At 32.8% G+C, this 142,268-nt stretch overlaps 15 protein-coding genes across 17 annotated transcripts; 5 read left to right on the top strand and 10 right to left on the bottom strand.

Annotated features, from left to right (window-relative positions):
* Positions 1-913: 913 nt before the first annotated feature.
* Positions 914-16,386, bottom strand: LOC134276515 (fibropellin-1-like). Its single transcript, XM_062758768.1, has 35 exons — positions 16,191-16,386; positions 15,625-15,743; positions 15,257-15,541; positions 13,302-13,491; positions 13,089-13,124; positions 12,867-12,977; positions 12,302-12,412; positions 11,741-11,854; positions 11,343-11,453; positions 10,166-10,282; positions 9,945-10,061; positions 9,737-9,850; positions 9,535-9,660; positions 9,327-9,446; positions 9,109-9,222; positions 8,920-9,033; positions 8,568-8,681; positions 8,125-8,232; positions 7,085-7,195; positions 6,648-6,770; positions 6,281-6,394; positions 6,085-6,198; positions 5,816-5,929; positions 5,604-5,717; positions 5,289-5,399; positions 5,056-5,169; positions 4,411-4,524; positions 4,205-4,324; positions 3,960-4,079; positions 3,722-3,835; positions 3,300-3,425; positions 2,932-3,045; positions 2,658-2,771; positions 1,780-2,355; positions 914-1,586 (listed from the first exon to the last, which is right to left on the bottom strand). The coding sequence occupies exons 1-35, from the start codon at positions 16,258-16,260 to the stop codon at positions 952-954; spliced, it is 5,139 nt and encodes a 1,712-aa protein (XP_062614752.1). The 5' UTR covers positions 16,261-16,386; the 3' UTR covers positions 914-951.
* A 15,016-nt stretch (positions 16,387-31,402) lies between these two features.
* On the top strand, positions 31,403-42,371 carry LOC134276499 (visual system homeobox 2-like). The gene is made up of 5 exons (XM_062758749.1): positions 31,403-31,942; positions 34,929-35,019; positions 35,953-36,076; positions 41,020-41,200; positions 42,050-42,371. Exons 1-5 carry the CDS (start codon positions 31,555-31,557, stop codon positions 42,337-42,339), a joined length of 1,074 nt encoding a protein of 357 aa, XP_062614733.1. The 5' UTR covers positions 31,403-31,554; the 3' UTR covers positions 42,340-42,371.
* A 3,916-nt stretch (positions 42,372-46,287) lies between these two features.
* Positions 46,288-56,477, top strand: LOC134276498 (visual system homeobox 2-like). Its single transcript, XM_062758747.1, has 5 exons — positions 46,288-46,738; positions 52,641-52,728; positions 54,169-54,292; positions 55,817-55,997; positions 56,108-56,477. Exons 1-5 carry the CDS (start codon positions 46,288-46,290, stop codon positions 56,371-56,373), a joined length of 1,110 nt encoding a protein of 369 aa, XP_062614731.1. The 3' UTR covers positions 56,374-56,477.
* A 188-nt stretch (positions 56,478-56,665) lies between these two features.
* On the bottom strand, positions 56,666-61,554 carry LOC134276513 (triokinase/FMN cyclase-like). The gene is made up of 16 exons (XM_062758766.1): positions 61,298-61,554; positions 60,981-61,091; positions 60,513-60,697; positions 60,358-60,436; positions 60,144-60,233; positions 59,994-60,028; positions 59,691-59,775; positions 59,471-59,560; positions 59,233-59,349; positions 58,752-58,889; positions 58,238-58,372; positions 57,930-58,048; positions 57,722-57,825; positions 57,604-57,637; positions 57,002-57,088; positions 56,666-56,892 (listed from the first exon to the last, which is right to left on the bottom strand). The coding sequence occupies exons 1-16, from the start codon at positions 61,494-61,496 to the stop codon at positions 56,731-56,733; spliced, it is 1,770 nt and encodes a 589-aa protein (XP_062614750.1). The 5' UTR covers positions 61,497-61,554; the 3' UTR covers positions 56,666-56,730.
* Positions 61,555-63,565: 2,011 nt separating this feature from the next.
* LOC134276514 (triokinase/FMN cyclase-like) lies at positions 63,566-71,074 on the bottom strand. The gene is made up of 16 exons (XM_062758767.1): positions 70,832-71,074; positions 70,037-70,147; positions 68,956-69,140; positions 68,682-68,760; positions 68,442-68,531; positions 68,147-68,181; positions 67,832-67,916; positions 67,635-67,724; positions 67,227-67,343; positions 66,776-66,913; positions 66,546-66,680; positions 66,123-66,241; positions 65,931-66,034; positions 64,508-64,541; positions 64,321-64,407; positions 63,566-63,959 (listed from the first exon to the last, which is right to left on the bottom strand). The coding sequence occupies exons 1-16, from the start codon at positions 71,028-71,030 to the stop codon at positions 63,804-63,806; spliced, it is 1,764 nt and encodes a 587-aa protein (XP_062614751.1). The 5' UTR covers positions 71,031-71,074; the 3' UTR covers positions 63,566-63,803.
* An 829-nt stretch (positions 71,075-71,903) lies between these two features.
* LOC134276504 (uncharacterized) lies at positions 71,904-73,314 on the top strand. The gene is made up of 4 exons (XM_062758754.1): positions 71,904-71,991; positions 72,193-72,296; positions 72,409-72,504; positions 72,934-73,314. Exons 1-4 carry the CDS (start codon positions 71,904-71,906, stop codon positions 73,000-73,002), a joined length of 357 nt encoding a protein of 118 aa, XP_062614738.1. The 3' UTR covers positions 73,003-73,314.
* An 11-nt stretch (positions 73,315-73,325) lies between these two features.
* On the bottom strand, positions 73,326-74,607 carry LOC134276503 (zonadhesin-like). Its single transcript, XM_062758753.1, has 4 exons — positions 74,460-74,607; positions 74,096-74,295; positions 73,780-73,975; positions 73,326-73,609 (listed from the first exon to the last, which is right to left on the bottom strand). The coding sequence occupies exons 1-4, from the start codon at positions 74,605-74,607 to the stop codon at positions 73,326-73,328; spliced, it is 828 nt and encodes a 275-aa protein (XP_062614737.1).
* Positions 74,608-74,924: 317 nt separating this feature from the next.
* On the bottom strand, positions 74,925-87,471 carry LOC134276502 (zonadhesin-like). Its single transcript, XM_062758752.1, has 28 exons — positions 87,361-87,471; positions 86,878-87,203; positions 86,454-86,767; positions 86,089-86,300; positions 85,664-85,811; positions 84,650-84,712; positions 84,366-84,470; positions 83,891-84,114; positions 83,524-83,786; positions 83,020-83,312; positions 82,575-82,786; positions 82,153-82,339; positions 81,933-81,983; positions 81,225-81,284; positions 80,821-80,880; positions 80,599-80,667; positions 80,181-80,279; positions 79,493-79,591; positions 77,805-77,903; positions 77,548-77,646; positions 77,327-77,425; positions 77,043-77,141; positions 76,829-76,930; positions 76,590-76,700; positions 76,298-76,396; positions 75,919-76,023; positions 75,518-75,762; positions 74,925-75,233 (listed from the first exon to the last, which is right to left on the bottom strand). The coding sequence occupies exons 1-28, from the start codon at positions 87,469-87,471 to the stop codon at positions 74,925-74,927; spliced, it is 4,263 nt and encodes a 1,420-aa protein (XP_062614736.1).
* Positions 87,472-88,796: 1,325 nt separating this feature from the next.
* Positions 88,797-93,781, bottom strand: LOC134276501 (zonadhesin-like). The gene is made up of 13 exons (XM_062758751.1): positions 93,671-93,781; positions 93,188-93,513; positions 92,764-93,080; positions 92,399-92,610; positions 92,003-92,150; positions 91,724-91,786; positions 91,249-91,469; positions 90,974-91,090; positions 90,516-90,701; positions 90,033-90,358; positions 89,609-89,922; positions 89,244-89,455; positions 88,797-88,996 (listed from the first exon to the last, which is right to left on the bottom strand). The coding sequence occupies exons 1-13, from the start codon at positions 93,779-93,781 to the stop codon at positions 88,835-88,837; spliced, it is 2,715 nt and encodes a 904-aa protein (XP_062614735.1). The 3' UTR covers positions 88,797-88,834.
* Positions 93,782-99,022: 5,241 nt separating this feature from the next.
* LOC134276510 (methionine synthase-like) lies at positions 99,023-113,373 on the bottom strand. 3 transcript variants are annotated; one of them, XM_062758762.1, is made up of 31 exons: positions 113,210-113,373; positions 112,785-112,981; positions 112,355-112,444; positions 112,203-112,272; positions 111,921-112,013; positions 111,266-111,527; positions 110,903-111,003; positions 110,725-110,786; positions 110,331-110,398; positions 109,988-110,067; positions 109,684-109,796; positions 109,258-109,398; positions 108,755-108,940; positions 108,474-108,653; positions 107,895-108,011; positions 107,309-107,449; positions 106,761-106,850; positions 106,025-106,276; positions 105,587-105,690; positions 105,406-105,472; positions 103,819-103,940; positions 103,489-103,570; positions 103,054-103,152; positions 102,408-102,480; positions 101,798-101,956; positions 101,380-101,561; positions 101,025-101,161; positions 100,399-100,465; positions 100,188-100,289; positions 99,719-99,919; positions 99,023-99,549 (listed from the first exon to the last, which is right to left on the bottom strand). In XM_062758762.1, exons 1-31 carry the CDS (start codon positions 113,250-113,252, stop codon positions 99,463-99,465), a joined length of 3,768 nt encoding a protein of 1,255 aa, XP_062614746.1. In that variant the 5' UTR covers positions 113,253-113,373; the 3' UTR covers positions 99,023-99,462. The 3 variants fall into 3 exon arrangements, with proteins under 3 accessions (XP_062614746.1, XP_062614745.1, XP_062614744.1); XM_062758761.1 differs by lacking the exon at positions 105,406-105,472 and adding an exon at positions 104,179-104,246 and having other exon boundaries at positions 103,819-103,939; XM_062758760.1 differs by lacking the exons at positions 105,406-105,472; positions 105,587-105,690 and adding exons at positions 104,179-104,246; positions 104,357-104,460 and having other exon boundaries at positions 103,819-103,939.
* Positions 113,374-113,404: 31 nt separating this feature from the next.
* On the top strand, positions 113,405-119,793 carry LOC134276511 (syntaxin-5-like). The gene is made up of 10 exons (XM_062758763.1): positions 113,405-113,542; positions 114,088-114,283; positions 114,677-114,747; positions 115,475-115,530; positions 115,743-115,924; positions 116,233-116,289; positions 117,931-118,009; positions 118,691-118,815; positions 119,297-119,418; positions 119,630-119,793. Exons 2-10 carry the CDS (start codon positions 114,110-114,112, stop codon positions 119,787-119,789), a joined length of 1,026 nt encoding a protein of 341 aa, XP_062614747.1. The 5' UTR covers positions 113,405-113,542; positions 114,088-114,109; the 3' UTR covers positions 119,790-119,793.
* A 3,731-nt stretch (positions 119,794-123,524) lies between these two features.
* Positions 123,525-126,231, top strand: LOC134276512 (NPC intracellular cholesterol transporter 2-like). Its single transcript, XM_062758764.1, has 4 exons — positions 123,525-123,686; positions 124,362-124,466; positions 124,701-124,876; positions 125,048-126,231. Exons 1-4 carry the CDS (start codon positions 123,593-123,595, stop codon positions 125,129-125,131), a joined length of 459 nt encoding a protein of 152 aa, XP_062614748.1. The 5' UTR covers positions 123,525-123,592; the 3' UTR covers positions 125,132-126,231.
* Positions 126,232-126,814: 583 nt separating this feature from the next.
* On the bottom strand, positions 126,815-129,511 carry LOC134276497 (NPC intracellular cholesterol transporter 2-like). Its single transcript, XM_062758746.1, has 4 exons — positions 129,278-129,511; positions 128,764-128,868; positions 128,072-128,247; positions 126,815-126,986 (listed from the first exon to the last, which is right to left on the bottom strand). The coding sequence occupies exons 1-4, from the start codon at positions 129,360-129,362 to the stop codon at positions 126,900-126,902; spliced, it is 453 nt and encodes a 150-aa protein (XP_062614730.1). The 5' UTR covers positions 129,363-129,511; the 3' UTR covers positions 126,815-126,899.
* Positions 129,512-130,565: 1,054 nt separating this feature from the next.
* LOC134276496 (NPC intracellular cholesterol transporter 2-like) lies at positions 130,566-131,724 on the bottom strand. Its single transcript, XM_062758745.1, has 4 exons — positions 131,601-131,724; positions 131,255-131,362; positions 131,008-131,165; positions 130,566-130,801 (listed from the first exon to the last, which is right to left on the bottom strand). The coding sequence occupies exons 1-4, from the start codon at positions 131,680-131,682 to the stop codon at positions 130,715-130,717; spliced, it is 435 nt and encodes a 144-aa protein (XP_062614729.1). The 5' UTR covers positions 131,683-131,724; the 3' UTR covers positions 130,566-130,714.
* A 5,139-nt stretch (positions 131,725-136,863) lies between these two features.
* On the bottom strand, positions 136,864-138,723 carry LOC134276494 (NPC intracellular cholesterol transporter 2-like). Its single transcript, XM_062758744.1, has 4 exons — positions 138,593-138,723; positions 138,189-138,296; positions 137,700-137,863; positions 136,864-137,009 (listed from the first exon to the last, which is right to left on the bottom strand). Exons 1-4 carry the CDS (start codon positions 138,663-138,665, stop codon positions 136,923-136,925), a joined length of 432 nt encoding a protein of 143 aa, XP_062614728.1. The 5' UTR covers positions 138,666-138,723; the 3' UTR covers positions 136,864-136,922.
* Positions 138,724-142,268: the final 3,545 nt, after the last annotated feature.

Raw genomic sequence — 142,268 nt, 5'->3', positions numbered from 1 at the left:
TTTTGATATTTTAATTAAACTATGAAAATTAATTGATTGATTGATTGTGTATTGTTTTACGTCCCATTCAAGAATTTTTCATATGGAGACGTCATACAATACAGGTGAAGGGCTTCAAATTTTGACCTTTAATCGGCACCCTGGGCCATTGAGCAGTGAGGGATCTTTATCGTACCAACGCCTACCGTGACACCGGACCTCGGTTTTTAAGGTCTCATCCGAAGGACCCGCAACTTTCACTTCAAAGTACCTAGCGCATGGCGAAGGAACAGTTGCTACCCATTTTTATCGACTTAGGTCAGTCATGGCCGAGATTCAAACTCACGACCTCCCGATCACGAAGCGAGCGCTCTACCGACTGAGCTACAGTGAAAGGTCTTTGAAAATTGAGAAATATATCGTCTAGATGGGAATATCTTCTTCTTCTTCCCGTTCAGTGCAGGGCCTTTTGGGCATCATCGCACTTTACATTCATATATCGGTGCATTCGCCGATCTATTAGCAAAAAAAAAATCTTCGACACATATTAACCTTAAGTGAAAACTTATCACAAAATCTTTTTCACAAAAATTCTTAAGCGTAAGTGAAACATATATCATAAAACCGTAGAAATAAGACAATGATACACAGCATCTGAGATTTTTTATCTTCACATAGTGAATCTCACAACTTATCATTCCAAGTAAAAAAAAAGAGAGAGAGAGAGAGAGAGAGAGAGAGAGAGAGAGAGAGAGAGAGAGAGAGAGAGAGAAAGTCAACTGGGGAAAATATTGACAAGAATCTTTATCTCATCCTTCAGTTGTTTTGTTCTCAAAGCAAAAAAAAAATCTTAAAGAAATGTACGTAATAAATTTGTCATACAAATACTTTTATCCCTGCAATATGCATACTAGTACAACATAGTTTTTGCAAGGAGTATTGCCTTGTATTTTATTAGATGTTACATATAGATTAAGCATTTATTCTTTCTGTACATGTTAAATGGTCAATATTTTCAATAAATTCTAATTCTGTTTCTGACAGTCCCCATTTAGCTTTCCTTCCATCATATTCAGCAAAAAATGCATGAAAAGAGCTGGAAGCAGTCTTTAAAACATCATCATCTTTGTATTGGTCTCCAACTCCTACTGAAAGAACAGTGGTTTGATCATACGTTAGCGATTTTACCACTTCTGCAGACTTTGTGGCATTGGAATCAAATCCAGTGTAGACATGTATGATTAGTTTTCTGGACGAATTTCTCGCACCATGTTCTGGCGATAAGAGATGAGATCTTGCATATTCCAAAGCTTTCGCTACGTTGGAAGTGGCATTTTGAAATTCATGACTGTCCTGTGAAATGATCATAAGTTTACTAGCAAAACTATTAAAATCCGTTGTTTGATTTAGCTGCATTGACAGATGAGGTTCGTTTGAGAAGTACACCGCTCCTAGTTGAGTACGGTTCGGCGATAGCACAACAAATGGTTTCAGGCGCTTCAAAATCGAAAAGATTGTGCTTAAACTACCAGAGAACGTACTAAGAGGTAAAACTGAAGATACATCAAGAACAAACATAATATCCACCATCTCTTGGTAATAGCAAGCTGAAAATTAAAAAAAAATATTGTGTATTAATCTGAATAAACTAAGACCAAAAACTGAGTCAAGGTTATTTCAGTTTAATAATTTATTAACAAACATGTTTTTTCACATATGTTATTTAAATCAATGCCTTCTTCTGTAATTTATATATGAACATCAACATTTATATTTAAAGAACAAATGTATGAGCAATACCTGTACATTTTTCGTCCATCAACTTTCTTACTAGATGATAAAATGGGTTCATTGAAATATGACTGAACACATCCTTGTATCTCGGATCTCCTGACATTTTCTTAAAACCAACATGTCTGACGTCATCACCAAACGATACAAACAGCAAAGCATTATGGGAACTTGAGTTTAGCAGACGGGCCCGCAACTCTCCTGTTCCGTTTATAGCAAGTTGTAAATTAGATGGCATTCCGTCCGTGAAAAATAAAACAAACTGGTTACCTCCTTTAGTAACATTTAAGATATCCCTAACGGTGTACGATGCATTGTGAATGTCACTTGTTCCATTCATGAATGAAAGATTTGATATTTGTTCAAAAAGTAATGTTTTATTGTTTTGGTAGGAATCGAACCTTACGTCAATATTTGTTTTAGTCCCATATGATGCAACCGCTATCTTGAATTTATCATCTGCAAGAGTAATTCTTGAAACGATATCAGAGATGAAGTCTTTTTGTTGTTGAAATCCTCTTACTGATGTGCTGAAAGATGTATCGACAACAAATACTAGCTGAACTGGCCTCGTCTTACACAAGTCTGAAAAAATGATTTTTTAATAATAAAAGTGTTGATTTTTTAAGAATACCATCAACAAGTACACCTTTAAGTATGTTTCATCTAGCCCTTCACATCTAGCCCTTTCACTTTACATGTGATACTTATCTTTCTCAGGGAAAATTAATCATTCTTTGAGAGTCTTTGTTGAAAGATAATAAAATGATGTATATAAATAATTGCTTTTACATCATCTCTCACTAAAATACATAATTTTGTCCTCATAAATAACAGTACTGCAGATATCGTGGAAGTGCATATTAAAAAAAGACAAATTTACTCACCTATTTCGCAAAATTTTCCATCCCAGTTATTTAAGCAATCACAATAAAATGATCCAAATGTGTTCTGACAAAAACCGTGATTTTTACAAGGGTCTGACAGGCATTCATTGATGTCTGAAATGTTTGAACAATATAAATGTAAAATGTATTCAAAAATTTTATTTTTCTACTCCTGTATATATGTAGGGAAACATTTGGGCATAAACATTGTTTGTAATACCCCGTTTTATTGTAGGGTTACTTTAAATAAGAAACAAATGCAAGGATATTTAACCTAATTCACAAAGGGCTCCGGTAAACCCTGCCTCACAAGTACAGTTGAATCCTCCATCAAAGTTGTAGCATGTTCCATTGTTCTCGCAAGGAAATTTCCGGCATTCATTAATATCTGAAACAAAAATTCATTTCATTTTGTTAATTTATCAATCCATATGTTTTTTTTTATTATTATTGATCGAATTTAATTTAATATAATTGAAATGATCCACATTCTGTTCACTTGATTAACGGAAACGAAACTCAGATTATGAAAGAGCAAATGTCATGAGAGAGAGAGACAGAGAGAGAGAGAGAGAGAGAGAGAGATCCACTGATATGTTATATGATTATATATGTAACTTTAAAATAAGCATAGAAATATACCTTCTTGGCAAACACTTCCGGTCCAGTTTGAAGTACAGTTGCAGTAAAAAGAACCCATGTTATTGATGCACTGGGCGCCATGTTTACATGGTGGATCTATTGTGTACTCGGTGCATTCGTTGACATCTTGAACGAATTCAAAAAATTAAATAAATAATAAAACACAATAATTATATTGAGCAAATATTTGTTTTAATTTTTTTTCATATATCAAAGAAAGAAAAGATTGAAATAAACTCTTTTTAAATCATTCAGAAAACTCCAACAGTTTTGTGCACATGGATAAATATATAATGAATGGATTGGTATTGAAGAAAACTGTTATCTATTCTATTATACAAAAATGTTGTTGATCATAGTGGTAAAGCATACAACTATTTATGTCATATTGGTTATTTCGTTTAAAAGGCATGACTTTGAACCTATTGCACAAAGTGCTCCTTTATACCCAGGTACACAAGTGCAATTGAATCCTCCATCATAATTGTAGCATACTCCATTGTGTTGACATGGCGAGCACCTGCATTCGTTTACATCTGAAAAAATATATCTGATACCCTCAACTCTTTCAAACAACTAATTTCTTTCCAGTTTAAATAGACTTATTATAATTTACTTAGGAAAATCTGGCATAAATTACGGTAATTAAAACTTGTTTACCTTCTTCGCAGGTACTTCCGGTCCAGTTTGAAGTACAGTTACAATAAAATGAACCCTTGGTATTGGTACATTGTCCTCCATGTTTACATGGATCAGTCCATTCTTTGCACTCATCAATATCTTCATATATAAATATTTTTTTTAATACGACAAATATTAGAAAAAGTAATGATAAGAATTAGTTGAAGGAAAAAATCAGATGAGAGAGAGAGAGGAGAGAAAGAGAGTGTGTGACTGTGTGTTACCTCCATCACAGTTGCTACCAGAGTTCCCTTCAGTACAGTGACATTTGTAACTTCCACAAATGTTTTCACAAGTCCCTCCATTTTTACAAATTCCAGATTGTGTTACGCATTCATTTATATCTTAAAATAAAGATAATTCAAGGAATGAAACAAACCATATAAGGAGAGGTAATTCAAAGAGTAAAAAAACCTGCAAACTTCTGTACCTTCTTCGCAGTATATTCCCGTGTAGAAACTATTACATTGGCAGTGGAAGGAACCTTCAGTGTTTCTACATGTTCCATTATTTCTACATCCAATCAAAGAACACTCGTTAACATCTATAAAAATGAAGGTATTAATACTTATATAAGCAGTATCAGCGGTTTAAAAAATCGCTTTATTCTTGCTCTTTTATACAGGCACCTCTCCTTTAAATTTTAAACACTAATTCAAAAATGCTTTCGCCATAAAATATAGAGCTAATTTAATCTAAAAATTAACCCTTAAATCTATTCATTTCTATAAATGACATGTATTCTTTGTTAAAATTGTTATTTTCCTTCCCTTAAAAATGAAAGGTCATTAAATCAAAGCAGGGACAGAACAGTTTCCTTAAGTTAAGTAAAAAGAAATTAAAAAATATATATTAAATTGACAAGATATATGTATCAATTTGGAATTCTTCTGTTTCATATTTGCTACCTTAATTTAATTTTTATAAAAATTTATGTAAATGCAACTTTAAATACAATTTTTTTTATAACATACAACTACTTAACATGAAAATTTTTCTTGGAAATATTTTAGGCCATTTTCTGCACCTCAACTGATATAACAAACTGTATTTTTGCAAACTTATGACAACCGACCTGTCTGACATTTGTCTCCCGTCCACCGTGTACCACAAATACAATGATAACTTCCCTCCGAGTTGATGCATGTCCCGTTATTGGTGCAAGGATCCTCCTTGCATTCATCAATATCTTACAAAAATATAAAAGGCCATGCAACCATAATATCTCAAAACATAGCAGTTTTTTATATTCTATATTTATTTTTTTTCCCATGATTCCATTCATATATTATACATGTAAACATTTACCTTCATTGCAAATAGTCCCATTAAATCCAGTCTCACAAACACAAGTAAATCCACCATAAAGATTCATACAGACTCCATGATGGCAAGGGTTTGACAGGCACTCATTATAATCTGATGAAAGATGCAAAACAAAAATAAAATACTTTAAAGAACGATTTTCTTTTTGCAACTTTGTGATATAGCACACTCAAGGACTAAAAACTCTCTATCTCGTTGAGAAAATGTGATAAAGAAATACTTAGAAAAAGAAAAAAATTTCAAGGTTTGAAACAACATTGAAATTCTGTTATTGAAAAGGAAACTTAAGAATACAACCTAGTTCACAGTTGCTCCCTGTTCTCTCTGATGGACAGTAACAAACGTACGAGCCGGCAATATTTTCACAGTTGCTGTTGCCATAGCAAGGATTTGCCAGGCATTCATTAACATCTGTGAAAAGACTCACAAAAATGTATAAATTTATCTGGAAGAGAATTTCAAAAGTTTAGCACTTTGGTAAAATGAATTAAGTATGTTTGTTTTAAAACCTTGTTGGCACATGTTCCCAGTCCAACCATAATTACAAATGCAAGAAAAGGATCCATATTCCGGTCGGCATGTTGCATTACTTTTGCATGGGGATGAAATACACTGATCGACTTCTAAACAGACAAGAAACATTGTCACTTATTAATGATGTAAACTATGTTCATATTATCTTTTCTTTTTACATGAATTAAATCGTTATTTTTAAACCAAGAATACTTTAAATGTTTTCGCATATGATTTTTATTGTAGTCAGTAAATGAAGGTTTACCTAGTTGACATTGTGAACCTCGGAACTCATCTGTACAGGAACAAACGTAGCTTCCATTAAGATTTGTGCAGTTCCCATTGTTGAAACACGGTTCGTATATACATTCATCAATATCTACAACAGTAAAAGGGTCAACATATCTTTACAAATAATCTTAAATTCATAACTTATTCAAATGATCAAATCGTTTAACTACCTGTTTCACAATATTCTCCATTGAATCCAGATGAACAATTACAAGTGAAGTTGCCAGGAGCAGATTGACAAGATCCGTTGTTTTGACAAGAAGTGTTCTCACAGAAGTCAATTGCTTTGAGCAAAAAAAAAAACAGAACAAATTACGGTAAATCTCTGCATCTTTGGAAAGGGGAAAGGGGGGGGGGGGGGTATGGGGTGTTATAGGATTGGAAACGTTTATAGTGTTAAAGGTACTTGAACACAGATTTGTGTATCAAAATATATGTCGTTATATTATCGGAAAATAATAACTTTCAAATCTGTGTCCAAGTACCTTTAAATGTAATCGACGTTATTTGAATAATTTCATTATCTCTCATGAATACCTGTATCACAGTTACTCCCCGTCCACCCTTGTCTACAGAGGCAAATGGAGGAGTTATTTTTGCCGTTGTTTCCCAAACACAGACCACCGTTTTGACAATAATTGTTGCAAGCATCAATTCCAACTGAGCAAAAATTAAAAAAAAATTGAATGATACAAAAAATGCCTTTTTAAATTTTTTAAAATATTTTTGATATTCAGTCATCTTACTGCTATGAAATAAATTATAAATTCTGGTTAAACTGTTTTATGTAAAATAAAAACAGTCTTCTGCTTCAATACACCCCTTGGAAGGGGATGATTAATTTGATGAAAAATCTTTTTTCAGCCATTTTAAACATATATAGTTGACGAATAGAGTAGGAGGCAACAATTCAGATGACGTCTAAATTTTCTCCTCAAGAACATCATTAAAATACCAAGCCAAATGTTTCTCACCAGTTGTGCAGTTTTCGAGAGAAGTGTTGCAATGTTTACATTCAAAACCACGAAGTGTATTGTTGCATGTGTTATTTTCTGCACATGGATCCAAATCACATTCATTAATATCTAGGAAAGGAATATAAAATTTACTTTAAAGAAAGGTCATAAGTTAACCTTTTGAATTTTAATTTGACTAATTCATCTGTATAAAAATTTTTCACAGTAATTACCATTTGTACAGTTTTTAAAAGAATCATTGCAGTGTACATGTATACACTCAAAACCACCAAATGTATTGTTGCATGTGTAATTTTCTGCACATGGATCCAAATCACATTCATTGATATCTAGGAAAGGAATATAAAATTTACTTGAAAGAAGGTCATAAGTTAACCTTTTGAATTTTAATTTGACTAATTTATCTGTATAAAAATTTTTCACAGTAATTACCATTTGTACAGTTTTTAAAAGAATCATTGCAGTGTACATGTATACACTCAAAACCACCAAATGTATTGTTGCATGTGTAATTTTCTGCACATGGATCCAAATCACATTCATTAATATCTAGGAAAAGAATATAAAATTTATTTGAAAGGAATGTCATAAGTTAACCTTTTGAATTTTAATTTGACTAATTCATCTGTATAAAATTTTTTCACAGTAATTACCATTTGTACAGTTTTCAAAAGAATCATTGCAGTGTACATGTATACACTCAAAACCACCAAATGTATTGTTGCATGTGTAATTTTCTGCACATGGTCCCAAATCACATTCAGTAATTTCTGGAAAAAAGGATTGCACTCACGTTGAAAAGGAGGTTTCATTTTGAACTACGATCTGTATGACTACTTTCCATGTTAATTATATAATGACTTTTCATAATTCCGGTGTAACCGAGAAAAAAAATTATAGAGCTTTTTTCAATAGATGTAGAATTTGAACTTCTCGATATGAAAAGTGTAAGCAAATCAAGAACAGAAAAATCGTTATGATCTACCGAAAAAAGCTCAACTTGATCAAAATGCAAAACACAACAGTTGTATATTTACCTTCGTCACAGTTAATTCCTGTAAAACCAGGTGAACACGGACAAACTGATGAGGATCCGTGAACAACACATGTACCATTATTTTGACAGTTTACAGCATCACAAGGTCCTTTCATAAAAAATTAATGTTTTTAGAAATTTGCTCAAAGAATCTAATCATAGTCATTTGAAAATGTTTGAAGACATGTCTGCATTAATTTTGTACGTTTATTTCTAAATACATTCTTCTCCGTTTGATATTTAAATCAGTTTGATGAAAGTTTTTAATTTACTGGCAAAATGAAATTGTTATATAAAACATGACTGTATGGAATGAACAATATCTTACAATAAGCTAAATCTCAATTCAAAACTGTGTCTCTAAATATCATAATTAGATACCAACTAAACCAAATATATCATAGAGCAATATAAATCCTTCAACTGGTTGCATTCAATTCTTACCCAAATCACAGAGTTTGCCTGTGTATCCTGACTGGCAGACACAAATAAAACTTCCAGCTGTGTTGACACATAGACCATTGTTCATACAGGGAGAAGGCAAACACTCGTTAATATCTGCAGATTATACAAAATGTGTTTAATCATATTAAAATTTGAAAATTCATTAAACATATCGCTTGTTGTATTAACTTGTATTAATAGCATTTATCTTTAAAAATCTCGCATTAATATTTTTCCTTTAAATATTTGCATGCAAGAAATTCACATTGATTACTTTTACTAAAATCTTCTTCTTGTTTTAAACGTAATCTTTTCATTGCATAAAAAATTGCATTATAGACCGTAATTTTACCATTTGTACAGTACTGTCCTGTAAATCCAGGGGAACAATCACAGGTTACACTGCCATTCGTCTCATGACAAGTACCTTTGTTTTTGCACGGATCATAGGAACAAGCAGGGAGGGCTGAAAATGAAAAATAAAAAATGTCAATAATTCAAAAATTGCAGAAAGTTCAATAAATTTGCCATTTTTAAGTACCTGTTTCACACATATCCCCTTGAAAACCCCGAGGGCAATTGCAGACGAATGTATCATTCACCAATTCACAGATCCCTCCGTTTTTACAAGGTGTTTCACTGCATGCATTTCTTTCTAAATTTAGAATATTAAAAACTTAGAAAGGAAGGTCTATCAAATCAAGTTAAAAATTATTGTTAATGAAAATTTTAAACGTAGTGAATAGACAGTGAACTTACCATTCTGACAAAATTCTCCTTTCCACTGATGTTCACACGCACAGTTGAAGGAGCCACGGGTATTAATGCATGTCCCGTTACTAAGACAGGGTGTTATGTCAAGATCACATTCTTGGACATCTATTTAATATTATAACATTGGAATAAAATTCAATTTTGAAAGTGAGGTCAATCTCTATTAAATATATAAATTTCTGACAAATATTACCTTCTTCACAATATTGCCCGATGTACCCTTTTCTGCTGTCACATTTACACGTTGAAAAACCTTGATTATTTACACAGACACCCCCATTATGGCAGCTGCTAGTAGATGTCCTACATTCATCTATGTCTGAAAAAATGAATTGATTTGCAATATCATATAAATTCATTTGATTGTGTGTAAGCTCTTATAGGTGATTAGCTACCTGTATTACAATGATTTCCTGTAAAACCTTGACGACATTGGCAAAAATAATTTCCAGGGATATTGTAGCAAACTCCATCATTGTTACAAGTTATGCCGTCACATTCATCAACATCTGTAGTAAAAAGTGGAAGTAAAAAATTGAAAAATAGTTAACAGCATTTTGATTAATATCTATCAAAATGGTTGAATAAAGCAACATTACAAACCTTTTTCACAGATTGACCCGGTCCACTCAGGTGTACAGTTGCAGGAAAACGACCCTGGGTTGTTCACGCAACTTCCTCCATTGCAACATGGCGATGATGTTGCACACTCATCAATGTCTTTTTTTTTAAATAAAAAATGTTTAAAACAAAGAAAACAAAAATGAATTGCAATGATTAAAATTACAGACTGCTGGAATTATCCATTTAAAAAAGGTTTATACCTTGAGTGCAATTAGGGCCGCTCCATCCATGAGTACAATTGCAGTAGAAAGAACCATGTGTATTTTCACATTTTCCATGATTACAGATACCGGCATACTTTAAGCATTCATTTATATCTGAATATATACATAAATATCATTAAAAAAGTAATGTTAACATATACGAGGCATATATAAGAGGCAAATACGATAAGTGATATCGAAGACAGAAAAGTTACACAACTCGATTGTCATGTTGTTAATCCTGAATTTATAGGGTGGCAGTAGAATTGAATTTTGTGGTAGAAAAAAAGACAATGTCCAGTTATGATGTCATTGTCTGGAAATTCTTTGCCTCTTTATACAAGCTTTTATTGATTGAAAGTGTGTTCAACATTATCTACTTCAATACATCATATACATTAAAAATGAATATATGTAGATACGCACCAAATTAAAGTGCGCTTAGATCTTCAAGTATGTCTTAATATCTAAAAAAGACCTTTACAAGTGTCCCCATTTTATCAATAATAATCGTCAGTTTAACACTGAAAATTTTACCCTTCTAATGTTATGTGTCCATTTGTCCTTTATAAAAATCAATTTTGTATTAAATTAATCACTAAGAACTCTTTACTCAACGTTTAACTTTAATTAAAAAAACAACAGGAAACGCTGATTAAACAATCATTTAAGACAAGGTTGAATGTTCCATTAATTGTACGTTGTGAAAAACAAGAAGGGTTTTATTTATCTTCACATCTCAGTGTTAAGGATTCATTATGATGTTTAAGATTATTATCTTTGCCTTATTTTGAATGAATATCTATTCCAAATTTACATGAGATATATTTTTCATTTGAATACGCTTGATTCAGATTTTATTTACTAGTGTTACCTTATTGTTTATCATTAAAGTTTCTGTTTTTTCTAATTATATTCAATATTATTGTTTCAAATTATTTGAAAAAAAAGAGATATCATTCTTCATAAAATTACACCTTCTTCAATCTTATTTATCATCGTTTGATTTCCATTATATATTTCAGTTGGCATTTATATATAATTGTGAATCAAATATTGATAAGTATTCGTCTAAACATGAGATTATATCCCAAGGAAACATACTTGTAATATCTCAAAAAGTGTCGCAGAAAGATAATTTGATTAAAAAAAACTTTATTTCTCATACAAATACCTATATTGCAATGTTTTCCCATCCACCCTCCTTTACATTCACAGTTATAACTTCCATCGGTATTATGACACTGTCCATTATAACAGGGCTGTGTATTACATTCATTAACATCTGTAATTAAAAAAGTACAAGAAAATAATTCCTGAATCAGCAAATAAAAGAGATATACTTGAATCAGTGATAAACAACTTCTGATTTCTTTTGAAAAATTTCTTTTTCTTTCAAAACACGTTTCTCAAAATGTCTGTTCTGTTTTTTGTAAAAAATATGCAAAAATAATTAAGGGATCATTAAATGAATATGACTCTTTTATCAATGAAAAACAGCTTTTGATTTCTTTAGATTCAAAGAAAGGATAGTAATTAGTCTGCACCACAAAAGATGTGACAGGTACACACCTACTTCACAAACTGGTCCTGTCCAGCCTGGTGTACAGATGCAAGAAAACGATCCTACATTGTTTACACATCTTCCGCCATTAAGGCAAGGTGTTGTTGTACACTCATTAGCGTCTGCTCAATCAGTTTTAAAGGAAAAGTAAAGAAAATATTTCTTGAAATAGATTAGGTGACAAGCTTTGCTTGTTAGTGAAACTTTGGTTCTGGGTTGTTTTTGTTTTCTTGTTCACTGAATTTTATTTCGTTTTTTTTATCTTTCGAGATGAACTACTGGGTACAGTATATCCATGTGTACTTTGTTTTTGCTTACTTACACGAGACGATCTCTCCCAAAATTTTATTATATATATATATATATATATATATATATATATATATATATATATATATATATATATATATATATATATATAATTAAAACAATCTTTCATTTATTTTTCAAAGAAACAAAGAAATAAAATAAAACAATAACTAAAGTCAAAATTTTGTCCACCGTTTAAGTAAATTGTAATTTCTGGCTAAAATAAATTGCGCTGCACAGTAAAGGTGACCGAGGCTTACCGTTCGTACAGTTTTGTCCCGTCCATCCCACTTGACAAGAGCAGTAGTAACTCCCCTCCGTATTGTGACACGTCCCCTTATCACAGGGAAAGGCCTGACATTCATTTATATCTAATATATTAAATGAAAATAAAGTGAAATTAAAAGAACAGTTAAATTCAAAAATTGCTTTATTACCTTTATATATTAGGGATGTAGATGCTGCTTTCTTCCTTAATTACAGTTTTAACGTTATTAGTATATCAAGCCAAAATTCTTTGCAAAGACAGTTAATCAACATTGAATAACATTAAAAAAATGTAATAAATATACTATCACCATATGCGTATATATAAATCATAAAACAAACTTAAGTTCTACCAATCTTACCTTAATATTCTCTTAGTCTTAACTGAAATATGTATTTTATCATGTTGATTTTTGTATTTAAAAGGTGGAGGTAATGCATAATTTACAACATAACAACTAATCACAAAGCTGTGAATTTTGCATTTTACCCTCCACCTTGTGAATTATAAATTTACCTGCTGTACACACAGTGTCATATACCTATATTACAATATACCTATATTACACCTTTTCCCTGTGAATCCTGCTGGGCAGTTACATCTAAAATCTCCATACAAGTCGATACACCCGCCATTAACACAGGGATTCGAAGCACAGTCATTTCCATCTAAGGACGAAGTACCAAAACACATTTTGCAATATACGAGTATGTATTAAGTGTTTCAATCAAATCTTGAAATAAACCTTTTTAAAAAAAAAAAGAAGAAAAGATTAGTACCTGCCGCTACTGTGTAAAACCAAACACCATTTAACCCTTTGAAAGAAAATTATAAATTATGATTTAGATTTGTATTTATGATGCAGAACACATAAGTATAGAAATAAATTATCTGAAATAAATTCAGATGAACGTAAACGCGAGGCTCTAATATGTCTCTTAAGAAAAAACGAAGAATTCAGATAGGTCCGGAATATGTTACAATAAAATTACCTGTGTTTCCCTTGATTTGGCCCATTATATATGCATCATTGGTAAATGAATAAGGATTGTTGACAGGCGAACCGTTATAGAATCCTATTCTTATCTTGTGTCCTTGATTGAGTATATTAACATTGATGTAGTGAAAAATGGTATACGTAGAGACATGATCCGTAATCACAACACACTGGACAGTAACCCACTAAATTTGAATAAAACAAAAAGCTTACTAAGTATCTAAAAGTCATTTATTTGCATTCAGATTAAATATTCTTTATAAAATCCATTTACAATATATCATGTTTAACCCTGAAACAAACACGAAACATTTTCACGATTGATTGATAATGTTTAACACCGAGTCGGCAACATATCAGCCATATTTCGGCGATAAAATTATGCTCAGGTTTGAAGGATTTTCAGAGCGCGGTAGAATAGGAACTTAATTGTACACCTTTTATACACAATACATACCAAAAGTACATTGTTTTGACTCGATTCATAATTAATGCAGAACGAATGCCCTATTCAATAGTTCTAAAATATAATAGTAATGCGTTTTTAGAAACATTTTGGAAAGGTGCTAATGTAAAATAAAGATGAATGAAATGAACGTTTTAAATATGAAGAAAGAGTGAAAGAAATTATGAATATTAAGCACGACTTCTTCAAGACCAAAATAAATGACGTTTTCCAGGTTTTTTTTAACGATTTTGATATTTTAAATGCCAGGAAATTCTGATAAGGAGACCCGGTAGTTTCCTCAGTAAGGGACATCGACTTCAAACAAGCATATTTTTAATGTTGTAATAGTAATACGTTTCTTTAAGGTAAATGAAGATGAATATGATTAATATGAAATACAAAGAGATATGATTTCATTAAATTATTTTTGTTTCATTTTGAGATAGATGTACATTGCAAGTAGAACTGTTCAAAATCAAATGAGAAGATAGCAAACAGCAAGCTCATAAGTGCATGAGAATACAAATTTTGAACTGAGCATAAACGGACCTCTAAAGAGACATGAGGTGTGACCAGCTGCCATGTAGGAGTAAGTATCCCTTGATGACCGATCATACCCGCCGTGTTCCCTCTTGCAAAAGGAAAAAAAAATCTTTAGGCAATTCAGTGTAAATAGTTGTATAGAAACATTTGTTCTTGTTAAACAATGGCGCGAAGATAACATAGAATTTACAAAGTGCTTACATCAAACGCGGGATTGTTGATATCCTTTTATAATCAACTTATATTTCGAGAACTTGTTTGTTCATAATATAGAAAAAAATCTTGGAGACAAACTCCATAAGCAGGTGATGATGATATAATACAACATAATTCAGGGAAATTGATGCTAGGAAAGTAAAAGTTATTAAGTTTAAGATTGCCATAGATATTTTTTTTATAGTAAAATATCTAAATATAAAACAGTTGTTTCAGACTCTGATTTGACTTTTCTTTCGAGTTTATTGGGATAAAAAACTTGATAATGAAAATCAATATTGATAATTGATAAAACGTTGCAGAAAGATTTAAATGCCAAGATGAAAATCAAACAGGAAGATTAGTTTCTCTATCTCTCTCTCTCTCACTTTAGTATATAGTTCTTAAAATCATAATAATTCTTCAATCCTGGCATTATTATCGAAAGCACATGCACACATTGTTCTGAGAGCAAAACATAAGAAGACAACTTTATATATAAATGTATTGTAAAACAAGAAAATTCCAACAAATTTGCCTATTGGCATTTTACTTGTGTAATATATTTGATGTGGGGGATTGACAAAAGATCATTTTACATGCAGTATACTAGTTTATGAATGTGATCTTCTTTCTCAGTAACATTGCGCTTGATTATATATATATGATTAACATATTACATTGAACAAACACACAGGTACATGTTTATTTAAAACTTGTCTTAAAGGTCAAAAAAGTTCATTTTATCTTAATTTTTAACTTACAGGGCCATTGGTCCTGGGATAAAAAGGCGTTTTACTCCACGTCACTACCAAAACCCATTTCGCCTGGAAGGAAGACAAAGATGTTCCACCAAACTGTCGGACATCGGATGTGGCCTTTGTAAGTGTTGTAACGTCATTATAGGTACAATAGAACACGTATCCTCCATTGCTACCCAGAGGATACAAATCTGTCCAGTATGGTGCTATGTGTGGGTCAGTCGACGACCGTGGAGGTGTGTAGGATGAGTCTCCATTTCGAAATGTAAGAAGTCCATTAGTGCTAAACTACAACATTTCATATTTCAAACATCTCAAAATTATAAAAATTAATAGATATTTGCAAATTGCAGTTCTATGCTAACACTTACGTATACTGTAGAGTAGGTATGGTCTCCAAATGGAATTCCACCGGGGACATTAACTGATGTATAGGTGTCGTCACTAATCAAAGTATTTCCTTCAATATTATATGAATAATAATAGGCTTCTGTAAATAAAATTTAAAAATAAAGAAGTATTATAATCAAATTCAGTAGTGAAATAATACTTAAGTGCATCCACATATTATTATTTTTGTCCTTGCTGCTGCCTGCAATACTTCATTTGTCTTTTGTCGATAGGATGTTCTCTACTTGTGAGAATTCTTAAAGGAAACAACTTTTTTAGAGGGACAAATTGTGAAAGTTAAACTTGTATTTAGAACCACTTCATGTAAAGATCTGTGGTACATTGGTCATATTAGAATAATTCAGGACATACATGTAACAAGGAGATGGAGAGAATTTCCTTTAAATATAACTACATGTACACTAACGTTTCTATCAAAAGATGAATAAAACATTCAATGAGAAGCATTTACAAACTTAAAGAAATGCCTTAAGAATCAAATGATAACAAGTTGCATAACTGAGAAAGAAAATATTTGGAAACTTACTGCAGATTGAACTGAATGAAAACAGCATAACCAATAGGTATGACAGTCTGGTGTACATGATTTCAGTCATCCGACTCGTTCAAAAAGAGGACTCTATTGAGTATACGTGCGAAAAAAATTCAACAAACATATACTGTGATCACATTAAAAGGCATTTTCAGTAGACTGTAAAGTAAACATATTCCATGATTGTTCTCATTTTGTATTTCAAAAAAAAAAATACTGGTAAAAAGAAACAAGGGTGTGCGAATATAACGGTTTTCCATTTCAAATCATACATTATTTTAAATTTTATAAGCCCCTAGCGATTATTTTTAAAAAAATGTATTTCAGGTTTGTTTGCTTAAGATAAGCAACATTACGTTTTACTTCAGATAATGGGAACCTTACATTTAAACCTGCCAATTTATACTGAGAGTTTGACATTTTGTATGAATTAGGGTATCTGTTTAACTACACATAAGGAGAATAGCCTAAATCAATGACTACACGTGTTTTTATTCCACCTGTGCTTTACAATGAGTAAGTGTGTAAAAATATCTCAGTTGCGACTTACAAAAGAGCAGCTTGTTTTGTAATCGTATGTATTTGTTTATATCTGCACCATGAAGTTACAGTACACGTTATAAAACCAGTATAGTATGTATATGCATGAGGTGCCGTTTTGATTTTTACTGCCAAAATGTGGTATAACCTATTCAAAAAGGTTATATCACCTATTCAGTTGGGGATATCACCTATTCAGATTTCGAGTAAGAATTATCACCTTTTTTCGAAAAAGTAATATTACTTATTCGAATTGGTGATATCACCCATTCCTTTTGAATAGTTGATATCACTTATTCCAATAAGTGATGTCACCTTTTCAAATTAAATAAAGTAATATAATTTATTCGAATAGGTGATATCACTTTTTCATAAATCAATAAATGTCAGAAATCCAACCATTAATTTTTTATCTTGGTGTTTTTGCAATCAAATTTTACTTTGAATTTATTCATGGACTTATTGTTCACATTAAAAATAACTGGGCCCTATATACAATACAATGCTATTTATCTATCTGTACAAGGTTCCATAAAATAGTAGTTTTATTCGTTAGCCCACTAAAGGAAACATTTTAATGTGAACAAACAGATGAACAATTACACGAATTAAAAAAAGAAAGCATCTCCTCCAGAATGAAGCTTGAGGCTACCTACATAGAGAATTTAAGTTTCTATTTTCTTCGCGCAGTTCTTTATATAATAAGGAACTAACAAATAATTAAAAATAGTATTATTCAATTACTGCATATTTAAATTTAAATTAAAGAAATATTCTAAGCTTGTTATTTTAAATAATATTGTCTTATTTCGTGTGATGAAAAAGAAAACAACAAAGATCAGAAAGTCTACGACGTATTCTTCCATTACCAACCAATTACCAAATACCTGCAATTTGGCTCATTTACGATCCTAATCAAAAGATATTCCAGTTTAATTAACAGAAAAGGAGACTTCAAAGATATCATCCACTGGGCATTTTGTATCATATTATTAGGATCCCGTTTCTTATTTTTGACGACGAATGACACTTCATGCCCCGGGTCTGATAAGCGATACATCTGACCAAGTTTCCCTCTTCATATCTGCTCCCCTGCAATGCCAAATCCAAATATTGATGACCAATTACATTCTTACGATAGCTTTCTAAACATCCGGAATGATAGCGGTGTAGTTTACTTTATATGTCTTAAAATGAGATGTTTAAATGTTTGCTTTTAAAGTTCTGCTAAGATATATACATGTGTTTGTTTACCATAACCTTGGCATATTTTCCCTACTTTTCAACTCTTCTTTTATTTTCTACATATATATACCTTTAATTGATTTATGCTATTATTATAAACACCATTTAGATAGGAATTTTAAACGTTTATTCCAAACCAAACTTACATACAAATTGTAATCCAGGTCTATGACATAAAGGTTTATGACAATTTAAAAAAAAATACATGCAAACAAGTTGTTACCTTCTCTGTGAGACTGGTATAATAGCATTTATTGGTTTTAATTTTTTTTTTTTTGTAAAGAAATGTCTTTACGTAGTCTTAAATCACTCGTGCAAGGTAATGTGTAGATTTTTTCACTTTTTTTAACAAAAGACTTCCCATGGCTAAAATCCCTCTTCCCGATCTTGATATACCCATCATAATTCAATAGAAATTGTAGAAATTGTATTCATTGAATACAAGTCGTGTTGCAAGAAAGATAAAATTGAATTGAACTGATGGATATAGAACATATTACATGACTTGTATGGAAAATTTCTGTGTGATGATACTTCTACATTCAAAATTGAAACTCTTTGTCTTTATGTCATGCATGTTGTGACTTCTTCATCGATTGGAAATGTTTTGTATTTTTATTTAAAGATACTCCGGATGAAAATGTGTTATCGAGTTCTGAAAAACGCACGATTTCATTACATTTTTAAACTTTTTCGTAATATTCTGTAGCTGATTTTTTAATTAGATATATTTTATCTTGATATGTTACATTTTCGTCATTGTATGACTATATTTTTTTCACTATAAATGTACATATGAAAAACCTGTGGGTACAGACCAAATGGAATTTTACCTTGATAAGCAAAAACAAAGGTGTCTTTTATTTCGATTCTGAGGGGTACATCCGGGAATAATGCTTTCATTTGTAATTATTTGCGAAATGAGTTGGGGGCACCGCGTCCATACGGACCTTTGTGATGGTACTTTGACTTTGTAATGAAATTTCAATATTAAAACTGTGATTCTTTGATTCAATATACTGATACTTTTATGTGATATGAAAATCAAAACTAAACTTCTCGGGGCTCATTTCAAAATATGTGGAAACATGCTGCATGTATAAGAAAAACTGCATTTGCAACATGTTTATGAACACTTCTTAAGGGAAAACCCGGATATTGTTTGTTAAGCTGTTTGTTGACTTATTTGAAGCCTTTTGTATTTAAACTGAACTGAGATTACGTCACTAGAATTGATTGTTTCGGGTAAGCTGGATCTCAACCAAATAAAATTCAGGGTACAATAGGACCAGGTTAATCTGACTTTCGCCTTAAAATGTTACTAATTAAATAACTTAAGTTACTCATGTTTTCCTTGTTAATATATGTTGCACCTAACTATGTATTGCAGAAGGACACTCTTAAAATTAACTTAGTAAAATTGAGTTTCCAAAGATAAATCAAGACGATTTTGAAAAAAAAAAAAGATTCGATATTTTTTAAAATGAATTTAAAATTCGGGGTACCATCGATTTCAACATTTCATATTACTGAGTATCATCACCTTAAAATTCATAGACACCCTCCAAACAGTTTTCTTACCCTTTCAAATTATTTTTCGACGTATTGCAGTTACAGTTTCACAAATAGATGCAACATGTTTTCCACACCTATTGAAATTTTAATTAGTCCTTTTCTTGCTTTCTGGAAATTTTTTCATTTTACAAAAATATGACAGATTTCATGAAAATTTAAATTGATCAACACATGATGGAGTATCATTATACAATGAAAAACAATTATCAGTATAACCCAAATACTGACACAGAGTCATCATGCAAAATTAGTGATAATGTCAAGACATCATTCTATAAGAAAATATCAGGATATTCAGACAAACTATCAGCATAACGAAGCACCAACACATAGTGAAGATATATATACCGGTAATAGAAAAGTATCACAATCAATGATAAGTTGTAAGCATGTGATGCCAAAGTATTACAATGTAATAAACATGTACATACTTAGTAATACATGTATTATCAAAAACGTGAATATTTACCACACAAGGCAATTAAGACGTTACGGCAACATCAATCTCAAATCATTGAGTAATTTTTACACAGGAATCTGATAAAATTACATGATGCTATATCTATGGTACATTTAATTTTGAAACTGTTTTTGTCTGTTCGTCGTAACAGACAATCCTAGGTCCGGGTTCATATTTTCATCTTGAAAAAAAAATGCACGTAGTGCTGGTAAAGAAATATAAAATTTCTAAAGAGCATAATGCCGGTCATTTGAGTCTTTCTTTCTCATCCATGACAATTTTAATAGACGTCTCTTGTGTAATGTGAACATACTCCCTAATCTAAAATCAAAGGTGCACTGTCATAAAAATCGTGGGAACCTTATTTGATCTGAATCTCGAACAAATATCATTATATTATTCACATTCAATTAGCTAACTAATTGAAACGCTGTTGATGTCGAGGCCTCCGTTGACTTTTCGATAGTTTCAAATAAAATTGATAACCAATTTGTGGAGATTGTCCCTTGGGTCTGCGTTAATAGGTAATAGTATGATGCTGTTGATGGAAACCCCGCTCTCAATGCATCATCTTTTTACAAAAATTAACTATAAATTAAGTCCGAATACTTTTGGGACGACTGTTAGAAATATCTGTCATTCTGTCACAATAACTTGTGTTACTATTGCAGGAATAAAAGATCCGAAGAGGTTGTAAAGCTAAAGCAATTAACTTGTTATGAATCGTGGCTTCATTAAATCTATTTGCCGGGCCAATATGGAGACGATTGATTGCTATTCAGCATAGATCAGGTAACACAAGTTTTGATTGGTTCATTATAGAAAGACATTATTACCTAGAAAAATCGTTTAATATTATTTTTACTGCGCAGCATTTTTCCAAAACCTTTTTTAAATCCTGTTTTCATTTTTTAAAGAAGAAATACATGGATTTATTTTTTAGTCAAGATTGGATATTTTATGGAGTCAGATTTTGCAGATGAATATGAATACATCATCAAACCTTACAATGGAGGAAATTCTTCTATTTAAACGTATCCTTTGGTCTAACAAATGCAAACAAGAAAAGAAAACTTCTGACATGAAGAAGATTGGATGCTTTGATGTTTGTAATCACATGGCAACACATAAATTCAAAGCATTTGAATTTTATTTCAGAGAAGAGGTAGAAATGATTAAAGTAAACAAATCCCTCCTTGTTTATTCCTTAAATCCCCACAGGTAAATTAACTTTTATACATAAAAAGTTCTATCACAAAAAAATATTTGAAAGCCTTTGGTCACTTTTATAGATTTGAATTTTTTTTATTTAAATTGCTCAAAGGATTAATGGATCTTCTATCTCCAAGTAAATTTTAAATAAAGGAAAGACATAATCTTCATAAAGCATATTCTATGAAATAAAAAAAATACTTTCTATTTGTGAAAATTTTTTGAAAAAATAACACTGTTTACCTCCCTATCACTGACGACACAAAGACTGTACTCTATCGCGTGCGAAAACATCTCTTTATAGTTTAACTAACAGTGAAAACCGGCGACTGAGGTCGGATAAAGACACACGATGAACCGATATCATCCTGGTGTTACGATTGCTTTAACAAATCGCTCGTTAATAGACTGTTGTTTTAACAATCATATTAATAGATCCAATCTTTCTCTTCCGCCTAATCGCAAAATCAAATTCTAAATTTCAAAACCCCCAAACCCTGATGTTCTGGGCTGATATGATCTTTGACGAATGATGCATTCCCTCCGTAATGGAAAGTAATGCATAAAACACTTTCCCGACAGTTAATAAGCACTTCACAAATGAAATGTTTCTACTTTAGCTAGTTAATTAGAAGACAGCGTTCAATCCGTGCCTAACTCACTATTAATCCCCTTACAGCATCTTAGTCCTCTGAGTATGCGATTGCGTTCAGCTGTGAAACGGTTAGTTTCGATAAAAACGATTACTTTTCAATACCAAAAACATTTAATTTCAAATATTGTGTGCTTGTCCCTTGGATATCCCTAGTGGTCGTTTCAGTGCCGTCATCATTAGGGCAAAAGGAGGTTTGCCAACCGATTGGTAATTAGAAGAAAAATATATGATCCTCTACGATTGATTCGAGTTACCTCCCCTCGGGAATATTACTATTATCGAAAATTGGAGATGAAATATTTACGACAATCACCACGCGTTACGGTTTTGAATCCTTTAATATGATCTAGCATTTTGTGTTTTTTCCAATTTAGTAATAAGTATTTATCAATGATACAAATGTCTCCTTCAGAGGCAAACGAAGGTTCCCTAGGAGACGTAGTTTCTACATCAATCATGAAAATTATCGGATCCGCTTACGGAATCTTACACAAATCACGAGTTTTACCGTCAAAGCGAGACTTCAGCATATCCCCTAAAATGACATCAGGGTAGTCTCAGTATCATTTTTTATGCAATCATTCTGACATTCGACGGTAATTTTGTTCATGCAATTAATTGTTTGACAGACTGGGTCGAATTTAAAGAGAAAGGGAAAATAAGATTGAACAAAGAAAATGATCTGAATTAATATCTTGATTGTTCCTAGAATTTCCGAAATGTGTATCATTGTTAAACAAAGATATTATAAAATTCTATATTCTTTTTTCGGAAAAAAAAGAAAAAGAAACAACCACTAAAAGGCAAAGCAAACAAACAAAAACACAAAAAATAATTATAAAGATCTTTCTTTATTAAAAATATGAAGACCTGAGAATAAATTATTAATTCTAATAAGGAAGTTAGTTGCTTGCTACATGTATCAGGTTTTGACGTTTCGTTTTTTAATTCAATATTATAAAAGTTAAATATTTTTATATTCTTACATTATCATGTTTCAATCAAAACAAGCAAGTATAAACTGTAAACATTGATTGCAACAGAAATCTATATCACAAATCTCTTCATGTTTTATTAAAAGTATTTGACAGATGTGATAATTTACCAATTTAACATAAGTGATCTAAATCTTAATTATCTTCTATTTATTGCTAATTAGCTTATTTATCAATTTATCCCGGAAAAACCAATAATGACTATCCCTTTAATACACGGTAAATATACAAGTCATAATAAATAATTCATTTCAAATTAGAATGAAATCGAATTTGATTTCTGATAGCTCCTCTAACATTTCAATATTATTTCCAGTCCGTTGTAAATTTTTTATAACTTTAATACGTCTGTTGTTTGGGGGGCTGAATAAGTTATCTCATATTTGGATGCAAATCTAAGGGCAAACTGTTTAGAGCTATATTTTTTCTCTCTAAATAATTCAGCAGATATCATTGATTTGAATTGGAATGAACTAGTACGGAACAAAGAGCATTTGATATTGTTCCGTATTCTATAGAATTAGCTGATAAGAATATAAATATTTTATGCCTAATTCTCAATATTTGGAAAGTGGTTTGATGAGATATCTGTGTTATAACATAAACATTAAAATTTTGATAATATTACTTAACTTTATATCAATAGAATCAAACCGAGTGACTTTTTTCAACATTTTACACGACGTTTCACACATGGAAAAAAAAGAAGAAAAAATTAAAAATTAAGAAAAAAAAACCGACTTTTTGAATTTATGCCGAATTCTTCAATAAATTCTAACTCGTAAATAACTAGTGCTAATTGTAACGGGAACCGTTACAGATGTTCCCCAAACGCTCCCCAACTCCTTTTTGGTGCCATATTCCCTGTAAGCTTCATTAAATAAGACAAACTCTGTGCATTTTTGACTTTAACAACGTTTTTCAGCAGGATACCAATGATATTCAAATTTTAGCACTGCACCCGTGCGCATGAGAATGCATGTGCGTTATGATCATATCATCTTGTCTACACTATCTACATATCTTAATATACAATATATTAAAGCATTCAGTCCAAAAGTATGAAAAATCACTCTTTCAAACGTATTTTTCATTTCACTCGTTCCAAATGCACGCACGTGCGTGCACGTGCATGATGACCATACCTTCTTGTAGGAGTCCCTTATATCTATCTATATTTTAAATCCCATCCTGTTTGGTTGAAAAACAAGGGAGTTATAGCCATTTCAAGTTTAAGCCAATCAGATTGCAGCACACGTGCATGCGCGTGATTTGATGATTTTTTTTTTCTGCATCATATTGTAGTATATCCTAATGTATGACTATGTTTTAAATTTCAAAGCATTTCGTCAAAAAACAAAGGAGATATAATCATTTAAAGTTTCAGCCAATCAGATTGCAGCAATTTTTCATGAAAATTCTTATATATCACGCTGTAGATCTTCATAATGTAGGTCTATGTTCAAAATTTAAAAGGATTATGACAAGAAACAAGAAAGATATTGAGACTTTAGTTTCAGCCAATCAGAGCGAAGCGCACGTGCATGCGCGTGAGATCTTACTTTTTTGACCATGTCATTTTGTCTATCCTTCTTATATATACTTATAATATGAATATCAAAGCATTTCATCAATAATTTAAATAGTTACGTCTGTATCAATTAGATTGGACATTTCTCGTGTTGCACGTGCGAGCTCTTGCAAGCACATTGCATTGCTTTCATGAAAAATCTTATATTACAGGCTGTAGATCTCCCTAATGTATGACTATGTTCAAAATTTCAAATGATTTTATCAAAAAACAAAAAAGATACTGAGACTTTAGTTTCAGCCAATCAAAGCGAAGTGCACGTGCATGCGCGTGCGATCTTGCTATTTTGACCATGTCATCTTGTGCACACTACTAATATATCCTTACATTATAAGTTTCAAAACATTTCGTCACAAAATAGAAAAGTTACGGTTATATCCATTATATATTGGTCATTTTAAGATTTGCACGTGCGCGCTCTTGCAAGCACGTGCGCGCAAAATGACCTTGATTCCGCAAATCTACATAACATGCCTTTACCCTAAAAAGGTTTCAAAGATCACTCGAAAAGATTTTCCCAGGAAGAAAAATAATAATAATAATAATAAGAATAATAATAATCAGAAACAGAGTAAAAACAATATGTTCCCCAACTTCGTTTGGGGAACATAATTAATTTGGTTATCTTGTCATCTGCAAACTGGTGTGGTCAAAAACATTCCGATTCTACGCAAAAGTACTCCTAGGTTGATATTTAAAAGACGTTTAAGTTTCTTATTAACAATATACACTTGTATTAAGTTTTCAGAGAACAGAGGCCTGTTTTACAAAAGAACTTACGAAGACCAACATTTGATTTTGCCTATAACATTCTAATTTACATTGAATTAAATCTGCACTTAAATCGTTTTAAAAGGAATATAGAAAAGTAGTTTTACAGTAGAAATTGTACACAGAATCATTACTGTCGTAAAATTTACTATCATCTGAAATTTTTAGTCGTAGTCGTAAGTTCTTTTGTAAGACGGATACCTAAGGTCCGTTTTATAACCGAACTTTACACGATGAAGACCAAACACATCAGTTGGTTGTCAACTTTTGTCAAAATAATGATTCTTTTCAAAATTTCTATTGTAAAAAAAATCTGTTTTCAGATGCCCGTGTGGACCCCGCTCCTAGGCTTGTATGGTTTGAATAGACTTCTGAGAATTATATATATATATGTATATATATATATATATATATATATATATATATATATATATATATATATATATATATATATATATATTATTTTCACATTTCTTTTATAAAATTTTTACCTTAATCACATATACGACCACTTCTTTTAAATGAAATATGTGGAGATGACAACAGTTTTTGAGCTCAAAAATTCATTAAAGAGCGGAGCAAACATGGACCTCCAAAACATCAGAAGTGGGATCAGGTTTCATGGAGGAGTCAGCATTCCGGAAATGCTAAGGAACAGTTGACTAGGCAAAGTTGATCAAATTTAATGGATGAAGATTGTCAAAAGTGATCGTTACACTAAGGCATCTTTATAAACTTATATATTTAAAAATAATCAAAATTTGTTTTAACTTAGTTTCTGTCAAACTGAAAAATAAATATGATGAACCCTCCCTTCAATCAATAGTTACATCTTCTTTTTTCATTATTACTCTTTGAAGGAATCGAAAGCAAAAAAAGATTTTAGACAGCATTTTATAAATTACTTTTGTGTTATAGAATGCTGTGGAAATAATGGCAATTTCTCTAAACAGTTTCGTGACTTGAAAGAGGTCCTTTTGAATAACGTTTAGTAGCCAGAAATTTAAATAATTGAAATTAGGGATTTTGGAGGGGCTTCTATAATGAATTTACAACGGCATAGAACGTTTTCTTATTCAGTCTAAGAGCTGATTGCTTCTTAATCTTGCGGAGACCAGGTTATCTTTTAAGGAAAATTCTACGGGTTTCCTGGAGCAGTTCATGAGAAAATGAAGTTAATAAAGAATCTGCGTGCGGAATTAATCAGGGAACCTCGCTAGCAATTGTTAATGAGTGGTTCGCTTTATTTACTGAACCAGTGTACATATTGGCGATAATCTAATAGAAAATGTATTTAATGCTGTAATTGATGAAAGTACATAACGTATTGTTGGCCTCCCCTCCTCTGCTTAAACTTTTGCTGAATGATTACCATATACGCCAAACTTTGCGGAGAGAAAACTTAGGCCTACACAAAGATACGAAATAGTGCATAAACTTCAATACAATTGTTTCCTATGAGATTTGTATTGTGTGTTTAAGTCATTTCATGATTGTGTTAATTTAGATGTCATGCCGAGATTGCTAAGTCTAATGACACGACTTTGGGTGACTTTAGAACATTAACATTGAATTGACTACCCTAAATATTTGTCAAGAATTATTGAAAACAACTTATATGTATATTTTTCGTGGAGAACTTTTCTTTGATCTGTTTTGACTCGAAATGCAACAAAAAATTCTCAATAGTATGAAACCTACTTCTATTTTCATCAAAAGAAAGGTCTATGTCATTAAAACTTGGCTAAGTTTCTTATTTTAGGTGATATACATTTTATCTCTAACTGAAGAACAATGTTTTGTAAAGACAAACTGTTTAGTAGAAGACGCCGTTCAATTAAAGTGAGATTTGATGATGAAAAACGCAGTGAAAGAGCTTTTCATTCGTCTTAAGCATCGGACCCTGTTTACAGAATGGGAAAAGGTCTAACTTTCGTGATGCAAATTTTGATTTTATCCGGTGATGTGAATACAAAATTTACAACATGTCAAAGAAAAATTGTAAATGTTGTACTGCTATGCACCCAGTATATTCAATATTTACAATTTTGTCATAAAGCTTGTCAAGGTAAATTGCTAAACTTTTGGCTAAACACTAATCATGATGCCGATTGTATTGAACATTTTTATAAACTTTCAAATAGACTTAACTTTTTTTTTACGAAAAAAATTCATGAACCCAAAATTGTATGAAGCATTATTTCAGATGTCGATTGCATATACTGTATGTAGATTTTATTTTTTATATAAAAATTATTATATTTATTATTTATATATATTTATTATTATATTTATGTCCTAGAATAGAAGAATGTAGCTATTTTAATTTTGGAACCCAAAATAGCAACTGGGCTTTTTGATATATGTGGAGTAGACGTAATTAATTAATAAGGTGAATTAATGTTTACGTCTGTGCTGCCTTCTTGTATCTTGTTAGTTTAAAACACAGAAAAATAATTTCAAAAAAGGTAATTGGATAAAAATTTGAAACGGAAAATAATTAAAAAATAAAAGGTAATTGGACAAAAATTTGAAAATGAAAACAATGCAACGCCAATTAAATATTGTCTTAAAATAAATCATGTTTATAGATTTCCTTAATGTACTGTCTGTTCACTATAATTTTACGTCTTTTATCACTATATATGATGTGCATTAAAAATATATACGTATATACGACGTGCAGTATCAGTTTGATAACTGCTTTGTACCTATAAATACTTTTTAGCATATATTATGTTTTAATAAGTATTTCAACAAGCATGGAAATATAATATGAATGGAGTCTGAATAAGACAGATCAAAAATTATCAAATTAAAACACACCATGGTAATGTTTTGATTTTTACAAATTGTTGGGTGTATTTTTTAAAAATATTAATTGTGGTTATATGTATACTAGTATATCTGGCAGTTAGAAGGTAGGTCTTCTTTCTATTGTAGAATAAATGAAGGATTCTTCCAATTTTGTGTTTATATTCATTCTAAAAGTAAATCAAATACTAAAGTTTAATTGACAGTCGATTGATAGGCATACGTGCAAGTGCATCTTGCTAAAATATAATTGAACAGCTCTTATATGATACGAATTTTTTAAATAGCTTTAAAATATTTTTCTTTTCTTTTTTACAGTTTTTAATATAAATATGAAATATACACTTCGAATCCAAAAATTAATGGAATATTTGTAGATGGTGTAATGTTGTCTAAAGTATCGAAAAGGGAGAAGGGATAGAAATATTGATGCTAATTTGCACAAAAATTTACAATGTCATGTAGACATCATTTGTTGTTGGGTTTATTAAATGACAAAATTTGCAACTTTATTTAAGTTGATTATTTAGGATATATCAGTAAACACCATTGAAAAATTACACAATTGAATTGCGTCATCATTAATTATTCAAACAAATGATAGTGAATTAGATCATTTTCAACATATAAATCGTTACAGCAATTTAAGTCACATAAAGACATATAACAGACTGTTGATCATAAACTGAAGAGATTGAATTATTTTTTTTTTGGAAATAAATCTGAAACCATTGTAGAGATTTTTAGAATCAATAAATATAATTTAGATATTTTATCCAGTATTTTATGATTTATAAAGCCATTTTCTATCAATATTATAGCACTCGTTCTATATGTCCATGTATTCATTACTTTGACATGAATTAAACTCTTGACCCTCCTGACAAAATGTAATATATTTATTTTTTTATCAATAAAAAAAAATCACAAAAGTTGTCGTACCTAACTGCTTATATTTTAACTGCTTATATTTTTTTTTACAAACAGCTGCTTTTTTGTTTGTATTTTGGCTGACACTGGTGAGAGAGAGAGAGGGAGAGAGAGGGAGAGAGAGAGAGAGAGAAGAGAACGATTTTGAAGAACTGGGCTGATTTGAGTTACGATATGAAAGACGATCTTTAAAATTTGATCATCTGCATTATAAAATGAAAGTTCCCCAGCAATTTCCTGTCATTTGAAACATATTTTTACATATACATGTAACATGCATATGATAACAATATACTCAGCTAAGTGGTCCTTAAACAATCAAATTGAAGAAATGAGCAAAAAATCCCCTAAAAGTTTAAAATTATGTCTTCATCTTATGAAAATCCTTAATAGGGTTTCAATTTTCTAGAGAATGGGTTCATTTTTAATTTTAAAAATGTATATAAAAACTACGATACAACGATATTACTAGAATCTTTTTCTGGCAATTCTTTCAAAAAATGAAAAACTTAACAGATTCTGCAGCAATAAGCACAACCTAGCTCATATTACAAATTCAAGGGATCTAAATATTTATTTATCAGCTTTTGAAATATTTTCATTATCAAGACTACTAGGTGTTGCAGCAACTCTCTCTCTCTCTCTCTCTCTCTCTCTCTCTCTCTCTCTCTCTCTCTCATTATGGCATATTCAAGGTCATTATTGCATAATTATTCGAAGATGTCCTACAATTATGTTACAGTCTCCTACATTTTAACCTTTTTCTACCGTCTACTGCCTTCGTTTTTTAACTTCTACCCAAACATCAAACATTCCTTTTGTTATTTCTTCCTTATGTTCCTTTCGTTTTCTTTCTTATGTAATTTTACCTATTGTCCATATAGAACCTCTGAATTTGTTTTAAAATCATTATAATGTATGACTATATAGTTCATTTGAAAAACCAATCCCTTTTGTAATGAATGATTTTAATTACATATTCAAAAATCTTACTTTTTGAATTGACGATTCAAAGGAATAGGTAACAACTTTTTTCTTTGATTTTCAATTAATTAACTTTTTTAAAATTATTAAATTTTTTATAACATTTTGTAAATACCAGGATAGTTTATTACTAATTACATAGCAGAGCGCGGGAGCCGCGGTTTTCTACACTGGAACATTTCCTTAGTTAGACTGGTGATACTTGAATAATTAGTGCCAAATTATCGGTTCGAATCAACCGGCGTAAATGGCAGAAGAGGTAGCGGCACATTCACCCGCGGGGAAGTCCCCCAACAATTGGGAGGGGCGGGGGATAGATGCACGCGACGTTGCACGGCACAGCGGGTGTAATTCAAGACGCACAAGTCACCTGTCCCTTAAATACATCAAACGGAATCTGATGTTATTATTCCGGCTAAGGCATTCGGTCGTGTAATCGTCTTTCTTCATAACCAACTAATTTTAATGCTTACGTGCCCCTATTTTATTCTTAAACAAATGTTTTCCTCTTATTGTCGAATTGGCGGCATTGTAGAAAAATGAGCCAGAAAGCAAGTCAATTTTTGGTTAATTTCCAAAATACGGTATTGTCTCCTTCGTATATCCTTCTCGGAAATGTCAATTAGGAAATCATTCTGGAAGAAGTTGGAAAAGCGGCGTGTGCTTTCTATAAAAGACAAAGATGAAAGAAGCAGTACCGAGCCAAATTGAGTCAATTAAAACTACTTTGATATTAGTTTAATGAACAGATCACCAGTAGGGTTGGAATTCCTGTTTCTTTTTTCTGTTAATGACTACACACATATACCCGTCACTACAACAAAAAGGACGTCATCATTAAAAAGCTATTTTTTTTTTAAAAAGGAGAAACTGTATTTAATGCTGCTTTTATGAATTGTATTCTTTTTAAACACGTGGTTTTTATATAAGATAATTAAAAATTAAGACAAAGTGTTCAATGTTCTTAGTTTCTTTTTAATAACTAAGATAATTTCTTTTTAATTATAAATGATTTTTATTTAAGCAATAGACAGAAATATTATATTTTGAAAGTGCATGAAAGCAGATGAATTAAAATTGAACGAAGTACAGATTCTTTCGGATTCATGAAAGTAAATGAAAAGAAATACTGAATCTTTTATTCCAACACAGAAATATATAAAGTAAGAAGTTACGAAGTAAAAACCAGATAAACTAAGTTAGATACAATAATTGTCAAAATTATGTCCTACAGCCACAGTGAGGCGGTGATGCGACTGCCAAGAACCAGTCAGTTTCGTAGATTCTATAACAATTGAATGGCAATCCTTTGATTGACAGAGATTTCCCTCCATTTGCCGATACAATGGGCGGATGCGTTCGATCACCGCTCGCTGGTAACAAAAATTAATATAATCCAATACTCGTTGTATAAAGATTTCAAAACATTGCAATCTGACGTGTTAATCAGCAAATCATTGCATTGACCGTTTGGTGAAGTCATTCCAATGAAGTTGATATAACTTGAATTTTTTAAAATAAGAAACACCATTAATTTAAGAACGGTACGCGAGGTTTTAATTTGTATTTCGAAAATTAAGAAGAAAATGATGAATTTTGCTCACAACCCTACCTATGTAGCGGCTCTTGGAATGTCGGCTCCGCTAGGACTTCCGGCACATACTTTCCCGCCAACTTCCATTGGAACAGGTGCCCGGGACAGAATGTTACCCCAGAGGTCTCCGTTTGCCATTCAGGAGCTATTGGGACTAGGAAATGAGGAAAACGAAAGACTGAGGGTGTCCGAAGCCATTATAAATCCTTACCTGACTTCCTCGCTGGAAGCGTCCCGGGGGTCGGGATTGAAGGAAACAAGTACGCCACTTCCACCTTATTCTTCTTGGAGATCGTCGTTTTTGAGTGCACTCACGAGTACTGCTCATTCTGTTCTTAATCTCACGTCACCTGTCACAAAAAGTCACGAAATTAAACAAGGTGAGTGTTTTGAAAAAAAGATAAAGATAAAGATACTTTTAAAACATTAATTGCAATAAAGCTTTAATATATTCTATACATAATCTTTTGAAAAGAAAAAAAATGTTAGGAAACAGCTTTGCCTGGATATTATGTTCGATGTCTCATATTGTTCAAATTTGAATCGATATTATTTTACGCTTCTTGTGTATTAATTTGACAATTGGACACATTTATGCTTATTATATCAGGCTCTCTCTGTTTTTTTTTCCTTTTTTGATAAATACAGTATCACACAATTCCTTTTATTTTGAAATCAAATAAAACCTTCGCTGTGAATTGATTTCTAACACTGCTATTTTCACCGCAGTTAATTTATTTTTACTAAAAAATTTAAAACTGTAATATTTATTTAAGACTCAATAGTAACGCTCTTTAGACCATTTCACTTTATCATTGTAACAATAATCAAAACATAACTTCTGATACAATATAATTCAATCTAATTCAATTTTAACTGATTTTACAATAATATTATAACTTATTAGAAGAATTTTATTGTTTGAATCTCAAAATTCATAGGGGTATATAATAAAATAGTTAAAAATAAGACAAAAGTGAATTAGGAGCAATTTATGGGTCTGAATAGCTCTCTGACATTTTTCCTTGCTAATTCACTTTTGTGTAAATATCCGTGACCCCCCTCCTGCTAATCGTCGATGCTTTCTGTCAATTTCCCCAACTTAATGCATCAACAAACAAACAAAAGACGCCGGACAACACCAAAAATCAGCGTTTTTGCTACTTTTGAAAATATACAAATCAATGCCTAATTTCTTATCTATGACTCGACCTTAACTAATTAAGAAATATGAAAACTTTCTAATTATTTGACTTCTACATGACTTCTCCTACACATTTCAACACTTATATGTACTAATAAATATACCTTGTTCTATCAAATTCCCTACATCAATCGGATTTTTACTTTGTTAATTATTCACCTGTAAATTTCTTCCCCGCTATTGACAATCTCATCACTGTTTAATTTGTTAATATGGATAAATGCCAATGTAATATTGTTCTGGCTTCAAATATAGGCCCCTGAAGGGTCCTGGGGGAATTTTTTCCAGATATTTTATGTCGTATTCTTTGGAAATATTGGATATCTACGTGTGTTGGGTACCTGATTAAATAGTATATTTACCCTGAACTATACTCCCTGTATAACAGTGGGGCAATAATGATATTGAAGATCATCGTTATTAGCGGGTACTAATTACGAAGTATGAGGGCTTCATGATACACCACTTTAGGCGTTTTAATAGCTTAGAATGATCAAAACAATGACAGATTAAGAAAGAATAAAATCTCTGTGGAGTAACTAAGAAATTTTTCAAAATTAAAATATTATATCGATGATTTTTTTTTTTAATTTGAAGTAATGGAAGGTGAGTATATTGATAAGGAAAATGTTTTGTTTTAAAGATGCATATAATTTAAGACATATACCGGTAATTTTATGTAAAACAAGTAGAAAAAAAGCTTTGAACAAATTTATCGTTTTCTTAAAAAAAACCTTTTGTACAAGTAAATACATGATTACTGTGTAAAGAGAGCCTTTCACCAAACTGGTTTTTTTTTTTGTTATATAAAGTAAACATCATTAAATTGAAAGCGTCATATAAATTTCTAAGGCAAAATATAGAAACGATGATTCTTCATTTAAAATCAGTTTTTCGAGTTAAAGTTTACTTCTTTTAATTCTTCCGTTTTGTAGTTTAAAAGCAAGACAAGAAAATAATACATTTTTTACATTTATAATGATTGTCTTTTCGAAAGTAATGAGACATTTATGCATTTTGTCCAATTAAGAAATCTTGTTCACAGTTTAAAGAAAAATAAGATGTCCTATTGGTATCATTATGTGATTCCATCATATACAGTCGACTTTTGAACCATTTCAGTTTTTTTCTGTGGCATTGTCAGACAAATTTTAGCCAAATTTGACACAAAGCATCGATAAGGTTAAGAAATCCTAAACTTCGAACTCCCGCATATTAATCCGTTAACCCAAGAGCCTCAGGGGGGTCTATAACTTAAGAATTTGTTTCAATATTTCAAGTTTATTTTTCCACTCTAGGAATCTGAATGCATCGTGTTTAACACAGGGCCTTCTTCCTTAGTAAAGAAATTAATTTCATCCTAGAATCCAGTGCTAGACCCAGAAGTTAGGCTTAGGCAAAGTTAAATCTTATGATTAATATATAATGTTCTTTACTCCAATGCAACTAGAGACCAAACAAAATCATGGCATAATGAAGACCCCCATCAATTGCGAGTTTCATCTTGCACGGATCAAAAGTTCTTGCCTTAGGGTAGAGTTGTAATGATCTTACGGTTTGACAGCTTGTGATACTTTTGTTGTAACAAATTTGTCTCTTGCTATCTATAGAATAATAAAACTTTACAAAGTATCTTTTTAAGAAAGAAAATCGTATTCAATATTCAAAATTCATGAGAAATAAAGTTTCTGAAGTGGAAATTATATCGTTGTTACTAATAATCTAATATTAATTTTCCTTTTTCGTTTTACAATCCGTAACAACTGATTCATAATAAAGAACTAAAGATGATAAAAATATGTTTATAATGGTACTTGAAAACAAATGTTTTCTCATCAATAGATTTTTCGATGAAGAAAAACTTGAATTTTTATCAATAAAAAATTTAATGCTGACCTAAATTTAAATTTTCTTTTCCAGCTTTTCTCTCTTCGGAAGCTTCAGTTTTATGTCTTTAAGATTATAAAGTTGACCTCACCTCTCGTTCTTCTATATTGTCAGACATTTTAGTGAATGCGAAGGGTTGCTTGCTTGTCAAATGGTTTCAGCAATATTTCTCATTCTTGATTTATGGCTGAAAAAAAAATGCTTTAAATTTACCTGTAATCAAGGTTAATTTATTATTATTCATATACTAGTAATTGATTGCTTCTGTTTTGTAGCTTCTGAGCAGTCCAGTGGTGAAAAATTGGGTTATGAAAATACAGAACCTCATGTTGTTGGCAAGAAGAAGAAAAAGAAAAGGCGACACAGGTAGATACAGTTGTTAAATCAACCGAAATTTTATTCATCATTGAATTATATTAAAAACAGGAAATTCCTTATGAAATAAATAAATGAATTTTTAAAAAATGGACTTAGGTAATTTCATTTCTGACACCGTGGAGTCCATATCCTTCATATTCCTCAATCAAATAATACGACAAAGTCTTTTTAAAAAAGATACTGACATGCGTGAAAATAAAACATTGGATAGGGAAAAACTATCCTTTTAAGTCCTTGATCATTTTCAGAATTAGATAAAGGACAGTAGGTTTGCGTGAGGGAGTCTAGCCGATCACAGGAAAAACCGGCGATCACTCGCGCTTGTTCTTCGGAGACAGTATAATTAATATCGACAATTTTATTAGCATTTTCCGCATCGGCATACAATTTTACAGAAGAGTATTAGCCTATTAGGCATAAATTTTAATGTCATCGGGCAATTAATAAATTGCAGGGAGAATAGATCTATCGCCGAGATTAAACCAGTAAGCTGGTGACGGTATAGAAAAAAAAAATAACACGGACTTGGGAAGAAAACATTAAAAACGCAACATTAGTTCAACCATGGTGCAAGGAACGATGCAGACAAACAACGGCTAATTTGTCAATCTGACGACAATCGATAGCAGAATGTTCATAAATGGTCCCGCGGGACGGACCATGGTATTTTACCAAGCAGAAAACAGAATATGGTCATCTACCAGGATGAGATGACAAACACTTTTAATTGGCTTGTTCTGTACGATTAATCAGATCTGATGATACATTACTGTAAATTGAATCAAGACTGCACAATTTTATTATTAAACATTCATGATTTTCTTTTTGTTGTCATGAAATTCGAAATTCCCCAAGGCTACATTTTAGCAGCTAGGGAATATAGGTATTGAACTACAGAAATATCAATTTTTGTATTTGTAGGACAATATTTACAAGTTACCAACTCGAAGAATTGGAGAAAGCCTTCAAAGATGCGCATTATCCTGACGTGTATGCACGTGAGGTGCTGGCTTTGAAGACAAGTCTTCCAGAGGACCGAATTCAGGTAAATCTTCTTTAAATCTGTAAATGATAGAGATACAGATTAGTACATGTTTGTTTATATCTACAACGTTTGTTTACAATGATGTCATACACGTACTTGTTCTGACATGAGCGGTACAAAAAGATTCATAAATAAACTGCAGTAAAAAAAAGGAGAGCAAGTGATAAGTACATGGTATACAATGGTTGTCAATAGTAAGTTACAATAAATTCCCTTACTGAAATATACAACATTTTGAAGTAACTTTTCAGATAATATATTTTACATAAAACAAAGACCTGTGCTTTCATTTTAAGAATATATACTTGTAGACGTTGCATTTTCCTGGAAAAGAAATGGTATGGACATTTAAATTTTCTATATTTTTCCTGTCTTTATTTTATTATCATGGAGGAAACAATTTCTGGTCATCATTCATCATTAGTTGATCAGTAGCCGTATATACCTGAAGACGCCGATTCCTTATGTACGTGTCGTCATATCCAAGTGCGCTCATTCAAACCCACCAGGGGAATTGATCCATTTGTATAATCATAGATTAGCAGTATTCTCGAGTGATTGCTGCCTCAGTTATGTGATTTCAATTAATAGATTTGTTATATTTAATGCAATTTTATCTGTCGTGACCATTTTCAATTAAAAGCTAATTGCTTAGAACTGTAGAACGCGGGATCGTCTGCTCCGGGTTTTATTGGCGGGAAACCGGGCATCCGCATCTCTTCAAGTAACGGGATTTCTATGGTTTAGAGCAAAGAACAGAGATATCAGAATAAGGTCCGAATCACTGAAATCAGCTCCAGATCATAATGGCTTTATTTGGAGAATAAATCTAGTGTCATCAAATTTCGCACTTGCAGATTTTACACATTATTCTTTCACGGTCCATCTTGCCGGAATAGAAAAACTAATTGCAGAACTCCATTCTGTGGTCTGAGAATTATCCGGGAAAAAGAAATAAATTGCTAACCAACCTCTGTTTAACGGAATAACACTTTTAAAAGGATATTAGCTATGAATTCAGTCGTGTAAATAAACCAAATACAACAAATTGCGATTGTTAATAAAGAGGACTTTAATTGTGTATCTCGTTTTAGCATATGGACCCATCACCACAAAAATTTATGTGAGAGATTTGAAAAAAAAATGAGTACCTTATTTGAGAAGATTGCAGGATTTCCTATGTTTATTGAAATGGTTTAATAGGTGTTCATTTATCGTAATAAAAAGGGAACTGTTTCCATGAAATTAAATCATTGTCAATAAGAGAACATTTCATTTATCTCTTCAATAAAATGTCTGCATTTCTTTAATTATAATGAAATTTTAATCAAGTAAAAAATATATTAAAGTATCACTCTTTAGATGTATAATAGTGCACAATAATTTTGGCGTGTGCTTTACCTTGCTATATTACGTTCATTGAAGAAAAAGAACTTCGAAATTAAACTTACATATAGGATAAATTGATAATTTTTTCTTCTAAATTTTAGTATTGATTATTTGAATAATTCATGAAAAATAAAAATAATACTCACAGAATGGAACGGTGCTATTCAATCAAATGAATGTTTACTGAATGTTTCCTGAAAGGTATGAGAGGAAGATATAATTCCAGAGCTCTTCAAGTCAGCTTCCAGTAATCGTTCAGTTAACTGAATTTCATCCTATGATGTTAATTAAAGATTAATTTCTAAATGGATACAATTATGTTTAATTACTTACTAAATATATTCATTTTTTTTTAACAAAAAGGAGAAAATTATTATACTTAAATATAGAACTTCTTAAATGGGGGCTCCTTATTCTTTTATGTTTCTAAGCTCGGAAAAATCCTTTCTTCCGAAGAATAATTGGTTAAAGCACAGTTTCTTTTGAACTCTAATTACTCATTAAAAAGAATCTGTGTATATAGTCGTGCGGTCTGGGGTTTATTTGTGAAATATGGATTAATGGTTGGAGTTTAGAAATCGGGAACCCCGACCGAGGCGGCGAGGACTCCGTCAACGTGAGGTTTCCCGCAAAATCCGGAGAGTCACGTGCGTCGCATGCGCCGGGATACCAATTAATAAGTTTCTAATTCATAACGGAAAATTTAAAAGGCATTTTGTACGGAAGACACCAGCTAATGCAATTATGATAATAATTAGGTTGTCAGTTCGTCATTCTGTAGTAAAAGATGGATGACTCGGAGACACAAAACGTAGTTTTATTACATCCGAAAGAGTAACATTCTATTAAGTGCCCTTAAAAATACTTTCTACTAAAAACTGAATAAAGAATAAAGAGAGTGGGTGAAGAAATAAAGTTAAAAATGTTCAAAAGAATTCTTGTCATAGGAGATCGTCATTAAAAAAAGAGTTACTGCTCTTTATGCTATCAAAAGTGTAGAATGGAAGATGGCGGATTTAGACTAAACAACCAATTACTCTCTAACAGCGTATTTACGTGTACTATTTAATGGTCGTTAATTTAACAAGACGACTACGAATGATGACAAGAGGCGTAGGGGCCTTGACAGTAACCTACATAATAAGGTTTTAAACATATACTGGTATATATCTAAGACAAAACTAGGATAAATGAAATAGACTTAGGCTTAAGTCAAACCTTCAATCGCTAATTATAAAACGTTTATCAATTACTGAGAGTATAAAATTAGCCTTTACAGATAACAAAACTTTCATAAAACAATATTGAAAAAAAATATTTAAATATGAAACTCCTTGATTTCAACAATGATTTAGTCCAAAAGAAAGATTTTGACTTAAGATGTTTCATGATCCTGGGGCCTGGCTCCGGGATCATGAAACTGTCTTAAATTTAAGTCAGAATTTTGTCTTAATTTTAAAATTTAGACTTAGGCTAGCTAAGATCGCGTACTTAAGTGGATCACAAAACGATCTTAGCAAAAACTTAGTTAAGATTTGACTTAGCAAAAAACTTACCATAAAATCTTATTTGTCATAGTAACGAGGAGCCATTTGTATAGTCAGAGATAAATAAATGTCTCTTTATCATGTTAATGAAAATCAATACATTGTGTAGTGTGTATTGTACCACGTTTGAAGGGACATGGCGCCACACCACTTCGCACAAAACTTTTATCAACGACTGCGAAACTCTTCAAATGGTACAAAACTTTATCGTCTGCTTACATTGAAAACAGACTTAAGATCAATCTTAAAAACTTAAGATTGCCTATAAGCAGTCTTAAAATTTAAGACAAAATTCCAGTACGTCTTAGTTCTAAGTCAATTTTTTGTGATCCACTTTAAGATCAATCTTAAATTTTAAGTGCAAATTTTTGGAGTTAAGTCTGACTTAAGACTTAAGACAGTTTCATGATCCCGGAGCCTGGACTCGTGTGAACATGAATATATAATTTGATGAAGACTCCATATTTGCTAAATATAATCCTAGTTTATTGAGAGAACACAACATTTCCAAAAGTCTAGATGTATTAATGTGACACGATTACCCCCGCTAAAATTCAAGTTTTAAAGATAATGTTCAAGGTAGTGTAAAATACCCATGGGTAGACTGATTGATTGTATGTTATTTTAAGTCCCTCTCGAGAATTTTTTAATCATATGGAGACGCCATCACTTGCCGGTGGAGAGATCAAATTTTGTCTTATAGTCGGCACTTAGGGCCAATGAGCAGTGAGGGTTTTTATTCGTGCCAGCACCTACTGCGATACGGGACCTCGGTCTCCACGTCCCATAGTGAGATTCTAACCCGCGACGTAAGGATCAACTCCTTACTTCGCGACTCTAGAGCATGGATATGGAAAAAGACACAGCTAAAAAATATATGAGAAGTAATAAATTATTCAAAATTATTCAAATAACTAGTAAAGATGGACCAATCAACACAAAACTTAAATTGATCTGTAAGTCATCAATATGAAGACCAAAAATCACCTTGGTATATCTTACAGCACATGCAGAAAATTATCCAGAAATCTAACGAAGACGGAATGATGGATCAAAAGGGGTAACGCCAAAAGCATCTGATGAATGGTTGATGTACATGTAACTCCGCCCATTCTTTCTGTGAATTTTTCAGACCTGATAACTTAGCAAATATAAGTTTCGTGAATTCCCTTTATACCAATACTTTGTTATTTGATATCATGTTCCGTTTTTGTCAATTTTTAGAGATTGCGGTAAAGGGGCAACTCTAAAATGCTGTCTCTTCACATTTGTGTCAGGAGTAAAAAAAAAAAGGGGGTGTTACCTTGGGTATAGGGTCTGAATATGCAATTAAATATAAGATAACCTTCGCTCTATCCTGGAGACAAGCGTCTGAAATAAACTGTTTTGTTGGAGAATGTAATTGGTTAAGAATGTTTCAACATTTACTAATAACGGCTTAATCTGCTCTAGAGTCGCGAAGAGGGATTTGTTCCTTACGTCGCGGATTCGAATCCCACTATGGGACGTGGAGACCGGTCTTTCGGATAAGATCGTATAAACCGAGGTCCCGTATCGCAATAGGTGCTGGCACGAAAAAGATCCTTCACTGCTCAACGGCCCTAAGTGCCGAGCATTGGAAAAAAATTTGCAGCTCTCCATCGGCAAGTGGTGGCGTCTCCATATGAGTGAAAATATATCGAGAGGGACGTTAAACAACATACAATCAATCAATCAATAACGGCTTGATGTAATTGAGTAAAGAATAATATTTTTTTATTTATTGAATTAATTTTGATGGTTTTGGTCCCACCTTCCGGATTCTGAGGAAGGGTACTCAGGAAGGGACCATGAAATCCATAATTTGTATCCTTTACCATTTTTCTCTCCTTAATCAAAATTATGGTTCCTGAGGAGAGGCCAAAAATTTTGAGGCGCTACAACGAACAAAACACAGATAGCAATCATATGTGACCGAAAAATAAAAAAAATATATATATACATACATGTATTTTGTCGTTGTTATAGGTATGGTTCCAAAATCGTCGGGCAAAGTGGCGAAAAACGGAGAAGACGTGGGGACGAAGCAGCATTATGGCGGAGTATGGACTGTATGGTGCAATGGTTCGCCATTCTCTACCGCTTCCTGAAACCATCCTCAAAAGTGCTCAAGATGGCGTCGTGGACTCATGTGCGCCTTGGCTTTTAAGTATGTCCTGATACCTGCTGGTCTAAAATAAAATTTATATTTATTCTTTAAATGTTCATATGAAGTTTTGTTACTCAGAATTGTTACAAGGCATAATATCTTAATTTTGTGTCCGATCCTATTGCTTATTTAATAATTTAATTCTGTTTGTATTCTTGTCTCTCATTGGTTGATTTCCAAAAAGGAACGCATAACATTTTGTATAATCTGGTTTGGTATGGGGACACACCCCCTTGACAACCAGCTGAATCATCTGTATCCATCAATCCCCTCATTTCCAGTCCTTTGGATTCATGAAGAATTCCAGATTTAATGAATGTACCTTAAACTTCAAACAGTTGCTCGATCTTACCTCATGTAAACAAGCATCATGGCTGCTAGATCTATGTATCAGTTTTACCTCCCCTTGCTTCCCATCACTTCCGTTACTACGGTTGTATTATTGCGCCGTAAATTTGAACTAATAAAAACAACACAATTTTACATCCCCAGTTGTTTAATTATTTTAAAATTAAATTATAAGGAATGACTCTAATTCTTGGCCAGATTGTCGAGTATAATATAGTTTGGGTCATTTTTTTATAATCCGCTTCGCGGATTATAAAGCGTAAACTGACCCAAACCATATTATACTCGATAATTTGGCCAAGAATTAGAGTCATTCCTTAAATAAAATGTGTTAAACATAAGCTTACCAGTACAGCAATTCAATACATTCTCATTCTATGCGGACTTTTTCGTTTTTATAATATCAATTTCTGATACATTTGTTTCATATTAAATATAAATAAAATTTGTATTTTGCCATGTGCGAATAAAAAGCAATTTCATCCCTTTTTGCCACTATAGGTATGCACAAAAAGTCCATAGAAGCTGCAGAAAAATTAAAAAATGCCGATGAGACCCGTTCAGACACGTCATCTCCGGACATGCGTGACAGAGACGAACGACGATCGGAAAGCATCGCTACTCTACGTGCTCGAGCACAAGAGCACAACGCAAAAATTGGAACAGAACATTGTAACAAATCTGATTCGGACAGTGAGGACGGGAGTTCGAGTCCTTATCACAGCAGATTTGAGGAGCCTTGTTCTGAAACAGACAAAACACTTGGAAATGAAGAAATTGAAGTTGTTTGATCTATTATATAAAATCAATAATATACGTTGTAAATATATATACATGTATAAAATATGCTCTCAACTTAATGTATTGTAGTTATCATATATAAAATATAGAAATGTTTGGCAGATTGTGTTTAACAATCGATATCTTTATTGTTTATTTTTAAGACTTCTCACAAAATACATATTTACCAACAATTTACAGGAATAAATGGATGAAATACTAGTAATTGAGAAAAACTTAGATGGTTTTTTTTTTCTTGGTAAAAAAAATCAATTTTATTTAATGAGGATAAACTCATTAAAACAGAAAGGTTTTTGAATTTTCATGGTATTTTTAGTGTACTGTAATGCTAAAATAAATGTTTACCTATAAATACATAAATACTCTCATCAGATTTAGAATGCAGTAAAACGTTTTGTAGCAAATTGCAAGATTCATGTTTATTGTCTATTTATTTACTAATTGAATAAAATCATTAAAAAGATTTACATATCCACTCCCACCCCCACCCTCCATCTCATCCGTAGAAACTATCAACTTATTATTTATTTATTTATTTATTTATTTTTGTTGTTGTTGATTTGAATAAATTTTTATCACAAAAACACAAAATTAATTATAATCTGTACACATTATACCAAGTTCAAGTTCAATTTATTCACTCAAACCAGATACATGAAAGAGGTTATTTGTACAAAATATACAAAAACAATATGCAAGAAGCTAAAAGACGGGGCCCGTTTTACAAAAGAACAAACAACTAAGACCAACATATACAGTACTGTTATTCCACTTAATACTTTCTACTGAACATTATTTTCAAACTTCTAATACTTTTAAAAAGAATATCACAGATACTTTTATGCAAATAATTCTGATTAGGATAATAAATTTTGAAAAATTTTACGATCAGCTTAAGAATTTCGTCTTAGAAGAAAGTAAAACGGGCTTGAATGTCATAGAATTTTTGCCACTTTGCACGAGACAATTTCTATTGTTAAAACTGCACTGATTAAGTAAAGTGCAATCTAAATTACTTGTAAAGATGTGGATGGTATATTGCTCTCTCTCTCTCTCTCTCTCTGGTTGACTTTTTGCTAAATTTATTTGTTTGATTTAGGATAGAATAATGATTTTTAAAATAGTATGTAACGCAATTGCACCCATTTAACATACATGTACTTTCCTTGGTTAATTATTGAAAATTTAACTACGGATATTTTAGCCAAGTGCATTATAAGTTCTGAATCCAACATCCCCTCGACATTTTACCCAGAAAGAGACATCAAAACCCAGCACGCCGTCTTTTGCACGGTACAAAATCCCCAGACTCTACATGTGTTGTTGTTTACTTTGCATTTTAAGACTCTTGTGGCGAGGGTTTGCGATTGGATATCCAAACAAAATGAATCACCATGATCACTGTTTATCTTACGCGCTAATCCATCTTTAGATAATCGGGATCAAATATAATTTTAAAGATATAGTAATTCAAGTAAAATACTCCTCTTACATTTGTACCGTGTACATGTTTCAGTGTAAGGATGCTTAATTTGCATTTTCAGTTCAAACTTAAGAAATGATCTATAATGTATGCAAACTTTTTTATTTTGAAATTCCTTGAAAAATAGCATGTAGATTTATTAAACATTGTTGATTCAGCTTTATCCACTTTCTATTATATACAGTATTTAACTTGTAAATATTTTGGAAAGAAAAAAAATTATTGTAAATTATCATAATTACTACTATAACATTCACGATATACAGTAGTATATGGGTAGCCCCTCTTGCATGTAAATCTCGGGCGGCTGCCTTTGTGTTTGAAGGACTATTGTTGGCATCTTCTATTAATTGTGTCAAGGACTTGAAATTCCCGTGGCATGGAAATCATGTGATTTAAATCCTAAAAGCCTATATCTGCAATTTTAAAATATAAGGAATCAGCAAAAGATTATCCTAAATACAGTTTTCCAAAAACAAAATTGAGATATTTACAACAAAACTTGCTATCCATATATTTACAAAGACGAGCAAAAGTTGTTCTTACTGTTAATAACAGATCAGATAGTCTTGATTTGTTTGATTTTCTGATGATCCAACTTTCTATGTTAAACTTGTAAGAACTAGCGGTTTGCTCATTAGCTTGTATTATCTAGATGAAAGGAAACCGACCAATCGGATCACAGCATGGATCAACCGGAAAATATCGTATAATAAATCGTACCTAATTGTTTGGAGAAACATACTAACATTTTCTTCCCCTTTTTCTCGTGCCCATGCTTTGCTAAAGCTTTACATGTAAGCAGTTAAGGGTACATAACACATTAATACATATTTTTGACTGATTTTGAAATGACATGAATAATCAATCCAAAAATATGATAAATATTTCTTCTATAAGATATGCGACTTTATATCGGTTTCTATATAATTTGAAATAATTTATTTCACATCTCTTTGACATTGTGACAAAATTTTACAAATTTCTCCTAAAAATATCATTCAGGCTACCTACATGCATTTGCATGAATATTAATCTACGAGAAAATATAGATGATTACTGAGAAAGTTTGTTATTTGTCCTGTAAATGTAATTATCTACTAATTTTCATAAATGATAAATATTTATTTAGTTATGATATAATTTAAAATAATTTATTGACCCAGGGATTTGGAGACATTTTTTTTTATTTTGGTAAAAAAAGAATTCAATATGTAAATTAAGGACTGAGCGTAACTTAATAAAGTAAATAATTTAAAGATGATGACTGTCAAAATAAATAATTCATAGATGATGCATATGACTGTCAAAAAAAAATATATATTAACCTGACAAGTACGTTTAGCGGACAAAGAAATACGTTCGAACATTCCTATACCTTTGATAGAAATATTGTTAAGTGTCAGAAGATGGAAAATTGACCACATAATTTGTTGGTTTAAATATTTTACGTGTCATATTCAGAGAAAAAGAGCGGCGAACTTATCACCTGACACGCATGGACATTGACGGCAATGTTGATGGCGGGCAACACGCCGTAGACATTTCTTCAGTTGTCAAGACGTTAGTCGATACCCGTTTCCGCATGGCCACGCGGGAAGTCTTGTCCCTCTATTGTAGACAGCTGATAATTGGACCTCTTCCCGCACCGGGAAATCGGACAGCAGGGACAATTACCAAATTTCAGCCCCTCTCGTCAAAACACTATCTACAGGTCCGCAGCAAGTGCCAATTACATTGCATCATAACTGGTACTAAGAATTTCTTTTCATGCTATATTTTCGAAACTAAAATTTAAAAGAAAAATATTTAAAAACATTTTTCATAAATTTCTTTTTCATATTACACAGAGTTACCGGGTATACCTATGCCAAGAGCTCCAAACTGAATACTTTATAAACCAAACTGTAAAATCGGCTCAGCGGGATGTTCTTAGAAGTGAGAATACGTGTTTATTTCTTTCATTTGACCCGGTAAATCGTTAGAAAGCCGTCAAAAATTTATATGATTGACAAACACTTGGCCGTCTCTATTTGGTTAGGGATTTCAAATTCAAACAGGTGGGAGGTACAGACCGGAAAACAATCGCCAATTACACGTCTTTAGCAGTCAATCAAAATCCCGTGAAATCTCGCGCATTTGCAAACATCTTTAAACTGATAACATTTGTATAAAAAAAGTTGACGAATTTCTGATTGATTATTAAATTACCGAGATTTTGTTGAATTGGTAGTGTATTCTTCAAATTTTAAATAAGAATTTGCGATAAATCGTAGCGGGAATCTCCAATTAGTTGGTGCAAGTTTGGAGCACTCTTTGAGTGTAAAATTGGTCGTTTGAAAGCACAGATGAACATCGTTTTGTGTACACCCTGTTTAACAAATTATTTGCACTGTCTGCATTCAGAGACTTTCTTTTGAAGACATTTTGGAGGATACCACTTTAAGCATTGACAATGAATCCCCTTCTGGGCAATAATTCGCAAGCAATGATGGGATTCCAACACCATTACGGAAACATGAATACTGGAAACTACTCGCAAATGAACGTTCTTCCGAACTCCGCACAAAGGTCGTCATTTGCAATACATGAAATTCTTGGACTTAACTCGCCCCCTTGTCGACAAAATCCGAGTCCGGACATTTTGGAGAATTTGGGGATTTGTCCGGCAAACTCCATGTATGCATCCGGAGTAAATGGCGTTGGAATGAACCCGGCGTATGCCGCGGAACCACAACATCCAAACTACTTCCGGGAGGCTCCGCAGTCCCAGAACAGTACTTTTTGTCCCTGGAGATTCGACTCCATCAATCAAGCAACTCCAAACTGTGTTCCTCCAGCACCCAGTAATGTCACCAGATGTCAAGAGAGCGTCAGCTACGGGCTCAAGGCTCCAATTGAGGAAAGTAAGTCATACAAGAATACATGTATAATGACAATGTCAATTAAATTGTATGCATATGCTCAATGCATGCGTTTCAAAAATATATATACATGTATCATATCAATATTTTCTCCAATATTTAATTATTTTCTCATTGACATGGATTTAGATATCAAAATATATTTCATTTTTTTCTCCTTTAAAGTAATTTTATATATATAAATCAACAAAATAGAAACTATTGCATGCAGAATCCTGACAAAAGTCCTTATAGTTATGGTAAGAACAATCAGGTAACATTTGCCAAAACTATTGATACTTAAACAATGACATCAATTGCATGTCAATGAAATGTTGCAACTATGTCATCTTGCAAATGGGTAATAAATAAATTCGCAGAAAATCAGAAATACAAGTAAGTAAGATGTTGTGGGGAAATTTAAGATGACATTATCTCCGGAAAAAATCTCGCGGTCGCGTCTGGGTACTAGTCTATGCACAACTGTTGATTCAGACGACAATATTCGGTATAGCACCCAAAGAAACAAATATTAGGATGTCAAAAATAATCTAATAAATTTCTAAGTTGCTGTATTTTTGGGAACCCCCGCTGTTTTGCATATTTCCTTCATTAGCAGTGATAATATGGCTACAAGTACACAGATTTCGTGTGCCACAGAGTAAATAAATTCTTAGATATTCAAGGTCACAAAGTTCTCCACAGTTGTTTATATTGTAAATGTAGAATTAAACAGACACCTGAAATGAAATAATTCCCAGGAGTAAAATTAAGGGAAAAGTTTCCCCCAGCTTGGTTTGTTTTTTCTTTCCCAAAAACACATGTACCAGTATTACACATGGAGTAAAAATTCCGGGTTCCAATCCCACGCTTGTAAAGATAATTTATATTATCAAAAGTCGATAAGAAATTAAATGAAAACTTTTCTTTCCTTTTCTTATTTTCTTTCCATTTATTTGACTTTAATTTCTGTCATATATTTTTCAAAATAAATATAAATTGAAAACATCTTATTTGTAATTGACTATTTATCAGAAAAGAATATTAATTTAATAGATATAGAAATTGAAGACTAAAAAAAATAGCGTTCGATACATGTACAAAATCCTAGTCAGGAGTCCTAAATATATCTTGGTTTTCAACTTTTAATTTTTCTGTACATATTTCACTGGGGAAACTTCCGATATTAATAAACGTGTTTTTAATATAGCATTGAAATACATGCAATTTATTTTAAACAAGTCTAAAATTGAAAGAATTTGAAATGTCACAAAAATGATTTTATGTAAAGAAAACCAGTAAAAGCTTGAAAATAGTTTCTTTTTTAACATAATGAATGAAAATAAATTTAGAAAATTATTGGGAAAAAACTTTAAAACTTTTAAACCTTAATAAAATCGTAAATCCATCAAAAATGATGAAATAAAGGAAAAATAACATCGAACATCAGTAGAGACAATTTATGAATATTTTGAGTTGTATAATTCTTACTTTAAAATTCCAAAGATAAAGGCAATATTCTGTTAAATTGATAAGAAAACACTATGTTATTTATTTAATATTTAAGAATTTCCTATTTTAATGCGTTTTTCTTTTGAATTGATATAAAATTGGATTTAAAAAAAAAACGTGTACCATCTAATCAAAGATCGGAATTAATTTCCTAAAATATTGCACATGTATGAAACGTATAGACTATCGATTTTACATGAATTGTAAAACAGATTACGTTAATTCATGTATTTATTTATTTTTGCGGGAAAACTTTCCTTTTTAAGAAAGAAAAAAATAAAGAGAAAACTTCCAATTTTGTTTGTAACAGCTTTTAATTTTATTTATTTGTTTGGTGATCTGTACATGAAAAATGAATAAAAAATATCACACCCCAAGACAGTTTTCGAACTGTAATTTATGTATCTATCTTATTGGAATTTTTGGCATTAACAATTTCAAAGTATATCCTGTGGAATTTTGAGATTGTATTTTTAATTACTTGTCTTGATATACATTAATTGAAGTAACTGTGACATGTACATTATAAGTTTAAATCAAAATTAATTTAAGTTAATTCTTGAATGTGGACAAGGATTCAAGGCAAACTGAATAAAAAGTTAATAACTACATGTAATGCATGTGGATTAAAAAAGGGACATTTAGTTTTCACAAGAAAGCATATGCTTTTTGTTTCTATAATGTATCATGTATATTTTTAATTCAGTTATATTTCCATCTTCAAGCTCATAACTGGAGATACAATTTGAAATATTATAACAATATCAATAAAAACTTTTAAAATTATTTTTTAAAAAATGTAGAGTAAAAATCTACTTTAGAACGCTAGGTGGGCGTGCACAATTTTGCTTTCAATGATTCCTATTACCCTGAAACCTGTCAAATATCTTAGAAAACGAGTCTGGTCAATTTTTGAAATACTTCGTCGATTGCATGTCTCATCCTATAGGGCATGAATCATCTTGGTATACACCGAGTGTCTCGTGGCATAAGGTTTGGGAGGGATTAAAGAGCATACTTCACCCCTCGTCACTTGACTCAGCATACATGACGAGTCCCCCCATCCGTTCGGAATAGCGATAGGGTGGATCAGTCGCCCCAAAAATACATGTCAACATTGGGCTAATTTTCTCCCAGCTTTGTCCATATTATTTGCTTTATCCCACAAATCAGATTACGTTTGACGGGTGATTTTTGGATTGTAACATTCTCTGGTATTTATCTTAAAGCACTCCTGCTCAAATCCTTGCTTTACAAACTTCTCAAGCTAATTTCCTGGTGTAAAATAGCGTACATAGTTTCAACTTGATAGATATGATGAGAGAATTTCATATTGTTTCTTTGTTTCTAGAGAGTTTATCAATCATTGTTTCTTATAAACACTTATATATTTATGGAAGTTTTGAAGAGGTTAGATAATATTTTATCAATGATATGTAGTCACACATTTTATACAAAATACAATTTGGAACCAAACTTTTCTTGATGTTCAAAACTGACAGTGAACTGCTTTAAGGCGATCCGACTTGGGGACAACCTAATAACCAGTCAACCCCCGTCAGATATTGACATTAGCCATCTATTGTTAAATTGCTGCTTTTCAGGACTAAATAGGCTCAATTGACCATATAAAGTGTTTTGTTAGCGATTTTGATCTTCCCAGCGGGGGCATCAGTGGAGGCGAGAGTGTTTCCACCTCCCAGGTTCGACAACTGTTGCTTTGGTCAACTCGTCATACATAATTAGCAAACCAATTAATGACCCGAGTAAGTGTGATCGAGAGAGCCACCAATGCTCTGCGACAAATACTGAATCCAGCCAAACTTTATTTTTTACCGGCATGCTAAAACACATAACACATAACGCCAAAATAAAAGAAGATATAACTGGATTAAAAAGAAAATGGAGACAGTGTTAATATGCCAGTGCTTGAGAGTATCTAAAGTTAACTTAAGGAAATTTATTTGATTCATTGTAAAATTATGTCGAAGTTCAAAATGTTTACTAATGAACCAAATTGATTAATTAAAAAAATATCAATTTTTAAGGATTTTAATTTTTTAAACTACGATTATTTGTTAATAAATTGATTAAATGAATTACTTGATAATTGATTAACTGCATGATACTGACTTCCAAGTCCTCATGAATGAAAGATGATACCTCTAAAGAAGAAGAGCTTGCATCCATATTTCGATAAAAAAGGGAAAAAACACTATCTCTCTGCAAAAGCAGATTATGAACCATTTTTTTCTTTGCAAGCATTTCTTTCTTAACTTTTAAACTTTCCACAAAAAATTAGAGTAACCGCTCCCTTGTAATGGCGTATCGGAGTATCTCAACAAATAATACACACTTGATCATTGTTATTTGTCATCAAACATCTTAAAACATAAATAGCTCTTCAAATCGAATTATTTTGATTTTGTCAAAGCATTAACATTGCAACGTTGCTAACTACGAGTTCCCGTATTGACTATTTGCAAAGCAACATTCTGTCAACCGTAGACCCACTTAGTGCTTTTCCTTATCCACTTATAACGGCTTGTCTTTGCTCTAGTTCAATATACTTAATGACTCAAATACCCGTTAAAGTTAGAAATGGAGTGTCTTTTGGAGAATGACAATTAAGAAAACAAACAGGTAGAATTCAGTTTTACAGTTAAGTTTGGGGGAATCTTGGCTTGGGCTAGAAGGACCGCGAGTCTTGCGTTTGACCAGTGGGCGCCAGGTTTCGTGTTCTGCGCCACTTACTGCGCCGACAGACACGTAAGAAAGGGGAACAGACGGGCGCGGTGACACCGTAATGGGCATACAGTGTAGTCCACAAGTGGCGAATTTGATAAAACTTCTCACGTGAAAGGGTGAAAAATGACATTTCTATTAATGACTTGTGGCAAAGAGAAAGTTGACACGGAGGAGCGAAAGGTTTCTTAGTTTTCCCGGAGTCCTTTTTTATCGTGCTTCCTGGTTACAAATGCTTAATATTTGAATGTTCTTAAATTGTATTTATGCTTTAACCCACAAACATTCATTTTAATTTAGTTTTTTTTACCCATCCTAAAAGAGCAAGCACATTAAGTTGAAAAAGAGTAGTAAGGTCATATTGGTATTCAATCCAACTTCCATCAGTATAAATATAATTTTATTTTATTGAATAGTTATTAAACCCTCCCTACAGCATAGCAACATTTATCAGTGCTTGACGACGGGTGATATTCCCCCAAAAATATATATTGACTGCGCAGAATTTATGCGCGCACCTCAGTGTTACATGTTTTTGTATACAACATTCAGTATTAGTTCAGTATACTACACATAAATTATATATCATTCCATGCTGTTATACCTTTAAAAATTTTTCCCCCTAGAAATCTATATGTCAACATTGTTTTACTGCGCTTCTGTTGACAATGGTTTTCGATGAAATGTTGGACTTTAATGGGTGAAAATTTTGGTTTGCAACAGTTACCCTCATCACTACATGCATATATGTTTTGAAATTATAACAATACATTTATTGATGTGGATTTTCTGCCTTATTTATCAAACTTTAAGTATATATACAGTACAAGCATACATGTTTAAATTAAATTTGTTTTATCAATAATAACAATTCTTTAATTCAAATTTATATATATAATTTTAAGCCAGATACTGTTCTGCCTGAAAAGGAATTCAATTCATTTTTTTTAGGTTTCTGGTATTTTTATCCAATTCGTGATTATAATTTCCAAGTTTGATCCTAAAATGACAACTAACTTTTATCTTGAGACATCATCAAGAACGAGCTCGATAGGTCTAAAAATATAATCAAACATAACATTTTCGGTAGAAAACATAAAAAGAAGTCTACGCGATGCACTCAAAATGAACTATAAAAATCCCCGCAAATACAAAGCTTAATGAGATCCACATAAATGGAAGTTCTTCCATTAAATAGAGGTAGAAACGGTTTTACAATTATTGCTTATTTTTAACTCTTGCAGATGCATATTGATCTTAATTTATCAAAGCATCAATTCGAAATCAATGTTTATGTTGCCGGACCGTAATGTAAAGCAAATGGGGAGGGAGGGACGGGGAGACAGCCCCATATTCCTCCAAAAAAAAAAAAACAATCATGAACTACACTAAAAAATCCCAACATTAAATCTTTTTAAAAAATGAGCAGATTGCGTTTAGATCCCATGCATTTTTAGTTTTTCGTTATTTTTTTTTCAAAGTATTATTGAGTACAATGTGTCAATGTGTAAAGGAACCCATTAATTTGTATGTTCACGTTTTCCAAATACACTTTGTTTCTAAAAGTAAAAATTATCATTTCAATTTTTATATACTGATGACCCAAAAAATTACAACAGGAAAATACAACTTTAAATCTATATTTTAGCTCCAATCCGCCCAGAGTGTGCCCACCAAGAGAAAACGCCAGACAACATGAACATCTGTAAGAAACAGAAGAAACGCCGACGACACAGGTACGCATTTCCCCCTCCTTCCTCGATGATTGAAACAAAATCACAATGCTCTATAAAATTGAGTATATTTTTACTTTTCAAATATGAATCATAAAAACGTTTACTTGCATGCAAAATTATGTGTACCCAGTCATTTAACTGCTGGCTCAACTAATACAAATTTTATAATGCATATGTACATGTATTTTCAATTTTAAGAGGCTTTTTTCTTAAAAAAAAAAACTAAAAAAAAAAAAAAAAAAACATTAATTATAACACATTGTTAAACCGCACATAATTCGATATCCATCTGTAATAAGAATTTTTAAGGTTTTGTATTAAGTTTGACATTTCTATCAGCAAGCCTCTTACAACTTTTTCATAATTAAGAAGTTTAAAAAATATTGAACCATTTCCTTTTCTTATTTTACAACTGTATATACATGTAGGAATTATTAATTAAGAAATAAATTGAATCCTTGTTTTTCTTTGTTTGTTGTTTAACGTCAATCTCGAGAGATTTTTTCACTCATATGGAAACGCCAATTATAAATCCTTGTACATTGGATAGTTTCTCCCTATAAAAGAGCCACCTCATATTAATTGAAAATAATGTATCCAAATTTTTAAATTATCTTTTAAACTGAAGTTCAACTTTGATAAAGTACATGTATGTTCATTTACCACGTGACTGATGTATCGATCACGTGACTGATTTTAGATTTCCTTTATTTGATAACATTAATCTACTTACTAATAAGTGTCAAAGAAACAAAGCGAAAACAAGTTCCTGTCAATTAGTTCGTTAACGAGAATCCCCTAGATAGGTAGGGGAACGTTCGATTAGTTAAAAACGTCACACGAAGAGCAAGAACTATTTGTTATGTCAACTCGAAACAACGTCATTGCGCGTGGCAAGATTCATCACTCCGATTAACAATTACTCCATCTCGTTACCCGAAGTACCACGATAAAGGAAGAGCTGTCGTCTGCTATCGATTTCTTGTCCTATTAAGAGATAAACATCCCCAATAAGAAAAAGCAAGCTACTATTAGTCTTTTTAATTTCCAATTATTTGGCCCAATCACTCACATCTTGTACTCTACGCAGTAAGGAGTCGGTGTTTACAAATTGGATCGTTATTAGACATAAGGATGCATGTTCTCGTCCAATTAAATAAAATAAATTGATGGAAACTTCAATCCTATTAGAACAACTTTAAAAAGTCTCCGTTTTATTTTTGTCTTTTTGCAAAGCACACTAATTACTTTCTCTTTATAAAAAAGGGTAACTAAATGCATCCACATCTGCTTAATGACCTCATTTCAAGCCAAAACCATTTCCTCATCTTCTGTGCGTTAAATTCTTATATTTTTTTTTAGACATCATTGCACAAAAAACATTGCTTTATTTATTAAACAATAAACATTGACTGTATTTGGCAAATATTCTACTTTCAGGACCATATTTACAAGCTACCAAGTGGACGAACTCGAGAAAACGTTTAAAGAGGCACATTATCCTGATCTGTATGCCCGAGAAGTCTTGGCGTTAAAGATTGACCTTCCGGAAGACAGAATTCAGGTACAATATATACATGTATTCTTGCACAATTATATACTTTGTCTTTAAGACAACCGTACTTCTTGCTGTTTATGGTCAAAATTCAAATAGTTGTATAAAATTTTATTCTATTATTTGATGGAATACAGGTTTAGCCTATAAGCTAGCTGTAAGTAATAAGAAGAATAGAACCTCTTCTTCTAAAGGCACCTATATATGTTGTTTAAATAAGACTGAACTTAATCAACTCGAACTAAATATTTTTACGTAACTTTAAACCAGGACAAAATTTTATTTATATAAAACTAGTAAAACGTCTTAAACTAAGCAAGCGTTAAGCAACTCTGATATATTGCAACAGAAAACCAATTATCAGCTCTAGGAATTTGCTAGTCCCGCAGGAGACGGTTCATGATTTCTAATTGGCTCCAATATCTCAACATACGCGGGGCTGGACAGATTCGCGCAAGATTTATATCTCAGTTGTAAATATTTTTTAGCTCTCGAAGTCTTCCATAAGTTGCTGTATCATGGCGAGATTTCCCCGAGATTTGGCAAGCGATGTACTGAAAAGTTCTGTCTAAAGTTTATCCAAGATGTTGATAACGGAAAACGGAACATGCTTCTACAAATTGATATTCAAATTAATTAAGAAAGCATACATATGTTTTTGTTGACGCAGGAACTAGATACTGTTTTATCAGCGATTTCAGAAACATCTTACAGATTCAACTAAAAAATTCAACTTCAAAAGAAATTTCCACATGGGTCTAAATGTAGACATCAAGGTTAAGAAAATGTTTCAAAAAATCTAGGGTTAAACTAATAACATTTTAATTATCTATATTTTCTCAGAAAACTTACTAAATTTACATGCCTTGTAAAAAAAGGTCCAATGTACGATTGAACACCCAATGTCGTGTACGACGAACCAGCGAAGTGCGATAAATACGTTCACTTCAAAAGGAAAGACTTCAAGATAGTGTTTTGAAAACACTATCTTATATCTAGTTGTAAAGTCCAACAGATATTTTTAAAAAAAAATTATTTCATATTTTTGTATCGACTGCTCACAAGAAGTGACTTGTTTAACATTGCATGGCTCTCATTCCCAGACAGACAAGATGGAAAAATTCCAAAATTAATGAAATGTGTATGTTTTTAGAAATACCTCCATTCTCCTTCCATGAATTAGAGCATACAGGTATGCAATGAACCCATCACATGTATAATACCTTTCGAAGCCAAGTTGAAATTTTTCTCAATTTTTAACTAAAACTTGCGCATACAAATACACAATATACATGTATTAATTGGCACAAACTATATGCAGAAGGTCACAAGACAAATATATGTACGTACTTCAAATTCTAAATGTAAAAAATGTGTAAGAAATATATTTTGAATTGAAGTATCCAGATTGATGTCATTTTATTCCAAACATATGTTGGATATCTTTCACCATTTAGCACAATGGACTAATGCAATGCAAGTCTTAACTTTGATAAATAATGACACTTTACTTCAACATATCTTTGCAAATAGGTTTGGTTTCAAAATCGTCGAGCAAAATGGAGAAAGACTGAGAAAACTTGGGGCAAGAGCAGCATAATGGCGGAGTATGGACTTTACGGAGCAATGGTGCGACATGCACTTCCACTTCCGGAATGCATCGTACAAAGTGCCGATAAAGGCATCGATAAGTCGTCTGCACCATGGCTTTTAGGTAAATATAAGAAGATGAAGATATTTTTTATTGTAGAAACATCGTGCATATTTCAAAAAAGAAATATATTCTTTAATAACTTCAAAAAATATTTGTTTCTTTTCTTACAGGGATGCACAAGAAGTCGCTGGAGGCGTCGAAGAAAATGCGTGAAGAAGAGGGAAATGACGGAGGTGACATGAACAATCGAGTGAAAGAGGAAATTCGTTCGGAAAGCATCGCGGCTCTACGTGCTAAAGCTCAACAACATAGTGCAAAACTGTTAGAGTGTATAGAAAGAGACCCCAAAAGCTATGACGAATCCAGCAATAACTCCTTTGACAGTTCTTTTTTCTCAGATGCCGGAGATGGAACATCAGAAATGTCCAGAAATTGAAAGAGTGAAAAGGATCTCTTTAATTAAAAAGAGGACATAGCTCTAAAAATAAAATGTGGTTCTACATGTATGTGCTAGTTGTTACCATTTTGATATTGAATTTTGATCTACGCATGCCAGATTGTATTTATATATATTAGTTTATTTGTATAATATTTGTAAAATTACATGTCAGAATAATAATGACAAAAATGAAAAAAAAAACAATTGTATTAGATTTCTTTCTTTCTTTATTTCCAATTATACGCAAACAGCAAATTGAAATCATATAAACATACATGTATTTCTAAATAATGACAACTTTATTTTATTTTTCATCTTTGAATACTGAAACACGATTCCATCAGTGACCTTCGGTTACTCTTGTGTATTCTTGAAGATGTCAAGTATTGCTTTGAACCATACTGTCACGGCTACTGCCCCGGGGTCGGGGTTCTTCAGCCTGTCTGCACTGACATAACTCGCCCTCCCGGCCTGGGCTTTCATAGAAGCCGTGGCCTGGGCGGCGGATTCTGTCGCCTGTTATTAAAACAGATCTTGAGATGTTGGAGTTCGATCTTTAAGTTATATTTTTTAAAATTCTTTTTCTATATCAAAGCTATTTTCAAGAGTGTTTGGATAAACTTACTTGCACGACTGTCTCCAAAATTTGGACGGGACTAGATAACGATCCCGAAGTTTTCAGAGCTGAATTGGCAGCAAATAGTGCATCAACCTGAAGAATTTTAATGTTTTTAACTTTTTTGAAGGACCTTTGGAATGCCATCGATCTAGGAAAACTGTTAAACTTTATTAAAGTACTTAAACTGTTTGCTGTGAAATTTACAACTGTATTTTCGGAACCTGTATGTTAAATTGCACACATTCGCTTTTTCAAACGAAAAACAAAACAATAAATTCTTTAAGTTTACGTAAATGCCAACTCGAAAATTAGAGAACTTTTACCCATATAGCTTGACTTTTTTGTTTTATTTTGATATCAAGACATACGCGTTGAAAAAAAATACCGTTCTAAATCTTTAACTGTTTATATGCATGTATATATAAGAGTAGGAGGAAATAACATTTATATCACATATATATGTTAAATAAATCTGTACAGATCTTCGCCATTATCATTATCTTGGACGCTATCAAATTTTATTTTGATTCAGATAAGGATTTTATTTGAAAATATTCCTTGACTTGTGTAAATAAATATTGAGCACGAAGTTACCTCAGAATACATACCATGGTTCTATCGCCGGGCTGCGCACCTCCATATCTAAATAAAACAGGGGATATAAAAATTATTCACATTCAAATGAGGCATCATTTAAACATGCTTTAGAAATCTAAGTTTTTTTACCTCATTATTGTGGAGGTTCCATTACTAAGGGCTTCCTTCCATCCCGTCATTGTTACGTCTTTTTGTAGAGAATGCGAAGCCGATGTGAAGAATAGACTATACAGCTTATTTTCAAAAATAAATCACAAAATGTTTTAGATATAAGTTTTACAAAAAAATTAATGATATTTCTGTCAATACTTATTTTGAAAAATTATAATTGTACTACCGCCCCTGATGATCCGCCCATTGAATTCTCTACAATCCTTGCCAGTGACAGAGCTAAGGCTGCTGGTGTGTCTACCGGTAGGTAAGGTTTCTCCTTCTGTCCCAGTTCTTTTAATATTGCTATTAAAAATTTAAAGTTTAATTAAATTAGTGATTATAAACTTTTTTATTTGACTTCTAATGCTGCATAAAATGTTCTCCACTTCCTCTGACCTTTGGCTTCTGATCTGAACTTACATGTCCCTCCCAAATCTTAAACAATGCTGACCTTTGCGAATTGCCCCCTTCACCTCTCAAATAATGTCTGACCTTTGGCCCCCCTGGCCAGTGTTGACCCACAGTCCCCGTCCCCACTCTCCTTGTCCAGGTTGTTGAGATCCTCCTCTGATGAGATCAGTGTCTCCATAGACAGCTTTACCATGTCATACAGCATGTCAGCTGTCTCTGAAAATGACGGAGGAAAGTGAAGCACGTTCGTGAAAAAATACACAAATTTGGTAATTTTTAAATAGAAGTATATTTGCTAACTGATAAATTTTAAAAAATCAAATTTATTCTCTAAAAATTATGACAGTACAATGAATATATACTCTCTTTATTCAGTCATAGAAATGACTCAGATGAGCAATTTTTAAGCAATAAAACTTGATCCAAAAACTATAAGAAAGGTTTACATATGTGCAACCGCTTTTTAATTTTTTTTAATACACGGGTTAATTTCTTCTCTATTAATATAATCTAATAGCTGGTAACTATTGCTTGTTCATATCCTGGATATAAAATATACTTGCGTAAATATTTCAGTGTTGTAAAAATATTATACCTTTGGGTATACGGACAGAATTGCCACTTTTGACATGTTCTTCTTCTTCTTGAATCGGTATATATAGTGGTGTGCTTCTCACGGAACTGTCACGTGATAAAATGGGGCTGGACCAGGCCGGAACAGTTGCTTTGGCATCTTTAAAAATTATTTGAGCAATCGAAATTTTCCTGAACTTTTCAACTTAGGAAAATTATACTGAATCTTTATACAGCAATGGTACACGATAAAAAATAACAACCCTCTTTTTAAACGAAAAAATTATGAAAAAAGTTTTTTCCATAATTACCCTTTACTCACTTAATTGTTAATGAATATAAATGAGAACTTTCTAAATGTAGAACTTAAAAACGTTATGGTTTCATATATTTGTTATGGTCAAAGGCTAAATTATAAAATTATTACGCTACAGTTCTGCAGCCAGAAACTTTCATGGGAAAACAAGATAAACAATTCCTGTTTACTGAGTACGTGGATATACCTAGACAGCGTTTGATTGTTTCATCCAGATGAAGAATAGTGACAGACAGTCCGGCCATTTCTAATGACGTCATAAACGAACCGCAATAAGCTCTCTCTACAACCACATCTCTCTCTTCTGCATGGAAACAAAAAGAGGTGGGAAACAAATCAATTGATTTTAACCAAGATTTTCAAAAATTTAGATACTTTGATACTTTAATTGAATTTTTAATTAAAGTCAGCATATGCACATGTACCTAATTGTTTGATGACTTCTCCAACTATAATGTTCATTTCCAACAACGACATCCCTCCCAAGTTATTTACCATACAGGCCACCTTGTCACCTATCATATTCCAAAAATAAGCAAACATGATTATGACAGAGCTAAGTGAACATTTATTCGCGTAAAATTCTACCATTAATTAAATGATATCCAAAATCATTCTCCACTGATAATATTATCTAAAGTATACCTGCTTTAAGCTTAATATGTGTTGAAGTACTGGTGTTGGTCATGTGGTCAAGAATCATCTTTACAACTTCATTAGCTGGCTTAATCTAAAATTTCAATTCATTCATTTAATGCAATATTCCTTCATGCTTTCATCTTCATAAATATGTTTTTTCCCATTGTTTTGGTTTTAATGTACTGTGATGGATGTACGACGCAAAATTAGCAAGCAGAAGCCTTTGTCCGCGTGATTCTTTCGTTCGGCATTTTATTCTTAAAAAGTTTTGTCTAAACTAAATCCATTGAATGACATCAACGTTCTTACCTTTGTTCGTTTAACACCTGCTTCACCGTGTAAACCTGAGGTACGAAATAAACGGTATATTAAACAAATAGAATTTTATTGCTTTAAGGAATCAAAAGATGTTTTCTTGTTCATTATTTTTTAATGCTTCTTTTTACTAAATTGATATACCTAAACCAAGTTCCATTTCATCCTCGCCAAGACTAAAAGTTGGTCCAGAGCCGGGGACACTGCATGGTGTCAGACTTACTCCCATTGTTCCTTGAAAACAATAAGAGGAAAGCAGCTAAGTGTCACTAGTTTTAACATTATTGTAAATCAAGGAAAATAAGCTGGGAATTTTCACTTTTTGCCGAGTAATAACATCGAATTTTTAATGATTTACCCATGTTTTCCGTGACATGCCTTCCAATTTTAACGATTTCTTCTAAACTTTTCCCTTCCTCCGCTAAAGCACCACATATCTACAATAGAAATCAAGATACTTTTATGTTTTGTTCAATATTGTTTAACCAATAAGTAATAAGACTAACAGTTAACCTTATTTAGGAGAACAGTTCCCGCCAATCCTCTTCGCCCTGCTGACCTATCTGATGACGTCAGAGCACAGTCCTCGCCAATGGTTATTGAGTCTACTTTTAGTCCCTCTCTCTTTGCGCGTTCTATCGCCAATCCAAAGTTTAGACGATCCCCGGTATAGTTAGTGATTACAACAACACAACCGGCTAAAAAAGATATTGTTCTTTCTTTGTATATTTATGGAATGATAGTCTTTTTGGTATTGATGTGTATCGGATGATAATCCTCATAAAAGCACGTGACTTTTGATATGAAATAATGCGGACGTCACGAGAGACGTATGCAGTAAAACATGGTTATTACAATGATTTAACTGGCGTGGCTATTGTTACTTATTGACAAAGGTTTGTCTAATGCAGATATAGATATTAGTACACTTTTTAAAAGTAATAATTAATCCACGACTCTGTAACTTGAAGTGGGACTCACCAGAATCGAGTTTGGTGACGTATCTGAGGGCTGTCAGGATGCTGCTTGGTGGAGGAGAAGCGAAAACTGCCCCAGCAACGGCTACAGTCAACATACCATGTCCGACATAACCTAGTAAGTACAAACAACTAATTATTCTGGTGTAAAAAAAAAGTATATATATAACGAAAATTTCACAAGCATTTTAAATACAAAACAATATGAATGAAAGCATAAAAAGAGGCTTGTTGCATGACAAAATTAAAAATCAAGTCACGTATATATTTATTCGTTATCAGAAAGCTTTAACGTTTATCAGAGTGGCCCTCCATATTTACCTGCCTGCGCTGGTTCGTGCCCCGACCCTCCGCCACACAGCAGAGTGACTTTTCCCGCCTTTTTCACCTCCTCCACATCCTCCCTGACAACGATCTTGTGTCCTTGCAAAATACGGAGGGAGGAATGGACGCTGACCAGTCCTCGGAGAGCATCGTCCACACAACCGTCCACTGAGTTTATCAACTTTTTGGTGGTCATCTCTGCATAGTACTGTATTCTGATTAAAGCTGTACGATAGCCGATAAATACATAAAATCTTCAATTCAGTGGCGGATCCAGAAATTTCATAGCGGACCGTGAAAGGGGGGGGGGGTAGAAAGCAGGGGATATAGGGCTGCATTAAAGGCCCAAGTGGCTCCAGGGCAAAGCCCTGGGGAGAGTCTGGTTCCCCCTGAAGCTTGCAAATAAGAGGACTTTTATGAATAAACTGAAAGTAAACTTGCTTTACAAAAAAAAAATCAAAACAAGGGAGTGGGGATCCGAAACTAGATCCGCCTTTGCAATTTGTCAAAAATAAAATAAAAAAAAACGATTTATCTGATTTGATATCTATAACTACATGAATTATCCTTTTCCAGTAATTTTTCTATATACACCTGTACAAATCTCACTTCCTTCCAATTCTCACACATTACGTATACATGTAAATATTATGCGTGGATCTCAACAGAAATAATTTTTGTGGATGGATAAGCTGTTAATTTTTTGTTTCGTTGGTTTGTTTGTGTGTTTGTTGCTTAACGTCTCTCTCGAGAATTTTTCCCTTGTTGTTTCATTAGCAAAATTGTGACTTGTCTGTTCTCAGTTGATGGTCTTGGGGCCCAATGGAACCTTCAGTATGATTTTGAAACAAAGAAGATCATAAAAAAAAACACAACGATCAAGATTTATCGAAAAACCTTGAAAAATTTTATTCTGTTGTAGCCCACGGAGTACAGACGTTTATAGTCTTAAGTGAAGGTCATATTTTTAAGTTAAATGCATGTAGTCGTAGATGCTGAAATCATCTTACAAATGTTGCTTTTATCTGATACAGATAATGTAATCATTCATTGAAATTCTGTATAAGTACTCTTTCGATCCATGGGGTCATGCGGCGGAATCACAGTTTCTGTTCAATCCACGGGGAGAATTATGCAGGTTCCTTAGATTGTCTCTATACATGTATACTAGTATATGCCTAAAATTTACTTCAAGTACCCTGGGAAAATTTGTGATCTCCTTTGTAGCGTTTACATTAATTTTAAGGGGATAAAGCACTTTTATAGTACGTTTATATTCTCAGGACTTTGATTTAATGATTATGGGTTTCCGATGGGAAGGAAGGGGGGGGGGGGGGGGTAGATGTATGGTTTTTTCGACTTGTGGAAATAAAAGCTTTTACAATGCGTGCACAGACTTGTCAGTCAGAAGAAATGTACTCTCAGTCTGTCCATCTTTGTATATAAATTCAAAGAAAAACAACTCTCTGGTCTAGTTTTGCTAACACGAGCATTTCTAAATTTTTCATATGTTTATCAAATTCTATTGTGTCCAAATTTCTGCTTGAAAAAAAAATGTTATAAATAAAAATTAATGAAATCAAAATTTTATTTTGGGGAGACAAAATAGAAATAAACAGATTTGTTGATAATTTTTTTCAGCCAGGCAATTTTTCGTCATCCGACTTTTTTCTCTTCAAATTTTGTGAAGACTTCTGGATACATGAAAAGCACAAAAGATTATCTTATGGTCTGTTTCTGATATGAACATGAAATCTTGGGAAAAAGAAGCAAAACTTTCAAAAAATATTTCCAACCAATAATTACTTCAACTATTACTTGGTTTCTAGAGTTCCCTACTAGAATTAAGTTCTTTTATTTCTGTTGCAAACAAATACCTTGTATTTATATTAAGAAAAACAACAAATGATTTAAGTTATAAATATATAGATTTAATGATTTCTCATCATAAAAATATCACTGGGTTTTCCCTTTACATCATACTTGTATAAAACTGTACTGCTGCACCATGGAGGCTTAAAACATAGACATATTTAAAATAATAATCAACATAAATCAATAATTTGTACATTGAATTTCAATGATTTATCATAAGTACGAGACTTAATAAATTAAGTAAATCAAATGCCCTTAAGTAGAAATCACATAATCATATAAATTCTAGATATTTGTATAATTTACCAAAATTAATATTACCCATGCACCTTTTTTATTAAAAAAAAATTTGGTGATTAACAAAATTTTCTAATAAAAATTTCTCATGCACCTTAAAAAAATTAAATTAACAATTAAACCTTTCGTTTTCGTAAACTTAATTGTTAATATAAATATGGATTTCAATGACCCCTTTCATTGAAACACAAAGAATAATAGTCAAAATACTAGTAATTCAAAACTGACTACTGGATTCCTGCATCTTGTGCAGAGCCCTAATATTCTTTCATGTTAAAATCAATGCTTTAGTAGTTTTGTACACAAGGATTTTGAGTCATATCCTCTGTTTTTAAGCTGCTTTGAGGACCTCTAGCACTGCTCTCATCCAGTAAGTCACGGAAACTGCCCCTGGGTCGGGACTCTTTAACCTTTCTGCACTCACATAGCTTGCCCGTCCAGCCTTGGCTTTCATTTGAGCAGTGTCCTGGGCTGCTTTTTCTGCTGCCTGTAGCATCATAAACAAAATGCAGTTAGTATTTGATGGAAAATATATTGAAAAAGAGTTCTTTACATCATCAAATTATTCTTATTAAATGCATATATGTACTAGTACAGCTAGGGGTTTATGTTGGAAAAAAAGGGGGGGGGTAATAATCACATGCTGTGGATGTCCCTTTTATAAAATTGTACTAAACTGTTCATTGTAGTCAGTTTAGGAAGAGCAAATAAAACTTGCATCAATCCCGTGTCATATTTTTCCAGAGAAATTCCCTTATACAGCAGGCCTAATCAACCATTTCTTATTAATCTAGAAAACTTATCCTCAGGTTAGCAGTTAGGTATACAGGTCTGTAAATTCAGCTTACCAGTACTGCTGCCTCTAAAGCTTGAACAGGTGTAGACAATAAAATTTTCTCTGACAGTGTGGTGCCAGCAGCTACCAGTGAATCCACCTTGGAATAAATGTTATCAACTGATAAACCTAAGATGTTGAATAAAAAAGATCACAGATGTAAATATTTTTTTAATCAATTAACTCTGTTGTCTCCTCACCATTGTTCTATCTCCTGGCTCTGCTCCACCATACCTGTAATTAAAATTAATTAATAATTAAGATTACATTGTATAACCAGAAGTCTCTGTCGAGACTGAAGCTCTACTGGTTTGTACTTATAGCAAAGGAAGAGAAAAGTTCTTAAGCAGTTGGGAATTGAAACTTTACCACAGCAATAAAAAGAATAATGATCCTTGATTAAGTCTCTTTATGTTCTTAGTGTAGTATACTTGCATGCCACATTATATTATAATCAGACTTAAACTGTATTTGGAGTAGCATTTTGAGAGTATTTAACAGAAATTTATATTTTAAGTAACCAAAGCAATAATGTTCATCAAAGTCAAAAACTGATAAACAGAATTGTGTATCTTAGTGTAGTCTACTTGTGTGCCAAGTTATATTGAAATCAGACCAAAACTGTAGGAGGAGTAGCATTTTGAAAGAATTTCACAGAAATTTCTATTTTTAGTAACCACGGCAACACCATTCTCTGACATAGTTATGTGTGTTGTCTATTTGTGTGCCAAGTTATATTGAAATCAGACTAAAACTGTAGGAGGAGTTGCATTTTGAAAGAATTTCACAGAAAATTTCTATTTTTAGTAACCACGGCAACAACATTCATCAAAATCAAAAACTGATGCTCAGAATTATGTATCTTAGTATAGTCTACTTGTGTGCCAAGTTATATTGAAATGAGACCAAAACTATAAGAGGAGTAGCATTTTGAAAGAATTTCACAGAAATTTCTAATTTTAGTAACCACGGCAACATTGTTCATCAGATACAAAGAATTATGTATCTTAATGTATTTTTATGCCAAGTTATATTGAAATCAGACCAAAACTGTAGGAGGAGTAGCATTTTGAAAGAATTTCACAGAAATTTATATTTTTAGTAACCACAGCAACACCGCTCATCGAAATAAAAAATCGATATACAGAATTATGTATCTTAGTGTAGTCTACTTGTGTGCCAAGTTATATTGAAATCAGACCAAAACTGTAGGAGGAGTAGCATTTTGAAAGAATTTCACAGAAAATTCTATTTTTAGTAACCACGGCAACACCATTCATCATAATCAAAAACCGATGAACAGAATGATGTATCTTAGTGTAGTCTACTTGTGTCCAAGTTATATTGAAATCAGACCAAAACTGTAGGAGGAGTAGCATTTTGAAAAATTGTTTACAGACGGACAGACAGACGGACGGACGACAGACGCATTACTATCGCATAAGCTCTTCTGGTCTCTGACCAGTAGAGCTAAAAATGATCACACTGACCAAGAGTACAAAACTGCTTTCCTCCATTTTCATCTTTGTACACTGTGTTTATCTTCCTGCAGTGCAAAATAGGAGTACATGTATCTTACTGTGTTAGCAAGCATTAACAGTACAATGCTTTCAATATACCTACTTCATGATTGTGCTGTTCCCGTTAGTTAAAGCACTGACCCAGTCCTTAGGGGTTACAGAAGACTGGAGACAGAGGGAAGCAGAGGTCAAGAATAAACTGTAAAGCTGTAAAAATATTAAATGCAGATTGAAGAAAAAAATTACAAGCATTTTTTCTGGCATATTAATGTTAAAACTTAAAACAACTCTATACCGCTCCTGAGGATCCACCCATGGAGTTTTCCACAATCTTTGCCAGAGACAAGGCAAGGTCTGCTGGGATCTGAACGGGAAGACCTGGATTGTTCTTTGGTCCCAGATTTTGTAGAATACCTGAAAACAAAATGTTCTAAACATTGATTTACTTTTCTTTAACACTTATAGTTCAAACACCATATATATTCATGTATACATCAGAAATGAATCAATGATCCTAACAACATCATCAGTTCCAGATTCAACTTCAATATCTATTGTCTAGTCTACATTTCAATGGTTACTCATTTTCCACAAAAACTACTCCTATTCTAATTGATTTGAATCCTTATTACTTCTTTTTTTGTACGTTTTACGTCTGACCCATAAGTCATCATTTACCATTCCTCCTCCACCCCTAATCTTTTAACAAATGTCTGACCTTTGGCCCCTCTGGCCAGTGTTGACCCACAGTCCCCGTCCCCACTCTCCTTGTCCAGGTTATTGAGATCCTCCTCTGATGAGATCAGTTTCTCCATGGACAGCTTTATCATGTCATACAGCATCTCAGCTGTCTCTGAAAATGCAACATTCAGACTATTTTCATTCATAAATAATAGTTCATACAAAACACAGTTTGAAATACTGAATGGTATCTGCTAGAGGCCCCACCTTTGGGTACACTGATGGCATTACTGGACTTCACAGCCTCATCCTTCTGGTTGTAAGGCATGACTTCAGGATTCTCACGTGTGGCCTTTCCCACTGGCAACATTGGGGCAGGCCAGCCAGGAGCAGTGGTTTTGGCATCTGTTTAAAAGAGGCCTCCATTGAATTGCAAAGAAAAACTAGTTTATAATGAGGAATTCAGAAATAAAGATTTCCATTTTAAAATGAAGTACTGTAAACTTAATTTTATTCGCATGTGAGAAATACATGCGTGTTTCATGACCTACCATTACTTGCGAACAATTATTGCCACAAACCATTAATATTACTTTGCATTTGTAGAGAATGTTTCTTTCATCATGAAAATCAGTTGTGGCGGATGGATATCAATCTACCAAATTGTGAATAAAAGATGACACAAATAATAGTTGGTTGACAGTATTTATTGTAGTACCCAAGCAGTGTCTGATGGTGTCATCCAGATGTAACAGTGTGATGGAGACCCCTGCCATTTCTAGTGATGTCATCAAGGATCCACAATAGGCCCTCTCCACTGCTACTCCTCTACTCTCTGTAGAACAATTCAATCTCAACTGATACATGTAAGGCTATGTTGTGATCAAGTCTGACTATTTCAATCAATCTTAGAGAATCTTTCTTCACAACTTACATTTGTTCCTAAATTGATTTATATAAACTCATTTTCTTCTATGAAGTCTATGAAGGCAAATTTCTCCCCTTGACTTTAGAGTGAGAGAATGGGAACAGAAATATAATTTTCAATGTGGAATTTGTATGTTTAGGTCATATTTTTCATTTATACGAAACCGTTCTTTCATATACAAAAATTTAAAATGCCTACCTAACTGCTGAATTGCCTCTCTGGCAATGATGCTCATTTCTAAAACTGAAGTCCCACCGAGATTATTAATCATACATGCCACTTTGTCACCTGTAAAAGAATTAGCATTTGATAAGTTTCTAAAGGCAAACAAAATCTACAGGAAACTCCAATTTGGGATCTATATAAACATAAGCTGGACATAATAATTCCCTTACCTTTTTTGAGGTTAATGTGAGTTGATGTTTTGGGGTTTGTCATGTGATCCAGCATCATTGTAACAACTTCTTTGGCTGACACAAGCTGTTTAAAAGAAAAAAATCTAGAAAATGTCTTTCCTACATCTCAGAACTACTTACATTGTTTAGCCTTCAGCCAATTTTCAATATTTCAATACAACCCCCTTCCCCCCATGTGAAAATACATGCCACTTTAATAGTCTCAAAATAAAATCTTCTTTTATATACTTATGTTGAAGTCCTTGCATTACAAAAAATCATAAATAAAGTAAAATGGAAGATTATAGGCCTTACTTTTGTTCTTTTGACACCAGCCTCTCCATGTATACCTGTGAAAGAAAACAAACTCTATAAATACATGTATGCATATGCTGTGTGAATCATTCAGAGTTACATACTAGTATTTCAATATTTCCATTTTCATTCATTGACCAAGTACAATTATATACAGGCATTGTTTTTCACATTGAGTCCCCTGTCATGAAAGTGTGGAATATAAAATATAACAGCATTTCAAAAATGAATTTACAAATAGTGCTTAAAAACATATATGTATGAATCTCTGGCAGATGACTAAGGAAAAGCTTACCTAACCCTAACTCCATTTCATCACTCTTTAGTTCAAATGATGGCCCTGCTCCTGGTAGACTGCAGGGAGTCAAACTCACACCAATGGTGCCTTATAAATAAAGCACATTATTAGTAGAGCAAGAACTTACATGCATGTACATGTAACACACAGACAAATTTCATTCTTATTTGCCACTTTAAGATACAATTATGATAATAATTCATGATATAGTTTTTTTTGAGTTTTCTGTAAACTGACCCATATTTCTGGCAGCATTACTAGCCACCTGATGGATTTCTTCCAAGCTTTTTCCTTCCTCTGCTAAAGCACCACAGATCTAAAATGTATAAAAATAAGTTAAAATGAAACCAGCTCCTATTGATAAATAAGAGGAACAAATTCCCTTAAGTTTTTTTTGCCCTGAATATATAAACTTGAGCAAAGTCTCTCTGGAAACATAACTAACATTCATTGACATTCTATATATTTTGATTTCATTTTGCCATTCTCTTTAAGAATATGCGTACCACACCTTATGAATAAAAACTGTTCCACAGAGTCCTCGTCTTCCTGCAGTTTTGTCAGCCGATGTGAGAGCACAATCTTCTCCAACAACAACCATGTTGACCTTTAACCCCTCAGCCTTTGCCCTTTCAGCTGCCAGGCCAAAGTTCAGTCTGTCCCCAGTGTAATTCTTCACAATGATCAGAGAACCAGCTACCCAAAAGGAAAATTGGAAACTCAGATAAGATGTATATACACGAAGTTTTCAAAACATAACCATTTCTTTTAAGTACTATCTACTGTAACAAATTTTCTTCTATTATGTTGGACTTCTTTGGGGGAGAAAAGGAATTATATCATTTGTTTGATCATAAGTAATAATGCCTACATTAATTTTTATTTCCTGACAACTTGCTATATTTATATACTAATTAAATAGGTAACGGGTTCGTTCGCCCGATATACCTGTTCGCAGGAGTCCGTTCGCGCAGAGTCCGTTCGCCCAAAATATTTTTTGCGCAATATCTTGTTCGCCCTATATGTGGTTCGCCCAATATATACTTATATATACTTGTATGTATATGAATTAAAAATTAACATACGAGTATATCATTTTTTTCTATTTATTTCCCTTACGAACTTGGAATTTTTTTCTCAAATTCAGATACATAGAGCAATGTTTATTTAGTCTAAATTAATTTTTGATTTGATTCTAATGATTTTTTGAATTACTAAGTGTTTGAACTATAGTTAATTAGATGATTAATATCAATGTTAATTATGGGGGATACATCCGTGTTATTTTTACGAATTGCGCTATGTTTTGAAAACAATTAAAGGACTGAGTCTTTAGTAGGTAAGACCGCTGATACTAAAACAGGTGTGACATATGCATAACGAAAAGGAATAATATCATTTGTTTGATCATAAGCATAATAATGCCTACATTAATTTTTATTTCCTGACAACTTGCTATATTTATATACTAATTAAATACATGCACATGTATTACTTACCTTCCCCTGCCTTAGTGATGGTCCTAATAATGCCTACAATGATTTTTTATTTCCTAAAAACTGCATTTTTAAGTATATACATGTATTATTTACCTGCCCCTGCCTTAGTGATGCTCCTTAGGGCTGCTAGTATACTGCTGGGGGGAGGGGAGGTAAACACTGCCCCGGCTACAGCTGCTGACAGCATTCCAGAGCCAATGTAACCTGTGGTGTAAAATTTTAAACTTAATAAACCTTTCTTAAAAAATGAAATCACTAACTTTCATACCTATTATAATAAGAGAAAAATATGCAGAACTGAACGAACTTACTATGGTTACATTTTTAATGAAATATAAAAATTTATTTGTATTGAATTCATTTGTTAAATCGATCCTAAGAATAATTTTAAAAAATTTAACTTGACATGCATTTCCCCCTCTTTTGACCTTGTATTAAATTCACAATGATTTGTTTTTTCAAAATAATTGTAAATTGGTATTTATTTATAACCTTTTACAGTTGATGCATAGGCAAGTTAATAATGCAGGGTTATCTTATCTATAATCTTATTCTGAAGTGTTTTCATCTTTATCAATTTTGTAGCTGTCCAGATAAACCACGTTCATGCAGTAGAAATGCAAACTTCATGGATGACATAATACATATAACGATAAAAAATTGTGTAAATGCTACACTTGAAAATGGAAGTTACGATAAAACAAACACTAAGCCTACGCTATGAGAAGAAACAGATAGTGAGATACATGTAACAGATGTAACATGTCTCAGCTTTGAGTTTATGCCCAATATCTTCTAAAACATAAATCAAATCTTGAAAAAAATAACTAATATCTCAGTATTAAAGTAGTGAAAAAAAAAGAAACATGCTATATTTTAAATATTAACCTGCATGCGCCGGTTCATGCCCAGACCCTCCCCCGCAGAGGAGAGTAACTTTTCCAGCTTTGATGACATCTTCTACGTCACTTCGGACCACGACTCGGTGTCCCTGTAAAATCTGTAGACCTGGGTTTATCAGTACCAAACCTTCTAATGCCTCGTCAACGCATCTTTCTACCGAATTTATCAGCTTTTTTGATGACATAATAACGATCACTTTTGCAGAGGAAATGTAGAATAAATGAATAGTCTGTATCTTCAAAGTGTTTGAAAATCATTTAAAATCAAAAGTCAAAGATGACAGAATCTTTCCCCGGAATAACTTCGTTAGTACTTCGTTACATACCCGTTGGCGTTCATGTGGACAACCCCCACCCCCTTTTATATGAATCCCGGGCCAAGAAATATTTCTTATGTCTTTTCTTAAAATAAAGTATTTAATTTGAAAAATCTAAAAAAAAAATAAATAAATAAAAATAAATAACAGAATTTACGTTTGTAATAAAAAAAAAAACATACCCGTGGACTAATAATTCGATTAGTAATAAATGCATTATTGTAAAATAATCAAAAGGAAATGGATTAAGTCATAATTGATTCCAAATATGATTTTTTTTTCATTATTTGAACACATTATCGTTCTACAATAAAATACATGCATTGCTTGCAACTAGCAAGTTTATTTCTTAGGTTTGTACGTGAAGCTATCTATTGGAACCTATCACAAATCTGATATTAATTATATTGTAGCTATTCCGAAGTTTATTAACATTTCAATGGAAATTTTAAAGAAAAACCTGTCCATAAAAAAACAACAACATTTATTTCGCCTCAATATTCCCAATTATTTTTTTTAGTCATGTTGCTTTGCAAGCAAGGAGCGCCAAGGAGAAAATTTAAAATCAAAACAGCGTTAATGATACGTTTTTTTTTTCAATGTAATAGAGAAGTAACATATGGGCATTGCTCAACCATCAACTTTATATTGCATGAACAATTTTATTTCGTTTGCTTTTTATGGTAATTATGCTCTGCCCACAAGTTGTACGAGTTCGTCTGTTCTTCCATCCCGAGAACAATGGATGACGTCACAATCGCTACATTGCGAAGGAAAATAATCAGTGACGTCACAATAGCTTTTGATAGTGTGATAGAAAATGATGCTGGTAAGTTGTTGTTTTTTTGTTTCTCTTGATGCATCTGATATTAACCATGCATGCTTCTATTTATTCACACTATCTTTTTGTTCGGCGAATCTTCTCTGGAGGAAGTTATGAGTTTGATAATGTCGCTTTGTCAGTTTATCTTAAATCTTACTCAAGACAACATTTATATAATATTTTCTTTCATTTTGATTTTTTTTTCAGGAATTTTAATGCCGTTAGTTTCTTTAGATGTACACCAAACCATGGCGTCGAATAAAAACAATAACGTTAAAGTGGATGTAGAACCAGATCCTGAGGAAGTTGTGGTAAGTACAAATAGCTGAATGAAGTAGAAATGTTTTTATACTATATATAAATAAAATTTTAAATGCTTTTTTAGCAGAATAATTTAATTTTATTATGTATAAATATTTATAGTTATACGTTGAGCACATAATCGGGGGCGCTATAGAACAGATAAAAAATGAGAGTGCTGTTGGTGGTAAATCGGGATTATCAAAGAAACACCAGAATGTAAGTAATTCATTGTGCTCTTTGTGTTATTTTATTTCTTATTGCTTTGAATTCATTTTTTAAAAATTTTCTATATATATTTTGGAACAAGTACTCTATCGCTACCACTCATAAGCAGGGGAACTCATTTTGATAAAGTGCTAAATACAAATGAAGAGTAACGTCTCAACACTTATAGTATCCAATTGTGAACAACTATTGAATTGTTTCGATTTAAAGGCTATGAAAACATTTGTTAGTCATAAAAATCACAGCGGTAACATCATTAAACCAAAAAGGTTTATTTCTGTAGAATTTCATCCATGGGGAAACAAGTTTCTCTAGCATTATTCTGGAATTAATTTTCTTTTTTAACAAATTGAATTGTCGATGTTTACATATGTACTCATTTTGGATATTAGTCTATATACGTATTTTTTACATTTGTAGCGAAAGAGAAAAACATTCAAAGAAAGATTAACCTCCTTGTTTACCTGCTGTTACAGGAAAAGAAATTAAATTCTGTGGAAACATCGTATATTTTACACTGAAGGAAAAGTAAATTTGTAAATGCATGGACGTTAAGAAACAATGATTGTCCACAAAAATTATTTTTTAAAAATCTGTATAGTATTCCTGTAAATAGGCCAATCTGAATTTTTGGCTTTCCTGTCCTTTTGTCAACAATACTCCATAGTTTATGTGTTATTTGCAAGCTTTCTATTCTCCACATTTAATCTTCCATTATGTACATTGAACATGGTGATACAGGGGTCTTTTAAAGATAGTTTATTTCAATAAATTACAAGAAATATTGAGACATTTTGTTCATGTATTGAATTCTAATGCTGTCCAGGACAATCACATATTTTTTCCTCTATAATCACTCGGTCCCCTGAGAAGGTAAAGTCTGCACATCCTAAAGATGTGTGACCACGGGGTAGAGACCGGCTTTTAGTCTGACCCTTAAATTTGACGTAAGAACGGTGTTTATTGCCGTCTGTGACGCTGAGCGTGGTGTATCTACACGCCTGCGTATGTCTGGATTTGTAGAAACATTCTCCCGCTAACTCAATAGTAGCGCTGCAATTTCGGACGTTTTCTGACACAGAACAGGACGTTGCCGCTATATAAGAGAAAAATAAGCAAATGATTATGGAAATTATGCGGATCCAGCGTAATATACGTCAGTATTTTGATGCGATCATATAATTATGTAGGCCTTTTTTTCTATGTAATATCTGTGTATAGTAAAATAAACGGATATATTTTTAAAAAGTTTAAATTTTAACTTACGTTTACATGTTTTGACACCATCCCCTGTAAATCCAATCTGGCATGTGCACTGAGGTACACCGTGTACAACGTCACAAGTAGCCTCAGTGTGACAAGTTTGTTTTTTGCCCTTGACTAACTGAGGGCGCTTTTTGCCTGGTAACTTACGACACGTGTCGACTCCAGAGCAATCGGGCTTCGAGTAGACTGCTTTCAACTACAACAAAAGAGACATAAGTTGCAAGTCTTTTTTTTTTTTTAAAGATGAAGTTATTTATTTGTAAACCCAATTGGTACGCAATGCGATAATAATTAATAAATAATCATGAAACTGTACTGGGAAATAATAGGGTCCTCTTGAACACCCACAATCTTTTGCCCTGACACATTTATCTCCACTTAAAACAAAACCATGAGCACAGCGACAACTTTCAGTCTTTGGCAGAATGCATTTCTTTTCTGCATTTGGATCCATACAAGTGTTGGGACACGCAGAGGCGAACCACCAGTAAAACTTTCTCTTTCCACACTTGAGTTCTACAATGGTATTGTATTTAAATACTAGTACTTGTAAAATTTATTTTCTCAGAAAATTGATCGTATACTTATTTTGAACAAAAACAAACCATGAAAAAAACAAAGTGCATAATCAATTTCGATTTCTTCATGATAATTACAATTTACAAGAAATATTAACTCACTTCGTTTGCATGTGGGAACACGGTACCTCCAATAAACGAGCTGACCACGTTTGGCGCACAGAGTGGCGAATCCTTCTAGATGTCTACAGAGAATGGATTCAGCTTCCTGGCGATTGGCACAATAATCCTGCCTACAGGCTTTATACATCCTGTCGGCAAGCTCTGGGAAAGCTTTCATACAACGTTTAAATGGTGAGTATTTGTATTTCTTGTTAAGCATCCCACATTTCCTGAACGAGTAAGAGCCCGCACGGTTCCAGCATGTTACGGTAGACCCAAGGGCCTCGCATCTAAAATTTCGAAGATTATATAGTTCGATGGATAATCATTATAAATATCAACAGCTATTTACAATTTGTAATTGATCAAAATTCAAAATGATTTAAATTGATTTCCGTTACTAACTATCTTTTAGGATTTTGAATAATAACACCCTAATATACAAGTTAGGAATAATCTTGACATTTACGTTTGGTTATTATCCATTTCTTTCACTAAATAGCTGTTTCCAATATATGACCCAGCCTTCTGTCCATAACTCGACACATCTTCACCACCCTTAGTTCTCAAATCGTCTCTCTTTTTGTTACAGTTTCCACAGATTCCAGTCAAAGAACCACCGAAGTCTAACGGAACAGACAGTGCCACCATTCCTCTGCCATTCCAGAACAATCGAATACTACAGCCATTAAAGAGGACGACCACACCTATTCCGCTGTAGTGGATTGTTACGGCTGCGGATGTGTAAGGTAGGTAAATCTGAAGGTCGTCCACCTGAGAATGAAGTTATATGAAATAGAAAGGTTCTTTTTGCATCCCTATAAAGACAATGCATCTAGTTGTACCCATTTTTTTTCTTCCAAAAAACGTTTTACCAAACAATATTGATAAGCATGGAAAAAATTTTCCCAAAAAATTTTACCTGCCATAATCATTAAAATGTAAGTGTAACTTTAATTAAACTTTAGCCAGTTTTTTAAAGAAAAAATATACTTTTTTTCCTTATAATGCTTTGATAGATCTTTCTACAAATTTAATTTGGGCGAGGCCAGTCTTACCATGACTTCTAAATTTCTACCCATGTGTATCTTCCTTCCTGCCGCAGAGATTTCGATGTACTCTAATGTCGTTCCCCTTCTCTGAGAGTCTGTCTTTTTGTATTTTATCTCCGTCTTGTATTGACAAGGTGAACTGGTATTACTGTATTGAGACAAAGTGTATTTACAAGTTCCAGCAAACCTCACAAAGTTCCCATCGTATAGATTATACCACATGTCACTCGTTATTGCACATGTGCAAAGTTCTGGAAATATAAACGAATCAAATTATATTTTATACATTACATCTTATTTTACAAAATCATGCATCAAACCCTTGCTATACGACATTCTATAATTAAGCGTTTTTAGAATCTCGTTGAAAAGTGGACCTCTCCCACCCCAATTGATTAACTACTTACTTTTGCAGACCATACCGTCCCCTTCGAATCCTCCATCACATTTACACTTTCCTCTATAGCAGCTGGCATTGTCACCACATCGAACTCGCCTCCACCCACACAGTCCTGACAATAGCATTCAATTATTAACAAATCAAACCCCAGTTTATGTATTCTACTTTTACTAAAGGTATTACTTCAACACATAATAATGTCCCTAAAATGTTAATCGAAGAAATACGATCCTAAAAACCATTTGAAATTAACACGAAACTATCGTTAAAGCCATTAGAAATTTATTCGATAGTAATGTAAAGTTCTTTGAGGCTTTGTAGTGTAAAATGTGTGCGTTTATGTGGAAAGCTCCAATTATTGTCTTAAAAGTATAAACTATACATACTCTTGCAAGTTTCGCCTGATCCGTAAGTACCCCTAGAACAGACGCATTTGTTATGTTTACATTTTGCATACATATGGCATTTCTTCCCCCCACAGGTATCTGCAAAACAAAGAATATATGCATTTACTATGCATTTTGATTTTTTTTTTCAAGGTACTAAACAATTTAATAATAGTGAAGGATATACCACTCAAATCCTCAAGAAATCGTTTTCGTATGATGAAGCAATTAATGTTTTGTATGAATGAGTGTTTTTAAAAAATCTTGTTGAAATGTAGTATGACACCTATACCTGTACAAGTGAAACCGTCGCCATAGAGGCCACTAACACATTTACACTTCTTTCTTCGTCCATATCGTGAACATCGAGCATTCTTTCCACAAACTCTTCCTCCACAGCTTTCTGGTTTTCAAGTAAGTATTACAAACAAAAGTAATACCGTAGAATTATCTTGCTATTTAAATATCCAAAAGTTTACTTTCCATCGTTTTGGATATCATTCATACTGTGAAATGAAATCATGTTCTTACCTTGACACTTCGTAGCACCATCTCCAATATAACCTCTCTTACATTGGCATTTATTGGATCGACACTCGGCATATCGCGCGCATTTCGAAGCAACGCATTTTACTACAAATAGAAATTTCAACCAGAAATAAAATAAATAATACATGTATTACGAACGTATTTTTATGACAGCTTAATTAGGGTTCTTGATAATCCTTCACTAAATTCCTCATACCTTCACATTTGTTCCCGATCATTACGTATCCTCTGTTACACGTGCATCTGTTGTCGACGCATGAAGCAAATCGTGGACAGTTAAAGGAGTGGCAAAGTTCTGAAACAAAAAAGATTACCACAAGCACTAGTAAAATCTATACACGATGTAAATGACAAAATATGACAAAATTCATTGATCTGGGGAAGGTTATTTTTCTGTGAAAATAAGTCAATCATATAAAATATGTACTAAATCGAGTTTATTATAGCTTAAGTTCTTTAAAAAAGTTCTTGTAGTCTTACCTTCACAGCTACCACTCCTTTCAATGAAGCCCACCTTACAGGTACACTTATTGTGACGACAAACTGCATTAGCTTTACAATCACTGTCCACACATTTCACTATTATAATAATACAAAAATAAATAAGAACTGAATCCATTTATCCTTGAAACTAAAATGTAATCTGAAAGAGAGCAGAATGTATTAGATGGAGAAATATATTAAAAAAGAGGAAAACTTACCTTCACATTCGCCATTGATTTTTACATATCCGGAATGACATTTGCATTTGTTGTCTACACATGCTGAATTTGAGGGACATGCACTATTCACACATTTAACTGTAAGATTTGTAACACATAAATTATAATCCACAAAGAGATTTCTACGAAATACAAGACAGGCTACATGTATTTAAGTCTTCCATTGCATTATACTGTACTGATACCATACTACCGATGCCCAGGGGTAGAGATATACACCTGTAAATATTCTTTACCTTCACAAATTCCACCTTTGTCTAGGTATCCATCCACACAGACACACTTGTTCTTTTTGCAAAGTGCATTAGACTGGCAATTTTTATCTTCACATTTCACTGAAAGAGAAGGAAATATTTTTATATATAGATTTCTTCATATTTGTTGTAAGGAAAACTGAATATAATTGAAAATAACCTTTAGAGTTTTAAATGTAAACAAAACTTTACATTGAACGCAATTCACTAGTTTACATTTAAACAGACCGGTATAGTCCAACAAGACGTTTTGTTTTTTGTTTTTCTCTGATCAGTAACATTGTATACATAATCTCAATATCAGATAAGTTCTTTATTCCTACAATAACATTATCAAAGGTGCTTATCTTAAAATTAACTCAAACTAGAAGGAGAGGACATGTTCTACATGAATCAAAACTTCATTGATTACAGTCTATGATGCAACACACATGAAAGAAACTTGTTGTATAGGATAAATTTATATATGTAATACTCACTCTCACAAACCCCCATAACGTCAATAAAGCCAGTTTTACAGGTACATTTATTATTTGAACACTCAGAATTTGTAGGGCACTCACTATCGATGCATTTTTCTGGAAAAAAAATAATCATTAACTTTATTCTCCCCCTCCCCCGATGAATTCTTTGATTTCTACCAAGACTTCTATCAAAGATGAACACTCCTTCTGAACGGCAAAGAAGTATTATTACTTAAACAAAAAATATTTAAGAACAAGCATTCTTTCCGTAAAAAGATTTTTTAAGAATCAGAAATGTATTATATAGCAAAACTATTAAAACTGCTTTTTGTAGTTCCTTTTGAATTCATTTATAGGGTAAAATTGGATAATTTCGACCACTTCTTGCTGACATATGGCTTTTAATCTGCAAAACTTGGTCGTTTTGAAATGTACAAGTCTCAAAATAAATTTGCTGTATATATTTTTCGGAGTAAAAATATTAAAAGATAGGTGAAAAAAAAACCAATAAAAATATTCAGAAATGTTACAATAAAATAATCAAAGAAAATAATTTGACTCTCTTCACAGAGAACATAAAAATTAATTTAAAAATTCATGTCACGATTACAGACCATGCAGCAACAAAATAAAACTGCGACAATATTTACAGTATTCCTTTTCTTTAATGAAAATCCCCATAACGTCAATAAAAATTTATTATTAACAAGAATTTGTAGGGCACTCACTATCTAAAAATTTCATTCATTATTATTACGCTTATTTTTGTGTAAAATCTGAACAAAAAATACCTATCATATTTTTGTTAAAAAAAGATGCATACAAAATTAAAATTCATATCTTTATATTAACAGAGTCGTAGCACTGCAATAAATACAAACTTTTCAGTTGGTAAAACTTTTTGAATAGAATTGTATTAAATACAAAAATTCACAGACATTGTACTCACTCTCACAATTCCCCATAATATCAATGAAGCCGGTTTTACAGGTGCACTTATTGTTTGAACACTCAGCATTTGTAGGACAGTCACTATCAATACATTTTTCTTCAGAAAGAAAACAAACTCTCGTATTTTTATAATATTTATTAATATGAAAACTACTTCATCATCACTTCACATCTTGACTTTAATAAAACCATTTTTAAAAGCAAATATTCTTTAAATCGATGCTTTATTTGTATTCATTTCACTGTAATACTTACTTTCACAAACCCCCATAACGTCAATGAAGCCGGTTTTACAGGTACATTTGTTGTTGGAACACTCAGCATTTGTAGGGCAGTCACTATCGATACATTTTTCTAAAAGAATTTTTAAAAAGTTTTAATTATAGAAAATTCCCTTTAATCCAACAGGGGATATCTCTGTCAAATATTCTGACCAAAAATATTATAATACATTTTAGAAGAGAGATTTATTAAAATTAATCAAAAATTATATATTCACATTTATTAAACAATTGAAACGAGGTCATAACACGTTAAAAACACAATCTTTGCTACATCAAAGGTGTAACTCTCTTTGTATTTAACAAGTAATTCTGTAATACTTACTTTCACAAGTCCCCATAACGTCTATGAACCCAGTTTTACAGGTACACTTATTGTCGGAACATTCAGCATTTGGAGGGCAGTCACCATCGACACATTTTTCTGAAACAAAAAAATATCTCGTAATTTTATAATTGCTCTTACTACATGTATCAATTGTGATTTCTCTTTTTTTTCTTGCCACTAATTTCGTATGATGATAAAAATTGATAAGGTAACACCAATACTACGATTACTTCATCAAAACTTAGCATTTTGACCTTTACAAAATCACCGAAACGAAGATCCTTTAACTGATGATTCATTTTAAAATTTGTATCTATTTCACTGTAATACTCACTTTCACAAACCCCCATAACGTCAATGAAGCCAGATTTACAGGTACATTTGTTTTCTAAACACTCAGCATTTGCAGGACACTCACTATCAATACATTTTCCTGAAAATGATGTTTTTATGTTAAAACTTTTGATAGGAATAAATACGTAGTTAGGCAGAAAAAATACGGAAAAGAGTAAGCATCGATAATACATTTCTGACCAAAAAAGCAAAATAAAATTAGAAAATCTCTTTTGAACCTTTAAGAATTGTGTTAGCTGTACTTAGTAAATGCATTGCATTTTATTCTTTCGGGCTTTATGGAATTTGATCTCATAACCAATCCGTATTTATATCCAGTCAGATGGCTAAAAATGATACATTATTTCCTATATACCATTTGAAAAAAAAATTATGAATGAATTCAGATTACTAGTAACCTATAGATGGCGATAAAACGGTAGGCTGAGTCGGTGGAGCCACAGCCACTGAAGTTAAAGGAGTCGTTCCTGAAATTAAGAATAATGATTTTATCAATTTCAACAGACTACATATCTTTTTTCAACACAAGAATGTAACTAAGAATATTTTTTAAAATTATGTTAAAAAAAATTAATTAATATCATAAGTAAGTAATCAACTCTCTGGTTTATTAAGATTACCTTCTGTAGAGATAAAAGCCGATGTAGAAGTCGCCGGTGTGTTTGGCGGTGTACTTGAATCTGAGTAAAGAAGATATTCCATAATTACTTAGATTTAAAAATTAAAACCTGCATTGTGACCCAATTTATTCAATGCTTATAATTTGAACGGTAGTTTTCTGTGTTCTAAGTGTAGCCGTTCTGTGCTTTTCAATGAGATCAAACCTTAAAAAAAATTATCTTGTATCCCTAATTCAGATCTAAAGTATTGCTGTTTAAGCATTGTTTGCTATGACAAGCAGTTGGTTGAAGATGCTTTTTACATGTATATTTGAAGATATGCTTTCAGTTCGTATACATTTTCGTAAATTACTAGTAAAATAGCAGTTTGATAACTTGACTGTTTTATATGAATTCAAAATTACCTGTTGAAGGCGATAAGACAGGAGAACGAGTTGGTTGGGAAAAGGCCACTGGAGGCGCTCCTACAAAATAACTGTATATTAGATGAACAATGCAATGCATCAGTTTGAGTATCCCAATGCAGAAATAACCTTTTTGACCTAGCACGTCTAACATAATTGCCCAATAAGTTATATATACTCAAATATACATTGTAAAGAGTTTTTACAGGTGTTTCCTTCTAATGCTTCATTTTGTCTTCGTGAGCTATTTTTAAAACAGTAAACATAATGCTGGAGTGGTAGTTGAAGTTTGGTGGAGTGTTTAAATCTACAGAATATAGTATACCCAGGTATTATTAATTTCATGTACCGGTAAAATTATGTAAAAACTAAGGGTTTCTATCATGACCATCTGCTCCATAATACCGGTACCCTAAAAATGTTTCTGTTAATTGATTCACTTGAAAGCTCATATTCAGCTTGTTCCTTCTATCAAGATCAACTTGATCGAATTTCAAAGTTAACCCAATATGAAAGTCATGGAATATTGAATGAAAAAAGTTAAAAGTCGATGTTTTATTCATTTTTATAGCACCATATTTTGACAGTAATAGTGATAAAACACACAAACAGGAATCGTGTAACATGTACAGATATAAGTAAATATGCATTATCGTTATTAAAACAAGCATTATCTTCTGAACAGGGTAAAGATTGCATATTAAATACCTTGGGGTGGCATAGAAGCAGGTGTTTGGATTGCTGTTGTTGTGGTAAACTCTGTCATTAAAGAATATGTTAAAAAATTACAAGACCAAAAACAAATATCAATGAATATTTTGTAGTTCACTTTTTGTAATTAAAGAATATGTTAAAAAATGATTAGACCAATACATTTATCAATGAATATTTTGTAGTTCACTTTTGAACTAAATACAATCAAACGTACTTGGAATGCATCCGTTAGGTGTCTTTTCAAACCCTTCCTTACACGTTGTACATTTTGGCTCGCCATTAACAACAATACAATTTTTATTCACACATGGTCCAGGCTGTTCCCGCAGTGTTGCTTTTCCGTTTTTCCTGACACACTTGTATACATGTGAACAGTCTTCGCTGATCAGAGACTTTCCAAACTGAAATATTAAACTTTTTTAATACACAAACAAAGAGACACAAACAACCAAAAACAGATTGCTATCAACAAGCATAGCAAAAAGTCTGGAAAACTAAGTAAGAGAAATAACAGAAAGGGTCAACACTGTATACCTCGTCTAGTGCATGTGGAAGGAAAGGAGAGGGTGGGGCTTAAAATGATTTTAAATTTGAAGTTGTTCATCGTGATGACGTAAACCTAATGCATACGCTTACACTTATATAATCCCCTTCAGGCGTTGTGCAGCCACATTTGCTAGGTCTCACACAGTTGTCTCCATCCCAAACAAAGCCTTCTTTGCACTTGCAGCCTTCAGCCAAGGGCAAAGTACAGTTTCCCTCAAAAGCAAATCCACAAGTCTGTGGACAACCCGATATCCCTTTACCAAAGTTTGTCTCCATGTTTGCACTTGACTTACATCTTGGTCCTGAATTTTGATTGAAAACATTTGATTACAATTCAAATATTACATATACTAAGTTTGTCTCGAAACATTTTCTTTAACTGCATCTTCTAACCATTCGTAGATGAATTTATAACATAGATTTGGGTGAACTCGAATTGTAAAGTAAGACCATTAGAAATGTATTTGAGCTGATTAAGAGCAATATATGTGATATTTAATCAGTTATTTGAATGAGTGATGATAAAAAGACTTACGTCTGCAATCGTTAAGCGGGAATATTCTCCAATTGACATCATGACCTTTGGCCCTACAGATTCCAGAGAACAAGTCTAACGTCTGACATCCAGTCTCTATTGCAACTTTATTCTTTCTTCTAGCCATGGAGTCACAACCACTGTCAATACAGGCCTTCATTAACGTTTTACTTTCTTGGGACGACTGATTACATTTTCGTTTGATCGCTCGATCCTGGTATTTACAAACTCGCATCTTCATCATCAAGTTAGATCGTCTGTTGCAACGTTTGATGGAGAATGCATTTTCACACCTGCATATAAATGTTTAATCATTGTTACTAGTATTTTCAGAAAATTCTTCTTAACATTTAAGTTTTGAAGCTGTAAACTTGAGATACCAAAACTTTTTATTTTTTTTACTTAGTATTTTCCTTATAAAAATTTATGACATATCTTCCTGACATACATATACACACATTATATATTGTAAACTTTGCATTAAGAGAAAAATAATGCACATACGTTGATCTGGACAATGCTGTCACTGTGTACTTTGAAAACACATCAGCAGTGGTCGGGTCATCTTTTTTGTTTTGATTACAATTGCCACAGATACCATCAAGTCCAGTAGAATACGCAACTGGGACAGAAATTAACATGTTGGTGTCACCATCCCAACTGACTAAGAAACCACAGCTCGGAACAAACAGCCTAATAGCAAAACCAGCTTTGTAGATTATAAACTTGGAATTACCAGCAGGAAGGGAACGATCCTGTCCATTTATCTGGGAAAAAAAACCTAGATTATATAATTTGAACAGAGAAACGATATAAAAACTACAAAACCAATAAAACATGTAGATAAAAAGCATATGGATGGATAACATACTTGTATCTGTTGGCTTTGGAGCAACTTGATGTTTATTCCTAGAATTTTGACGATGAGATGAGTTTCCTCCTTTCGTTTGTTTACTAAGTCCACCGAAAAAGAACAGGAACCCAGAGGATCTGTGTAGGATGACATCTGATATTGACACTTTCCAGAGAAGTGAAGAATCTTGCCATCATACGTTTCAAATAGGTTGGGACCACCGCTTCCACATGTACACATTTCTAGAAATTAGAAGAAATTTACTAGACAAATTGACCGAAAAAAGGATCTGAATATTTTTTGGCAAACTGAAATGAAAACACAGCACAAATCAAATGTAATTCAAAGGTAATTTTTTTTAAATTAAAGAGTAGAAAGATACGTGTGCTTTATAATAAAGTCCATTATTTATTACATTCTATCATAATGAATTTAATCATAGATAAATTTTATAAACGTGTAATGTGTTTTTGAAACATCAAAGTAATCTCACTTGAACATCTTATATCACCAATGCCATAAAATCCATCTTCGCATACACACACACTATTGTCAACACATTTTGCATTTGCTGCACAGTGCTTTTTACCACATTTGACTGAAATATTATCAAAACATGTATTTATTTGACTTAATCTTCAAAAATTATTTGGTTTCCTTCCCATATTTTTATAAATATACAATTCAGCAAACTCGTGGGAAGTTTTTAGTTTTTAAGTTTTTAGCTATACTTCCAGCGTAATTAAGTATAACATAAAAATATATGGTACAACTTACTTCCAGTTGGTGGTGAGTAAGCTTTTGTCGGTGGAATTGGAGATCTCAGGGTGGTAGAAGGGACTATAATTTAATTACAAACATGTACTTATGTAGTATAATTACAAACATGTACTTATATAGAAATTAATAAGTAACCAATTCTTGTACTCATTTTATAATTTCCAAAACGATATAACTTTATAAAGAATATAACAGAAATAAGAATCTTTATGCTGATACATAAAATATGATATACAGATAATATAATTGTAAAGAATGATATCGTATTCCTTTGTATCTATCATTCATTCAAGTCCATCATATCATATCATATTCCGTTGTATCTATCATTCATTCAAGTCCAGCACAAAATTAACAATATTTAATGTAAAGAAATATGCAATTTTCAAATCTAGCTATCTGGTTTTAAACATGTTTAAGCAGTTGTAATTTGTCATTTAATTGGTATATGTTAATATAAATCAATTAAATATCATAAGAGATGTCAACAGTCTAATGTACTTAGAAAAAACACATACTTGTCAAATAGCAATGATCCATCTTAATATTTCAATGTATATTCTCTATAGACATATGGAATCTTTAATGACAAGACTTTAAACATAAAACGTAGAACCAAAAATTTTCTGTAAATATTTAACTAGATATCCTTTTTTTATTTCTGATATATTTTTTTTCATATCACTTGATTACTAATTCTCCGTTTGGGCATTGAGCTGTCAAATTACAAAAATAACTTTCCATGATATTTTAATACAAAAGAACCTTTATTTCGGCATTTAAGCGAATTACATATGACTATTCTTACACCTCTATATGTTTGAAAAATTGTCGAATTGGATGTAAAACAACATATAATCAATTAATTCATCTATCGAAAAACAAAAACAATATGACAATAAATCTATTTTTCATTTACTTTATTTAACATTTAGTATTTAAAATTTTTTTTTTGAAATACAGGTATGTTAATTAAAATTTTAAAAATTAAAAAAAATACGTTATCAATACCTTTTCTACACTCTCCCTTTCCTTTGATATCGACACACATTTCATCATCACCACAAGCTGCTGGTTCCTTTATAATCTGTGGGACATCATCCTTCAGTGTGCATACCATTCTTTCCTTGCAATTTTTTGAGAGAGTGCTTGCGTTCACCTATAAGGACATAAACAAAAATATTTGAGCTTTTCTTCACTTATATATTTAAAATATACAGAGGGACACCAATTGGTCACTTCCGCTGTAAAGTAATACAAGAGACGGAGTTATATTTATTTTTTGTTAAACAAAAAAATATTTGAATTCCATCACGCTTTTTTTTCCGAGTAAAGAATGTTACACATGTTAAAAAATTTTTCAGATGCAATACATTCTTCTAAAAACATTCTAATAAAGTTAGTTTGTTTAAAATAGTGTTATAAGGTAAACGTACCAAAAAGCGTTCATTAAACAGGAAACATCCACATTGACTGACAGGCATGCAGATATCTCCATCTCTCACAAAACCTTTCTTACACTGGCACCCTGCAACATCAGGATCAGAACAGCTTTCTTCTGATTTTGGGGACAGGCAAGTGTTGGGACATCCACTTCCATCTTCTACGTACTCCTCATTTTCTCTGCATTTTTCAACCTCTGTCAATGCTTTAAAAGTATGTACATGATATCATTTTTGGAGCTATTAAAATGAACCCAAAAAATAATGCTTAATTGTTCTGTCAGTCCCTTATTACAAAGCAATTGATAGAATAGAGATAAATGCAATGAGAAGTATATGTATGAAATACAAATGCTCACGACAGGAAGTGATGTTTCGCCAGTTATTAACCTCTGGTGGGGCATAACCACTCTCTACACATACTTCTTCGAATTCCTCTAAGGCGGGGCAGGTCACTGTCTTCAATGTAGCTCCGTCGTTGTTGCAAGCATCAATAAGACAAGAAGAAAATGGACTGTTTCCGTCTGCATCTTTAGTCTGTTTCATCCAATTGACGCATGCTTTGAATGGATTTTCGTCGGATGTACTCTCCATCAATCCACATACTGCATTGGAACTGAGTCTCTTTGTCTGTTCCGGATTGCAACTTGAAAATGCCGGTGTAGGACCACATCTAAATTATCAACCATTCTTACAGTTTTCATCGATATATCATAGCACGTGCAAACGCTACAAGGAACAAAACTTGACTGTCGGACAAAGTATAAAGAAAGTCGTACTCACGCAGATATAGGACTCTTTGCATCCGTCACGCGATAACTATCTCCGATTTCCCTGTACTTTTCCTTTGCTGGCATTTGTGATACATTTGTTCCATTGGCCAAGCGGAAGTCGTCTCTCTTTCCATTGCAGTCCCCACAGATTCCAGTCATTTTGCCGCCGTACTTACCCTTGTCGGCAGACACTTCCACAGAATGCTTGCCATCCCAAAGCACGGTCAATCCGCAAGACGGGGATTGAAGTTTGACGAAACGGCGCCCTACAGTCGTCAACAAAATGCCATCTTTTTCAAAGGGCATTTCTCTGATGTTTACATTTCTTTCATTCACCTACAAATGCAACAGATACCATCAACTTCCATTCGACCTCAGCTGAAAATCTCTCAAACCAAAAAGTACCCATGCATGAAACTCTTTTCAAGACATAGTAGTATTTAACCATGGCGACACCGCACACAAGAGGAATGATGTGCATGAAGGTTCCTACCTGGGATATCTTGCCTTTGAATAGTGAAACCCTGTTTGTGCCGATTTCCACATCCACTTGTTTGGTATAGGACACTGTTTTCTTGTTGTTTCGTCTCTCGTTGTACACCATGATGTTAAAGGCGCAGGGTTGTTTTTCCAATGTTCTTGTCAGCGTGTACTTGCAAGTGCCCATGAAGTGGATTTTCTGTCCATCATATGTTGAATAGTGTGGGTCTCCAGAAGCTCGGCATACGCAAGAAGCTGAAGGAGAGTAAGACAGAGAGATGGGTTTGGAACATAGTCATCGGTATTCTAGATACATTATTTAATCTTGACAAGTTGTCAACACCAAGTCAATTTTTATCTCCACGTGAAATATTTCCTTTGTCAGTTTCATCTGCGTTCTTGTTTTGATCATATCTTTTTCATACACTGTTTCCATCATGCTGTAAGTTTTAAGATCCGCAAATCACCTACCGGTACATCCTCCCTTCTTCGGATTTCCACGATAACCTCTCTTGCATTGACATTTGCCTCTTCTTCTTCTTCGTGTCTTCTTCCAAACAGCATTGGGACCGCATTTTCTGGAACAATCTACGTCGTAAAAAGATCAAGCATCTCATCAACAGCTTAACAGCGTACATTTTTGATGAGAACTAATGTAGGAAAACCCCTTTCTCTGAGAATGAGAAATAAATCTTACTTTTCTTGCGATATCGGATCTTGAATTTCCCTCGGCATCCATTGCGAACCTCCAAATGCCATCTCCCTTTCCTCTTGAGTAAGCGAAACGACTTCTTGTTGATGCAAGGTTTAGACACTTTATCTTGCTTGACTAGTTGGACTCTGACGTCTTCTATTTGTCTGGTGCTCCCCAGTCTACAAAGCTTTTTGATCTCCTTCTGTCGACCACTACTGAGTTGTAATCTACGGCTAGCACACCTCACATTCTTTTTCTCTTCTTTACATTTACCTGCATCGAAATATGTATTATTATTCACTCGATGTTTTTAAAGTATTAAAGTAGCCTCTCTTCCCGCCCCCCAAACCTCATCCCTACCCTACCCAATCCAATCACACCGATATCCCTACAAACAGTCATTTGATCGAATGCATTCATATATTTTAGAAGGTTACTGGTAACAAGTTAATTTAAACGTAAGCGGGTTCATAACATTTCATGTAAAAGTGATCTCTATCAATTTTTTGACAAAATAAAATGGCTTACGTGCAGTTTCAGGTGAGCTAGATTTAGGAGGTGAAATGGGTGCTTCAGCGGCGATGGCTGGGGCTGAAAAATTCAGATTTACAATAATACGATTGTAATTCACCAGGTTTTCTGCTTATTGTTTGGCATTCTAATTATCTTTGAATTTTGGGGATTTTGGAACCTTTTGTGTCTTTAGTTAAAAGGTCTTATATATATCACTCGTTTTCTTAATCATCTATAATGAAATTATTAATAACTTAGACTTAACTGAAAAAAAAATCGTTCAAAATGGATTACCTTTTCTACATTCCCCTCTTCCTTTTAGATTCATACATATTTCGTCAGCACTACACTTTGCTGGTTCCTCTTTCAGTTCGGGCACACCACTCCTCAGAGTGCAGGAAATTCTCTGTTTGCAGTCTATTGAAAGTATGCTTGAGTTTACCTACAAAATCGAGAGCGTCTAATGTTATAAATTTGCAGATAGAATCAGATTATTCTAAATATTAAAAATCTTTGATGTATCTTTGACCTTTTCAATTTACCGTTTTCGAATCATTTCTCAAAAATACTTTCGATATCCAAGAGGGAAGAGATTTTTTGTTAAAATGAACATAGACTTTTTTATGGTCTCCAATTAAATGTTTTTTAAATGTTTTATCTCTTAAGAAAAGGATAGTGAAATGTCGTACAGGGACGCGTTTCTTCAGTATAATGCATCCACATTGACTGACAGGTATGCAGATATCTCCATCTCTCACAAAACCTTTCTTACACTGGCACCCTGCAACATCAGGATCAGAACAGCTTTCTTCTGATTTTGGGGACAGGCAAGTGTTGGGACATCCACTTCCATCTTCTACGTACTCCTCATTTTCTCTGCATTTTTCAACCTCTGTCAATGCTTTAAAAGTATGTACATGATATCATTTTTGGAGCTATTAAAATGAACCCAAAAAATAATGCTTAATTGTTCTGTCAGTCCCTTATTACAAAGCAATTGATAGAATAGAGATAAATGCAATGAGAAGTATATGTATGAAATACAAATGCTCACGACAGGAAGTGATGTTTCGCCAGTTATTAACCTCTGGTGGGGCATAACCACTCTCTACACATACTTCTTCGAATTCCTCTAAGGCGGGGCAGGTCACTGTCTTCAATGTAGCTCCGTCGTTGTTGCAAGCATCAATAAGACAAGAAGAAAATGGACTGTTTCCGTCCGCATCTTTAGTCTGTTTCATCCAATTGACGCATGCTTTGAATGGATTTTCGTCGGATGTACTCTCCATCAATCCACATACTGCATTGGAACTGAGTCTCTTTGTCTGTTCCGGATTGCAACTTGAAAATGCCGGTGTAGGACCACATCTAAATTATCAACCATTCTTACAGTTTTCATCGATATATCATAGCACGTGCAAACGCTACAAGGAACAAAACTTGACTGTCGGACAAAGTATAAAGAAAGTCGTACTCACGCAGATATAGGACTCTTTGCATCCGTCACGCGATAACTATCTCCGATTTCCCTGTACTTTTCCTTTGCTGGCATTTGTGATACATTTGTTCCATTGGCCAAGCGGAAGTCGTCTCTCTTTCCATTGCAGTCCCCACAGATTCCAGTCATTTTGCCGCCGTACTTACCCTTGTCGGCAGACACTTCCACAGAATGCTTGCCATCCCAAAGCACGGTCAATCCGCAAGACGGGGATTGAAGTTTGACGAAACGGCGCCCTACAGTCGTCAACAAAATGCCATCTTTTTCAAAGGGCATTTCTCTGATGTTTACATTTCTTTCATTCACCTACAAATGCAACAGATACCATCAACTTCCATTCGACCTCAGCTGAAAATCTCTCAAACCAAAAAGTACCCATGCATGAAACTCTTTTCAAGACATAGTAGTATTTAACCATGGCGACACCGCACACAAGAGGAATGATGTGCATGAAGGTTCCTACCTGGGATATCTTGCCTTTGAATAGTGAAACCCTGTTTGTGCCGATTTCCACATCCACTTGTTTGGTATAGGACACTGTTTTCTTGTTGTTTCGTCTCTCGTTGTACACCATGATGTTAAAGGCGCAGGGTTGTTTTTCCAATGTTCTTGTCAGCGTGTACTTGCAAGTGCCCATGAAGTGGATTTTCTGTCCATCATATGTTGAATAGTGTGGGTCTCCAGAAGCTCGGCATACGCAAGAAGCTGAAGGAGAGTAAGACAGAGAGATGGGTTTGGAACATAGTCATCGGTATTCTAGATACATTATTTAATCTTGACAAGTTGTCAACACCAAGTCAATTTTTATCTCCACGTGAAATATTTCCTTTGTCAGTTTCATCTGCGTTCTTGTTTTGATCATATCTTTTTCATACACTGTTTCCATCATGCTGTAAGTTTTAAGATCCGCAAATCACCTACCGGTACATCCTCCCTTCTTCGGATTTCCACGATAACCTCTCTTGCATTGACATTTGCCTCTTCTTCTTCTTCGTGTCTTCTTCCAAACAGCATTGGGACCGCATTTTCTGGAACAATCTACGTCGTAAAAAGATCAAGCATCTCATCAACAGCTTAACAGCGTACATTTTTGATGAGAACTAATGTAGGAAAACCCCTTTCTCTGAGAATGAGAAATAAATCTTACTTTTCTTGCGATATCGGATCTTGAATTTCCCTCGGCATCCATTGCGAACCTCCAAATGCCATCTCCCTTTCCTCTTGAGTAAGCGAAACGACTTCTTGTTGATGCAAGGTTTAGACACTTTATCTTGCTTGACTAGTTGGACTCTGACGTCTTCTATTTGTCTGGTGCTCCCCAGTCTACAAAGCTTTTTGATCTCCTTCTGTCGACCACTACTGAGTTGTAATCTACGGCTAGCACACCTCACATTCTTTTTCTCTTCTTTACATTTACCTGCATCGAAATATGTATTATTATTCACTCGATGTTTTTAAAGTATTAAAGTAGCCTCTCTTCCCGCCCCCAAACCTCATCCCTACCCTACCCAATCCAATCACACCGATATCCCTACAAACAGTCATTTGATCGAATGCATTCATATATTTTAGAAGGTTACTGGTAACAAGTTAATTTAAACGTAAGCGGGTTCATAACATTTCATGTAAAAGTGATCTCTATCAATTTTTTGACAAAATAAAATGGCTTACGTGCAGTTTCAGGTGAGCTAGATTTAGGAGGTGAAATGGGTGCTTCAGCGGCGATGGCTGGGGCTGAAAAATTCAGATTTACAATAATACGATTGTAATTCACCAGGTTTTCTGCTTATTGTTTGGCATTCTAATTATCCTTGAATTTTGGGGATTTTGGAACCTTTTGTGTCTTTAATTAAAAGGTCTTATATATATCACTCGTTTTCTTAATCATCTATAATGAAATTATTAATAACTTAGACTTAACTGAAAAAAAAATCGTTCAAAATGGATTACCTTTTCTACATTCCCCTCTTCCTTTTAGATTCATACATATTTCGTCAGCACTACACTTTGCTGGTTCCTCTTTCAGTTCGGGCACACCACTCCTCAGAGTGCAGGAAATTCTCTGTTTGCAGTCTATTGAAAGTATGCTTGAGTTTACCTACAAAATCGAGAGCGTCTAATGTTATAAATTTGCAGATAGAATCAGATTATTCTAAATATTAAAAATCTTTGATGTATCTTTGACCTTTTCAATTTACCGTTTTCGAATCATTTCTTAAAAATACTTTCGATATCCAAGAGGGAAGAGATTTTTTGTTAAAATGAACATAGACTTTTTTTATGGTCTCCAATTAAATGTTTTTTAAATGTTTTATCTCTTAAGAAAAGGATAGTGAAATGTCGTACAGGGACGCGTTTCTTCAGTATAATGCATCCACATTGACTGACAGGTATGCAGATATCTCCATCTCTCACAAAACCTTTCTTACACTGGCACCCTGCAACATCAGGATCAGAACAGCTTTCTTCTGATTTTGGGGACAGGCAAGTGTTGGGACATCCACTTCCATCTTCTACGTACTCCTCATTTTCTCTGCATTTTTCAACCTCTGTCAATGCTTTAAAAGTATGTACATGATATCATTTTTGGAGCTATTAAAATGAACCCAAAAAATAATGCTTAATTGTTCTGTCAGTCCCTTATTACAAAGCAATTGATAGAATAGAGATAAATGCAATGAGAAGTATATGTATGAAATACAAATGCTCACGACAGGAAGTGATGTTTCGCCAGTTATTAACCTCTGGTGGGGCATAACCACTCTCTACACATACTTCTTCGAATTCCTCTAAGGCGGGGCAGGTCACTGTCTTCAATGTAGCTCCGTCGTTGTTGCAAGCATCAATAAGACAAGAAGAAAATGGACTGTTTCCGTCCGCATCTTTAGTCTGTTTCATCCAATTGACGCATGCTTTGAATGGATTTTCGTCGGATGTACTCTCCATCAATCCACATACTGCATTGGAACTGAGTCTCTTTGTCTGTTCCGGATTGCAACTTGAAAATGCCGGTGTAGGACCACATCTAAATTATCAACCATTCTTACAGTTTTCATCGATATATCATAGCACGTGCAAACGCTACAAGGAACAAAACTTGACTGTCGGACAAAGTATAAAGAAAGTCGTACTCACGCAGATATAGGACTCTTTGCATCCGTCACGCGATAACTATCTCCGATTTCCCTGTACTTTTCCTTTGCTGGCATTTGTGATACATTTGTTCCATTGGCCAAGCGGAAGTCGTCTCTCTTTCCATTGCAGTCCCCACAGATTCCAGTCATTTTGCCGCCGTACTTACCCTTGTCGGCAGACACTTCCACAGAATGCTTGCCATCCCAAAGCACGGTCAATCCGCAAGACGGGGATTGAAGTTTGACGAAACGGCGCCCTACAGTCGTCAACAAAATGCCATCTTTTTCAAAGGGCATTTCTCTGATGTTTACATTTCTTCCATTCACCTACAAATGCAACAGATACCATCAACTTCCATTCGACCTCAGCTGAAAATCTCTCAAACCAAAAAGTACCCATGCATGAAACTCTTTTCAAGACATAGTAGTATTTAACCATGGCGACACCGCACACAAGAGGAATGATGTGCATGAAGGTTCCTACCTGGGATATCTTGCCTTTGAATAGTGAAACCCTGTTTGTGCCGATTTCCACATCCACTTGTTTGGTATAGGACACTGTTTTCTTGTTGTTTCGTCTCTCGTTGTACACCATGATGTTAAAGGCGCAGGGTTGTTTTTCCAATGTTCTTGTCAGCGTGTACTTGCAAGTGCCCATGAAGTGGATTTTCTGTCCATCATATGTTGAATAGTGTGGGTCTCCAGAAGCTCGGCATACGCAAGAAGCTGAAAGAGAGTAAGACAGAAAGATGGGTTTGAAAAATAGTCATTGGTATCCTATATATTTACAAGTTGTCAACACAATGTAATTTTAATTCTCCACAAATGTATTAATTATTAATTTGAATACTGAATAGTGAAGGTCTCCAAAAGCTGAGGCTGTGCAAGAAGCTGAAAAGGTTTGGGGAGAAAGAAGGGAATTTTTGCCATAGTTATCCATCTTTTTATTTTGTCAAGTTGTCCAAAATATTGTCAACTTATTTCTACAAACTTAGAATTTTTTGCACAGAAGAGGTTTTCGATATGTTTCTGATAGATATAGTAATTTTTTTTAAATTGCAGGCAGAAAAAAAGTGCATTTGTATCCTTTTTGAATTTATCAGCCTTTAGCTTATTTTATATTTGTAATATCTTTTATTCGTGTTTTTCATAAAGTGTTTTGAGAGTGTGATAATTTTCATGAATTGGAAAAATCACCTTACCAATACATCCTCCCTTCTTCGGATTTCCACGATATCCTCTCTTGCATTGACATTTGCCGCTTCTGCTTCTTCGTCTTTTCTTCCAAATAGCATTTGGGCCGCATTTTCTGGAGCAATCTATGTTGCAAGGAATTTTACAAAATTCTTTTGAGTAAATGGAGCTCAATCCAATAATGTCAAGAAATTAATATTGAACTATTTGAGAAAATTAGCCTTCATAAATGAGGACGGGTGAAAGAACATGTAGATATCATACTTTTCCTGCGATATCGGATCTTGAATTTTCCTCGACATCCATTGCGAACTTCCAAATGTCTTATACCCTTCTTCTTGACTAGACGGAACGACTTTTGATATATGCATGGTTTAGAAACGCTATCCTGCTTCACAAGTTTGATTTTTATATTTTTTATTTCTTTTGGGATATCCAGTCTGCAAAACTTTCTAATCTCTTTTTCTTGACCACTACTGGACTGCAGTCTCCTGCTCATACAAGAGAGCGTTTTTTCTTCAATTTTGCACTCATCTGTAAAAGGCAGTATTGTCTAATTTTTAAAAATAAAGACAGATGAAATCTTCTGAAATCTTTTAGGGGTTTTTCCCAAAACATCTGTAACTATATAAAAAGTGATAAATATTTTCACTAGAGCATTTATACGTTTTTGTAATTTGCCTGAGAAAGACATAATGTATCTTCATACTGTCGCACTTTCCAAATTTCAAAATAAAGGTTTAGCTATAAGAAATGAATAAGCAAATGATTGACCAGCTTATTCTTTAGATAAAAACGCTAATCTCCATAGTGGTATTTCATCCTTAATAGGAGGAAACTTTTATTTTATCTTAAATTTCACAGAGAATCTCGTAAACAATGTAAAAAGGGGGAATAAACATTATATGAATAGAAAAAAAAAACAGAAAATACTTGTCTGTGAAGTTTTACGTGGAAGTAAATTACATTTTCAGTATATCTCTTTCCCCTTGTGGTTCAGTTTGTTTTTTGTTCTGACAGATTCAGACTTTTTTAATGCCAAAAATGTTGTTTTGAAATTGAAGGTTTAAACGCTTAAAATAGCTATATTTGTTGAATGATTCATGATTAATTTGACATTAATCTAAATGGGCGAATTTAGGTAGGGACGCAAAAATGCCTTTAATGGTTCGATCTTTTCCCAATATTCTTAAGGATCACCTTGTACCTATATAAATAGTACTCACGGGCACTGCTGGTGAATTCTAGTAAACCTACGACCACAATACCCAATACATAGGGCAAGAAACGCCTGCCTTCCATAACTGGTGGGATACAATTATATTCTTGTTTTTCTTATATAGAGGAATTCGTATTGATCATTTCCCCCCTTTTTTCGTACATTCACGCAGGTGATGGCGTCTCCCGAGTTTTCTCCACGTTCTGTTTTGGACAAAGGGTTAATCAACATACGTACTGGCAAATTTCATCTTCCATTGTGGTACAATAGTCAAATAACTTCTTAACGCACTCCATGGCACAATGGCAACACAGCTGGAGGCTTAGTTGTTACAGATAGGGTAACACTCACTGTGTGAGTACAATAAGGCGAATAAATGTACAACATCCTTTTTCTGATGAATATCAACATGAAATTCAACAAGCTGTTATATAAAAAGTCGCAATGTTATACAACTTGCGTTTGCAATTTTACTTTGTAGCTCTAAACTTGTAGAAAGGATTGAAATATTTTTTTTGGTTTCTATGTAAATGTTTCAAATGGTGTTTTATTTCGTTCTTCTCTTTTTTTAAAACCAAAAATGACTTTTTTCAAAAATAATTTTAAATTTTGCTTACTTCCTTCATAAGGATATAAAAGAATACCTTTTTCGTTGATTGAAACTTTTTTATTTGGATAGTTATAATTCTTTTTAAATTTCCTGTAGATTTTTTCAAACTTTACCACAATTGTCTCATCGATATATTTCAGATATACATGTATTAGCATATATATTCTGTATTCATATGAAGCAGAATTTGTCCAAAATCTTTTGTGCGAAAAGAAAACAATTGCTGTCGCCTTCAAATCGACATTTAGATATACCGACGGCGTATTGTAAATAAACAATGGTAATTTCCATTGTCGATATATCCCGGTGAGCTTAAGATAAAAGATACCACAGAGTATGACACATCTGTTTCATAATTGGATATTTTACTTGAAAAAAGACTTTAATTGTAATTTAACAACCAAGCTCTAAAACTCTTCAATCGCCGACTTCCCCTACTTATGCAGCAAGCAATATAGCTTCAAAACTTGCATACGGAGTTAATATATCTCAGTTGATTCGATACGCAAGAACATGCTTTACGTATGAACAATTTTCAAAACGAAGTAAATCATTGACAAACAAGTTGATGAAACAAAAATATCAGCAGTCTCGTTTAAAGTCATCATTTCGTAAGTTCTACATTGTAACAGGGCGCAGTTGGTACCCATGGGAATTCCAGTAGATTATTGGAAGACCTGGTCTCCAAAACCACATAGACAATGTCAATCAGAAACTCAAGCATCTTTTTGATGTCAACTTCAAATTACTTTTGTGTACAATCAGGATGATTTTTAAACAAAATAACTTTGCAAATGACCAATGACAAGGTAAGTAGATTTACGAGTTCCATTTTTTATTGAAAAAGCAGCTTTCAAATCAAAAAACCTGGACTTTAATTTATCGTGGGGAATGGTTGTGTATAAAGTTGAAAAGTCGTAAGTTTTTAAGCTGTTGATTTTTTGGTAAAATCTTGTGTTTTAAATTGTCCAAAAGTTCCTTGGAATTTTTAAGTATCCACATCTGATTTACACCACTTCTTGAATATATTGTTGCACATTACTCTTGAAGTTTCCTTCTTGAAGTCTTCTTCACAACCGTTATTATCTTAGTGAGGAGTAAAGAAAGAGGCCTGGTTTAAGATGAAACTTATTAAAGTAACAACATACCAATGATATTAATCATTTAGTGGGAACTTCTTGACTTTTTCTATTAAAAAAATGGAGTGACGATTATTGTACCATGTCAACTGTGATATAGGGACTTTGGCTTGTTGGAAATAGAAATATTTTCAACAATTTCTGTGATCTTTACTTCATTTATCTACTGTTTATCGCTTAACACATGTCAGCAACACTTCAGCCACATTTCACTGGGATCTTTACTGGAATCATTATTCATAATTTGTCATTGTAGTGGCCAGAAAGCACTAGGTGCTTTCTTCCCCTATAAAAAAAAAATTCCTCCGAGTCCAGGAATTGAAAACCTTACTTTATAAAAATTGCAGTATTCTCTAAATTTGAAGATATGCAGTCACTCAAAGCCCAAGAGATATTTAAAAGTGCATAATTTTCAACTATAACTGATCAGTTTTGTTTTTTTTTCCAGAAATTCACAGGGCCATAACAGGTCCTTTAGAAGTGATCCTTCTTTGTGAATACTCTAAATTATGACAGTACATATGATTATAGTAGTGCAAAAAGGAATATCCTTTTATAAACTTTTTTTTTTTTAAAATAAAACATGGAAATAACGAGAAAAATTCCAATTTTACTCAATATTGCAAAATATTTTATTTGGATATTGAGAAAATTACATTGTTTTACAGTATAAATAATGAGTTTATATTAATTATGCAAGAATGCCAGTGTCATACTGGAAGTGGGGTTGGAGGTCAGTGAAGAAATTCAATGTGATTTATTTGAAATATTATCCTACTTTCAATGTAAAAATGAGGGGAAAACAACACCTACAAAAGTGTTTATAAAAACAGTATGTCATCTGAAACAACCATAATTTACTTTAATGACAAAACTTGTAAGGATCTGAAGAATTTAAAAAAATATACACTCATTCTCCATATTTATTGCAGGAAGGTACTTCAATATTATCTTATCTTCATAGGTTTTGTCTTTTGTTCAACCTTCTTCTTCAAAAAATGGTATAAAATCACTATTTTTGCCTTCAATCTTCTGGTTCTAGCATTACATGTGAAAGTACTAGTTATAATTTGGCACCTAAGAATTCTACTATCAACCATTATGACCAATGTTCATGAAACAAACCTAAGGCTTAAGTCAAAATATCTATTGCCTGTAAAATATTTTAAAATAATTGAATTAATCCCTTATTTTGCAGATAGCAGTTTTGTGAAGCAATTTAGAAAAATATTTAACTTTTGATTTGCTCAACTTCTACAACATTTTTAGTTCAGTATAAAGAATTTCACTTAGGATTAAGATGTTTCATGTTCCCTGGGCCTGAACTACTCACACTTCTTCGGTTTCCTAAATGAATCCCCTATACAAGCCCTAGGCCATGCAATGTTTTTAACTCCTTGGTTCTCAGGCCTTTTTTCAAGAAATATAACGAGAGAGAGAGGCATTTGTTTACTGCCCCTAAAACATGATGAGGCAGCTTTTTACATTGTACAAAACCTCAAATAATGATGATGGAGGTGATTTGCTATTTTTAATTTATTGATTTAGTTATAAAAAGGGTCAATGGGGCACCCTTGGAAGAGATGAGATCCAAGAAATTTTTTTTATGGCTTTAGATTAATTACATACATATCCACTTGCCATTTCAAAAAAATAAAGAAGCATGAAACATGCTGGTTTTTAAATAATTTAATTGCTTAATTCACATTCTTTGCACTTAAAAATATAATTATTTATTTGTTATACCTACATAGTAGGATGTGACAATTTTCATTCAAAAATTCATTTCACAATACATATACATGCCATCTTAGATTATAGATAGTCCTGAAGCATTCTTGTCTCTGCTTCATTCTTCCCTCAAAAATACACTTATATATGTATGTGTTTTAAATATGTTTAATACATACTATTGCTGTCTTTAAAGACAGCACTTATAGATAATTCAAATTTGTAAAAATTTAAATAATGATTATGACTGAAATACTATGCCACATGAGTAGAGAACCATGTGTGAAAACATTGATATCACCAAAGTTTATGATCCACATTTTCAATATGTAAAATATATACACATAGAAAACTTTATTCTGCATCAATAATTTGGACCCTCTTTATTCTGGATCATAAGCCAACACTGAGCTTAGCCACTTTTCAGTCACTGCTACATCCACTGACTTTCTTGATGAATATTCAACAATCTGGAAAGAAAAAAAACGATATATTTAGTTTTGTAATATATTGTGTAATAATTTCCTGTTACTTAATACAGGTATATATCAGCAACCAAAAGATTAGCTTTACAACCAATGACTTTTTTAATTTACTTTTTTGTACTAGGGTTTATAAGGAGGCCACTTATTAACTCACCTGGTCCCTCTGCAACTTTCCTGTAGCAAAATACTCTGACTTTGGATGAGCAAAGTATAATCCAGACACAGAAGCCGCAGGGAACATTGCTAAGGATTCTGTCAGAGTTATCCCCACTTTGTCAGCCTTTAGGAGGCGCCACATCACTTCCTTTTCTGTGTGATCAGGCTGGCTAGGGTAACCAGGTGCTGGTCTTATACCCTGTCATTAAGAAATAATTTTCACTCGACACTAAAGCTAATCATTTCAAATAAAATATGCACGTATATGTACATGAGGTCATGGGAAAACATTTTGAAAACAGCTTTAGAGTATGAATGCTATAAACATATTCATTATTTATTTTATTGGAAAACTTTTGTTTTCCAAATATGTTTCTAGAATACAGTAGAGAATTCTAGTAACCATATAATGTAATTCAACAGAATTTTCAATATCAATAGATAATTGAAGCCAAAAAAAAATATACCTGATATTTAATTTTGTGCAGATCGTTGGCTTCTAACACCTCTTCACATGCATAACCCCAAATCTCTTTTCGCACTCTCTCATGCAACTCCTCAGCAAATGCCTGAATGAAAAGAATTAATACGTAGCTGAGACAATTGATATGCCATCAATTTCTGCTCTATCAAATATACATCTTTCATGATTTGTGACTCAATGCAATGGCACCTTACCTCTGCAAGTCTGTCAGCTAAAGCTTTGACCATGATAATTCCATAGTCATCAAACTTCTCTTCATATCTGGAATAAGACAACAACTCATAAGTTAACTAACATATAAAAAAATTATTAAACTACTCTTACAATAAAAATATCATTTTTAAAATTATACCCCCTAAATTACATTTTTCTGACATTTTAAAAATGGTGCCACCCCAAAACAGAACCAGCAGTTACTGATAAATCTATATACAAATTTCATTTCAGTATGTGCAATGGTTGCTAAGAAAATGAACGGAAACTGCAAATAATTGGAATTTTTCTAAGTCTGATAAACATAAAAATGGAGATTTGTCCATTGCTTATTTACCTGATAAATCTGTAAAAATTTCAAACAAAAAAAAATTAACAAAAAATAACTGGAATTTTTCAATGTTCAAGGGGAATAACTCCAAAAATGGAAATGACAAAACAAAACTTGGCCTAGATATTTATCTGATATGCCTGTATACCAAATTTCATTTCAGTATGTGCAAGGGTTGTGAAGAAAATGAACGGAAACTAAATGGACCAACAGACAGCAGCAAAGCAATATGCCCTCCCTTCTTCTAAGGGGCATAAAAATTATTCTAATAATTACATTTTGCACATTTTATCCACCCCATGACCAGCAGTCACTGCAAACAAGCCAATGTGATCTTTCTTGCCAGAACTCTTAGGAGCTATGAAGTCTGATAAACATAAATATGGAGATTTGTCCATTGCTTCTTTCTCTGCCTGAAAATTCAAACAAAATTTTTTTTTATTAAAAAGGTAATTGTACAATTTGATTCCACATGGAAATGACATTAACAAAATAGAAACAATGTCTGTTTAACTTAAGTCCCAAAAGTTAACTCTGATCATATTAATATAAAAATCATAGAAATGCGAAAGTAAAAATGTCTTTCCTTTGGAGAAAAAAAAGTTCCCAATAGATGTATTTGTTCTTATACCTGTTGCCTGAGTCCATGAAGGACCTCTATCACCTCCCCGTCCTTGTTATACACCTCGATGTCATCCCCCACACTATTGGCGGGGTAGAACGCCACCACACCGTGGGCCTGCAGCTTGTTGGTGGTGGTTATCGTTTTCAGCAAGTTCTGGGCATCATTGTAAACTCTCTTGGCCTCTGGACCTGACATTTCAAAATCAAATGTCACATTTCAATCATGAAGCTTACTATGCATGATAATCTTTTCAGAAAGAATGAAATACTGACCTATAGAAGGCAGAATATTTTATCTAATGATTTATCAACTTATTAAATATATTACAACTGATAATTAGTTTATCCATGTACAAACTATTGCATACATTTAAAATATTAGCTTACATTTTTTTAATGAACTGAACTGTGCAATAAACTCTTACCCACAGTTTTGTCCTTGAATATCTTGGGATACCCTCTGTTGGGGTATTTCCCTCTGAGCTGCCATACATCAAAGAAAGGTTTCCAGTCAATGTATGGAATCAGGCGAGATAGGTCGTAATTCTCGTATGTTTTTACGCCTATTACAGTGGGTTGTGGAGCTGAATAGGGAGAATATCAAAGTCTAATTTTATATACAACCTAAACTAATTATCCATTTCTTAAGAGTTAAATGTACATGTAAGCAAGAGTCAAATTTCCTGGGTCACATTTTAATTTGTAGAATTGTTAGACAATTGTTTTCAAGAAATATTGTGAAAACAATAAAATAAACTTCATGTATGAACATCGTTTTTTTTTTTAAAACAGGGCTCTGAGGCCATAAACTTAAACTTATTTCAAACAAAGTCTAATGAGGAATTAATAGTGAAAAGTGAGACTGACATCAAAAGTGCACTTGTCTATATTTCAGGGTCCCAGAGCCAGGATTGCATTTATTGAATAATTTTTGTTAAAATTGAGTTAGCTGTTCCCAACATTATTGAAACAATGTTACTGAACAACAAGCAAAAAGAATCAAAATAAACAAACAAACTTAACAAACAAACAAACCTGGTGGAGATATGGTCCAGTCTATAGAGAGCTTCTTCTCTCTGGCCTTTTCAATTGACAAATATTTTCTGTCCTGAAATGAGAAACATGGCATTCAATAATTGCTGTAAATAATTAAATGTCTTAGGAGTGTTCTTTCATAGAATTCTAAACCTCTTCTTCCGATGCTATATTATATCTATATATCTATTACAATCCATTTCTTTTAACAGAATGACCTACAAAATTTAACTATGGACTTGTTTTTTGTTATCCAGATCAATTTTAACAAGTCGGCTGCGTGGCGCAGTGGTAAGAGCGTCTGCTCTAGATTCACGAAGGAAGGAGTTGATCCTTACATTGCAGGTTCGAATCCCACTGTGGGAGAATCCATATAAACATTAAACCGAGAAATGCTCAAAGAAGACCACCTGCTCAATGGCCCTCAGTGCCGAGTTACATATTATAGGCAAGTAATGAAAAAATTAGAGAGGGACCAACAATATACAATCAATCAATCAATTTTAACAATGATCCAATTTGAATATAAGAGAATCCAAATTAAGCTTTTACATTTACATTCCATTTAATTTTGAAATAGTCTTGTAATTTGTGATTTTCTTCTTGTATAATTTCTTTGATACAATTTTGTATTTTCTTACTTTACTTTAAGGCCACTGTAATGATCTGTCCTGATTTCCTCATAATCCTCGGACACTTCATCTATATAGTCATCTTTGTTTTCCTCATCAAGTAGTTGTGAACACTGATAAAAAAGTGACATCATTTAACACTTAAAGGTTATTTTTTCAACATTTACAAGATTAATTTTACATTTTGCATATGAAATTTATCTGCTAATTCTTGATCTAATATCCATAAAGTGAATCTAATTACAAATGAGAGATGGATTTTCCCATCTTTTGTCCACTTTAATACACTATATGAATAGTATACACAATATAAATAAAATTTTTATTTCTTCAATCCAAAAAAATATAATTGTTTGGGCAGCTTCTGTTATGCTCACACTCACTCACACCCCCACAGGAAAATTACATTCCACACTTTTGGAGGGGATAAAAAACATCCAATACATGACCACCACCACACTTTTGGAGGCATCCAATACATGAATGGTGGGTGACTTGTATCTTGGGGCTATCTTAACTGCTGTGTGGGTCCTAAAGTAAACAAAGAAAAAATTTTTCTACAGATTTTCAATTATTGATCAGATTATAAATAATATGACCACAGAACATACAGGCACATTTTCAATAAAATTGCCTTTTTAAAATTTCATACCTTCAGTTTTTTAATGCCAATTTTTTTCTCTAAATTTGTGTGAATAATCTTCGCAAGATTATTTTATCATTGGTTATTCTTTACAGGGTATTAAACAATATTTATTCAAGTGATTGGCAATACGTACTTTGAGGTAGTGGCTCCACCAATCAGAAGGGGGACCTTCATTCCAATCCTCTCCATCTCCTTGGCAACGTAAATCATTTCATCTAGGGAGGGGGTGATGAGTCCAGACAAACCAATGATGTCTGAAACAAGTCAAGGTAATGTTATGTAAAAAAAATTCAAAAACCTTGACAACCACTTTTAAATTATTTCCATGTACAAGAAACAATTATTGTTTTAAGGATAAATGTAAAAGTGAACACAGGGTATAATAAATAAATACAGATGTATCAAATATTTATAAAAATAATATAATCAACATGAAATCAACTGATTTAATTAATTTAACGTTATTATTGAATATTCTTTTTATAATCCCCACCTGCATTTTCCTCCATGGCTGTCTGAAGAATCTTCTCACATGGTGTCATTACTCCCAGATCTATGACTCTTGATGAAAAAATAAAATATCAACATGAATTACTACACACCAAAGACACTTTTTTTTAAATTAGCATCATGCTTAGGAATTAATTTATATGCAAATCCAAAAGACTTACTTGAAATTGTTACAAGCCAAAACAACCCCCACAATATTCTTGCCAATGTCGTGGACATCTCCTTTTACTGTTGCCAAGACGATGACTCCAGAATATCCACTTTCCTATTCAAAACATATATGCCAGGATTCATGTAGAAAAACACATCTTATTTAACTAAGGAAAGTCTCTAATCATGCTACTGCATAAAAGGTGCTCAATCTGAGATTGTCAATGAACAATTATGTTCATACACACAAGTTTTGAGAGTGACCAAATTCTAATGATAACTTGTCAGAAAGACAACCAACAGGTTTTATCAAAATAATTAACAAGTATTATACACAGTCAAACCTCATTATCTGTAATTCACTGGGTTTAAGAAAACAGCACACACCCATAGCACTGTATATATTTGTAAAATTGGTTTATTAAAAAGGTAAAATCCAAGATAGGCCCATGAACACCTCTTTTCTATCCCTGCTTTTTAAAGAATTTTCCTATATATTTCTATGTAAATTTGTTGTCATCCTTGTTTCAAACTTGAGTAATGACACAATAAATATGATGAATTATGGCTTGGTCATTCTTGAGAAGAAGATTTTTAAAGAATTTTCCTATATATTTCTATGTAAAACTTTGATCATTTTTTACCCCCGGGGGTGACTTTAACAAACTTGAATCTACACTACCTGAGGATGCTTCCATATAAATATGATGAATTATGGCTTGGTCATTCTTGAGAAGAAGATTTTTAAAGAATTTTCCTATATATTTCTATGTAAAACTTTTTTTTGGCCCCGCCCTGGATTTAACAAACTCAATATCACTACCTGAGGATGCTTTCATATTAATATGATGAATTATGGCTTGGTCATTCTTGAGAAGAAGATTTTTAAAGAATTTTCCTATATATTTCTATGTAAAACTTTGAAGCCATTTTGGCCCCGCCCTATCATAAAATCAATCTACACTATCAGGATGGTTCCATATAAATATGTAATTATGGCTTGGTCATTCTTGAAAGAAGATTTTTGAATTTTCCTATATATTTCTATGTAAATTTGGTCAGCATTTTCCTCCATGGCTGTCTGAAGAATCTTTTCACATGGTGTCATTACACCCAGATCTATGACTCTTGATGAGAAAAATTATATATAAACATGAATTTTGATGCACACCAATGACAAATTAACATAAGTTAAAGTAATAATGGCTATATGCAAAACCAAAAGAATTTTCTTATATTTCTTGAAATTGTTACAAGCCAAAACAACTCCCACAATATTCTTGCCAATGTCGTGGACATCTCCTTTTACTGTTGCCAGGACAATAACTCCAGAATATCCACTTTCCTATTCAAAACAATGAAATGCCAGAATATACATTACTGTTGCAGTTCACAGGGAAAAAACACATCATTTAAAACTTGTGAATACAAAGTTTGGAACCCTAAGTTGATGATGAACAACACATTTTAAAATATAGAAATAGGTGTTTATATACGTGTTATTATGGGTGAATTATAGGTAGTCAGAGATTATCCAGGAACAATAATGTGTTTCATTGAGATTACAATACATAAACAGGGTGTTTACTTCTAACTCACTCCAACAAATCTATATTTCAGATATCTATGTTTGAAATAACAAGGTTTAACTGCAACTTTCCTGGGACATAAAAACTCACCACAGCTCCAGTCTTTTTCATTCGCTCCTCTTTTTCCTTTTCCATGAAAGGAATCAAATGACCCACAGCTTTCTTCATGACACGGGCAGATTTGATCACCTGGGGTAAAAACATTTTCCCTGCCCCAAATAGATCCCCCACCACACTCATTCCCTTCATCAGCGGTCCTTCAATGACGTTCAAAGGTCGTGGGTACAATTCCTGGTTCTGACGGGCCTCCTCTGTGTCATCTATCACATACTTGTCTATTCCCTATTGACAGTAATACTCACTAATGAGTACAAATATACCCCTATCATAATTTTAATTGAAGCTAAAACAAACAAGCATCAACACTGGCTTTAAATACTTAAATCACTTTTTATTCGCGAGAACTTTTTCGGGTAATTACGCGAGACAGTGTGCTCGTGAAAATTTAATTCTCGCATGTAATAGTATTCCATAAGATTATATAGAACAATAACCACAATTCGTGAAAATATTGTCTCGCTAATCAAGAGTCAAAGACTATCTTGTGAAAATAAGGTGTCGCGAAAATTTAGTGATCTACAGGAACATACTGGATTTTAAATACGGTGGTGCTCAACATGTAACAAAATTTTTATTTCTGTGTAATTTACTGAATCAGGGAATTAGAAATTCAGTTGCATTAATATTCTTTGTTTCATTGCCAAACTCAAAAATTAATATCTACTCATCATTGTTCTTATTAAACATATACACAATATCTTATCACCTTAACAAGAGAAAACTCCAGTCTTTCCTCTACATTTTTGTTCCTCCATTCATCACTCACTGCTGCCTTCTTGGCATCTTTTCCCATACTCTGCAGGTACAATTTAAGATCATAATTTTATTTCATAATTTTTCAAAATAATTTTTAAGAAGACATTAAAGTTGACAATGTTCACAAAACTGCAAAAGAGAAAAGTTGACTAAAATTCATTATTACCATACAAGTGGAAAATTTAGCGAGACGCAAATTTAGCAATTTGTCCTTCAAAACTGGTATTTTATTTTTAGCGAGATGTTATTTTAGTGATTTTAAAATGCACATTAAAGAATCTATTACAAATAAAACGCAATTAATTTTTAGCGATATTCAATTTCAGCGATCTCGACACCCTCGCTAATAATGCCAAAATTAAATCCTCGCTAAAAATTCTACTTATACTGTATTATAAACTTTGAAATTATGTTGACTACACTAATTCACCTAAAAGATACAAATTGATTTTACCCTTAACACATGCTTTTCAGCCAAGAATTATTACAAAATTTCACCTGAGCATATGCTAGCAGTTTTTCTGTCCCATCTGGATCTTTGTTCCACAGCAAATTTTCAGATAGTTCCAGAAGCTTGGGCTCAATATCATCATAAACGGGCAGACATCCAGCATTCACAATACCCATGTCCATTCCATTCTAAATATACACATGTACCATTAGGAGCCAGATAATAAATGAAAACTGAGGCTTCACCTAATATCACCGATTACTTTTTGTTAATTAGTGATTTTCTGATATTCTCAGAGGAAAATCATTTGGTCTAATTATGAAAAATATTCTATCAGTATATAGCCCATTTTGACTCGGAAACATTCTACTACTAGAATAAATGTAATTAATTGTGGCTGTGTTTAGCATATATACAATTAAAAGAATTGTGTTCAACAGGAGTTTTTCCCCTGTTATATAACTTTCAAAATGGTTCGTAAACAGCTTGTGAGCTGAAGATCTTTACTGATATATATGGCTCAAGTAATAATTAATAAAAATCTTCCAATTTGTTTTTAATTATTTTTGAAGTCTAACATTAAAATTCCAAAATTTCTTGACTACAGCTAGCTACCAAGAACCTTCTGAATACCTTGATTGCATGATAAAGGAACACACTATGCATGGCCTCTCGAACAGCATCCATTCCACGAAAGGAAAATGAGAAATTAGACACACCTCCACTAACTCTGGCCCCTGGTAAATTCTCCTAAAATAGGAATTCTCTTAAATTATTTAAAAGGTCAAGGTTATTTTGTTAATCAGCTATAAAATAATGAAAAGGAAAATTAATTATCAGATTTACTTAATTAAGCATAACACCTGGCAAAGCTGCTCATTTCAAATAACTTGTGAGCAACTTGGGCCAATATAAAATTATTGTTTGTTTGGAATTGCCTCCCGCCTCATTGAAATGCCCCCTCCTGAAAAAATTTTATTGACCAAAAGTAGGAAGATTTTTTTTTATTTAATCATTTTTTTTGGCCCATTACCTGTATCACATGCACCATACAAAACATTGAAATATAGTGTCAGATCTATGTAAAATTAGTTTTCAATTAAAAAAAAAAATTAATTTCCCTCCCTCCCTCCTGTGTCTGAAACCCTTCAGGCGGCAATTCCAAACAAACAAATTTTTAAGTATGGCCTTATACTCATATTTTAGTACAACCTTGATGTCTTTGGTTGCCATGATGAAATCTACTCCATATGTGTTGTGTTCTTCGATTCCTGTTGCTATGGTGAGGATATTTGGGTCAAATATTATGTCATTAGGGTTAAACTTCACTTTGTCCACAAGTATTCTGTAGGACCTCGCACAAATTTCGTACTTCCTTTTCCTGTCTGCTGCCTTTACAGTGGAAGAAAAATATTTTGTTTGATTTTTTTTTCTAAAATCACAAGTAAATGCAGGATTTTATTTTTTGATATTATACTTTTCATGGTACTCACTTGTCCTTGCTCATCAAATGCCATAATTACAACAGCACCACCATAAAGTTTGATCTTCCTGGCCTTTTCTATAAAGTCCTCCTCTCCTTCTTTCAAGCTAATACTGTTTACAATGCATTTTCCCTGAGTGCATTTCAGTCCTGCTTCTATCACAGCAAAGTTTGAGGAATCTATACAGAGGGGCACCTGTTAAGAAATAACACACACGAAATTATGCAATAAAATATTCAACAATTCTTCATATAGAAAATATGTTGTCCTTCCTGCAGATACATGTAAATCAAAATTATCAGGATACTGATCATTACATAATAATAGGTTTTCAGCAAACCTTTAAGATTTCTGGTTTTGATATTGAGCATTAAATGAATTTTATACTTTTGTTGAGCTTTTTGGATGTGAAGCAGAGAGATTGGAAAATTTGATGAATTGCACACCTTAAAGATTTTAGGTTCTGATATTGACCATTAAATGATTTTACACTTTTTTGATGGGTCACAAACCTTTGAGATTTCTGGTTCTGAAGCAATGAGATTGGTAAATTTGGACATGCATGCCACTCCATCTAACATCCCTTCATCCATGTTGATATCCAGGACTTGGGCTCCATTTTCTACCTGAGTTTTTGCAATACTTAAGGCTTCCTGTAAAGTAGTAACAGCTCTAGGTTAAGGTATCTCAAGATTACAAATATACATTTAGGATATATCTTATATTTTTAAACAAGTGTTACAAAAAATAAAGTTAATACACATAAGGGAATCAAAATGTCAATGGTACATCTTTATACAAATGTACTGTTTGTACAATGCAAAAGTTTTTAAAAAGCTAATCGAAATACAATCATGTTCAATTTATAATGTCTATGCATGAATAATCCTTGATAACATGAAGACATCTTTATCAGAAGCCTGGGATTTTTTTCTTACCTCGTACTCTCCATTTTTAATAAGTTTGGCAAACTTTCGAGATCCTGCCACATTACATCTCTCCCCAATATTCACAAAGTTAGTGTATGGCCCTATATATGTCGGCTCAAGACCTGAGGAACAAGAGAAAATTATTCTGAATACTTCATATGCAAAATATTACAATGAAATACATGTACCTCCTTCATTATTTAAAAAAAAATTGTATGTAGGCCTACAGGCTTAAAAGTATTTCGTATTCTGACTGAAAGTATTTTCTTTGTGTTTTGTATGAAATTGAATAGCCTACAAAATTTAATGTTACCTGAGAGCATCATGAAGTCTTTTCTAAGCTCCTGTGGTGGAATTCTTGGTTTGAACTGAGAAACCCCTTCTGCTATTGCTCTGAAAGAAAAATTAAATACTATGTACATGTATTCTATCAAAGGGAAAGAACTGCAACATACTAATGGATGATCAATGTGTACAAAACAACATGTATTTTAAAATGTTGGAGTACTCAATAGGAGAAATAATATGCCTTTAATTACTGTACATAAATCACATCCAAGTTAAATCACTTGTAATGCATATAGAAAAATTCAAACTATTAAACAATTAAGAACTCTGCAAAGAGTGAGAAACCACTGACATTCTAATTCACTTACCTAATGTGTTCGGGTGTGGTCCCACAACACCCACCTACAATGTTCAGCAGGCCAGCCTGGGCAAAACTCTGAAAAATACACAGCAAGACTCAAATAACAAAACTATATAACTACAATCAAACCTCATTATTTCTGATTGGATTGGTCAAGAAAAATAATTGAATTCAAGAGGATTAAAGATATTGGAGATAAAAAAAACTAAAAGTGGATTGGGCTTCATCCGACTTTCATATGTAAATCATAATCTAGATCATATTAATATAAGAATTACCGAAGATCAGCTGTATTAATATTTGTACAATATTTCTTTCCATGAATTTTTTTGACTTTGCATGCAAAGACTCTGCAAAAAATTTTGCACTCTGCAACCATTGTACACTGTTATTAGCCTTACTGAAAGTTGTTCACTCATGCTCTCTGGGGTTTCATCATAATCTCCAAATGTATTTGGTAATCCTGTAAAATGTAAAATATCATATAAGTTTTGTTTCTTGGAATTTCTTTTTCCACATCTCTGGAAAATTACAGCAGATTAGCAAAGAGTACTGAAAAATAATGATGTGAAATCAAACCTGCATTTGGATAGCATATTGTGTATGCTGTTGTATTTTTACTGACTGCCTCAATGAAAGGCCTCATCTCATTGGCACCTAACGCACAATTTAATCCAATACTGAAAACAGAAGAACAGTGTCATAGGAAATATCAACTGTAGAAATTGACAGACTACATTCAAGCAATTAAGCTCAAACATATTTGTCAAATCAACTAAATCAAAGATCATATTTAAAGGACTTTCCACTTATATATCATTTTTCAGCAAAATAAGTCATGGTTCCAAACAAGTAGATGATATATTTAATGTAATTTATTATTGTCAATAAGGTCATGAGTCCACAGCATATTTTCTTCAGTAGAGGACTGAATCTACATACCACATAGGATTTGCATGAGACACACTGATAATGAAAGCCTCTGTGGTCTGGCCTGATAGAGTTCTACCACTCTTGTCTACAATTGTTCCAGACACAAACACGGGACACTCAAAGTTCTCTTTCTGAAACAGTTCTTCAATGGCAAACAGTGCTGCCTTGGAATTTGCTGTGTCGAAAATTGTCTCCACCAGTAACACATCAGCCCCTCCTTCTATCAGTCCCTTGGCTTGTTCTGTGTATGCTTCAACCAGTTCATCAAAAGCTGACGAAGAAATGGTTTGAATAGGAATAAAATAAATAAGTCTTGCACAAATAAGATAAGTTTCACCTTTCTCCATTTTCGCTAGCCAAGGGTTTATGATCCGCTCCACTCCTCTTGAACACAGAGAGAAGAGAAGCAGATTTTAATCCCTATAATAAGGCTAGTGAAGATGACATTTCTCATCTTACTCCAAGATGATTGGATAACATGGATAAATTGAGAGCTCTGAGGTGAAAGTATTTGTCACTGATAAATTTAAAATGATAAAAGCCTAAGAAGAAAATTATTATAAGTTAATGTATCACTGACAAATTTTAATTTAAATGATAAAGCCTGAGAAGAAAATTATTATAAGTTAATGTAGCTATGGCGATTAATGAGATGGTCACTTACTGATGTTCCTATACTCTGGTTTCTCCACAGAGGGAGATATTGACAGTGTTCTGTTTGTTGGACCCATTGCACCAGCTACATATTTTGGAATGCCTGTGCAAACAAAAATTTCAACATTTTAAATGATTTACTGAAATAATTATGTGGGTAAACACATATACATAAAATATTTATTCATGGTTTAAGTCTCATATATATATATAGCATATAATTATAATGTGATTTTTTTCGTTGCATTTATTTTTTGTTATGAGGAGGGGTGGTTATGGTGTGTATCCCGACCTGTTTTATTTGAAACCTCTTCTGCTGCCTGCTTTGCAATTTTTGCAGCTTCAAAGTTTAATCTGTATGTCTGGAAAAAAGCAAAATATGGAGTTTGCAAAATAAAGGTTGTTAAAAACACAATTTTTCATTTCTTAATAATTAAATAATACCAAGTGTTCTGTTCCATAGTCAGCCTGAGCAATCCTGGTCCCACTAAATGTATTTGTTTCCACAAAATCTGCACCAGCTTCTAAATAATCCTAAAGAGGAAAAGAGTAAATAGTAAAAATGGTGGTGGTGGTGGGGGGGGGGGGGTAAATCTTTTAATTTATATTAAAGAATTAATATAAAGATATTTAAAGAATAAATAGTCAAGTCTAGAGTGATATAACACTGATCCAACAACATTTGAACAGGAACTTTATTTAAATGTAATAATTCTTTTTTTTTATTTTCTACATGGCAGATGCAGCTTAGAGTGTTTGTTATGTTGAACAACTGCAGTTTTCCTCCTATTGGTTACCTATAGGATTTTAAAACATTAACTTCATGTAATGCTTCTTACTATTATACAAGAAATGGTTACAAATAAATATAAACCTTATGAATATCCAATATAATTTTGGGCTGAGTTAGAACAAGTATATCATTATTCCCCTTAAGACTTTTAGGATGATCTTTGAACTCTTCTCCTCTGAAGTCTTCTTCCTCGAGGCGATGCATCTGAATCATCGTTCCCATACCACCATCAAATATCATGATCCGCTCCTTTAGAGTCTTCTCTATTTTTTCCATCACTTGAAAATAAATAATCAGTCAGCAAATAATTCTTTTACTAGCAACTCTGAAACTCTTGTTTGAATATGAACACATATGAAACACACATTAATCTAAAAACAGAAAGTATGACACCCTCAAGCACTTTACATTAAGATTTGCGTCGTCTGAAAAAAAGGGCGACAACTTTTTTGTTGTTAAACAAAGTACGGGAAAATATTATATTTGTATTTTTAAAATATACAAACCTGTATTCCCTACAGATTTGGAATCAGAAACCGTTGGAGGCATTGTGATATTTTCTTTAATTTATCAATCAAATCGTTTTGCAAGCTGCACGACGTGCTCTTTGTATCTGCACTGTTCACGGTCTCGCGACCAAATGATTCCCTTCGTGTGCGATTTCGTTTTATAACAGCGCGCACTGCTTCCGGTGTCGGGCGGATGTGACGTAATAGATTCGTGGAAGGTTTGTGCTGTTGTGTCAAAACAGAAAATATGACCATGACTATCTGTAAAAGTTAAGAAATTAAGTGAAAAGTTCGTGAGTTTTGGTAGTCGGTGTGACGGTCTTGTTTTGGGTAGGTAAAGGACAAACGAAATTTGGCTGATTTGTATACGTAAAATGAATTTTAAATAACATGGAATAACAGCATGAAGATACATCACTGTATATCACTATATGTACACAGGTTTTGTTTAAAAATCTCCCAAATGCTCTCATTCTTATTGCTGTTAAACGGCATTTCTATGTATAATCTCTGTATTTACCAGTTCATTAATATTCAGTCCAACGCCATCGTAAATTCATCAATATTCAGTCACATTTTTCTCCATGACCCAGTTTTTTTTCTTTCATATTGCACTTAACAGTGACTTAACTAGATTGTATGTGTGAGTTTCCATTATTGGAATAAATATAATGCTAAGAAAAAGAACACCTGTTCAAAATATCAGTAAAATAGACACAGATTATTGATCACAGGTCCCTGTCACATAAAAAAAAAATGACAGTTTTTCACACAGTATGATTCACATTTCTTGGTGGACACAACCATAAACATATCAAAACTTTATTTCTTTTGAGAAATGTCAATAATTTTAAAATTGTATACATGTACTTTAGGTGATATCTTAGAGCAAGATCAATGATAGCGAGAAGACGCCGTACCAACTCTGGATCTGATTCTAAACAACAAAGCGGAATATCCACACAAACAAGTCAGACAATTGTCTCAGAGATTCCAGTAGAAACAGAAATGTCTTGTAGAGATCGAACCAATGAGTTCCTTTCTGCAGCAAAATTATTACAATCAAGACAGGTATGATATATATAGTACATTTTATAAGCAAATTTCACAAATATTTAAGATGGATTATTTATATCTAGATTATGAGCTGACTTTCTTACTTCTTACTGTATCGAAAAAAAAAAAATAACACACACACACAGGGGGATGGAAGGGAGAATATCCGAAAATTTCATGTGCCTATCATCACAGTCATACTGTATTCCTCTCTTCAAGTTTCTTGAAACCAAAAGGCGATTAGCAGGGGATTTTAGCTTCATGTTTGAAATAAATTGTTAATTAGTAGTAACAAAACATGAATCCAACTCTGGGGTGCATTGAGCATGACACTCTCCCCCATTTGAGGGTTTCTTTTTGTTGTTTAAGAAAATGTGTATCGTAACATGATTTATTTATCCACTGCAGGGAAATGGAACACTGGCTCACAAGAGAAACCCTGCATTACGACAAAGGAGTGAATTTACTCAAATTGCAAAGTAATTTCAAATTATTTAAATGGTCACATTATTTCATTTCTTAAATTGCCAAAAATTGCATGTAAACATTGAAAGATGAAAATATTGCATATCATCCCAGTGAAGTAAAATTGGTTGAAATTTGTTTTAATTAAATATTTGATGCAATTAAGGCCAAAAAAAATTAATTAATAGTTTCTCAGGCCAAAAAATTCAAAATTCAATGCGGCAGGCAGACTTTTTTTTTTTTTTTTTGAAGCAGGTTTTACACCTTTTTTCAACCATTTGTTCAAAAAAATGATAATATCTACTGATTCTTAATGTTTGTTCTCTGAAATTAGTTATGACATGTTTTTAACTTTAAATAATGTTATTCCAAATATTTATTTAAAAGTTAATTCATAAAATACTGTAAATTTAGAAGAAATATCTTGTTTTTCTAATAAAAACGCCTATCTTATCATTTAGTAAAAGGGGAATAACTCGATTTTCTTTTTCAACTTGGAAAAATAGAAAATTGAGTTATTTCCCTTTTCAATACATCAATAAAATTGATCAATGCGGCCGTTTTTGAACTGATGCGGCGGTGCCTGAGAAACAATTGATTAATTTTTTTGGGCCTAAGAGAGTTTTTGTCTCTCCAAGTGATCAGATTACTTTGATCAAAAAAAGGATTTTGATTCATAAATTAAATATACATGAATATCTATAAGTATTTCATTCAACCATTGGATATTTTTCTCTTCAGAAAAATTGGCCGTGACTTGGCAAACACATTTGCAAAACTTGAAAAACTCACCATGTGTAAGTACCATATCAAAGTCAATTTTCATTTTTTTCTTCATCAAAGTGTTTTGTAAATCAACAATACGTTATCGTCAGTTATTCATGTGTGACTCACTTCGACTCTCTCTATAATCTGATTTGAGGGAGCTTATGGAGTCAAAACTGTGCTTTGCGATGATGATGATGACAGTCATAAAACAATGACTTATTTGTAATCTGTATTTTTAAAGTGGCTAAGAAGAAGTCCCTCTTTGATGACAAGCCGGTGGAGATCCAGGAGCTGACGTACATAATTAATCAGGACATACAGAGTCTGAACAAGCAGATAGCACAGCTACAACAGGTGGCCAAGTCACACCCCAACGCCAGGCACGTACAGAGTCACTCCAACTCCGTGGTTGTGTCCCTACAGGTCAGTAGAGGCTGTGTGACCTTGACCCAAAAAATGGACTTGTTACTATGCTACTTACTACTTTCACTTTCTGTTACAATTTATAGGGCATCTGCAGTTCATTTAAAGTTAAGCACAATTAAGAATCACGATCTGATTGGTTCAAACATGGTTAACACTGTCAATTTTAAAATACATGTACAGTGTACATGTATGAAATAGGTTAATGATAAGTAATGATCAGGGATTGTTTCTCTAATAGATATGTTTGCAAATTTTTAAAAACATGGCACAAAATTAATTTAATTAACATTATCTTCTTTTAACAGTCAAAACTTGCCACCATGTCAAATGATTTCAAAGAAGTCTTAGAAGTCAGAACAGAGGTATGTTTGCTGAAGAAATTAATTTTATTTATAGGTTTCAGGGTTTCAGATTGGCGTCGGCCATTGACCATTTGCCGATAAAAATGCAATATGGCAGGAAAAAATTAAATTTACCTGCCAACATGGCCTATAAGTTTGACATTGAACAGACAGAATGGCTGATTAACTTCTGGATGTAAAGGCCAGTCGTAAACATGGTACAGTTTAGATCTAATTGTTTTTACTATTTTCTGCAACTGCAGATTCAATCAGCCAATGTCATTTGGGTATATTAAATCTTGACAAAACCCATTGAATTGAATTAAAAAAAAAAAAATCCCATTCTGTTTCAATATATTGATATTGTTTAAAAGAAACAAAAAATTATTTTACACTTTATTGAAAGGAAAATTAATATACAGTCAATTCTCGAATTATCGCCATTCGATTCATCACCATTTTCGCTATACCGCCATGATTTGCCAAGAACGTTTTTCCTGCTATATAAAATTCTCTTTATAACGCCAAATTCGCATACCGCCATCCGCCACCCTGTTTTCACAACAAACGTCCATTTCTAAGTGTCAATTATCTCGATATACCGCCACAGGTGCATGTGGTCAGTGAAGCACGGCTAATTGGTTGACGCTATCCCTGTTGTAAAGCATGCAAAGCCAGGCAAGGTACATGCAATTAAATAATTAAATAAGAATTAAATAAACAATGATTTTAACATGAACTGTTATGATAATTTTGTTTTCTGTTTAATAAAAATCATTTAGTGACGGCTTTGCCACAAAGGCGGTCGTTGTTTAAGAACACAGATAACGATATTATTTTGATGATCTCTGCTTTAAACAATGCAAAATTTGCTTAAAAAATAATTATACGGTATAAATTGTGAACGTTTTATTAACAATGATACCTTAAACAATGAATATTCAAGAATTCATTTTAATTTATCGGCAATATATCACGACGATCGACCCAGCATTTTTTTTTCAATATCAGTCGTAAGATTTACATGCATCCACATGTGCTTGTCTTTATTTCATAACTGCACATTTTGTTTTAGCAAATTGTGCATAAAAAATTACTTGAAGTATTTTAAAACTTAGAAATATGTTTTAATATGTACATGTACATGTAATAATGAGAATAGAAACGCTAAATTGTATTTCTAAGAACGGTAACTCTACTTCTGGTTTCCTAAACGATGGGAAATTCAATTCATCGCCAAATTCGTTATACCGCCATGATTTCTAAATTACAAAAGGTGGCGGTTTATCGAGAATTAACTGTATATTTATGAATATTTTATGTAATTAAATGATTTTTTGTAAAAGTCTTACAGAAATCTGAGTAAGTTTAACTTTTCTATTGGCCTATAATTTTAGGAAGTTTTGGACAGAATGGCCTATAACTTTTCTGGTAAATATGCCAGATGTCTTATAGTTACTTATTTCAATCTGAAACCCTGAGGTTTTCTTTCCCTATGACTTACTAACTAATTGTTAATTTTGTCACATGAAAATTTATTGTTGACTTTGTCTATGATGGTTAAGAAATACCGGTATTTCTTTAAAGGTTTTTAGTTAATTTTTTGTACTAAATCCATAATGCTTATATTTAAAAATTTTTAAAAAATTGTTATTTTGTCAGAATTTAAGGCACCAGAAGACAAGGCGAGATCAGTTCTCCGAGTCCCCCGCCATGTCTAACACAACGTACAGCAATCACAGTAAGTTCTGAAGAAAAATGTATGTAATATATTTATTTGATTTTATTTTTTGAAAAATACAGTGAAACACACTGATAGCAAACACTTTTATGAATTGATGCATACAGTGAAGCAATTATCATATCTTGTGTCTATAAAATATATTATGAACCTAGTTTTTATAATGAACAAAAAAAATCGCCCACCCCTGGCACTTGGTTATAAGCATGATTTAATGTACAGCAATGCTTAAAATTCTTGTGAAAAAAAGAAGAATTTTTTTAAACATGCGATGGAAATACATAAAAACATTGCAATGTTTTTCAATTTGAGGGCCTTGCATACATTTTATGCACATGGTTTGTGCAGGAAATTGGTTTATTTGCAACAGGATAGTCATCAAGGGAAGTAAATCCAGGATTTCTGATGGAATCTCTTCTTATTATAGAACTTTGATTGTTACACAAGACATATATAAACTCATCATATTGTTTAATATACATACTTGTTTCGATTTGTACTTGTGTCTTTGACTATCCTTGTTTGATGAATACAAGTATGTAATATTTCAACACGCCTTAAAAAAGTCTAAGAGATTTAGAACTCAGGTTAATACTTTAATGTATATTGTGAATGTGAATTATTGAAATTTTCATCAGACTTCTTTTTCAGTATAAAGATTAAATTCTTTTCTCTGCACAGGTTCAGTATTGTTTCAAGATGAAATGAATTCCCAGGGCGCCACAGGAGGGGGTGACGTTGTCCTCAATATGGACGGAATGGACAAAAATAGATTTCAGCAGCAGATGCAGCTGATAGATCAACAGGTAGGTGAAATATATTTTTAAAAATTAATAAAAATGTGAAGCCATCTTTTAAAAAAATGTTTCTTTGCCCTTTCCTGATCAACTACCTAAATATTGCCTTGCTGAAAACTTTTTTTTTATGTCTAGGAAATGATTTTTTTTTAATTCCTAGATATTCTCAACCTGTCAACTTGTATGTTAAAATTTTCTAGTTAAAAAAAAATTCCCATGTACAATTCTATACAAAATTTTGCACATATTTTTGACATTGTGACAAAATCTTACAAAATTCTCCCAGTTTACCTGGAAAATATTCAAGTTACCTACCTGAATACAGTGTATTAATCTAAGAGAAATATTGCTGCTTTCTAAAAAAAAAAAAAAAAAAAAAAAAAAAAAAAAAAAAAAAAAAAATCCTTAATACATATATATGTATAAAGTGTTTCCTCTTTCTATCTGAAGAACAGCTAATAATATAAATTGTTTTTCTTGGTTTATTTAGGATGATTACATCCAGGATAGAGCAGACACCATGAAGAATATAGAGAGTACGATTGTAGAATTAGGAGGAATATTCACACAGCTAGCACATATGGTCAAAGAACAAGAAGAAATGGTGCACAGGTCAGTAGAACTTACCTTTGTAGTAAAATGTGCTCTGAATTCTTGTAAGCACAACTAGAATTTTTTAAAGCAAAAATCAAATATGTAGATTATAAATGTTGACTTTTGAAAATCTCTATTCTTTTAGAAAAGTGTAATGTTGTGTATGGAGTGATTCATTTTCAGTTTTAATATCTATATTTTGTATGTAGTGTCACACTTTATCTTTCAGAATTGATGCCAATACAGATGATGCAGTTATGAATGTAGAAGCAGCTCACAGTGAAATTCTGAAGTACTTTCAGTCAGTGACATCAAATCGATGGCTAATGATCAAGATATTTGCTGTTCTTATATTATTCTTCATCATATTTGTTGTATTTATGGCATAAACACCCCCTCCTTCCCCAACTCAAGTCAAGTATGATCCATGTCATCAAAATCAAATCAGAACTCAACATAAGTAATTTTTACCATTGGTATAAAAAATATATACCATTATTATCAATTTGCTGGTGCAATGAAATCAGAAAACAATGTCTCCTTTTTATTATTACATGCTTCATTGCTTACATCTTTTTTGGTATAGGGAAATGAAATTTTACATTGAGACAAAGATTGAATTTTCTTATTCATCATGTGTTGTAATTGTGAAAGAATGGTTGGTTGCTCTTCAAGTTATTTGACATAATTGGTCATTTATAAGTGAAAAACTGGACCAGAGCAAACACTTGAAAAAATACTTGAGATTTTTGTGAATTTTATGAACCACATTCTCATCCAAGTTATTTTACTTCATGTATCAATATTTGTTCCCAAATTTAATGATTCAAACAAAAAAAAGTCTTCATAGATATATTTATGGTGGAGAAATTGTTTTAAATTTCTAGCAACAGTAAAATTTGTGTTTTAATTTATCAAACTTTATTTTATGACAATATCAGCTCCACATTTATATACTGAATTATTTATGTTGTAGCCGTAATGAACTTTGTCAAAACCTCTGAATCTTATTTGAGGTTAAAAGTTGCTCTTCAGTATTGTTTTGATATTTGAAGCCTAAATTGAAAATAAGATTACACATCACAGTTCTGTAATGCTTCTTGAAAAAGAGTAAAATTTGAATTATATCAATATCAAAAATTCAGATCACATCCCTATATTACACTGTATTGTGTTACAGAGAAATGCAATGTGATGCATGTATATTTTCTCTTCAGAATTGCCTTCTTATTGTTTTTTTTTTATTATTATTATTATTATAAAAGCTTTACACACAATAATCTCAAATTATAATTGATGTAATATATTTTTAACTTCTTTGGGAGATTCAGAGATTACATAAAAATTCTTTACATATGAAAAGGACATGTTTTATTGTGATAGATATGAAAAGCATGTAAAGAATATTGAATGAAGTATATTTAATTGCAATGAAGTAAATTAATGTATATGGAATTTTAGCCCAAAAGATTTCACCATGAAGTACTAGTTGATTGTGTTACAACTGGAAAAAATTGCAAACATGAACATGTATGTGTACATGTATAATGTTTATCTGTTAAAGCTGGGAGTATTTAAGAGATGAACTGATTTTATATACAACATTCATTTGTTTGAAAAAAAGGGCAGTACATGTTATTGACATAAAACTGAAACACAAATGTATCAGACCAGGATTTTAAAAAGTCACTTGTTTTTATGTGAAAACTGAACCATTTTAGTTGGTTGACTTTGTTTTTATGGTAAATTGTTGAAAAGATAATGAATAAAAAAGAAGAAAACACTGTGAATGTACAAATTGATTATCTTATTTGTTATCCCCTCTATATTGAAACTAAACAACAGAATTTATCATATAAGTTTAAGCCTTGAAAAGATAATCCATTTTTATGTCACCTGTTTTGTGAGATGTCTGCATTATGCTAAGAATATATGTCCCCCAAAAGAGCACTGTTAGACCAATTTTGAATTTTTGATAAGGGATTTTGCTAATATGATCAATTTTCTCTAGATTTCTATACATGTAGCAGTCATGTTTATGTTGACACTAGCTGGAATAGGTGTTTACAAAGACATAGAAAAGAATAGAGAATGTGACTACAAGGATAATATTAGACTGGTGGTTCATACATTATTCTAGGAATTCTGATGATCAAGCCAAATCCAATTTACCCAATCTGATAACTAATAATAAAGAGGGATGTAGATCAAAGTCAAATGAGATTGGGAGGGTGAGGGTCATGAGTAAGGTCGAAGTCAAAGTGGGGGCGGGGGGTCATGAACACTCATGTGCCAATTATTAAAGATCAATGGTTTTTTCCTTATTAAACTACATAGTAAGTTGAAATTAAAAATTCAAGATCGTATTTGGATTTTAGCTACAAGTAAAGTCATGTTTCAAATATAAGACATCATTTTACCTGATTTGGAGAGAATTACAATATATTGTTTTATTTAAAACAATTCTTGACACTGTTTTTTTTTTGTTTTTTTTTTCAAAAAGTCAGAAAATGTGTTTTACTGTTTATTGAAATTTTTCAATTTGATTTTAAAAAATAAAAAATCATCTTCAATTTTGAAGAAAAAAAGTTCCCTCCCTTCTGTGTCTGAAACTCTCCAGGCAACAATACCAAACAATTTTTTTAATGATAGCCTAATCTATATGCATACATGGTATATTTTATTTCTTATTTATCTATGAATTGACATTGTATATAATGTCAGTTATAAACACAGTGTCATATGATGACATCTTTTGTTCATATGTTTTATATGTCTAAGGGGGCGGGCATACATGTACATATAAAACCAAATAGTAACATCAGTTATAATGCTCAAGCACTTTCTGTATGTTATAGTGGTGAAGTTCTGGTTATCTGCACTCTGTATATTCTATCAATATAAGAAAAATGGGAGGAGAGCACTTTTAATTAATAATTTCATACTGAATTGTTTTATTTGTGATCTATTTATTTATTTATTTATCTATTACGAAAGCCCATTGAGCTCATTTTTGTAGGTTAAAATGAATAAAGTTTTCGATATATAACGCGACACTTTTGCGAAAAAACGCGAAACTATCGCGAAGTAACGCCTTTCTTTAGCGTTATAACGCGAAGCTTTCGCGAACAAACGTGTAAGTTTTGCGTTATAGCGCTGTTTAACCGAGACATTTGCGCAAGTTTTAATTTCCATTTGATTTTATGATCTAATTTATTTGTTACAATTTCCTCTTACTAAATCTTTTTTCTGTCACATTTTGTGTTTCTCAATACTGTTCAAACAATTCAAAATCTATGCGCGTTTTCTAAAAGTGGAGCTAACAGTTTTGAATTTAGGGATGAATGTCGGTGTCTTTATTTTGCACTCTCTGTAGAATTTGATAGCAAAATAAGATCTCAGTTCTTAAGAATCAATGAAATTGAAAAAAAAATGAAGTACAGTGTAATGTTCTAAATTGTGTACCTTTACATGGGGACGTACATGTACTGTGAATGTTCATTTGTCTCCGAAAGACTCACTGTAGAAATATATATACAGCATCGTATTTTGAGGTTGCACCACATGGTCATACCACCAGTGTTGCTTACGAAACACTGAGTAATGACAATGAATTCAAAGTGTACAAACTCTCGAAAAATCAGTCTTAAGAATTTCTTGATTTCAACAAGTGAAAACAAGAAAATCTTTAAAGGAATGTATTCATTTTATAGATATTAATTAGTAGGGATTTTAAATAAAATGCAAAAATATGAAGCGGACTAATTTATCTTATTCTCGCGTCATTTCTCCTTTACATTTTCTGAGAAAAATTCCCTCTGTCATATGATAAATTCATAGAAATTCCCGTCTGCCTGTCATTCTAGGTCAAAGGTCTCTAAGTAACATTTTTATAATAGTATGTACACGCGTTTTTCGCGAAAGTTTCGCGTTATAACGGGATTTTTTTTTTTACCTACTAAAAAGAGCTCAATGCAGGGCATTAGAATTTTTTTTATTTATTTATTTTATATATTTTTTATTCAACAATCATAAATTCAGCTAACTATTAAATTATTCTTAGTGTAGTCATTGCGAAAAGGGCATTTTGATCCACGCCTTGATTTTGAAAGCGGAAGTAATTAGTCAATCGTACGACAGTCACGTGATTTGCTCACATGATCCGTAGAAACGAGGAAAAACTTCACAGTTCATGATGATGATCGGAAAAATGAAGCTTTTGGTTCTCTCTGTTGTAACTTTGCTTATATCTGTTGTGTCTGCTGCCATTCCATTTAAAGAATGTGGTAGGTACTGAAACCAAAATGGCAGTATAAATAAGCGAAATGTTCTATTATTACAATATCAGGGTCATTAACAACAATTATGAGGAATGTTTGGTTGTGGAAACAGCGAAAGAATATGTTCGGAACACACGGTTAGAAAATTACAATTAATGTTATTCGGATATAGGTAAAAATAAATCCTATGGCTACACATGGTTTTGGTCAGTCATTATTGTGAAATTGTGTAGATTTTTTCTGAAGTTAAAAATACTTTTTTTTTTAATTTTGCTTTGTGTGAATTCAGACGTTAGACCATAGTATTAGAAATTAAACATTTTGATTTTAAAAAATAATATTCTACAATAATTATTAGGTTATATGGTGGTAGATATGATGCATGATAAAGGCTGCATATGATCTGTGTATAGAGTTAAGGGTGGAAAAAAGAGGAAGGGACTTTGAAAGAAATTAAAAAAGGAGTGGACTACTGAAGCCCCACCACCCTTTTCTCTGTTGAGAAGTTGATTGCTCATTTTACTCAAAAGAGAATAACCCTCCATCTAACCCCACCCCACCCACCACCATGCACCAATACTTTAAAATTTTATCACTTAAAATTAATTGAAAACAATTACTCTCTTGCTTCAAACAAATTGTACAATTTGGCATGTCAGATTTCTTATCTTGATTTAATAGATGGCAAAACACATGTGAAGGGGGTTGGAGTTCTTGGATGCACTGTGGCACCATGCACATTAAAAAGGGGAACAAATGCTACAATTGAAGTGGACTTTGTTGCAGGTTAGTATCCTTTATTAGATTAGAACATATGAAATTTAAATGTATTTCCATAATACATTTAGTTTTTGTCAGAAAAATATTGGATACATTTCCATTGCCTGGATTCATGCATATATGCATGCATACATTTTTGAGCATTCATTTATAGACACATAACTACTAAACTAGACATCTATGTACAATGTATAGTACTAGTAGGTCAGTTTATAAGCTGTAAGTGATTGGATTTTTTAGACACTGCTGCCACACAACTCAAAGCTGTAGTTCATGGGATCATTGGAGGTATTCCCATTCCATTCACTCCCCCTAATACAAATGGGTGCGTGGATTCAGGAATCAATTGTCCAGTGGCCACTGGAAAAAGCTACAAGTATTCTAACAAAATTCCAGTTCTGACAAACTATCCTAAGGTATATTCTATAGTAATCTTTTTTTTGGCGGGGGGGGGGGTAAATGTAAAAAAACTTCACTATACCTATAAAATGCTGTTGTACTTGACTTCATGGATCAAAACTTTTAAAGGATGATTAAGTCAACTTTTTCAGACCTGCGCTTAAGTTTCTTATGTATTCTATTTTTAGATAAGGCTAGTTGTGAAGTATGAACTTGTAAACGAAAAGAGCCAGTCAATGTTTTGTGTTGAACTTCCTGCTCAGATCCAGTAAGAGACAGAAATCTGTGATGATGCATGCGTGAGCAAGCATAATACATATTAACTTTTTTTTTTATGGAAATCAGGTTGATGAATCTCTGTTAAACACAGCTGCTTGTTATACAAGTATATTTTAAAAAAAAAAATAAAAATGAACACTTTGATGCTATGTTTTAATGCTTATGCTCAATAATTTACAATATATTCAAGATTCACACTACTAAATGAATGTAAAAAGAATTTGGTATATTTATGATACTCATATGAAATGCTTTTATAAGTAAAATTTTGCTGAGTACATCATTTTAGTTTTGAGTTTTGCTAAGAAATATTTGCTTTATACAGTTGAATGTAATACATAATGAAAAAGTCTGAAAATATGTGGTGTATGGGTATTGCTTTTGAAATATTGAATAGACTTAAGTTATTTAAAAAGTCAAATTGTACAGTAAATGTCAATCATTTTGTTGTTTTGATTGTTTACTCACTCTTTGGAAGCATTTTTTTTATGCATGTTTAAGATCTGATTTTGGTTTTTGTTGGGGGGGGGTGTTTAAAGCAGTAAGGGGCCCTTGATCTATCAATATGTTTGAAATTTTTCTTGTTCAAAGTGTTTTTTGATCTGACATGCATTGGTATGACATTATTTCGCTATTTGGTGCAGATATATGTATGACTGTATGAGTGCTTTCTTTTTGTAACAAGGTTTATCCTGTAAAACATTTTCACAAGTGGCTAATTAGAGGTACTTCGTATATGTACGTGTACTTAACTTTGTGGAAAATAGTCAACCATTTGTTTTCATTACTTTATTAAGTCATCATTCATCATATTTACAAGCTTTCATCATAGTTACAAGCTTTAAACCAATGAAAATGGCTGTTTTACAATGATCATGTAAGAGAAGGAGAGATTGGTTGATGTGATTGTAACTTGAATTCAATCTCATCTTTATTTTCTGAATAAAAATTATCCACAAAGCTCTAACATTTCATTTAATATTTTGATGTATTTATTGAATTTTGAAAATGATAAGACAGTTTAGTGTTTGAAAAAACCGTATGTTGTGACAAAAACTGTGTAAAATGTACTGAAATAAATTTCCAGAATTTGTATGTTTTGTTTAAACAGATAAATTAAGAAATAAGTGACAGCATCTGCCAGGAATGCATTATAATATGGTCACCCGCCTGGCGCAGTGGTTAGAGCGTCTGCTGGAGAGTCGCGAAGTAAGGAGTTGATCCTTACTTCGCGGGTTCGAATCCCACTGTGGGACGTGGAAACCGGTCCTTCAGATGAGACCATATAAACCAAGGTCCCGTGTCGCAGTAAGTGCTGGCATGAAAAAGATCCCTCCCTGCTCAATGGCCTTCAGTGCCGAGAACAGGACGAAATTTGCAGCTCTTCACCGGCAAGTGGTTGGGTCTCCGTACGAAATAGCAAATTTATGGTTCTCCTCGGCAGGAAACTATTCCCCTCGGCGGCTTCGCCGCCTCGGGAAATAGTTTCCTCCCTCGGGGAACTATAAATTTGCTATTTCCCTCGTACCTATTCCATAACTGTATAATTTAGTTTATACTTTTTATCGTGTCTTATCTAACGTATCTTAGCAATACTTGAACTATTGGACTTTAAAAATGTTGAAAATTTCTAGAAATACTATACTAAGTAGCTCTCAGAAAAACCATAAGCACAGTTAAGTATGCTGAAGTGAATTTATTGTGAATGTGATAAAATGAGCAAACATGGATTCAGTCAATCTCAGTTTTTATGAGGAACAGTCATTTATCAATTTCCATTGGAAACACGAAACAAAATAAGTAACTGTTGTCGTCTGCCTTTAAATCCCACTGCACTGTAAGACGTATCTAAATTGAAAATAAAATATATTCATTAATTTTAAACGTTTGATATATTTTTTATTAACATGCGAAAGATACATGTGCGTGAGTATGTATTTATACAAACATATGCATATATTTGTGTATACATTGGTATATATAGTTATAATTGCGGAGTAGAAGTATATAAAGGTATTCTGCTTTATAAGTCTTTAGGATCACTGTCACACGTGGAATTAAGCAGATTAAAGCAAACTGGTTGATCATTATCATAAAAAGATATTTTAAATAAAAGAAATCCGTTATTCATAAATTATCCCACATTTCCAACTATCGTTGATGTCTCTGGCATATAGTACTAACTATATAGTGATTTTTTTTCATTTCCATTTCACGAGGCTTCCCATATCAATTTCAATATTCCCAGCCCACTGACGTCAAACATAAAGACAGCTGCACGAGATTAACTTGCATATTTACACGGCCTCCTTAGCTCCTGATATATCGTTTGGCGAAATTTAAATTCCGGTAGAATTATCAAGAAATCAACTCAACTGACTTTCAAAGAGTTATCAAAGAGAAAACAAATAGAAATGGAAATATTCACTTTTTTATTCAATAATAAGAAACCAAGGACTACAAGCCCCACCCAGCATATCATTACTGCAATATGCCAGACACAGTGAGAAAACACGTAGTTCCATAATTATGAGGGATACATATAAATGTATTTAGCTTTATCTGTAGTCCCATCTTGAATAAAGATCATTTGAACTGTAAATTAAGTTAAATGTGCATGGATCTGTGATTAATGAAACATTTACACTTTATACGATTTTGTTTTGCTCCAACATAAATCATCCATGATAAATGTTTGGGTTTTTTCCCTGCTTTGGTCCGATAAGATTGAATTGTAGGTTTTTTTTTTCCTTCAAGAAAATAAAAGTTCAAATGATTTCATTAAATTTACTAGGTGGAGGTAAATGCAAAATTTACAACACGATGCAAATTTTGTCTTTACAAGCCCCATTACTAAATCTTAAATTTACAACATACTAGTTATACAGTTCATTATGGGTTTTTTATTAAAATACTCCCTGCAATGTACTCACATTTGGGTAGGTTTTCAGAACATTGAACACTCCACTGTAGGTGTATTGGTCGCCGTTTTTGATCGGACAGGTGATATTGCTGGATCTGCATCCGTTTGAATTAGGCATGTTAAATTTGACTGGCACTCCCGCAAGAATTCCATAGATTTCAGCTGTAAGCCCAACAGAGCTTTTGACTACAAATGGAAGATGTACATGTACAAAGGTATGAAACTCCAGAAATATTTCGAAAAGTTTTTAGTACCATTCATATTTTTTATTTAAATTGGTTAATTCTTTTTAAATTCCTGAATTTAGTGGAATTCACTGTTGACTATCCAAAGGCTGCATGGCCTAAGTTTCATAAGATCAAGTGAGAGACAATTTGGGCAAAATTAACGTTAGACTCATGTTGGCAGACAGATTGCAAATTAGTAAACATTACCAAGCAACAGCAACAAGTCTACCAAAAACTTGATGGATGAAACAACGTTCTTATTCCATAGTTTACCTTTGCATTGGAATAATATAATAACAATCAAACTATATTATATACCATTTTGTAAGATGACACGATTCTGGTTCATCAAACCCATTTCTTTCGTCTTTGACAGAAAAAATAGATCTATGATCTTGGAATACTAAAATCTTGCTTACATTTTTTCAATGACTTAATATAAATTTGTAAAATTAACTATATAATACATACAAACCTGATAAAAATGTTACAGACACTGTGACGTTCATTCCATGGTAGAATTTACAGGGTTGTTCCTTACAAGGTGTGATATCAACTGTTTTTATGTCTGGTGATCCATCTGTAAATTATTTTGAATTTAAATTGAAATATTAACTGGTATTTGGATATACCATAGTATATCAATATATATATTCTGTTCGATTTCCCCTGTGTTATCAACTTATATGTAAATTTCAAAAACGTGCATTCAATTAATATACAAGTTCAACTGATTTTAACACTCTCACAAATTAATCCAGCTTTAAAGATCTCTTTTTATACCCAAACCAATTCCTTCTTAATCGCACATTTCTTCCTTCACTCTCTTTATACAATCTCAATACAAGTATATTGAAGTGATGTTACGTACCTTTGTTCTTCTATTGAATCTTACATTCTCGTTGCTTACACAATCAATATCGTAGGGGAAATCATATTCCTGTCTGACTGGTATACATGTATATACCAGTACGCATATCATTACTTACCACATTTTTTGAAGTTGATCGGTTCACAAAAACAGGTGGCAATAACACCCACCACTACCAGAGCGCAGGCGAGCGAGAGGGACATTGTTTCTTTTGTCTCCGACGTCCTCTTCTTCTGTGAATATTGTTACGAACTCTCAGAGGGGTTTGTTTATATTCGGGTAGAATCACGTGGAATTATAGTGAGAGAATCCTTATTCGACCTCTGTTGCATGAATGGCATTTAAATTTTAAGAGTTTTCCGGAGCAGTTTTTATCAAAATATGGAATTTTGCGCAATTTATTGCAACATGCATGGGCCACCTTAATTTTACGCAACAGGAGATAGATCATAGATCGACATAAGATCATGAAACAGTATTTATGTTGTTAATATTTTAGTACAATTACTCAACCATGTTCCTTATTTCGACTCGAAATGTTTAAGGTGCATTGACCCACTTTGAGAGCTCGGGTTATCAGTCAATTTTATCATTTGATTGATAAGTGGGATGATTTTGGAACAATGGTATCTTCTTTTGGAACTTTATCGACTTTCCCAAAATAAGATGGTCAACATCCTATCCTATTACCGTATTACGATATCTTAAATATCTTAGGTGGAACTTCTGAATCATTTCGTTGATTTAATCAGAGACATAAATAATTTATTCTGTGGTTTAATTTGTCCCATTTTGGTATATGACTGAACACTTTTGCTGTAAATTGCAACAATAATCTTTGTTCCCATCGAAATAAACAAGGGTAAGCTAGGTTAGAATTTCCTAAACTTCGTATCCTCTTTTTCATTTTTTAAAGGTCTTTGACTATGACGAAGGACCATTTTAAATATCAGTTGCTAGCAAATCCCTTTGCTCAAAATTAACAGCATTTCACATCACTTCATACACCTGTCGGTATTTTTCTTGATTCCTCCGAGAATACACAATGACCTTGGTAAAATTTCATTGCCTGAGTACCGCGCTCCTAATAATGGAGTGAAAGGGGATAAATTAAGCTTGTATGTGCGTGTTTATGTGTGGATGGGCTAGATTGTCCTTCTGTGCGTAACGGAAATGACGTAATTTTCATCATGCTGCTTTGATTTTAGATATGCCTGTTCCGTTTTGCGGTGTTCTTGTTTTGCATTGTTTTGCATTGTTTTGCATTTATCCCTATCCCTGACAAATCAGGAACACACTACTCAATAAATGTAAATCAATTCCTCACCAAACCCAGGACTCAGAATCATGACTTTCTTACAGTGTTATATATATTTACAAGAGAATACTTTTCAGTTGCTTTTTTTTATTTTTAAGCACAAAAAACGTATAATGATGGGATGAAAATAAATTATTTATGATATATTTACAATGCGGGAATAGAAAGTGTCCGTTATCTCGAACTTTGACCCTCTGAATGGTCGAATTGCTGGTGTTTACTGGATGATCCAGAATTCTAATCCACAATCTGGATTGGCCACACAAAACACACAAGATCTTTGCCATTGTCATCTTGGATTTCCAGTTTGGCGACCAGCGAGACCTGAGCAAAAACAATTCAGTGAAAAAATAAAGTAAAAGAATCTTTGCTAGATTTATCTGCCAAAAATGTAGCCTCTTTTTTTTATTTAGTCATCTGACAATCTACACGAGGAGGTAACGAATTGCAATACAAAATTGCCCTTTTAGAATAATTTATAGTAAGTTTTCCTCATTTCTGAAAAAAAGGTTTGCGAAAGGGCAACTTACCTTAGGATACGATGGAAGAACCATTAGGAAGTTTGAATAGACGATTTTATTGTTTGAAATTATTGGACCGGAAGTGATTCCATTTGGAAGAGGAAATGGCACAGGAATCCCACCGATAATTCCATGGAGTACAGATGAGTATTTTGTAGAATTTACCTCTGAATTAATAAATAAAAATTATTGAGATTGAACGGTCTGCAATAATTCCAGGAATTGTGACCCAAAGAAAAGTGAAATTGCCACTTACTAGGCGTGAATTCTACTTTCATTGTAGCATTATCTCCCTTCTTCAGTTGACATGGTTCTGACGGACACGGTGTCATGTCTACTTGGTTTACTGTTCCAGTAACAGAACCTACAATATTGAACACAAAATTCTGATTAAGTATGTTTTCAATCAGTTAGCAGAAATAATAAGTTACTATTAGAGCACGTTACCGCGTACAGTGTAATAACTTTTTTGAAAATCAGTTTAATATCTTACATATAGTTAGTTATTGAACAATAAGAGTAAAAAGTGTACTTTTGCTGACACAAAACTTTATATTTTATGTTCAAAGTGTTGTTCAAATTCACTACTTAAGTCAACTCACCACAATCTTTGAAAGTGATGACGTCAGCTGTAGCAAAAGCCACCGCAACAACTAAAATCACTAATCTGGAAACTTGGTCCATTCTTATAGGGATTTACAACTATATTGATTTTTAACCGTCACAGTATTTTATAGCAGTGAATGATCATACTGATATTTATTGAAAACTTACTTTATATATAAGTGTATTGTATTAGATTTTGACCTCACAAGTGATCGTTCGATTTCTCCCGATTCAGGCGATATGGTGAGAGAAGAGGTCAAAGTAACACGCGACACTCTGCAAGTTATTGGTCAGTTTGACACATCAAAGTACTGCATAACAAGGACTAAATAAAATCAAAGTGACTCGTAAATGTAAACAGTACATCTGCTTTGAAGTTTATTTATTATCCTAAATGTAGATGTCATCTTAAAATATCGCTGATACAATGTAGAAAACTATAATTTCAATTAATTTTTGAGGTTTTATTATTTTCATACAAACATTCAGTTCAGTAAAAAATATATAAATATTAAATATTTTTATACACAATAAAATTGGATCGTATATATTACATGTATATATCGATCACGGGGAATTTGGCCATCCTTACTTATCCGTAAACTGCTAGCAAAAGAATGCCATTCTTATACTTGAACATAATCGTATTTTCTTAAACTATATGCTTCAGTTAAGTTTAAATGAATATAGAAATATATACACTTTCATACAAACATAATAAAACGTTCTTGTTTATAACAAAAGTGTATTCAGTTTTATTTAATATAAAATCTTTGCACATTTATTAAAATCGCAAGTAATTGATATTTCTAAAGATCTTCAATTGTAGAATTGCAATTGCTTGAATTTTTAGACATTTTAAAGGAACTTTTTTCCCCTCCAATTTATTAGGTCACCTGTGTTACTTAGTTGACCTATTGATATCTGTTTTTGTCCGTCATCGTTCATTTTGATTTGTGCCTTAACATATGAACTTTTTCAGCTTCTTCTCTTGAACTACTTAACCGATCTCAACCAAAAACCTGTGAATTCATGGCCCCTTTGGTGCCCGAGGGAAATGACTAAAACTACATGTATCCATATAAATGCGACCTCTAAAAATCTTTTTACTCCTGGACACCAAGCAATTATACTGTTATATATCACTGCTGGTAAAGTGCAAATCGAGAAAATCTTGGTTTCGGACACTAGCTACTACTTTGGTTTACATCAGTGAGGCAGTTTATGTCAACTAAACGATCAGAAATGAAATAACGTTTCATTAAGACGCAATTATTAATGTTGAGTATGGTTTTATGCATTAGAATTGTTTTTTGGTTGAATACATTTAAGGAGCAATCCTGTAACTGCCTTAGATTACATCCGCTTAATGTATTTTACTGGATCTATTCATATTTGCTTTTTACGTGTTAAAGAAGATTTACACTACATTTATTTGTGTTAAAGTTGATATGAGTATATACTGCATGAATCATTTATGATTCCCCATGTCTTAAATGCTTTACAAGATTAAAAATTTTGATGCAATACAAAGTTTTCTGATAACAGCGCGAGTATGGCTGCTGTATGTGCGACTCTTGGCACCTGTAATTGCTACGTCTGGCTTCTGTTCTGTTTCATGAGGTGCGACGTTTTACTGCTGTATCATAAATGTATTGTTTTCCGTGAAATACATTTAGATTTTAATATTAACACATCATCAGAGAGTGCAACGTCTTTGAATAAACCCCAAAAACATATTTCTCCAAGTCGAGGATTGGTTGCTTCTATCGAATATTAAAAATGTATTGCATATACACATGTAACCCCCCCCCCCCCCCATATAATTTGTTCCATAATGTGAAAAAAAAAATAAAGGATTTAAAAATGCAAAATTCACTCTGGTTAGTTTATATTACATATCATTCTTAAAAATCGTGGACTTGATTCACTAAAATGTGTCACTAGAGTAAATGTTCATTAAGGTTCTATCCCAAAGTTCATTTTAAATAATTCCATATTCATGTTGTAAGTCATCTTTAATTGACTATCTAGAACTTTAAGAATTACAAACTTTCTATGCTCGCAGAAGAAACGAAAAAGACCTTGGACCCATCCCCCCAACCCACCCCGAAGGAAAAAAGATTGACCTCTCTTTAATGAGATTTACATGTATTTGAAGGGAATAGACGTTGATGCATGTGAGTGTGTTTAAATTTTTTATCCCTTCCCTGAATAGTTTTTTTCAACCCTTGACTTGGAAAGATGACATGGACAGGTACTAAGAATTTCCTATAATTAACTTGTAACTCCTATAATTAACTTTTAATATCTCAACAAAATATTCTCATATTTGAATAACATGAAGACACCTGTCTACTTTTTTAAACATGCAGACCCGTCACATTTTTTATCAATGTACAACGTATATATAGGAAGGATGAGAGTCGCAAGCGATTGACAAGCCAACAAAGAAAATGTTAAATCTCGGAAGATCAAAGCTGCAGAACTGTAGTGTTAACTTATGGTTTCATGTTTTCATCTTTGACTATAAAGACAAATATAAAACCATAACGCTACCGTTCTGCAGCTAGGAAGAACAGTCCTATTTCTTCGCTTTCTTTGCTAGCAAAGGGTTTCTGATACGTTACTTTCCTCATAAACTGCAAATAGTAGCGTATTAGAAACCCTTGGTCAGCGAAGATGACAACGGCTTGATTTGCCAACCTTACGGCGAGCTGCGGGACTATAGCTCTCCGAAGACGGGAGAGCTGCAGTGTGACCAACTCGAAAAAATAGTATTTTTATTGTGCATAAAGTGCGCTGCTTCTCGGTTTCAAACTGTCATAATCTCAAAATATTTCTAAATGGGTGTATCAAATGAATTCTTTTGCAATTTTCACTTACTATTTCAACAACAAATAACTGTTATAAATATCCCTCCATGAAATGAGACCATCCAATTTCGCATTTTACTGTCATTTTTAAGATGACAAGATACAAATCCTTTCGATTGAAACACGCTTCGCGAAGAAGTCTAGAGGTCATGATATTTTTTTTTTTAGTTTTTGTGCAAATGTGTGAATTTGAAGGAATTAATTCAGTACCAATCGCAGTTTTTGTGCGCATTTTTTAACAGATTTTTGTTTGGGTGGCACTGTAGAGTTTCAGTCGTCTATCTTATTTTTTTCTTATACCAGTAAGTTACAGAAATGCAGGTACCTTACGGTTACAAAAAAGATTTTTTTTGGGGGGGGGGGGCATGTATACATAAAAAATATAAACATGAATCAAAACTAAAGCAAAAGACTATTTTCAGGAAATAAAGTTCACCACAACTGGCCTACTACGTGCCTGAGATGTAATAGGATAAAAGTAGACTACACGCAACACAATTCTAAGGATGCTAACCTCGTGCTTTGAATAATTATAAATTGCAAGGATAAATATTACCATTATGCATTCGTTTATTGCTTTAAAAAGTTTGATCGCTTGATCACGACATTCTTATATGTATACCTGGTGCAGTTTTAAATTATGTGCTGTAATCGTCTTGCTCATCTATACCATATCACTCTATTTAAAAAGTTTTAAACAAAAGAATATAACCAAAAACACAATATCCGTAAGAAGAATTGATGGAACATTTTGTATTGCTTCAAGAAAAGATCAAGAATGATTATAAACTACAAAAACTAGCATTCTTTTCATGCAAGTTTGAATAATTTCATATTATTCAAGTTAAGTAACATAAGCCAATAGTCTCAGAGACGTAAACCAGTCGTCGCATTTACACAAATCAAAAGTCGCCAGTGTCAAAATTTTACAGAAACCAGTTGTAGCACCTACATAATGAATTTGCTTGTTATTAGCGAATTCCATGGAAATAATTCATTAAAAGCACATTTTTAGTGTTCAGGGCATTAAATAACGTTGAATTAAAGTTAAATTTATCCACTTAGCTGTCCAATTAGTTCTGTAGATTCGAATGCGAGTACGTGAAAAACACTATGTAAACAGCCATTTACATGTAATTTTTCGATATTGAACCCTCTTCGGGTATAAAAGCAATCCAACTGCTTAACTATTTAATAAATTTGCTTTCTATAAAGTGATTTTTATTGTGTTATATAAAAAAATATGCATTTAACTAGATAATTCACAGGTGCCAATAGTAGCTGGTGTCCGAAACCAAGATTTTCTCGATTCGCACTTTACCAGCAGTGTATATGTAAAATGATTGTAATAAGTATTTTATAAAAGCCCTCTAAGTTGTAAAATTTATGGTCCCTGGGTCATGGGTTCTGAATTCTTAATTTGGGATTCTATTGACAATACATATATGTATAGTAAAAATTCATAAATTCAGCACATGGTTATGATGTGCAAGGTTGCCTCTTAAAAATTGTGAAATGTATGGCCCAGTCCCTGGAATCAGGGATTCTGCTGTTATGGAGGCTCTATTACTTATTATTGAAAATGCGTTTTCCTATGGTCATGGATGAACAAATGAAGTATTTATAACGATACGCAACGGCGCTTCTTCCAAAAACTGTGTGAATGTCATGGTTTCCGAATCGGAGGGGGGGGGCTTCTTGATGGGACTCTTATTGGTCATAATGAAAAAATACATAAATTCTTAAAATAATCTTCCTCTCTGACCTTAATTCATATTCTACATACAAACGTATTGCATGGCTATGATAACTTGCTAGGGGGTCTTTCCAAAATTGCGAAATTCAGAGCCATTGAGTCCGAGTTTCAGGTGTTAGGGTAGGGCTCTATTAATTACATTGTATAAATGTATCAATTCTTTGAGAATCACTTTCTCTGCTCCTGGTTATAAAGCAAACAAACTAAGTGTGCACGATTATGACGAACAACAGTACTTTTTCCAAAACTTGCATTTCATGACCCTGGAGATCTAATGTTAGTACAGGCTCTGTAGAGTACATACTAGTTAAATATTCATTAATCGTAAAGAATATCAAGGTTTCAGATGTTCCAAACTGAGGAGAAAAAGAACGGATTGTTTCTAAAACAACGAAAAAGGCATCTTTTCCACCTAAGGTAATGGAAACAAGTTGAATAATTATGTATAATGCAAATAAATGTCTGCTTTCTTCCTCCTCTGGTTTCCTTTTGGCGTAATGAACTACATATAGTAGTAACAAAAGGGGGAATAACCCTGTTTTTCTTCCTTGCTAAAGATTACCAGTTTGTATCCATATAAATTAATAACACAATTCTTCTTAGAAAAAAAAACATAATAATTTTATTATCAAGTTATAAATCACAATACTCAAAAACGCATTTTTATCTGTATTCTTTATATTGGTTTATCCGACTATCATCGCAGGAACGACAAAGCACACAAAATCCTTTCCTGAAGCGTCTTGAATTTCCCATTTTACAAGGAGTGATATCTGTTTATTAAAAAAAGTATCTCATTAAAAAGAAGTATATTTGAACAGTCATTGATTTTTATTTTCCTTATTAAAATAAAATTTCGTTTATTCGTCCTCGAGGCATAGGGGTTATCTAGTAAGAGCGTTTTTCTAGCGTCGCACAGTAAGAAGTTGATCCTTACGTCGCGGGACGTGGAGACCTGTCTTTCGGATGAGACCGTATAACCAAGGCCCCGTGTCATAGTAGGTGCGCGCTGGCACGAGAAAAAAGCTTCCTCACAGCTCAATGGAAAGGAGTGTCGAATATACAGTAGTAATAAATTTGTAGCACTCCATCACCAAAAGATGGCTTCTTGATATGAGTGAAAAATTCTCCAAAGGGACGTTTAACAAACAAACAAACAAACAAACAAAAGCTAAATTAAGTGTTATGTTTATTCCTTCGTTAAAAATTCTCAATCTGGTTCTATTTTCTCTGTTCTATTCTAAATATCGATAGAGGGTGCTTACTCCTCCATGACACCTGATCCATACTCTGATTTTTTTTAGAGGTCCGTGTTTGCTCTACTCACAAACTGAACGGACGTTTGGGGTTGATGACTGTTCGTTATCTTCATACTTCCTTACTATTTTTAGAATCATGTAATATCTGGTATGTGATTGGCGGCTTTTTATAAAAAAAAAATTGTATTAAAAAGTATTGATTACCTTAGGATAAGCTGGTTCGACAAAGATGGAGTTTGTGTAGGTAACTTTTTGGTTTGGTTGGACGGGGACAGGGGGGTTGACTGCCCCATTAGAGGTTGGAAATGGGACAGGTACCCCTCCAATTATTCCATGGACAACTGTCTTGAAAGTGGCCGAATTGGCACCTGAAGAAAAAAGTAAAAGTAATTTCAAAAATTAAATTTATGCCCAGTTCTCCTAACGCACGCATCAAATATAACTTTGAATTGACAATGAAATAAACTTTATTCAAAACTTTATATCCACATAATAATATTCAAGGAGATAAAAAATGGAAGATAAAAAATCTTCCGTTTTTAGTTTAAATTGGTTTTTATTTTCTAGATTTTATATCAAAAGTGTATGCATAAACATTCCAAGGTCGTAACCAAGTTTCTGGAAAGGGTGGGTAGGGAGTTGTAATTGTTCCTCAGAGCACCCTGCCTCTATCCGACGGCCTTGGGTACTTACTCGGCGTAAAGTCGAGGGATATTGTGACGTTGGAGTTTTTCTTCAGTTGACAAGGTTCTGACGGACATGGCTTAACGTCAACGCTTTCTATCTTCCCCGAGACGGAACCTGTAAGTAGTTGTTAGAAACATGATTTATTTAAACTTTATTTTGTTCATATAAAGCAAATATATTTTTTGATTCTAGCAATCATAAAAAATCACAACTTCCCCACTCCTGGAAATCGAAATTCGGGTGCCTCACTTGGAAATAAATGATATATCCCTTCAATATAAATATATTTTTTCAATTTTAATTAATTAATTATTTGAGGAACAAAATTCAAACATTGAAAGCAAATTGCATTGCAAAGTCCAAAATTGAAAGAAACGATTTCAGTTTAGAATAAAAGAAATTGCACCTACCACAGTCCTTGAATTTCACATTATCAGCGAGGGAAAATGATAGAATACCAAGAATAATGCACGTCTTTATCATTGTGTTTTACTAGATTATAAACAAATATAGGTTTCTTAAAACTTGTGTAGAAACGTGGTTTGCATGTATTCACATTTGAAGGTTACATTGTGAATGTTCTATCTTCCATCAAAAGGCCAGAGAAGGGGAGTTCAGGTTAATTAATTGAAATGTTTCTTAGATTTCTTCATTTTTCTTTCATTGAAAGTTGTAAAATTCCAGATTTTAATTTCATAAAAGTGTATAATCTGAGAAAAGGCCTTGAACTTCGTTATTATAAAATTCAAAGTTTTCGTCAACTACCTGTACAACCTACACACTGTATATTAGTATAGCCCAAACTTGACCCTTTGGATCTATTGTGGTTCGATTTCGCTCGAAGTTCAATTGTCGCACGACGAATTGGAGTAAAGTAACGAGAACGTGAATTATCAAGTTAACTTATCCATGATAACACGTACCATGATTATATATAAATATTTGATATATATCTGTGACCCATATTAAGGTGACATAGAGAAGGGGGCACATATAATGACACCAATCCCAAATTCTCGGGCCTTTCTGACTAGAGTTGTTTTTCCGACCTATGACGGAAAGACCCGAGATTATGCGACTGATAATGACACAGCCAGAAAGAGCATCTTGACGTGCCCACTGTTGGCAAAATAAATAGATAAAAATATATGATTGTTATACATGGGCAATCATATTGTTGGTTATCATACAAAAATATTTACATAATATGAATAACATATCCGGGAAAGTAAAAAATTGCCACATTCAGCGTTTTACCTCGATTAAATAGGATTCCAGTAGCCTTTCTTGTCTGGGTTACTCGGTTAGCGATGTTCGAGTAAATATATGAAAATTATTATGTTTTAAAAAAGAGTCCAAAAACTTAATTTAATTGACCAAATTTTATCGATGGTAACTTTCTAACTGCAAAGATTTCTCTGAATCTTTGAGAATCAGTTATTCATAGCAAAAAGTAAAAGGATAAGCACAAGTCTGATGGTCCCCCATGGAGTGTCGCTAACTGATTAAAAAAGTTGAAAGGATCCGAATTTATAGGACAGCTATTGACATGTAAGTTACAGGTACGTAGCATCGATTTTGAAAGGGGGGGGGCAGCCACAGGAAATTTTTTTTTTACTTACCTAAAAAAGTTGACAAGCAAAAAAAAAAAAAAATAAATAAAAAATAAAAAATTTAAAAAAAAAGGAAAATTGCCCAAAGTTGAAAATCCTATTTCAATATCCAATTTTTCAGCTTACAACACTATATTTCCCTCATATTACTTTACTTTACTATAAACTGACCCCCCCCCCCCCCCCCCCCCCCGTTGCTACGTCCCTGAGTTAAGTCACTAAATATGACTCATGATTTAGAAAGAAACTCAAGAATTACAGTGGAATAATTTATTGGACAAGTGTACCTCATTTAATGCACACAATTATCAAGTAACGTTCTAAACACCAGTAGTCCAGTACATATTCTCGAGGAAAAAAGGTCACGAAAATCACAAATATTTCTCATGTATGATTAAATGTTAATTTACAGCAATGTGCATCTCTTATCAATATTACTTAATTAAAAATGCACTATAAACCCTTTGTTTTATTATTATTCAAAGAAAAATATACATTCCATAGGAATCCATTGAAAAATATTCATATTATGTCACATCTATATATAAATGAATAAAGAAATTGAAAAACTGTGATTAGATTCGGAATAAGTCAAAATGAGATGAGATGATCCGTTTACAAATACTTTTTACAATATATAAAACAACATTAAAAGATACGCCAAGAACACTATCTGAAGGGAAAATACAGTATACATGTATTGAGAAAATAATGTAAGCTTAAGGTACTCCGGATCCGATCCTCATGTTCTGTAAACCCACAAAAATGTATCTTAATTCTTTAAATAATTCTGGTAATAAAATTAGAAAATTAATATGCAAAACCTTAACTGAATACCTTTGATCATCTAAATGATTTTTCCTTCTTCTTACAACTATATTTCATCTGAAATTCCGTCTTAACTTTTAAAAACGTTTCTTCATTCAACCTATTGATAAGCTATGTAGTTCAACCCTGCTGTCAGAGAAACAACTATTTATCATCATCGATTTATCAAATTAAAAGTTTATGTTGAATCCACAGATTTCTTTCTTCAAAATTGTACAATTACCATACTTATAAATTATTTACATAACAAGAGGCCCATCGGCCTTATAGGTCACCTGAGTAACATGTAACAACTTTCCAGCAAATGAATTTGGTTCGTGTTTTAAACCAAAAGCCATAAAATTCACAATTTTTAAAGAGGCAACATTGTTTATCATAATTATACCCTAAGCATGCTTACTTTGGTTACTTAATACTTATTGGTTACTTAATACTCTGAGGTAGATCAGGCGCCAGCGGGGCAGGGACCATAAAATATACATTTTTTGTTTCTTTTCACCCACAGATGCTTTGAGCCAAAATTAGTTGAGCAATTGCAGAGAAGTAGCTGAAAATGTTCAAATATTAACGTTCCACGGACCTCGCACGACAACGAACGAAAATACATACAATATGTCACCTAAGTTTACTCAGGTGACCTAAAATGTACAAATTCTCTCTATCACTTGAACTATTATCTAAGGGGTAAAGGTCAGTAGAAAGAAGACATTCACTTATGATATTTTTTTTAAAAATTGGTACACTATTCATGGCTTTTAAATCTCTGTAGAAATCGTTGCCAGGGTTGTTGGACAAGAGGAGTATAGGCCAAATAAATGAAAGGATTTGCAGCATGGTGTAATATGGAAGCAATTCCAATTGTCATGCCCAAAATCTTAGAAATCAAGACACTCCTTGTGAAAGCCATTACCAAAGGATTAACAATCTTCAAAAGGTTATAAATCAGAAAGATTGCAAGAATATACACCACAACAGTATTCATTGTTTTTACTTCTTTTTTGAGAGCTCTAGATTGTCTCACTTTGACAACTTTGATAATGTGCATTACAATAATGAAGAGAGAGGGTAGAATAGTTACGAAAACTTGACCTGGGAGTTGTCCTAATACGCCATCAGAATCAAAGGACATGTACATCATGCTATATGCAACAACCAGACCATAGCTAAAACTTACAAGCATTGCGATTGGACAAAATATTATGATTTTTTGATTGGTCAGATATGACATGCTTTTAATGGGATAGACTAATAGAAGAAACTTAACGATGGCAATGAGAAGAACGTTAAGAATAGCATTCATCTCTATAGATATCATTAACGCAATGATCATAACAAAACTTGGTTTTATGCACTGTAAATACATAAATATTTCAAATTCATAAAAGAGTATAGCGCAAAGTTGAATGAGTGCAAACACATCTGCTATTGCAAGGCTGAGAATGGCCAGGAAATATGGTTTTCTAAGATTTATATAAACAATAATAATAAGTATGGTAGCCACGTTCCCAACCATTCCAACAGAAGTGATTACGATAGCACTTACCTCGATATAAAAAGGCATTTTCCTGCCAAGTGTAAAAATGATATTTAATTGATTTACAATAGAACAATTGAGACCTCTAGAATGCCTAGATTTCTGATTGTC

This window comes from Saccostrea cucullata, unplaced genomic scaffold, assembly GCF_032062105.1.
Source record: "Saccostrea cucullata isolate Sc308-1 unplaced genomic scaffold, CSIRO_AGI_Scuc_v1 ctg734, whole genome shotgun sequence".
Taxonomy (NCBI): Eukaryota; Metazoa; Mollusca; class Bivalvia; order Ostreida; family Ostreidae; genus Saccostrea; species Saccostrea cuccullata.
This window is presented reverse-complemented; position numbering and strand designations above follow the sequence as displayed.

Bases quoted from the DNA above. Each gene is read 5' to 3' on its own strand.
- LOC134276515 (XM_062758768.1), bottom strand. From the start codon at position 16,260: ATGACTGAAATCATGTACACCAGACTGTCATACCTATTGGTTATGCTG. The intron at 5,400-5,603 runs GTTGTATTCTTA...ATCTTTCATCAG, and splicing joins AGGGAGCAACTGTGAACTAG to ATTATAATGAGTGCCTGTCA. The intron at 4,080-4,204 runs GTAACACACAGT...TTATATATGAAG, and splicing joins TGGTAGCAACTGTGATGGAG to ATATTGATGAGTGCAAAGAA.
- LOC134276499 (XM_062758749.1), top strand. From the start codon at position 31,555: ATGATGAATTTTGCTCACAACCCTACCTATGTAGCGGCTCTTGGAATG. The intron at 35,020-35,952 runs GTAGATACAGTT...TTGTATTTGTAG, and splicing joins AAAAAGAAAAGGCGACACAG to GACAATATTTACAAGTTACC. The intron at 36,077-41,019 runs GTAAATCTTCTT...TCGTTGTTATAG, and splicing joins TTCCAGAGGACCGAATTCAG to GTATGGTTCCAAAATCGTCG.
- LOC134276498 (XM_062758747.1), top strand. From the start codon at position 46,288: ATGAATCCCCTTCTGGGCAATAATTCGCAAGCAATGATGGGATTCCAA. The intron at 46,739-52,640 runs GTAAGTCATACA...TCTATATTTTAG, and splicing joins CAAGGCTCCAATTGAGGAAA to CTCCAATCCGCCCAGAGTGT. The intron at 55,998-56,107 runs GTAAATATAAGA...CTTTTCTTACAG, and splicing joins GTCTGCACCATGGCTTTTAG to GGATGCACAAGAAGTCGCTG.
- LOC134276513 (XM_062758766.1), bottom strand. From the start codon at position 61,496: ATGACCACCAAAAAGTTGATAAACTCAGTGGACGGTTGTGTGGACGAT. The intron at 60,234-60,357 runs GTAAATCATTAA...ATTGTTTTCAAG, and splicing joins GCATGTCACGGAAAACATGG to GAACAATGGGAGTAAGTCTG. The intron at 58,373-58,751 runs GTATAATATTTT...CGTCATTTTCAG, and splicing joins TTCTGTCCGTATACCCAAAG to AGACAGCTGACATGCTGTAT.
- LOC134276514 (XM_062758767.1), bottom strand. From the start codon at position 71,030: ATGTCATCAAAAAAGCTGATAAATTCGGTAGAAAGATGCGTTGACGAG. The intron at 67,917-68,146 runs GTAAGGCCTATA...TCTTTTAAACAG, and splicing joins CTGGTGTCAAAAGAACAAAA to CTTGTGTCAGCCAAAGAAGT. The intron at 64,408-64,507 runs GTGAGGAGACAA...ATTTATTCCAAG, and splicing joins AGCCAGGAGATAGAACAATG to GTGGATTCACTGGTAGCTGC.
- LOC134276504 (XM_062758754.1), top strand. From the start codon at position 71,904: ATGGATGACGTCACAATCGCTACATTGCGAAGGAAAATAATCAGTGAC. The intron at 71,992-72,192 runs GTAAGTTGTTGT...TTTTTTTTTCAG, and splicing joins TGTGATAGAAAATGATGCTG to GAATTTTAATGCCGTTAGTT. The intron at 72,505-72,933 runs GTAAGTAATTCA...TTACATTTGTAG, and splicing joins TATCAAAGAAACACCAGAAT to CGAAAGAGAAAAACATTCAA.
- LOC134276503 (XM_062758753.1), bottom strand. From the start codon at position 74,607: ATGTATAAAGCCTGTAGGCAGGATTATTGTGCCAATCGCCAGGAAGCT. The intron at 73,976-74,095 runs GTACAGTTTCAT...CTTTTGTTGTAG, and splicing joins GAGGACCCTATTATTTCCCA to TTGAAAGCAGTCTACTCGAA. The intron at 73,610-73,779 runs GTAAGTTAAAAT...TCTCTTATATAG, and splicing joins TGGTGTCAAAACATGTAAAC to CGGCAACGTCCTGTTCTGTG.
- LOC134276502 (XM_062758752.1), bottom strand. From the start codon at position 87,471: ATGGTGTACAACGAGAGACGAAACAACAAGAAAACAGTGTCCTATACC. The intron at 87,204-87,360 runs GTAGGAACCTTC...TTGCATTTGTAG, and splicing joins TCAAAGGCAAGATATCCCAG to GTGAATGAAAGAAATGTAAA. The intron at 77,647-77,804 runs GTAAAGAATATT...CAAATCTTACAG, and splicing joins CAAAGGTGGAATTTGTGAAG to TTAAATGTGTGAATAGTGCA.
- LOC134276501 (XM_062758751.1), bottom strand. From the start codon at position 93,781: ATGGTGTACAACGAGAGACGAAACAACAAGAAAACAGTGTCCTATACC. The intron at 92,611-92,763 runs GTGAGCATTTGT...ATACTTTTAAAG, and splicing joins GCGAAACATCACTTCCTGTC to CATTGACAGAGGTTGAAAAA. The intron at 88,997-89,243 runs GTACGACATTTC...TCGATTTTGTAG, and splicing joins TACTGAAGAAACGCGTCCCT to GTAAACTCAAGCATACTTTC.
- LOC134276510 (XM_062758762.1), bottom strand. From the start codon at position 113,252: ATGCCTCCAACGGTTTCTGATTCCAAATCTGTAGGGAATACAG. The intron at 108,941-109,257 runs GTTTGTGACCCA...ATTTCTTAACAG, and splicing joins CAGAACCAGAAATCTCAAAG to GTGCCCCTCTGTATAGATTC. The intron at 101,562-101,797 runs GTAAGAGTTTAT...TTGAAATGTCAG, and splicing joins ATTCAAGGACAAAACTGTGG to GTCCAGAGGCCAAGAGAGTT.
- LOC134276511 (XM_062758763.1), top strand. From the start codon at position 114,110: ATGATAGCGAGAAGACGCCGTACCAACTCTGGATCTGATTCTAAACAA. The intron at 114,284-114,676 runs GTATGATATATA...TATCCACTGCAG, and splicing joins AATTATTACAATCAAGACAG to GGAAATGGAACACTGGCTCA. The intron at 118,010-118,690 runs GTAAGTTCTGAA...TTCTCTGCACAG, and splicing joins CACAACGTACAGCAATCACA to GTTCAGTATTGTTTCAAGAT.
- LOC134276512 (XM_062758764.1), top strand. From the start codon at position 123,593: ATGATGATGATCGGAAAAATGAAGCTTTTGGTTCTCTCTGTTGTAACT. The intron at 123,687-124,361 runs GTAGGTACTGAA...TTGATTTAATAG, and splicing joins CATTCCATTTAAAGAATGTG to ATGGCAAAACACATGTGAAG. The intron at 124,467-124,700 runs GTTAGTATCCTT...TGGATTTTTTAG, and splicing joins TGAAGTGGACTTTGTTGCAG to ACACTGCTGCCACACAACTC.
- LOC134276497 (XM_062758746.1), bottom strand. From the start codon at position 129,362: ATGTCCCTCTCGCTCGCCTGCGCTCTGGTAGTGGTGGGTGTTATTGCC. The intron at 128,869-129,277 runs GTAAGTAATGAT...AATAATTTACAG, and splicing joins GATCAACTTCAAAAAATGTG to ATGGATCACCAGACATAAAA. The intron at 126,987-128,071 runs GTGAGTACATTG...TTTTCAATTTAG, and splicing joins TTCTGAAAACCTACCCAAAT to ATACGTCTTACAGTGCAGTG.
- LOC134276496 (XM_062758745.1), bottom strand. From the start codon at position 131,682: ATGGACCAAGTTTCCAGATTAGTGATTTTAGTTGTTGCGGTGGCTTTT. The intron at 131,363-131,600 runs GTGAGTTGACTT...TCAATATTGTAG, and splicing joins CATCACTTTCAAAGATTGTG to GTTCTGTTACTGGAACAGTA. The intron at 131,166-131,254 runs GTAAGTGGCAAT...TTATTAATTCAG, and splicing joins GAAAGTAGAATTCACGCCTA to AGGTAAATTCTACAAAATAC.
- LOC134276494 (XM_062758744.1), bottom strand. From the start codon at position 138,665: ATGATAAAGACGTGCATTATTCTTGGTATTCTATCATTTTCCCTCGCT. The intron at 137,864-138,188 runs GTAAGTACCCAA...TTTTTTCTTCAG, and splicing joins ATCCCTCGACTTTACGCCGA to GTGCCAATTCGGCCACTTTC. The intron at 137,010-137,699 runs GTAATCAATACT...TTTAATAAACAG, and splicing joins TCGAACCAGCTTATCCTAAG to ATATCACTCCTTGTAAAATG.